This window comes from Vipera ursinii (assembly GCF_947247035.1).
Source record: "Vipera ursinii genome assembly, chromosome: 3".
NCBI classification, from domain to species: Eukaryota; Metazoa; Chordata; class Lepidosauria; order Squamata; family Viperidae; genus Vipera; species Vipera ursinii.
Window position 1 is genome coordinate 31,401,684 of NC_139516.1, and position 144,179 is coordinate 31,545,862.

Consider the following 144,179-nt stretch of genomic DNA (forward strand, 5'->3'; position numbering starts at 1 on the left):
GTTTCAGGCCCGGGTACAGCACGGAGACGGCATTGGTCGCGCTGGTGAATGATCTCTGGAGGGCTCGGGACAGGGGGCATTCCTCTGTCCTAGTCCTATTAGACCTCTCGGCGGCTTTCGATACCATCGACCATGGTATCTTGCTGCGGCGTCTCAGGGGATTGGGAGTGGGAGGCACAGTTTTACAGTGGTTCTCCTCCTATCTCTTGGGACGTTCGCAGTCGGTGTTGGCAGGGGGGCAGAGGTCGACCGCGAGGTCTCTCATTTGTGGAGTTCCTCAGGGGTCGGTCCTCTCGCCTCTCCTGTTCAACATCTACATGAAGCCGCTGGGTGAGATCATTCGTGGCTTTGGAGTTGGGTATCATCAGTACGCTGATGATACCCAACTTTTCTTTTCGACCCCAAACCACCCCAGTGATGCCCTCAACGTGATGTCCCGTTGCCTGGAGGCGGTTCGGGTCTGGATGGGGAGGAACAGACTCCAGCTCAACCCCGACAAGACTGAGTGGCTTTGCATACCTTCGTCCCGGGTTTATTCAGACATTCCACCTCTAGTTATGGGGGGTGAACTATTACCCCCCGTAGATAGGGCTCGCAACTTGGGGGTCCTCCTAGATTCACGGCTCACTTTGGAAGACCATATAGGAGCCGTGACTAGGGGGGCCTTCGCACAGGTTCGCCTGGTGCGTCAGTTGCGGCCCTATCTTAGCCGGGACGATTTATGCACGGTCACTCATGCGCTTGTGTCCTCTCGTCTGGACTACTGCAACGCTCTCTACATGGGGCTGCCCTTGAGGACTACTCGGAAGCTCCAACTGGTACAGAATGCAGCCGCGAGAGTGGTGTTGGGAGTCTCCCGATACTCCCACGTTACGCCTCTGCTCCGTGAGCTGCATTGGTTGCCAGTTGTCTTCCGGGTGAGATTCAAGGTACTGGTAATGGTATTTAAAGCACTCCATGGCATGGGGCCGGAGTACCTCAGGGAACATCTGCTGCCGGCATCAAGCTCCCTGCGCCCTGTGCGTTCCCACAGAGAGGGCCTCCTCAGGGTGCCACCGATCAGAGAATGTCGATTGGTGGCCCCCAGGGGGAGATCCTTCTCTGTGGGCGCTCCGGAGCTGTGGAATCAGCTACCGGTTGAGCTCCGGATGGCGCCCGATCTTCGCTCCTTTCGTCGCGATCTTAAGACATTTCTGTTTGTACAAGCCGGCCTAGCCTGAGGGGGAGTGTTGGGGTTATTTTATTTTTTGTTTTTTAACTTTTCTGGGGGTTTTTAGTGTTGTATTTATATTGTTTTTAACTAGGGCAATTTGTTTAATCTTTTTTTAATGTTTGTATTCACTATTTTATTCTGCCCTGTGAACCGCCCTGAGTCCTCTGGGAGAAGGGCGGTATATAAATGTTATTAAAATTAAAAAAAATTAAAAATCTTCCCAGATATTGAGGTCAGGCTGATAGGTCTGTAGTTTCCTGGATCTATTTTTTTCCCTTTTTTGAAGATGGGAACTATATCAGCTCTCTTTCAGTTCTCTGGTAGTTCCCCAGTGCTCCAGGATCTTTGAAAAATATAGTTCAGTGGTTGTGAGATCACGTCTGCCAGTTCCTTGAGAACCTTGGGGTGTAATCCATCTGGTCCTGGTGATTTGAACTCGTCTAGGCTGTACAGGTGCTCACTTACCATTTTCTTGACCATCTTAACTTGCGTTTCTATTCTGTTTTTTATGGCACTAGTTTTGGTAGGTTGGACTGTTTTTTTTTCCTTTTGTGTAAAGACAGATGCAAAAAACAAGTTAAAAAGTTCTGCTTTTTCCCTGTTGCTTGTCACCTTCTTGCCACTTTCCCCCACTAATGGACCAATCATTTCCTTAACTTTTTTCTTGTTTTTTATATATGTTGAAAGAAGCTGTTTTTGTTATTTTTGACTTTGGTCGCAAGCCTTAGTTCATTTTGAGCCTTAGCTTCCCTCACTTCATCTTTGCAGGCACGGGCTATTTGCTGATATTCTGCCTTAGTTATGTGCCCCTCTTTCCAATTCTTATACTTGTCCTTTTTATCTTTCAATTTATCAGACAGTTCTTTATGCAGCCATGCTGGTTTCTTTTGAAAGCTGTTATTTTTCTTCTTTGTTGGTATTGTGCTAGACTGGGCCTTTATTATCTCACTTTTCAAAATTTCCCAAACTTCTTGAGTTGTTTTCCCCTTTAGGATTCTCATCCATGGAATTCTTCCCAAGGTCTCTCTAAGTTTATTGAAATTAGCTCTTTTAAAGTCTTTGATTTTATATCTTTGATTTTTCTTGCCTAAATATAAAACTTTGCTTTTCTCCATATTAAAATTCATTTTGTTGAATAGGGCCCATTGTTCAAGTTTGTCAAGATCTTTTTGGGTTCTGAGCATCCCTTCTGGGGGGTTGGCTATTCCTGCCAGTTTAGTGTCATCATTATAGGAAAACCTATAATGAGGTGCATTTCTGTGTTAACTGAGTTCAGACATTGCACAAAGCCATAAAGAAATGTTGAGTGAACTTAAGATACTATGCTACATTTAGTTTAAGGTAAGCAAAAGCATACTCACACAATGACACCATGGAAGACTGACCTTTCCATAGAATGGTTTCTAGTCACAAAATATCCATTTACCAAAAGGCTGTCTCTGCAAATTATTGCAAATAAATCTGATATCAAATTCTGGTTCTTCACTCTGTGGCATGTCAATTTGATATCTACTTTTTATTTTTCAAATGCTCTTTAAAAATTTACAGAGACAGAGAACCTGGTGAACATCAAGGAAAGGACCTGAGGACACTCTGGCACCCATGGGGACAATGTTACTTAGTATATTATGCCAGTCCAATCATTGTGACCAATCTTTATGGCTAAATGCAATACACAAGCCACCATTAGCTGTGTACATGCATCAAATTATGCTACTGTTTGCATAACCATCATTTATTGTCTAAGTTATAGTTGGCTGGATTTGCATTTTTTATTCCTAGTATTTTCCTGACAAACAATATATTGCAATTAATAGCCACCATTATTAGGGTTAATATGAATGTGTGTATGCAGTTTTCTTGGCAAGAGTTTGAAAATGGTTTGCCATTGCCTCCCTCCTAGGGCTAAGAGAGAGTGACTGGTCCAAAGTCTCTCAGTTGGCTTCATGCCTAAGGCAGGACTAGAACTCACAGTTTCCCACTTTCTAGCCCAGTGCTTTATTTACCACACCAAACTGACTCTCACTGAGGTTACTATTAAGTTATAAACAAACAAGCAAAGTACATTAGGGCTTAGCATTTTGTGCAGACATGTTCAGTGTAACGTCAGCACTGTATATGCATGGGTAACTTCTCTGACAGAGTTAAGAATAACTTATTCCCTCTATGTATTCAGAGAGTGGGTGCATCTTGCATATTTTTAGCATGTGTAAGCTTAAACAATATGAAGGAACTGAAAAAGGATCACTTTCTTTTCCAAAACCCATTTGTGGGGTTTTTTAATTTTTTTAATATTTGTTTGTTTGTTTGTTTAACTGCACAGGTTCTGCCACACATCCAGGTTACTCAATGTAAAACCATGTTTACAAGCTTTGTGAAACGCTAGTGGTATTAGGGCCAATCTAATCTCAGGGTAGGGGGTATAGAATATTACATATCTTCAGTGCTAATGATTAATATACTGATCACATGCACACATACTAAGGCTCAGTACTTTTTGACTGTTTTTAGCTGAGTAAAATATAGCCTTAATGGTCTGTAAATCCCAATTTACAACTTTGTGTGTTTTATCATTCCAGTTCAGTCAGCAGACTATGCTGTGCTTTAGGAATCAATCCGTGCAGTGGGTGATCTTCCTTAAAAATGGTTCAGGAAAAAAAAATACTGTACTTTTATTTGGAGATCCTGCATGCATAAATAAACCCCTAGGGAATTAGCTTTGATTACTTGCAAATTATTTTTAACTAGCAATCACTACACTGATTTTCAGCAACTCTTCCTCTTCTTGCTTCTTCTATCTGACTTAAAAAACTGTTTGTTTGAGGGAGTAATTTTAAGTTATTAAGAGGACATTAGATATAGCAGAAATTTCATCACTAACACAATGAAACTAAATTCAATCCACATACATGACTAACTGAGCCAATGCTTACTGAATTAACCAATGGCATAACATACTGAGCCAAGAACTACCGTAGCTAGTTACATTTTAGATTAATCTGCTGTTTGAACCCAGCTCTTCCATGAAAGCCAGTGAGATACGTTGGACCTCAACTCCTACCATCTCCATATATATATTACCAGTTAATCTCCAGCACATTAGGTTCAAGGTCTTGGTCATGATCTTTAAGTCCTTACATGGCATGGGTCCGGGATACCTCGAGGACCACCTGCTGCCGGCGTCAACTCCCCTCCGCCCTGTGCGTGCCCACAGAGAGGGCCTCCTCAGGGTGCCTCCGGTCAGGGAATGTCGACTGGTGGCCCCCAGGGGGAGGGCCTTCTCTGTGGGTGCTCCGGCATTATGGAACCAACTGCCGGTTGAGCTCCAGATGGCATCGGACCTCCAATCCTTCCGCCGCGGGCTGAAGACCCACTTATTTGAATTAGCTGGTCTGGCCTGATGGGGGAATATGGGTTTTTAATTGGTTTTTTAGTATTCTATTATTGTTGTATTTTAATTGGGCACTGGTTTAATTTCCTTTTAATTTTTGTACCGCTATTTATATATGCCCTGTGAACCGCCCTGAGTCCCTCGGGAGAAGGGCGGTATAGAAATAAAATAAAATAAATAAATAAAAATAAATTAGGAAGGTGCTAGGTTGGGGAAAGTCATGCTCTGTTTCACAAAATCATCAACAGATTTACTAATAACAGGCATTGTTTTTGAGCCATCTGCTTTCTCTGCTGTGCCAAAATTAAGAGAGGAAAACACCTTAAAAATAATTCTGATAAATACTAGCTGAGATTCTAAATTTACTCCCGTCAGAAGGGGGATGAGGTGTGGGGAAAACAACTTTAACCAACTTCTCCCTGGAAACCTTTGCTCCCCCAAAATCTCCTCCCAAAGGTTTTGGGGGCGGCACCTACACCAAAGCTGCAGGGGAGCAGGAACACAATTAAGTTCTTTCTTATCCTGCGTTAATAAAATTATTTTCTGAATCTTAGACCAAGTAGGAAATTACAATGACTCACCTGTTCAAGACAGGATTCATGACACTGTTTTCATCTACCTGAAATAGAGAGGTGTCAGCCGTTTTTTTGCCTTCTATAATGTTGCTGCAAAACACCAGGAACCCAGAGAGTGATGGGGGAAATATGAATGTAATGAATATAATAGGTACTAAAGTGAGTTCCTTGAACTGCATATTTCTTGCTGGTTTTATATCTTTTCTTTGTCTTGCATATGGAACAGTTTGTGAAAATGCCAACCCAGTTGTTGGCATTATCTGGATTCTATAATTAGCCTCTAGAGCCACAGAAGAGATCGTTTTCAGACCTTGACCCCAATCTAGAACATGTGACACAGTTTTTATTAGAGAGGAAAAATATATACAAATCATTTTCACATCGCCCTCCTCTAAAAAACAACATCTCTTCAAGAAAAGATTGTGGCAACAAGGAAGGAGCAACAACCAACCTAAGGCCTTTCTCAAGGATGGTTTTACAGTTTAAAAAACTTATCTCTTCCAGATGCCTGTTTTTTTCCCTTTTAAGAGCAAAGTCTATGAATACACATTTGTGTTTGTTTCTTAATGCTTTTATAAGAAGAACAAGATCACCATTAAACTTTAAACTGGATTTTTAGCACAAGCTGAGTATTTCTTGCTACTTAGTTGAATCCTCTTTAACATCTCCATGAAGATTGCACTTATAATATTTCAGAGAGAATAAGATCTCCCAGGAAATATCAAAAAAGAAAAACAGATGTTGGGGCGATCGATCAGGACTTAACGTTTTATGACACTACTATCAGACATTGATATGATTTCACTCAATATACAGTCTTTTTTCTATTGCTAGATAGTGAGGAGAATCAGCAAAGTCAAATGTCTCCTTGATGTTTATACTATTTTTATTTAGCTTTTAAAAGAATTATTAGTCACCTTTGCTAAGAATGATCACAAGCTATTTTACACCATAATCACAAAGGCTCCTCAGTAAATATTTGAAACAAACAGATGAAGCCTCAGTGCAGTGTACAGGTTGACATATCTGCCAGCGCAATGCTGTGTAGGAAGTCTGTTAAAAAAAAACCAACCCAAAATTTTTTAAGAGATTTCATCCCAACCCTGCTTTCCCATCAAAAGTATTAAGGAAGGTGCATAGGCAGATATTTTTCCTGGATAAGGGATATCTTTACTTGCATTGACTCATGACTCTGATAATTTATCCTTTTCCCCCACTATATTCTACTCAAAGCTGTTTATGGTCTATGTTTATTCCACCCTACACTATAGCTTGTTTTAGCATATTTCTTGAACAACTCATAGTGAGCTGGCTCATAGGTAAGGCTAAAATATAAATCATAGTTTATATATCACAATTGTTGGGTATACACATATATTAAGCTAAAAGTAAACAATTCATGTTAGATTGGTATTAAGGTGTCAGATGTGCATTTATTAGTTCTCTGATAAGACGGCATGTAAGTATCTTTAGCAGTGGTCATAGCATCTGTGTATATTTGCTTTAACTATTATAATTCACTCTATTGCTATTGATTTGGGACCATTCTTGGAACAGTTAGAAGTGAAGTTCAGATATTGAAAATAACCTTTTGGAAACTTTGGGAACACATATATCATTTTAGGGGATTATGATACAAAATAAGCTGGATCATGTTGAAACAGGTCAGACAAACTTTATTCTTAATGCCTAGGTTTTATGCTAGGGAAATGCTGGGATTCCCCATTCCATCCACCCTTTTCCTAACCAAGTTAAACTTATTTAGAACTTATACCAGAGTTGCTGGGATATCAAGTTCCCATTTTTAACAATTTGGAAGTAGGTCTGGGAGCAACAGTTTTGAAGGCTCAGGTTGCATGCTCCATTTGGTCATGAGTAGACTAGTAAATTTAATAATAAATAATAAAACTAACATAAATTAATAACATTATTAAACTGATATGCTGTCTGGAGTCACTGGAAATCAGACAGCATATCAATTTAATAAATTATTACTAATTATGGAATTAGGTCTATTCATTCCAGCATCCTAGATTGCATGGATGCCATATCTGGACTGCAAAAATCCAGATGACAGAATGACAGAATTGAATTTTGATATTTATAATACATAAATACATACTTTGGCCACCTAATGTGAAGGAAAGACTCACTGGAGAAGATTGAGGGCAATAGAAGAAGGAGACGACAGAGAATGAGGTGGCTGGATGGAGTCACTGAAGCAGTAGGCATGAGCTTAGATGGACTCCAGAAGATGGTAGTGGACAGGAAGGCCTGGAGTAACGTTGTCCATCACTTTGCAACTAACAACAACAACAACAACAACAACAAATACATATTGGATTTACGAAGCTTCAGGCATCTATAAGTTTAGTAATAGTGAGCAAATGATAAACAACATAAAATTTTGCTATTAAATAACAGAAACTACCATATGATATTTAGTTCTTCACCCTGAGATGCTTAGCCTCTGTTAAAATTTATCCAATTTATTTCTTATATTAGAATAGGAGTAACAAAACAACAAAATAACAGAGTTGAAAGGGATCCAAGCCCCTGCTCAGCAGGAAACTCTATACCATTTCATACAAATGATTGTCCAATCTCACCCACAACTTCTGAAGGAAAGTTGTTCCACTGGTTAGTTGTTCTCATCTGTTAGGAAATTTCTTCTAAATTTTACCTGTAGGGTGGTTTTCTCCTTGATTATTTTCCATCCATTGCTTTTTGTCCTGCCTTCAGATGCTTTGGAGAATAGGTTGACCCCCCCCCTTCTTCGTAGCAGCCCCTTAGCCCCTATTGACACTGCTGTTCCAATATAACCAATCAGTTTCTTTGCTGCCCTTTGGTGGTAATCTAGACTTTTCAACCCACTTCTGTTAACTCTAAAATATAATCTGGACAAATAATTGACCCTAAGATATTTTTGGTTATTGTTTTTATAACAGAACTACTAACTACTAACAGCTTTAACATTAATGTCTATACTTTGATAGTTATTTTAATTCTCATCTTTTGCAATGGAAAAATAGTATTTAATTCTATCTATGTCCAGCTTCCTATCATTCTCCCTCTGGGAGCTGACCATGCAGCTATGAGGTGTTCTCAAATCCCTTGAATTCATTGATCAAAACATTTTTCCACAAGCTCAGGGGATAAGTGGTCAATTTTAGTTTGGAATATTTAACTTGCAACCTAATTTGATCCAAGAAACTATTTTATAGTGAGTCAACTCTTGACTAGAAGAATGGGCTGCATCATGTTGAAGTGGCTCCCATGGACTGAGTGAAGCAACTAGGCCTTGAAGAACTGGTCAAACACTCCTGGGTAGATGACCTGTTTTAGCACACCTGAAAATGTGGCACAGCAGGAAAGATGTAACAATAGAAAGGGAGAATGCCCTGTCAATGGAAATAATTAGAGCTACTATGGCAGAAAAGAAATACTTCAGAAGAATTCATTCATTCATTCATTCATTCATTCATTCATTCAATAGTCCAAAGACTTTCCATTATCTGAATGTTGAAAACAGTTAAATATATTTTTAAAAAATATTGTATAAAATAAAACATAACATTTCAAACTCTAAAAATACTCTTTTTTAATGGACTGGTGTGTTTTTGCAAAGGCAAAAATTTCAGGACCAAGCACAGCCTTTGAAAAAGAATATGTCTTGGTCTGGGTGCAACAAATGAAAAAACTTTGTCCTATATAGGCGTGATGAACAGATTCATTTCTGAAAGTTAAGGAATATTCTCATGCAGTTTCTGCAATCTGGTGCCACAGATTTTTGGACCCCAATTTCCAAAATCCCTAGCCAGTATTGCATGCAAGAAATTTGAGGAACTAGAATCTGATACATCAAGAGGAAATTATAAATATAATAAATAAATATTATTATAATATTATAAATATTATAAAGAGAGACAGTTTATGACGTGCTTAATTCCCAGGACTATAGTAAATTGCATTTCATGAAAGAATGTCAGAAAACACTATTTTGATTTGTGCTGAATTTAACATTGCTCAAAAAAAATTGCACCTGGTTATTTGTTTATCTCAGGCTGCTAACTTTTATATAAAAAGCATATCAAAGACCTGTTTTCCGTGGAATTCTGACTACCCAACACAATTTGAGAAAGATTTCTTGAAAAAAGCTGGAGTTCCTCTAAGATAAATATCTAATCATCAAATAATGTCAAATATGCTTTACTAGAATTTAATATTTATGTAATCAAAAGACATGTTATTTATTCCTTAAATCTGAATCAGGCAGGTGGCAACTTAATTTTTTTCAGAGATGTGTAATAAATTCTGATAATCAGTAGTTCAGTAGGACATACTCCACAGCTCCAAAGATAATCTACAATCACATTTCCAGTTACCATAAATGAAGGAGATATTTTTTATATCCTGATTTAATGATTTATTCTAGGACTGCTACATCTGGGCAGATGATCTTTAAATGGCATTAGAGATTGAGAATTTGTTTTATCTCTTGGTAGCATTATTTATTATCAAATGAATCAAAGAATGACCTGATAGACTAAAATTTGGCTTATTGTGGTTCAATGTTTATGCGAATCTAGCCCTTGAGGTTAGTTTATGGTTCAATGAGTTGTATGAATCCAGGCCTTAATTCAATTAATCACAAGTTAATGTCTCATGATTTTTAAAACAATGAAATTGACAAAAATCAGCTGCCTGAAATGCCTTTAGTTAAGAAAGTAAAAAACATTATTAAAAAATTGTTATCCCAAAAGAAAATAAGGATCCAGATTAGTGCATAGTGGATTAGCATATTGCACTAAGCCATCTTGGGGTTGAGTTGTTTCATGCGAACTTATGCATTGTGGATTTGAAGCCATGGTTTGGGCTAGTGAAACATGTTGACCAGATATGGCTTAATCTACAAGGCATATTAAGCAAACCATAGATTAAAGGGATGTGTAATCTTAGCTTGTCATAAGATTTCTGTACAGGCCTGATAAATTTTAACTTTTATTATTTAAATACAGTATATCATAGTAACAGGGCTTTTTTTCTCATAGAATGCTCAGAACGGAGTTCCGGCACCTTTTTTGGATGGAACCTTGTAGGATAGGCAAGGCGGGTTGTATGACATGTGTGAGTTCTGGCACCTTTTTCTTTTACAAAAAAACACTGCATAGTAACAATAATTATTAAATTGCTCACATTTTAAAGATATTAAAAGAACAAAGGGGTGAACAGAGAACAGAGTATTCCAGTGAATAGAGTATTCCAGAATTGCCCTTCTTTTTAAATTTTGCTGTGCTGTGGATCCCAATGTGTGATTACTAGAACAAAAAAGTTTAATCAGTCTGCTAACATCCTTCTTCATCTGCAAATTAAAACTATAAAAAACTTGAATCTCTTTGAGTGGTCTCTAGGCTCTACTGAAATTCTACTAATTAACAATAATAACGAATACTTAGCAATCAGCAAATTAATGAAAGGTCATTAACAAATGTGTGTTTAAGAGGGTTGCAGTTTATTGAGGAAATGAAGCCAGCAGTTTATTGAATCTCTATAATTTTTATCAGGCTGAGATTTCTGAAAAAATCTCAAACGGCAAGAAAGCTTTTAAAAATGAAATGAGAATGCACGCTGCAAAGGTGATGTCCTGCTTAGTGTTTTAACTAGGCTCCCTGTTTGATATTGAAAAAGGGTAATAATTTTTTTTTACATTTTCAATGGAATTTTTTATGTTACTGGATTTTTTTTTTAAAAAAATGCATTGGTTTCAATTTTAAATATTTTTACTTTTCCCAGTCAGATTCTAAATAAGTAGTCTGTTGCCTATGAAGTTCTACATTTTACAATGCCAAGTTTTAGGTGCTGAAAGCAATTCTTTTAGTCAAATATCATTTTGGCTTTTCTCTGAGCTATCAAGATATATGGAAATTAAGCACACACTCAGAGAGAAAGAGAAACAATTAACTAACAAAAGCCTTAAAGTTTCCTTCAAGGTGGACTTCAGACGCCACACTGTGGTACAAATGGGATATGATATTGATTTCGACTTTGAGGTGGACAAAGGTTTCTAAAAGTTTCCTAGCATCTCATCTTCATCCAGCAAAAGAAAATTCACTAGACAGAAGAGGGGCTCAGGAAGAAAGCCAGAGGCTGTGTCAATTTTTTTTGTACTATAATGCAAATTGCTTCCAGATAGTGCTGAAACCCCAAGTATTGTTATACTATTAGACATTTTGTTCAGCGTAGTGGATTATCTTTTTCAATAATTATGGGAAGGAGCTTTCTGATCAGAACAAGGATGAAGATCTAGATGCTGCTAAATTAGACAGCATGCAGGTAACAATGGCTTAAATGTAGTCATGTGATCCTAAACTCATAAAATATGAAATGTGTGTTATGGTATCATTATTCAAGCTTTGCCATTTTGTATTTTTATCCCATCACTCACAGGTTGGGGTGGGGGGTCATATCACAGTATACCTTTTTGTTTTTTTACTTTCCCCTTGTGCAGATGCCTGTGTCTTTATTTCATTATGGGATCCTTTTCCAGCCACATCTTCTGTGAAAGCATGCCTCTCTGAAGCAACAAAAAACTACACTTCCATTTATGGTTAAAACCAGATGATAAGCACATTCTACAAGAAATGGCCATGAATATGCTTTTAAAGCTATTTTAGCCAAGCCAGAAAAAAAAGCAGGGTTGCCAAAACATTTTCAGCTGATGACAACAGTGGTGATGTATGTGTATATTTGTGTATGTGGAATGATTTATCTATGCATGTATAGAACATTATGAATTCTGTAAGACTTCTTTGCCATTTATGCATTTACAAACCTTACTCTTTCATTTCTCTTTTTATTTTTCATTTAAGCTGAAGGCTACAATTGCTTTACTTTTCCATGTACTAAAGATATTTAATTGTTTTGTCACTTTATTTTCAGAGTTTAATATACTTTACAGTATACTCTGGACTATATCTAGTAAGTATATGCAATTGCAATCCAAAAATGGTACTTTTCTGTCTTTCTTCTGTTAATCTCAAACATTTTACATGCACTATTGGAGATTACCAATGAGAATATCCTTGCCTTCTGGTTTGATGCCATGTAGAAGTGATGGGACTTTAATTCCCAAAATTCACATAAGAAGTTATGGATTCTGGGAACTGCACTACTGCCTGGTAATTTTGAAAGCTAAATTCTCAACACCTCTGAAAGATTCCCACAGCTGGGACCATATAATTTAGTGTACCAATGTAATTGATTATTGCTCAAGATCAAAGGGATTCTGTGCTTTCCTACCCTTTACAGAGTAGAAAGGTATACACTTATTATTTCCAGGACATTAAATGCCCACATTAAGGCACTAATTTTAGGACACATCTGGGCACCAATATGCCCATACCTATGCCCACAAACCCTTGGCACTGTGATCCATTCTCCAAATTAAAACAAGTTTACTGAAATAAAAATTACATAGAAGTTACATATTGCAAATGGTATCCTTCCTTCCTCCCTCCCTCCCATCCATCCAGATTTGCTTTTAATTGTGATCATTTGTCCAAATAGGAAGGCGTGGCTGAGAATGTGTTTGTCTTCCTTTAACAAAGATTCTTTCACTGAACATATTATTTTGTAAAAGCACCTGTAACTTTCCAAATTTCAACTGTGCTACTGAGTCAAAAAACTTGCTTAATTATGGGCTTTTAAAAGATTCCTTTAAGACTTCTTAAATACTCCTGGATTATTACATTATGTAAATCAATGTTAAATCAGGGAATTTACACTTTCTTTCCTCTGTGCCCACTTAAAAGATTCATTCTTGAAACATTGTCAAATAAAATGTGCAATAAAGCATTTTATTAGTACTGAAGGCACATCATAATATTATATCTAGACAGTTAAATCATATAGTCTATCCATGATGTGAAGATTAAATGCATCTTGAGTTTTCTGTGTGCAAGTATGAATGTCTATTCAAATATATGCAAGAACTATTTTGCTTGGGCTCACTTTACATATGTGTTACTTTAGAATCAGCATTAGTTATCTAAAATTGTTCCAAAGATAATTTCTTAATCATGAGTCTACTCAAAATGCCTGTAATCAATTACAGACATAAATCTGGGGATGTTCTAGATAGGGTTATATTTTAAGTTTAAAACAATAAATACATTTTCATCTCTCTTTCATAAATCTGAAGTCTGCATTTTTTCACATTATACTGAAGGTTTGTTGTAATCTGTTAAAATTCTGTTCTCATGTATATTTCTAGTTTTTCTTCCTGATCTATGAAACCTCGTAATCTATCCTTTCAAACTTGGCTTTGAGAACACAACAGCAATTAAACATACTTTCAGACATTAAAAAGTAATTATGCCAGACTGATTTTTACATGCAGTAATCTCTGCATTTTTTGCATGCAGAATCGTAACATTTGTTATTGGTTAGGTTTAAATTACACTGGTTTTTTAAATACTGATTTGTTGAATCCACTGTGGCTTAGTTTACATCATTCGCAAAGCTTTAAACATGGTTTACAAACCACAGTGACTGGATTCACACAACATGCCATCCAAAACCAAGGCATAACTACTGCTTATGAAGTGTCACTGTGGTGTAGTAGTTAAGGTGTTGGAATAATATCAGAGGGACTCAAATTCAAATCTAGATTCAACAACGGAAGTTGAATGAGATGTTAGACTATTCTCTGCTCAAACTACCTTACAAGATGCTTACGAGGATGAAACAAAAGAAGATCCTCATGTAAGTTATCTTGATTTCCTAGAGAAAAAGTGGGATGGGATTTAAATAATATTAATAATGTGTCAATCCAGCCTTTAGCTGAAATTATATTCTATAAAACAAGGTAAGTCAAAGTATTATAAGGTGAACATAGTCTTTATTGACTACTATGAGTAGAACAAACTAAATACATCTGTAACGGTTTGGGTTCTTTTATACAGTATATTAAATAAGTTATGCACATGAAATTGGTAACAAAAATTCCTAATATAGAATCAAATGACAAAAATATATAGAAAACAGAATCCACAAAGTATTCCCATAGTAGCATTTCATATCTTTCATTTCCATTTTCAAAAACCATTTTAAAATTATGACTGGTAATATGTAATCTGTGTACATTGATGTATTTTTTACTTAATACACATCAATCTATTGTAGTTGCATGTTAAATTATGGAAGACTGTCTATTTACATATAGTCTTAGAATGCCAATGAATGTTTTTTCACACACACACATATAATCTTTCTCTCTCTCAGACAAACACACATGCATACTTTTCTTTGGAACTGATCTTGTATCATTCTGTTCTATGGAAAGAATTAGGTGGCAATCAGTTTTGGAACAAGTAAGTAATGTTAGCACCACAGCTTTAATTCATATTTTCACATTTGCTGAAAAATCTTGGGAACAGTTCAAACTTGATAGTTCCTTGGAGTACTACAAACCTTTTCTTAAAATGAACACTAAAAATGTATTTATAAACATGTGTGAAGTCATGACCTTGGATTTTGATTTCTATTAAACAGCATGAATTTTAAAAAATCCATCTTTGGTAAATCACCACTAAAGGATGAGTTCCAGGTATAAATCAAATATTTTTCTCCAAGCAATGCATATGCATTCATGGAAATATGCAACACAGGAATCTGCAAAACAAAAACAAAGCACTAAATAATACTTTAGAGTATCTAATACACACTGAAAATTATTTTGCTACAATGGATTAGCTCAGGCATAACATCAAACCATGAGATTTTGGCATCATATGAATAAAGCCTTTACTTATATATAAATGCCTTCTTCCTTTGTACTGTATATTGATTCCCTCAATTTAATATTAAGACACACTACTATATCTGAGTAAGGCAAAACAGATGTTTGTGGTAAACCACAAATAGGGGATTAGAAGTCAAGAGCACTGGATTTTCATAAGCATGAATCTGAATAAATTCTGATAACCTTTCAAAAATAAAAGCTTTTATATGAAGCCACTCCTCTGAGATTTGAACTAGATGCATAAATATATCTCCCAATAGTTTCTGATGTTAGTGTTGGCAAAAAGCAACTATTTATATTAGGGGTAATTGTAAGAGAATAACTCTTTTCAACCATCCCCATATTGACTCGTTTTCTCGGAATTTGCATCTTAAAGCTAACAAAACTTGCTTTCCATCTGTGTTGTGATTTGCCTACTCTCTGCTGATCTTGATCTATTTGAATAAAGATCAACCTGGCATGTTTTAAGATTGAAAAAATCACAAAAAATCCTTCTTAAATGCAGCAAAAGAGCTAGATACATTATAAAGACACAGTGGGTAGATCTTGGAAACTTGGAACCTACAGAATTCATGAAGTATCTTGGAAAGATGCCATAATACTTTAATACATGAAATTATTCAATAGAATCAACAGTTTTAGTTTGCTCACAGAAAAAGAGAATTAAATTCATTAGCCTTGGCTGTTCATGAATGTTATTAAATGATGTGAATCTTCTATAATTTTACTAACATGTTTTGAGAGAATAGCTTTAACTTCTCCAACACAACACCCTCCACAGCAATTGGACTTCAAGTTCTATAAACCCCATAGACAATTATGTCAATGGCTATCTAATCTAGGGAAATATGAAAACTGAATGTACCTAGAGGACACCTGAACATGAAAGCCTGGATATAGGATATAACTGTTTGAGTCATGTGTGGTATGTGCCAATTAATTTATTCACTAATGCACCTTTAAAACAAAATATATAAAGCCATCAACACTTATGCAGAGAAGAGTGTGTGACAGAGTTGGGATGACAAAATAATCAGATTTGTTAAATGATACAATAAGACGTTCTGGAAAAATTTTGGACAGAACATTTTAATCCTTCCAACCAATTCATAAGCATTCTGCTCTGTATCCACAAGTTCCCAAAATTGGTAAGTGAAAAACCAGAGAATTGAACAAGTTTTGGATCTTCCTTTTAAAGCACAAGAACAGCATCTTTCAGTCATGTGTCCATTTCAGGAATGATGGAAAACATGAAAATGAAAACAAAAAAATCTTCAATGCTGGAGTATAAAGGTAAAAATAACAAGCTGCTTATATTATATTTACATAGTTTTGTCTGATAATGAAATGGTCCACTTATTCTGTCACAATATGTAAAAAGCCTAGAGGTACTCAAATAGCAATGGGTGGTGGTAGTGAAAACCCAACTGTTCAGATTAAACAGAGGAAGAATGGATATATTAGATGAAGAGAAAAGGCTTTCCAAGCAGCTTTGCTTCATGATAAATAGAAGAACAACTTGCTAGTTAGAAGCTTAAAATTATATCAGTATAGAGTATCTTTTGAGATAGTTCCATTAAAACAAACTCTCCATATTCCAGGAAACAATGAGATCATTCTGAGATCCCAAATTGGAAGGGCTAACACAGATTTCTAAAAATGTCACTGTAAAAAGCCGCCCTCCCCAACAAATAGCCTGAATTCCAAAGTGCAGGAATATAAATTTTTAATAATGTATTGAGGTTTCTGTTTTCCAAAGTACAAAATAACAAAAAACGTATTGAATGCAGAGTTCCCTTTTAGAGTGCATTTGTATCTACTGCTGTTACAGAAGCTGGAGTGGAGGATCGAGAAGTGGTGGCGGATGTTTTTTCCAGAGCTGGACTTGCTCTTCCGTCAACTACATTGAGGGTGGCTGCTGAAGACCGACTGGCTGATAAGGACACTGGCTTAACTTGGCTGTGCAGGCCTTGCCCACAGATTCGATGATGTCTCTCCCAATCTTTGTGCTGGCAGAAGGAGCCACAATAACGAGCAATGTTACATCCGCTGCATGTCTCACTGGCTTTGCGGCCACAATTCCAGCAGCTCTGGAAAACCAAAGAACAAACTTCTCCTTTAAGTATACTGAAAAAACAGTTTGAAGTTGGTTTATTATTTCAAGGAGGAAAAAGGCCTTGAGGGAGGTGCTATTAAGATAGTGCTTCAATACTGCTACAGTAGTAAGAAAATTCCTTGTATAATCAAATTCAAATGTTGTCCGGAATAACATAGAACAGTTTGCCAAATTCTATCAAATGGCAATCTAGCTATAATTATATCAGCTGTAACTGTCATATGATATGTTCGTAGATTTGTGAATTTACATTTTAGTGAAGGTGTTCATAGCAATTCCAACAATGTTTCTCCTTGGCACAAATTTAAGAAGAATAACTTAATTAGCAACCGTAAGTAAGCCACGTAACAGGCTCAAATAACATATTTCTGAAGAGCACGTTTTCCTTTACCAGGAAAACAATTTAATGATAAATTGTTAAATCATTCAGAGTGCAAAAAAAGCTGCTGGAACAGTATTTATTTAGACTGGCTTTGACACTGTAATCTCCCCAACAAGGATTTATATTCCTTCTATTTTCCAGATAACTGCAAGGAATATAATTCTTTCCATACTCGACCATTCAGTCAGAACTGAAAAAGCTTCTTACATGAGAAGCGAAATGTCTTCAAGAAAAAACAAAGAAAGTCTTTTGAAAAAAGCACCTTTGGGACAACCATGACCTAGATGACTGAGAATCCCCAAAGACAACTGAGATTAATTTATAACATAAAAAGGAGTGATGAAATTCTTAAAAAAAAACAGACAACCCCACCTCCCAAAACCAACAGAAAGTCACTTCATTTTTAAGGTGATGTCCAAGAGCTTCCCTATGCCCTCCCAAAAAACCAGGTATTTCTGCTTAGTCCTCACCTCTGTTGATTCTTCTTGCTCATTAATCACTAAGAAGGCATCTTCTGTAGCTTGGCGTTTGGCATCAGCAATGGTCTGCTCCATTCTAGCTCTTTCTGATGCAATCATTTCAAATGCCTTCTGCTCAGCCTCTGCTACTGCCTTTTGGACTTCAGACATAGCCTGGCGTTTGACTTCATTCACAGCTTCTTCTGAAAGAAAACAAAGGTTGTACATCAAACAGCTTCATGATGGAAAATAAAATGTAATAACTGAAGAAGACACTTCCAATCAACTGTGTAATAAAAGGGCAAAGTCACCCATAACTTTAGTTTTCCCTGAACTACTCCTGAACTTAAGGATCACCTTCATTCTACTATTTAGAATATTTGAGCTATTTGGAAACTGAGGTGAAAACTTTTTACCACAGGTTACTGGAAAACAAGTAAAACAGGGCAGGGAAGTTAAGCTCAGGGAAAAAAAAATAACACAGTAGTACCTTGTTACTCGTCGTTAATTGGTTCCAGGGGGCACAACGAATACAAAAAATGATGAGTACCAAACAAATTTTTCCATAAGGAATAATGTAGTGAGTCACAAGGCAACTGACCTACAAGTTCTAGCTTGTGTTGGGTAACAAACAAACCATGAGCGGGGGGGGGGGGGGGAAATTTACATGTCAAAATGAGCTAAATACAAAATGGGATGAGTTTCAAAGCAGTTGAGTACCAAGGCACCACTGTAACTTTAAAACGTTCTGCTAAGGATAGAACCAACAACCTCCTATTTGCAAGCATTCATAGAATTATTGTGGTTTTATAGTTACTCATGGTAAATGGGCAGCTTTAAAAATGGTAAGTGCTAACCCAATTGAACAAGAATTTGTTCTTTCTTTTGCAAAATAGCTGATAAACGGCTGGCTTGACCTGCAGTCGATGGAAGCACTCTTTCCCAAATGAACAGAGCGCTCAAAGTGACAAGGGAAGTACTTGGGAAGTAGAGCAGTAAGAGACACCCTGAGGCCGTTTTGATCAAGAGTTGGGGATGCGCAGAGGGCAATATCATCCAACAAAAACATTTGCTGGCCTGTTCTGAAGACAAGATAGCTAGGCAATACACACAAGATCTTTCTAGAGCTGCAAAATTTGCAAGCTATGCTATATGTATTAGCTTAACCCCAAACTAGTTAGAGCAAATGCCTCAGACATGAGCTATGAGAGAAGTCAGTTCACTTATCAGAGAGGGAAGGTATGGGAAGAATCTTACAAAAAAAATGAATTAATGTATAAAACCTCATCCCCTCCTTACAAAAAGATTAGAATAGCAATAGCACTCTTAGACTTATATACCACTTCATAGGGCTTAACAGCCCTCTTGGTTTACAGAGTCAGCATACTGCACCCAGCAATCTGGGTCCTCATTTTACTGACCTAGGAAGGATGGAAGGCTGAGTCAACCTTGAGCCGGTCAGGAACTCCTGGCTGTGGGCAAAGCTAGCCTACAATACTGCATTCTAACCACTATATCACCATGTCTCTTGGAAAGTAATCATATCTGAAAAATGCTGAATTGTCCAAAGTTATACAAAAATCTTTGTAGACATTGAAACTCAAGCCTTTTCAAGGCTTCTACTTTTTCTTGGCAACTCCTTCACTTACAGGTTCAACTACATTATCTGTGTTACAGTTTTCATTTTACTCCCATTGCTCAGGAGAAATACTTGTACTTATGGACTGTGTACCTTCATTTCAACTGAGCTTTCTTTTATTTAAAGATTTAGTCATTAATTACATATACCTTTAGCTACCTTTCCCCAAAAGATAAAGGCAAACCAGTCATACATAAGACATATTTTAGTCAATATCTGAATTAGTTGTGAAACTATTACTTATATAATTTAAAGCAAAGGTCCCCTAACTACCTGAAACATTTATCCATAGCTAGATACCTTACTGCCTGACAGAATGCTGCAAAGACATTTGCAGAAAGTGTTTTGAAAAATTATACCTTTAACATAAACCAAGAAATAGGATTGTGTGATTGTTATTTATGTCCTCTTTCCTTTGCCCCTTCAGGACAGGACCATTTCCTTTTTTACTTGTTTCCTTACAATTCTGCTACGTCTTCTCTGAAACAGAGTGGATACTGCCACTGCCACTAGTTGCCCAAAAAATCTCTAGTCGGAACATGCCAAGATGGATCTTGGACCTCATGCCAGCTTCTCAGAGTGGCTGCTTGCCTGTTTAGTTGTAATTCAGAACCACCTCAGCTATGTATTTGGAATTTTTGATTTACTGTGGCTCTCCAGGTATTTTCTCTTTAGGTCAGTGATAGGAATTTGTGACTTTCCAGATGTTTCTTAACAAAATAACATCCCACAGCAAGGTATTGAAACAGGCTTCCTTACTTACCAGCCTTTTTCCATATCTCTTCTGTGACATAACCAGCTGTTCCTTGCCTGCTACTGAACTCCCGCTGAGATTCTGCAAAAGGAACAATGATGGCAATAATATTAAGCATGGAAATGTAGCCCTGCTAAACTAAAAAGAAAAAAATTATATTCAGCATCTGTGTAGCAAGAGAGCAGAATGGGTTAATCGCTAAAACCAAACCAAGAGATGCCTGCAATTAAAGAGTGTTCAGCAATATCAAAATGACAGATGATCACTTTTAATTTTAATTTAATTTAGATCACTGCAAAAATTATTGCACAGCATATTTCATTTCCATGTTTAAATTCCACAATGTAATCTTTGCTAATGGTGCCTTGTATTTCAAAGAAGAGGGACGCGGTGGCTCAGTGGGTTAGGACGCTTGAGCTTGTCAATCAGATGGTCGGCAGTTTGGCGGGTCGAATCCCAAGTGCCGCGTAACAGAGTGAGCGCCTGTTACTCGTCCCAGCTTCTGCCAACCTAGCAGTTCGAAAGCACGTAAAAAGGCAAGTAGAAAAATAGGGACCACTCCGGTGGGAAGGTAACAGCGTTCCATGCGCCTTTGGCGTCTAGTCATGCCGGCCACATGACCACGGAGACGTCCTCGGACAAGTGCTGGCTCTTCGGCTTTGAAATGGAGATGAGCACCAGCCCCTAGAGTTGGAAACGACTAGCACGCATGTGCGGGGGAACCTTTACCTTTACCTATTTCAAAGAACCTTAGACAGCTTTATTTTCCAGTTGAAAAGTGAAATATTCACAAGGCTTCATGCAGATTATATTCTCAATCCAAAATAATATGGTAATTAGATGTAAAATTTGCATATTTTAAGTTGAAAATAATGCTTTTGTTTTACCCAGATATAGGCATACTTCATCTCTAACCTATCACCTGTTTCTTGTCTCTGGGATCCTGTATACTATAACAAGGTAGAATACAGGTACCTTATTGTTGTCTTACAACTGTTCATTTAATGACCGTTCAAATTATATGAGCATTGAAACAAGTGATGTATGGTTGTTTTTCATGCTTACAACCATTGAAGCATCCTCAAGGACACGTGATTAAAATTCAGACGCTTGGCAACTGATTCATATTTATGACGGCTGCAGCATCTGAGGGTCACGTGAGCAACTTTTGCAACGTTCTGACAAGCAAAGTCAATGTGGAAAACAGATTCACTTAACAATCATGTTATAACTTAACAATTGTGGCAAGAAAAGTCATAAATGAGACAAAACATACCTAACAACTGTTTCATTTAGAAAAAGAAATTTTGGGCTTAATTGTGGTTATATGTTGAGGACTACCTATACAAACTTAAAAGTTCCAGCTTCAAAAATAGTGTAAAGTACAGAGAGCATTGTGAAAGGTGTTTTTTTGTCTGTAGCTCAAAATATTAGAATTCAACTCCTATCAATCCTTATTAGCCAAAGTAGGAGAAATGGCATTTATTCAGAAACAACATACATTGCCAAATGCTATGAGGACAATCAAAAGGGGTATTTGGCTCAAGTGTTGTAGAAAGAATGGAATGGATTTTTAGTTTAGCAAAGCATTTTAAAAGTTCAATTAAACCTATACATTATGCTCAAGGGCTGCACAGATGCTATTGAGAGAAAATCTGGCCTCCAGATTACCATTCATCAAATATAGACTGCATTCAATATGTATACTAATAGCAAACTCATTTCCTAAGTGTGGATATTTACACAGCCAAAATGCTTAAATGCTTAGAGAAACCCCCAAGCTTCCACTGACCAAAGTCAACGCTAGCAAAATTATGTCAAAGTACCGGCAGGATAAAGAGAAAAAACACAGCGGAAATGGAACTGGAGCATCTTGAAAATTATTACAGCTAACGTTTTTGGAAACCTAAACAAAAGCCCAATGCAAAACTTTATATTGCAAAGCCAGCTTGGTTGATTATTTTTTTTATTCAATGTATACCCTATCTTTCTGGTAGGCAACAGAATAAACTGTCATTTTAAACAAGGAGGGGAAAAAATAGAATGTTCATTTTTATCACTGTAAAATTTACTCTGAACCTAAAGCCAAGAAGTAGCTTGGAATATGAAACACACATTATTATTTTTCTTTCCAATCTTGATGCAATGTGTAAATTCAGGCACCAATATTTAAACTAAGTACTCATCCCAAAGAAATGGCCAGCTGGAAGCAATTCAGAGGGAAAAGGAGCTGCTTCCCATCACAACATCCTCTGAGGCTACCTGGTTCCCTCCTCCTGCTGTAACTTGTTTAGATTATTAGCCTCTGGCACTGACTTACATGCAGGTCACTTTGAAAACCTTTTTGGATGAAGGTTGCATCCAAATGATGCACATTACAAATAAATTAGGTACTGTGTCCCTCCCAAAATATCAGCTAACATCCTTTCCAAATTCATTATGTTTTTTGATTCTGAAGGGGGAGTAAGGTTTTTTTTTTTAAAAAAAAAATACGTCAGTTCTGGATTCAGTTCCCAGGGCTCATTTGCATTTGCATTTGGGAAAGTGAAATTGAAGCCAAACTTTGCATCAATATTACCAGAACATCAATGATTTAATTCATAGTAAGGTGGTGCAAATCAATGGGGAAGATTAAAGAACACCGTTATGCTTAAAATGCTACTGAAATAGTAGTTGAGAGTGCAGAGCATTTCATTCTACTTCAGAATGTTGAAGAAGTTTAGAATAACAACTGATTCATTATTTTTGCATTAGGTTTTGTTAACATTAGCTTGAGATTTGCCTGAAGGTACTTTTATGTCAGGGCTTTTCAACCTGTGGTACGGGTGCCACCTGTGGTACATTGGTACCTGGCAGGTGGTACGCGACCATCCTAGAAAAGTGGTAGCGGGGGAGGAGAATGAGCTGAACCGGTGGCAGCACCGCACAAGCCTGAGCGAGAGATGGCTGGAGCTGCAGGGCTGTCAGGGCTCAATGAAAGCGCCAGGATCAGCACTTCTTCAGGGCTGTCAGGGCTCAATGGAAGCGCCAGGATCAGAGCCAGGTTCCAGCTGGACCTCAGCGCTGATCCTAGCGCTTCTGAGCCCAGAAGAAGCACCGTTCAGCTGGAATGTTGCAGCAATCTCCAGGCTCTTGTGATTTACATTCAGATGCTTGGCAACTGATTCATATTTAAGACGGTCACAGTGTCCCAGGGTCATGTGAAGTGGCCAAAACCTGCTGCAACCACCCAGCAGATGGGGGGGGAATAAAAACCAAACACCCCCCACCCCCAATCCTCAACAAGAATGCTCACAACAATGAAAACCTCATACAAGAGGAAGAGTGCCACCGGGCTGGCAGGTAAGTGTCTTGCTCGGCTGTGGCTTGGGGGGCACTTTTTTCAGTGCCATTGTAACTTTGAAAAGTCACTAAGTGAACTGTTGTTAGTAGAGGACTACCTGTACTTCATCACTTTTTTCCTTTTTTTTTTGGTCATCAAGTTTTTGATACCTTGCTAGATGACTGGTGGTACTCGGATGTTGCCATATCCTAAAAGTGGTACAATGGGTGAAAAGGTTGAAAAGCCCTGCTTTACGTTGTTCTATATTTATTGGTAACAGTGTACTCTTTAACTCCTTTAAATGTGCTTAAGCTTACAGATGGAGCACTGTAAAGCAATTCAAACAATTTTTCCTCATTCTTCTTTTATTCAGACAAAAATCTAGACCAGTGTTTCTCAACCTTGGCAACTATAGGTCACATGGACGTCAGCTCCCAGAATTCCCCAGCTTAAAATGGCCACGGTTGGGAAATACTGATCTAGAGTATACTAATACAAAGCCACTGCCTTAAATTCAGGGCGTCAATGCATACCACTGCTGATTGAGTCTGAGCTCCCAGGACTATGTTGCCGCATGGTTGAATCGCTCCCTCCTTTCCGTGGCTCGGTGGGCTCACTGCATCGCCTTTTCCAGTAATTGAGCTCCTCCCTGTCAGCTTCTTGACAACGGCGGAGGACAGCCATGGAACGCCTGGTCTTCTCTACCATTTCCATAATACAATTCAATGCCTTCAACAGGGAAAAGAATAGCGCATTTTGATACATGTCGGCTTCACAAAAGGACAGTAAGCAGAGTTTTCCTGCACTGGTGCCTACGTAAGAGTTTTTTGTTATACTTTTCTGTAACAGATTTGTCCTGCAGAAACAGATTCTGGAACACATAATGAGCTACTTCCCAATAATTAATCTAGCCTGTGAAAAAATAAATGGTGTTAAAAATGAGGATCTTCTCTATAAAACAGATATTATTCAGGAGCTTTTGAAATATAAGCAAAATTATATCAATCAGAATAGTGCTAGAAGGGACCTTCTCGTCCAACCCCCAGCTCAAGCAGGAGTCCCTATACAACTTGAGACACTTAAAGTGGCTGTCCAGACTCTTCTTAAAAACCTCCAGTGGTGAAGCACCCACAACCTTTGAAGGCAAAAAGCTGTTCCACTAGTTCAGGGGTCGGCAACCTTGGCTCTTTTATGACTCGCGGACTTCAACTCCCAGAATTCCTGAGCCAGCATAGCTGGCTCAGGAATTCTGGGAGTTGAAGTCCGCGAGTCATAAAAGAGCCAAGGTTGCCGACCCCTGCACTAGTTAATTCTTCTCACTGTTAGGAAGTTTCTCCTTAATTCCAGGTTGCTTCTCTCCTTGATTAGTTTCCATCCGTTGCTTCTTCGTCTTGCCTTCTGGTGCTTTGGAAAATAAGTTGACTCTCCTCTTCTATTTGGCAGACCCTCCAATACTGGAATACTGCTATCATGTCACCTTTAGTCCTTCTTTTCTATAGACTAGCCATACCCAGTTCCTGCAACTGTTCTCCAGGCCTTTAATCATCCTAGTTGCTCTTCTTTGCACTTTTTCCAGTGTTTCAACGTATTTTTCGTAGTGTAGTGTCCAAAACTGGATGCAATATTCTAGGTGTGTTCTAACCAAGGTTTTTTAAAAAGCAGTACTAATGCTTCACGTAATTTTGATTCTATGCCTCTGTTCATACAATCAAGGATTATATTAGCTTTTTTGGCTGCTGCCATATACTGCTGGTTCATATTTAAGTGATCGTCCACTAGCACTCCAAGGTCCCTCTCTCATAGTTACTCTTTTTGGAGTCAGGTTTTGCTTAATCTGTACTTGTACCTTTGGTTTTTCCTGCCTAAGTGTAAAACCTTGCTTTTCTCCACATTAAATTTCATTTTATTGAATAGGGCCCATTGTTCAAGTTTGTCAAGATCTTTTTGGATCCTAAGTTGTCTTCTGGGGTATTGGCTATTCCTGCCAACTTAGTGTCATCTGCAAATTTGATGATTTCACCTTCTATTCCCTCATCTAATATCTAATGTTAATATGTAGGACAGTGTTTCTTAAACTTTTTTATGTCAGGACTCCTTCCTACTCATTAAAAATTATGGATGACCTAAGATGACCTTTCATTTTATGGATTATATTCACTGATATTTACCGTATTAAAAATTAAAATTTCTGTATATGCTGAATAATAATGATGATGATGATGATGATGATGATGATGATGATGTTGGAAGGGACCTCAGTTGTGTTTGTTTGATGGGATTTATTGTATTATTTTTCAATTTAAGCTGGCTAATAATTTTCATTCTGCAGACCCCTTAGTGGGTTTTGGGGGACCCCAGAAGTCCTACACTTTAAGAAACCACCAATCTAGGAATTCTAGCATGTGGATTTTAATTCAAATTGTTAAGAAGAAAATGCTGTTCCCTACTGAGTGGTTTCAGCTCTAACCACGTTTGAAAAGCAGTATGGGGTTGTTTTCCTCTATTAACATCATTCCCTATAGAAAACAGCATGCAAACTTTGCCAAAAAAAAGCACATATATAAAGCATATAAAGTCAAATAAATTATCCATTGAATCCACTACGCTATTTAACTGGCAGTGGCCCTTCCAGGATATCAGAAGGCATGTGAATGTGTCCCCCTCCCCCATACTCTTACACACAGCTAAACAGCATGCAGGAGTCAAACTTGGAACCATGTATATGTGCCACACGTGCTCTAGCAGTAAATTAAATCCTCTCTAGACTAAACAATCACCTAATCATACAAACATGTATTTGGCTGTGTGCATACGCATATTGCCATAACTCAAAGATACAACACATGCTTTGTATATCAAGAATCCAGATTTACTTCCAAATAAAAGAGTCAAATAGTAAGTGAAAAGGTGGACCTCTTCCCAAGATGCTGAAGAGCTGCTGCAAGAATTTAATCAGGTTACATGGACAAACAACCCGAGTTATTATAAAATTGATTCCTATGTACATAATTTTGATTTAATAGAATGTTATGAAGTCCACGCTTAAGACGAGCAGAAGGAGAGTCATATTTGTACATATTATTTTATTTTTACCCCAGGCTCTTACATGATCCAGATGCTTCCATTCATCAGCCCATTCCCTCTCTGTTAGGCGATGATCCACCAGTTCATCCTGGTAACCTCCATTTAATCCTGCTATAAAATGTAAGGAAATACTACAATCTGAAAATTGTATAGTCTAGAATCCTTACAGTGTGATACAAAAGGAGGAAGGGATAAGAGATTATTTCTATCAACACATATTAATATTTACAATGCATAAATACATATTGGATTTACAAAGCTTCAGGCATCTATAAGATCAATAATAGTGAGCAAATGATAAAAAATACAAACTTTTGCTATCAAATAACAGAAACTACCGTAACCCTGAGATGCTTAGCCTCTGCTAAAATTTGTCAAATTTTTATCTTATATTAGAATATGAATAAAAGAACAACAGAATAACAGAGTTGGATGAGATCTTGGAGATCTTCTAGTCTAACCCCTGCTCAGGCAAGAAACCTTGTACTACTTCAGACAAATGGCTGTCCAGTCTTTTCTTAAAAACTTCCAATGTTGGAGCATTCACAACTTCTGGAGGCAGGTTGTTCCACTGGTTAATTGTTCTAACTGTCAGGAAATTTCTCCTTAGTTCTAGGTTGCTTCTCTCCTTGATTAGTTTCCATCCATTGCTTTTTGTCCTCCCTTCAGGTGCTTTGGAGAATAGCTTGACCCCCTCTTCTTTGCGGCAGCCCCTGAGATATTGGAACACTACTATCATGTCACTCCTAGTCCTTCTTTTCATTAAACTAGACATACCCAATTCCAGCAACCATTTTTATATGTTTTAGCCTCCAGTCCTGTAATAATCTTTGCTGCTCTTCTCTGTACTCTCTCTAGAGTCTCAACATCTTTTTTATATCCTGGCAATCAAAACTGGATGCAGTATTCCAAGTGTGGAATAACCAAGGTATTACAAAACTAGAAAACCAATCCTGGTAATCTGCATTTGGACTGGAAATACAGTACATTGGAAAATATAGGCATCTCTGTCTCGCTGGACAAATCTCATTACCTATACTATGTCTTTCTCGCAAATCCCTGTGTTCCAGCATCTTGCTTGCATCTCTATACAAATGGGATGTTGCAATGTCTTCTAGGGTATAATGCTGGAGTGGAGGAGGTGTAGGATGAAATTGCCCAGCTGGGTTAATGATAGGCAGCATGAGGGATGGACTGTGTCGAGGTGCTGGGCTAATGGTGCAAACTCTTTTGGCAGGAGGCTCTGAAGGGATCGGCTCTCGCTCAAAGTTATTCTCTTCCCTTCTGTAAGCAAGACAAGAAAGAAAGATGTCCATTATCATCCAGGTAATTATTGCATTATTCTGTCCACTTGGAGAGGTTCATATATTGCCCATGACGCAAGTAAGAAAACTAATAACAAGGCACAAGCTCAGTAAAAGAAGAAAAATAGAAAGTTCCCATATATTGATGACATACAAAAGTATGACATCCATACATAGCTTTATTTATTTGGGTACTCTAATACAGTGTTTTTCATACTTGGCTACTTTAAGATGTGTGGACTTCATTATGCTGGTTGAGGAATTCTGGGAGTTGATGTTCCCACATGTTAAAAGTGGCCAAATTTGAAAAACAATGCCCTAATAGTATCATGATATCATACAGACAATAATAGTCAATTGTGTTCAGCATTTCCAATCATTCTGAAGGTGTGTAAAGCCAACACAAAACACAATTACTACATTTTTATGTAATTTCTTGTTGGAATCAGGAGGGTGGTAAATTATGAAGTACCCTTTTGTTTCAACTTGCAGAATTGAATTCAGTTCCCACAGAATAGTATTTGCCAATTGCCAGCATTTGTTTTCTAAAATCCCCTGAATAGCCTCTTCACTATTACCTGTGCAAAGATAAAAAGTGCTAAATGCGGGGCGGGGGAGGGGGGATAAAAAAAAACTCTTCCTATTAAACAACTTTTCTAGACACTTGCCTGAAAAAGAAGATGTGCAAAGCTCCCCCATATTACTACAAAGCCTCTTTTGATGTGTCTGATATGCCCAATTCCTTCCAGGCATTGATAAAAACGGGGAGTTGAAAAAAAGTCCAAAGGGACAGTAATGAAAAATTTTATTAATCATGTTTCAACATGTTTCAGATAAGACAGCCTTTTCAAAAGCATAATACAGAACAAAATATATCATAGAATCATAGGGCTGGAAAGGACCTTGAAGGACTACTAGTTCAACCGCCTGCCCTAGGCAGGAATCCTTATGCCATTCCGGACAAATAGTTTGTCCATCTTTTCCTGAAAACCATCAGCGGTGGAGAACTCAAAACTCTGGAAGGGAAGCTATTTCATTGACTAATTGTTCTCACTATCAGAAAGTTTCTCCTTAATTCCAAGTTGGATCTCTCTCTGATTAGCTTCTACCCATTGATCCTTGTCCTATGCTCAGATGCTTTGGAGAATAGACCCCCCTCTTCCCTGTGAAAGCCCTCCAAGTATTGGAAGATGGCTATCATGTCACCCCTGAGCCTTCCCTTCATTAGCCTAAATATACCAGACCTCTTTCTCTTCTCTGCACATTTTCTAGAGACATGATACATTTACTCTGTATTGTGGTTACCAGATTTGGATGCAATATTCCTACTGTGGTTTTACTAGTGCAGTATACTGTGAGATCGCTGTTTACAACAAATGGGTCAAAATTATCTACTCAGGTGCTATTTGGTTACAATGACTAACAATGGAAAAAAACATAATACTTAACATATATTTCTTGTTCTGGTATTTCAAAAACTCCCCAAAAAAAGAAAAAAAAGAACATACAGTCTTAGGAAAATACTAACAAATATTCATACTGTTCAACAATTAAAGTGAAACACTAAAATACAAACATTTGCCCACCGATTAAATCACTTAAAATAAATTGGTTTAATTATTGTAATCTAAAATTGATGCTTTGGTTTTACAAAACTGTATATTGAAGTCTGTGTTTATACTGATGAAAAATCCTCGTTAGAGCAGATAAAATGCCTTTATGTTTCATGTTCTCCAGACAATATGGTGTCTTGTAGATAAGGTCATTTCCATAATCTAGCTGAAAAGCTGCCTATCCAAAACATGTTGGGCGTGATAAAACTTTTTGTTTACTAGGTCTCTATTTTTTTTCAATGGGTTTCAGGGCATGTCTTCTGCATACATATTCATTTCCATTCTTCCATCTTATAAATCCCATTGTCTCATTGGGACATTTGGTTTATATCCAGATCCTAATTCCCAACTCTTACTAAGCGCTTTTAGCATTTTTTCCCCTTCCCATTGTTTTCCCTTCCTCACTACTTCCTTTTTCTAGAAAAAAGTAACAGGGAAGGATAGAGAATAGTTAGTCTGAGTCCCTTTCAGGCTAGTAGTGGACTTCTAAACATACAGATACAAGCTTTAAGAGAGAACATAGAGCAAACCTCTCAAAGAAGGCATGAGGACTATTTATTTGTTTTATTTTTATAGCCACCCATCTCATCTCAACAAGTGTCTCTGTATACCTCTATATCTCCAGTGGCAGATTTCTGAGTTATTTGAACCCTCTTACCTGTCTGGACTGTGCCTCTTTCCATTTCCATTTACTTCCATTAGCAATTCTGAAGAGTCAGCTGGGGATGCTGTGTTTGTATTCAGCAAAATATGCTCATGTTGGGCCAAGTACTGAGAAGGGGTTTGCTTGGCTGCTCTAGCACAGTGCAACAATTCCCTCTGGAGGAGAGGAAGGTTGGCCTATAAAACAAATGGTACAGTTACCCATTTAGGTTCTGAAGCTATGGAGAAGTTGATGGTACTCCTTAGGTAAAAGCAGCAAGTCATGAGTTTGAAACAGAGGTTCTCGGAATACAAATAACATTCAGCTATAAATGGTATTAACCTTTCTAAGGACTCCTATGACAAAATAACGTGACTTCCATTAGCATAGATAACACTTGTCATCAACTGAGTGATAATTAGCAGTCGTCCTGTTCTAGACATCACCATTTTGAAGAAAGAGGCTAAACCCTACGTAGCTCTATGGAAAAATAATATTCTGTCCCTTGGAGAAGATGAAAAAATAGGCTCCAATGAACAACCTCATCAGATACAAGAAAAGTCTGAATTTAAGTTTGTTTTCCTTTTCTGCTTTCCTTAAAGGAGAAATGTGCAGAAGAGTTATAGGTTCATCCATAAGAAGTGAGAACAATGCTGAAACAAGAAGAACCAGGCCTCAAATCGGTACTGAGCATGCAATAATATTCCATATTCCAATATATAGGAAGCATCTGTAAATTGGGAAAAAAGGAAAACTTATGCATTGACTACTCCTTAACCTAGATAAAAAAGTGACACCAGGTCAAATATTGTAGGCAAAAAGTAGATACATACTAACAGACTTTCACAACTATCAGTTGCTATTGCATGTTTCTCTCATTTATTTATAAACCTCAATGATTTAATTAAACTAATTATTTTATCCTCATATTAGGGATCTAGAAGAAACTGACTTTTTATATTTTCTAATGAGTCTTTCTGGGGATGTGGCAATTCTCACTTTTTTCATTAACTATCAGTTTTTTAAATATAAACCTTCATCCAATCCTTGCAAATGCTTCCTCTGTAACACTAGTTTTTATAACAAATTAGAAGATTATTATTTAGAGCAGTCTAACACATTTAGTTTACAGCTTCTACTGTAACCTTCCTGTCAATGATTTTGACTAAGCTGAACAAAATCTGCTGAGCAAAAAGCACTTTCCTACCATTTTAGCAATGGCTATCCAGAGAAAATTTTCTTTTGTTTTTTGTTATATAAAATTGTGGCAAACAGAACTATTCTTTTTATCATCTCTGCAATTTTAAATCTTCTTAAATCAAGCAACAGCAAAACTTATTGGGGAACACTTATTCACTCATAATAAAATATATAATGTATAAAGTAATATAAATTATTTAGCTTATGTTTTGATTTGCTATAAAGAAATCAGATCTCATAAACATTTTCCTTTTTACTTGTTAAAACAAATTCTGTTGAAGACAGTAAGGTCAAATGTGTGTGTGTGTGTGTGTGTGTGTGTGAGAGAGAGAGAGAGAGAGAGAGAGAGAGAGTGAGAGAGAGAGAGAGAGAGAGAGAGAGAGAGAGAGAGAGAGAGAGAGAAAGAGAGAGAGAGAGAGAGAGAGAGAGAGAGAGATCTGTGTATTCCACAAGTATGGTGCAAGCTACTGCTGTATATTAACATCCTTTGGGAGATGATGATGATGATAATCATCTAGTCCAATGTTTCTAATGTGTCATGAAATCTTACCAACAGGGTACAATAATTACCTTTAAGAATGGAATTACAAATGGACGCAAAGGAAAATTAGTAGCCTCCTGAAGCTTGCAATGAAATTCTTCTATTGTCACTGTTGAATTCTGCAAAAAGAAAGTAATCAGAATTAAATGATGATTGGCAACTCTGTTTATCAAAACATCACATGATCACAATAGACTTATGACCTCACTCCTGCAGCAGTAATTAAGCAAGCCAACATATGATCTTGACTTGCAATTATACTGCCAGCTTCTCCATTCACTCTGCTTGTTGGAAGCCAAATGTGAAGCATGCATATAGTGATCACCTGGAACACTATGATGGTTGTAAATGCCCATCGGTCTTGAAGTGCCCCAATCCTGATCAGATGACTACAGGTATGCTGTAATAGTCATAATTGCTAGGACCACTCATAAAGTTGCCTTTCCAATGCCATGGTAATGTCAAACGATTGCTAAGCAGAAAAGTTTTAAACAAGGTCTATCTATAGTCCTCATGTTTTAAAATTCATTTTCCTGAACCTATATTTGCATCAGAAGCTGGCTTTACATATTCCATAAAAGAAATAGTAATCTTTATCACTCCATCATTGTTAAGTAACAAAACATTTTCATTTGAAAATACAAATTATATTTGTATAATTTTTATACAAATTCTATAATGTTTTTTTTAAAACCAACTGATTTGGGGTAAAAAGAAACTAAAGACAGAATCACAAGGCTGTGAAGTACATTATGGGATCTAGACCAACTTACTTCTCAAAATTAGATACAACCATAGTATTTCCTGACAAATGGATAAGTCTGACCTCTGCCTTTAATACTTCCCACAAAAGGAAACTTCCTATTCTGCAACCTTAATAAAAAAATTATCATTAAAAAGAACCACCTTAACTTAATGCTTAACTAAAATCTGCTACTTTGCAATTTCTAAACCTGCCCTCTGAAGTGTCAGAGAATAAAACAAATCTGTTCCATTTTCATCCTTTAGATTTTTTTAACTATCAAATTTGTCCTTTATCTTCTCTCTTACATGCTGAATATACTTTGCTTTTTCTATAATTCTCATAAGTCTTGTTTTCCAGTTTACTCTCATTCCATTACAATTTTCTAGACATACTACAATTTGTTAATGTCTATCTTTAAACATGACACCCTGATGATTATTTACAGTGATTTGGATCACTGGGATCCAAATGCAAGAACCTATCAACACAGTACAGAACTGGACATTATGATTTTATGAATGCAGGCCAAGAGTCATTAGCATTTTTAGCAATCAGATCCCACTACTGGCACTATATTGCTGCAAACCCAGGTTTCACCATGTTCTAAATCAGACATGTCAAACTCATGATGTCATGTGACATTGCGTGAGGTATCAGAGCTTTTTTCCCATTGCCAGCAATGGTTTCCTGGTGATGCGTCCGGCCCACGGGCCGGCAGTTTGACACCCATGCTCTAAATGATAACAGCAGTTATTGGAAACCAAACATCTCAAAATTGCAAAAATAAATAATAGAACAGAGTTGGTAATATAAACAGGCAACAGTAATTTCCTACCAACCCTAATGCCATAATCTAGTGTTTGATAACCTGAACTACTTTAAAATGTGTGGACTTCAACTCCCAGAATTCCCAGTTAGCCAGCTGGCGGAGAATTATGGGAATTGCAGTCTCTTCATTTTAAAGTAGCTGAGGTTGACAAACGCTGTCATAACCAAATGTAAATCCACTGCTCCTGCAGTTTTTGTTGACTTTGTTATTTTAATACTCACCACTAATGCCAAAACAAGAGTCCGGACCTTTTCTCCAATTTCTGGTGAAATATCATTGCCAAACTGCTGAAGGGTGGTAAGAAAGCGTTTCAGTTTGCTCAGCTGACGAGCCCCACAGGTAGCTGGGAGCTGTTGATTCGTCAGTGAAGATGAGGAAGATGATGCAGGACCATTGCTGAACCTCTGGGGGGGTGAAGGAGCTCCATTCAAAGTAGGGGGGGAATGATTCATCCCATTAGATACTACAGTGAGGAAATGAAGATGTACAATGAAGAAGAAATATGCTATATTCACCAATAGCTGCAAAAAGCTTCTGAAATGGTGAGAAGGCAATATTGTAAGGAAGGCAATCTGCAGGTCACATTTAACATTTTTACATAAACCTTTTAGATGGGATACCTTAGCACAATAATGGTAGGAACATATGAATTTCCAGGATTTAGAATTCTAGATCTCTAGTTACGAATTAGCCCAATGCTGAAGAATTGTTTTTCCTAAGATCCTGGACAATACCAAGTACAGGCAGTCCTCAATCAGCAATCATTCAAAACTGTAACAGTTTCTCTGGCCAAATTTAAGGCTACTGTAGTACCCTTACAGTGATGTGATGAAAATTTGGGTGCTTGTCAATCCAACCTGCCCTTATGACTGCAGGGGTGCTGCAACACCCCACCCACCCCTCTCTTCCTCCATCAACCAGGCGCCCAGCTCACCAACATGTATAAACCTACACGCCGCAATGGAAACCTGGGACTGTTCCCCATCTGATCAGGCCTGAGAGGCCTCAGCTCGTTACAGGGCTCACCGGTGCATGTAAAGCATCCCATTTACTTTCACTCTTTTTCCGCAGCTTCTGTTGAGCAGCTTCTGTCTCATGACAGAGGGCTTCTGCATCTTCTCCCATTCATTCAGAAAGCTTCTTCTAGCTTTCCAAATGATCCCCAGAATGGCATCTGCTCTTGCAGTGCTTCGAGAAAGTTTTCTTCTCAGAGGGTGCTATTGTCACAATTGTTTAGAAGAAAGCTTCCAGAGTGGATGCCATTCTTCTGAACATTCAGAAGGCTAGAAGGAATCTTCTGAACAATCAGGAGACTGTACTTAGTATTAGCAATGCCAGACTAAATGAACCAATGCTCATTTAGTTTAAAATTAAACATATAAAAGTTATTTTACTTAGTTTGGGGAATTTTATTACTTAATAACTATGAGTTCTGTCCTCCAAAAATGATGAAATATCTCATCTGTGGATATCACTGGTAGAAAAACATTGATCTTCTTACTGTCCCTTTCTCCAGGCAATGGGTATGACAAAATCACACAAACCTTCTCCAAAAATTATTCCGCTGAAGAAAAATGCTTCTACACATTTTTGGTTAAAAATAAAAAGGCAACTCTATTTCAAAAAGCTCTTTCCAACCTCTGGCCATCAGCACTTGAGATGGGAGAGGTCAACATTTGCAGTCATACACACAGGGTGGGTGGGGGAGCATGGATCGCAACACTGCATCCGTCACGTTAATTTTTGACATCTGATAGTTGTTGGCATTAAAACGAAAAGATATATAGTAAGTTTCTTAAAATATTTTATTTTCATATAGAAAAACAAGAGAGACATTCAGGAATAATAGGCTCAAATACAAATTTCAACTTTCTTACATGCTGCTGGGGTAAATGAAACAGGCCGGGGGCCACTGGGGTTGACAGGTGGTAACGGTGGCATACTGGATGGAGATGATCTTGACTGTATCTTGACTTCCACAGGGGATCCTGGCATTACTGATACTCTCTTCTCACCAGCAACTAAAGTTGGGTATATGGAAAAAAACCAAGAATACAGTAAAAAAATTCTGCCTGAAATTGATATTCTGGTGAGTCTTAGCAAAAAATACAAAAGTAGAGCAGAGAGGAAAAAGCAAATTTGAATCATACTAATCTTTTATACAGTGCTTCAGAGAGTTTAAAACACTTTTATACATTATATTTCAGTAATCTTTACATAACAACTCTCTTTGAGGAATCTGATCTCTAAGCCAGTGTGATTATAAGAGAGAGGGGCGGGGGGGGGAGGGAGGGAGAGGGAGAGAATAACAAAGGCACACAGATTAAATTCAACTAATTGGGTCAAGTCAAACACAGTACAGAATGTAAAGCTGGAAGGGCCATTGAAGCTCATCTAGTCCACTCCCTTGATCAGCTCAGGATCCACTAGTCATAGAAATTTCTTAGCTAATGGAATATATAGGCAGACCAACTTGATGAAATTATTAGAATTCACCTTAGAGAAATGAATGTCTGAAATTAGCCTGCAGTTAGATATATTTCAATAGCATCCAACAAATCCAGCATTTTAGTGTTTAGACATAATGTGCAAGGTTCTTAACAACATAATCATATATAAGTCTGTTTCAAAAGAGTTCAAAAGAGTATAGTAATCTATTTCCTTCTATTACCAAATAGGAAAACATCATAAATGAATGGAAATAAATGACTAAAGATAGTAGAGGTTAGCAATGTTTCCATGGATCCAGGTTACTAACAATAATGTTAATTTTGAATATTCTCAATTCAATATTACATTATAGATGTTGAGGTAGAATAAAGGAGGGAACTACTTGCAGATGGCTATGAAGAGCTATAACATGCTAGCAAAGGAGTAAGGTAAAGGTAAAGGTTCCCCCGCACATGCGTGCTAGTCGTTTCCAACTCTAGGGGCCGGTGCTCATTTCGGTTTCAAAGCCAAAGAGCCAGTGTTTGTCCAAGGACATCCGTGGTCATGTGGCCGGCATGACTAGACGCCAAAGGCACACGGAACGCTGTTACCTTCCCACTGTAGTGTATTTTTCTACTTGCATTTTTATGTGCTTTCGAACTGCTAGGTTGGCAGAAGCTGGGACGAGTAACAGGCGCTCACTCTGTTACGCGGCACTCGGGATTCGACCCGCCAAACTGCCGATCTTCTGATCGACAAGCTCAGCGTCCTAACCCACTGAGCCACCGCGTCCCTTTTAGCAAAGGAGTATTTATCTATAAAACATCCTTTACAAAACACGGAAGAGAAGATTGGTATTTTTATACTTACAATAAAATTAAGGAATCTACAATTATATTTAAAACTGTGAATAATTTAATTGAAACATTTTTCTAAAATGACAAAAGGACCTAATACTTATAGCTATTTTGAGCATGCCAAATCCATTGTGCTAACCAACCTGTTTCAAGAAATGTTCTTATAATGTTGCCTATCAAAATGTATACTCCTTATCTGCTTAAACAACACACCCACCCATTATTTGTTCAATAAACAAATGGTTGTCTGTCTCATTTAATTACTTCCCAAGCAATCTGGGACATTGCTGCAGCATTTCCTTCATAAATATATTGACAGATTTCCAACATATCCATCTGTGTTCAACTTCTCTGCCCCCTCCCTGTTCTCCCATTGTTAAATGGGGAACTCAGAATGGACAGAACGGATGGTTGTCTTTCACTTCTGCATGTTGTGCATAGAGTGTGAAACCCCAGAGGGAACCCTCACTTCAAACCACCTGCTTTTTCAGCAATGGGTGTGAAAAGGCCCACAGGAAATCTTAGCAGTTAGTCACATTGCAACCAACCTTCAAGACTCGGCACAATGTTGGAATTCAGCAATATTCACTAGCAGACAGACTGAATTGCCCAATCAGAAGTTTAAACATGAAGTTATAGATTCGATTTCTTGTCATTAGTAACTGTCACTCAAGATTCTACACAACAACTTGCACAGAAACTAAGAATAAGTGTAAACCAAAATTTGAATTTGAATACAGAGAGGTTTAATCACATTTTAGTATGGGTGGAAATTGTAGTTTTTATTGGTATATAAATAAGTTAATTGCTTATTCAGTAAACATACAGAAAAAGATATTTCTTCCTAGTACACTAGACCTTACTACTAATTCTAATTTAATTAGAATAAGATACACTTGAGGCCATAACTCTTCCACAGCAATACATATTGCACATATACCAGCCTGGTGTAATTATGGTAAGATAAATAAATGTTTGCATGTAGTAGACAATTTCTTGTTTTTACAGATTTCTGCATCACTACCAAATAATACAATGTTTGATCAGGATTGTTGACTAATTAATTTGTTTGAGTATCCCAGTATCCCAATCTGTTTGAACTCTTTTAATACAACAAAAAATGCAACAAAAAGAATTAATCATTACACCCACACCAAAAGCCAGAACAGATTTATTCAGCCAGAGTTTAAATCACTGCCACGTCAATTTCCAACTCAACTTGTTCCTCTTTTTCTTATCACTAGTGTTAAAATCTTATTTGAAAAGTTTTTGCCTGCCACAAAGCTAAAGTATGCAATATCCTTTCTATGTGATTACAGTATGGATAAAAACATACAATATGTGGTCTTCAATTAGGTTTGTGGCTTTCTAGAAGCTCCTACACTACTGGCACAGTCAGGAAAAACTTTGATTGATTGGATTGATTATATTTATATGCCGCCCTTCTCTCTAAGGACTCAGGGCGGCTCACAACAATAAAAACTAAAAAAGAACATGAAAATACAAAATTTAAAAAAGAATTAAACAGTAGATATGTTCAATACATAGTAATTTAACTCCATAAAACCAAATTTAAAACCATAGTCAGTCCAGGCCCGATTGTTGAAACATCCACGTCTTCAGGTCACGGTGAAAGGACTGAAGGTCAGGGGCCATCTGCAGCTCTGGAGGCAGCTCATTCCAGAGGGTCGGCGCGCCCACAGAGAAGGCTCTCCCCCTAGGGGTCGCCAGCCGGCATTGCTAAAACTGACGGAACTCTGAGTAGGCCGACCCTGTGGGAGCGAACCGGGCGATGGGAGGTTGACAATGGCAGCAAGTGGTCTCGCAAATACCCTGGGCCTAAGCCATATAGGGCTTTAAAGGTAATTACTAGCACCTTGAATCGCACCCGGAGGACAACCGGAAGCCAATGAAGCTCGCAAAGGAGTGGAGTAACATGGGAGTATCGAGGAACTCCCATAAGTACCCGCGCGGCCGCATTTTGCACCAGCTGAAGCCTCCAGGTGTACTTCAAGGGCAGCCCCATGTAGAGAGTATTACAGTAATCCAGGCGAGAAGTGACAAGGTCATGGGTGACTGTGCATAGGGCATCTCGGTCCAAAAAGGGGCGCAACTGGTGCACCAGGTGAACCTGTGCAAAGGCCCCCCCTGGTCACAGCAGTTAAATGTTCTTCCAAATTAAGCCGTGAATCCAGGAGGACACCCTAGTTGCGAGCCCTTTCAGAGGGGGGCAATACCTCCCCCCCATCAAAAGAGATGGAACATGTTGGACAATACGAGATGCCGGTATCCACAGCCACTCGGTCTTGGAGGGGTTGAGCCTGAGCCTGTTCCTTCCAATCCAGACCTGTACCACCTCCAGGCAACGGGACATCACGTCAAGGGCATCACTGGGTTGGTTTGGGGTGGAGATGAACAACAGGGTATCATCCGCATATTGGTGATACCTCACCCCAAAACCATGAATGATCTTACCCAGCAGCTTCATATAGATGTTAAACAGGAGGGGGGAGAGAACTGACCCCTGAGGCACCCCACAAGAAAGGGGCCTCAGGGTGGATCTCTGCCCCCCTGCCAATACAAACTGCGAATGGCCCGAGAGGTAGGAGGAGAACCATTGTAAAACAGTGCCTCCCACTGCCAACCCCTCGAGCCATCGCAGCAAGATACCATGGTCGATGGTATCAAAAGCCACTGAGAGGTCAAGTAGGACCAGGACAGAGGAACAGCTCCTGTCCCGGGCCCACCAGAGATCATCTACCAGTGCGACCAATGCCATTTCCGTGCTGTAACCGGGTCTGAAACTAGACTGGTACGGGTCCAGATAGTCCGCTTCATGCAGGAATTGCGGAAGCTGACGCGCCACAACACTCATCATATGGAGATGTTCTTGCCAGTGTATTATTAATTTAGTTTTAATAGACCAAGTAATCTAAAACATGAAGTCATCCCAGAATCATGAACTGATATAATTTAAAAAATGGGTAATACAGTAAAAGCAAGTAAGAAAGCAACTGCACTTTCTACTAAGGTTAAAGAAGGCATTTCTAGCAACCTGAGGTATTTTGATTGCTGTATCAGGAAAATTTCTCCAGAGAGAAACAAGAACTGGTAAGCCAGGAAAATAGAAAACCCAAAGTCAAGTAAAATGGAATCTCAGCATTTCAATCTGAATTTTAAATTTATGGTCTTTTATTATTTTAATGTTTTATATGGTATTTTACTGAAAGACCGTAAGCCGCCTAAAGTTGCCTCAGTGAAATGTAATATAGAAATTAACTAAATAAATAATAAAGTGCTATCGTACATCTTCTGATGGTAATCTGTTCATTGGATTTAAAAGTAGGAAGAAGTGTCAGAGTGTGAAAATAGGTGAGGATTTTAACTAGCATAAGAACACTTCTGCAGACAGTGCTGACTTTTACTGTCCTTCACCTAAAAACCCTGTGGAAATTCAAAACACCTGTTTAAGTCACACATTCTGCTGGAGTTGGCAGACCCTATTTCTGAAAAGAAAAAAACCAAACTAAGACAGCAAAGGAAGGAAAAAATGGTTTGGGTTCTCTCCAATAATAATAATCATGACAGCAGCTCTTCATTAAAAGTTTTGTCACAAAACAGACAAAAGATACGAAGCAACCTGTTATTTACAAAATTACAGTGGGAAAGGTCTGTTTTATAACACACTAGGAGAGATGCTCAACCCACTGACTGCTGGCCCCATGCATTTCCCCACTGGCCCTTGAATCAATATCAGGATACTGAAATTCTGCAAAATAACCAATGAATTTGTACAACTTTAAAAAGAAGTTAAAATAAGAGCGGGAGGAGGAGTTGTTTCTATTTCCATTTGTAAAAACCTCTAAATTATGAACAAATGGGCCAATTTTTTGAATCCCACACTTTCCAATGATGCCACTGGAAGATCTCCTGCAGCCCTCCAACTCATAAGTTGTGGCCCCCTAACCCAGATGTTTGCTTTCCCCTGTATTAGAACAACTGCCACTGATATCTATTATGTTTTCTGCTTAACATTATGCATTAAGAACTTGAGAAAATTATTCACAAAGTTCTTGAATTTCAGGAAACAGTGAATCCGGGACCAGCCCTTCCAAACTGAGTACCCACCACATGCATTGAAGTACGTTCCCTATCATTGCGTTCAATGCAGAAAAATTAATTCTATTAATATGGATGAACATACCTCAAGAGCTACTATACTGCTCCTTAAAAAAGGAGCTTGTTGGGCAAGATTTATATTCTATAGGCACATATGCAACTGTGAAACAGAATTCTAACATACAATTCCATGCACTTAAATGATTTGAATGCAGACTGCAGCACCTGGCAGACCTTTGTCTGGATACAAAAACTATCAAGGCCAGACTTTGTGAGAATTTTGGGGGGGAACCACCAGGGAGTCTCAGGATTATAGCCTGGAGTGGAAAGTCAAATCAAATCAAATCCATTAGAAACAATGGCAAAATCCATTCCTACAACTGCCAAGAAAGTTGCATGGATGTGTTCAAGTGCATGTAATCCTTGCGTACTGACCATTAATGCAGACTGTTCAAAGTTACACTGGAGGTGAAAAAGAAGAATTTGAATCAAATCCAATTTGAGGCCATCACTGCATCCCTGTGGTCACATAGGTCACACAGTTGTGATTACACACAGTTGTAAGCCGCCCTGAGTCTTCGGAGAAGGGCGGGATATAAATGGAATTAAAATAAATAAATAAATAAATAAATAAATAAATAAATAAATGTGTGTGTTTGGCATGCATTTACAATGGATGCAGCAGCATTTATGTGACATTTTATTTTATTACTGTACCATTTAGCAACAGAGCTACGGGTCCAAATGCCCTTATAAGTGAGGGCTATGCTAGACCTCAGAAGTTGAGCTCAACTTCAAGACTTCTTTACTTCAAGTACTTGGGCAAGAACTATAGTTTAGTTCTACTAGTATAAAAAAGTAGGGCAGAAAAAAATAGTTCAAGGGCCAGCAGGAGACAAACTAAGGTTGACTATTTTACCAAATTGATAATTTATAAAAATCTGTCATCCATTGCTTCCAGGCCCTTATTCCTTTCTTGAGGTTGATACATTATAGTGATGACTGAAACCAATGGGAAAGATATCCTACAGTCTAGGCCAGGGGTCGGCAACCTCGGCTCTTTTATGACTCGTGGACTTCAACTCCCAGAATTCCTGAGCCAGCTATGCTGGCTCAGGAATTCTGGGAGTTGAAGTCCACGAGTCATAAAAGAGCCGAGGTTGCCGACCCCTGGTCTAGGCTCTGTACCTAGAAATCATAATCTTCATGGCTTATTCCCACTTATGTCCTGTTGACTGCCATCATGTTTTTTATTATTATTACAAACGTACAAACTCTTTTGAAATTTGAAATTTCACCTATGATATCCAGCATAAGTTGCTTTTTTCCCTCTACCCTTTTTGTCCCCATTTGTTTTTTATGTTACTGCCACTAGGTAGGCATAGAAATTGTATTTCTCAGCAGTAAATACTGTTATTGTTATTTCAATCAAATGAAAATGAACTTCTACTCTGATATAGCTTTAGTTTACCCTAACTTAAGGGCCTGAAAACAGCATCACGTTTTTGAAGAAAAAATTGATTCCCTTGGGATTTTCAGAGGTCAAGTAAATCTCTACAAGTCTAACCTCCCAGTTTAAACTTTTGCCAGCTATAATCTACCCTCTTAAATTCATGGCTAGGAATCAGGGCAGAAGATTTATAAGTGAACTCAGAGGGAAATTTATTGCAGGATGAATAATTAGTTTAATAATAGTGGTCATTTACAAAATAATTGTTTGAAGATTGCATGGCATTTTGTCATTAATGAACCAATTAACACCTACTTTTATCAAGCCACAATGAAAAGCTCAATAACTTTCGTATGCTAATCCAGAGTATATAAATTACTAAAACGGGTTTTAAGTCTACATCGGTGCCCTTTATTTACTAATAGATGTATAATACTGAATCATTCTCTGGAAAAACAATGTCTAAATCAGTATTCTAAGAGAGAAAACTTAAAGAGAAGAGCACCTCAAATTAACCTGAAAAATAACCCATAAAAACAAATCTATTCAATGATTTAAAAAAAACCACCATGAATTCCTCCATTTTTATGCATTGCTAGTGGTCCATATTATGCATATTCCATTTTCTCATGCTTCTAATTGCAGTGCTTTACTCACTTCACTTCTATTAAAACAGAATGCAGGGAGACATAAAGTTTTCTTTTAAAAAAAAACCCCTCACATGATTGGCATGTTGAAATTCAAAGCAAGTCAGAGACTTTACTTTGAATTCCAAAGAGATATGTTCTTATTAACCTATTGCTACCAGCTCATTTTTTTTAAAAGGAATATTTTAAAAATAAAAATCTATCCTAATATGATAAATTACGTACATTTTAGGGCAAGATATTCCAGAAGGGCAATTTAGGAAAAGAGAACAAAAGATTCACTTAGTATCTGAAAAGGGCTGGACATTTGTGTTGCTTTTTCATCAACGTAATAAGGAGCCCTCATACTACAACATCAATCTGTTGTGTTTCCCAGGTAGTTGGTGTCTTAAGTATTTTAAAACAGCTAAAAGAAGATATTACTGTGAGTGGGTAAGTAAGTAAATATGGCTTGTCACCTCCCCAACCTAAATGCTTATTTTGAACACACTTCAGCTGCTCACCATCTGTTTTCAGCTTCCATCAAGCTACTTTTTTCACATTTGAAAGGGGAGGCATTATCTCGAAAAAGAAAAAAATACATATAGGTTAGTTCTTTAACTCAGTTCTTTCTGTTAAAGAAAATGGACATTTTACCAATAAGTTTCTGATTCAAGTAAAATAGCAGTTCCAAATGGTGAGACTTGGATCCCTGAAGAACCTGATTTATTGCAAGATGTCCCTGATAAGTATAAAACATGGGAAATCAAACAATCCCCTCATACTGTTGAGCACAAAATGTAGTTCACTGCTTGGGGTGATGAAAGAAATACAGAGATAGCTTAGGAGAGAAATGGAAAGGACCAGCCCCACGAGCAGCATTTTCGCAGCTGCATGTCCAGTGGCTGTACCATAAACACATCTGAGGAGCAAAGACAAACGTTCTTGGGAACCTCAGCCTTGCCCACATCCATTTGTGATAAGCAGAGGACTGGTGGTTCTGAATGCTTGACAGAATAAGTGTTCAAGGCTACTAAACACTAAACAGTATGTTAATAAGTAAGAAGAAAAAGATTTGAGCCCTCACATGAATAAGAGGTACTTATTACAATCAAATGTCTTCGTACCTGCACTAATGATTTTTATTTAGCCAAGCTGGACAAATGAAACGTCTGTTAAATCCTAGAATTTAGCTGTGAAAAGTCAAGAGTTCTATAATTTTTTGCCAAGTCCTTGACTGGATGACCTGACACCACTTGCCTAATGTGTCCTGTAACAAAAGAGAGTGGCTATTCTGACTGAAACCAATGGTTTCTTTAACCACGCAAAATGGGATTTCCTCACCAGAATAGAAATAATGAGGGACACGAGGAAAGAATACATTAAAAAAATCTTTGTTGTTTGTTTGTTTATTGAACAAGTCTGTCTGATATGGGAATGGGAAGGAGTAGTGTGCCACCATCTTATTTTACTTGGGTTTCAGAGAGCTCTCTCACCCCTACAAGAAAATAATAATTGTACATAGGTGCTGTTTTAATCAATATATACAAATTCACTTACTCATGGAATGTGCAGATAGTACTACTTCGTCACTGAATTTATTTCAGACAACAAAAATAACTACTACCACAAAGGAATCCACATTTTTGACATTAAAAAAGGGTTCTCCTTCTCAAAAAAGAAAAGAAATCTTGGAAGAACCAAGTAGAACATTTAATTAAAATTGTTTTCAGAAAGCCTGAAAGAAATGCTTTATAGAAAATATCCAGATTTGTTTCAAGATTCAAGGCCATTCAAATTATTCCTTTTAGATCACTGATTTCCATTGTTTTCTTTTACATATTTCAATAAACTTATTGAATAGAAGTATTTTCAATATAGATAGTTCACCAATCTCTATATCCCTCTGCAGTTTAGCTTCATCATTTCCTGCAAACTTTGATGAGGCTAAGAAGGAATAAATGAGAAAAACAAACTGTTCCCAAATCTAAGCAGTGAGAGAAAACATTTGGATGGTTTGCCTAATCTGTTCCTTTAGAACTGATCTGATCTGGATTTATTCAGAGATAGAATATAAAAGGGTGAGGATACTACCTTGCTCACAGCTGGTAAAATGAGTTGGGCTGGTGCCTGTCACTTCAGATAGGCAGAAAATATATTTTATTTACAATCTGTTGATAAGATATTTTTATATTCTTAACCATGATAGACTTGAAAAAGTACATGCAGCATTTTGGAAACAGGCCTCTTTACTGAAACAACATTAGTATCTATAATATTATTAATCATATTGCTGTTTTCTTCCATGCTCCTTCCTCACAGAAAGCCATATATGATCATAATGTTTAGAGAAGTGAATGTCAGAGCACTGATGGAAAGCAATCCCTTGGCATTCAGATTTCACAGGATGTAGTGGGAGGGGAAGGGATTTCACACCTCTTGTGAGCTCTCACAGCTTGTAGCATTCAACCCTTGAAGCATGGACAAGATACTAGATAATTCGAAAATAAATACGTATCTCTCCCACACACAGCTGCTTCATTTTATATTCAATTCAGCAATAAAAATATGTGCAAAGGTTAACAGAGCAGTGTATTCCATCATACATACATGTAGAGGAAATTCCCTGAGGATGGGCTCCAGCACGAGTCCAAAAGCTCAGAAGACTAAACTTCGGTCCCAGTGACCGATCCAGATTGGATGCTGCAACGTTATCCTGGGACACATATATCTGCTTTCATTCAACTAAGAGCTTTCTGTAGCTATAAAGATATTAATTACTAATTACTAATTATCTTATTTATCAAATTAAGATGCCGTCCATCTCTCAGAGCGGCTCTGGGCGGTTACAATTAAAAGTCATTAAAAACTATATAAAAATACCATATTTCAATAAAAGGAGCCAGGTAAAACAAGGACGGAATGAATTAAAAGTTAAAATGGCAGGGGGAGTGTTTTTAATGTGCTAACCAATCCCAAGGTTGATTACTGCTCTGTAAGCACCAGCAAGTCAGCAGAGCCAGGTCATCAAATCCTTTTGAAGCTATCTTCCAATAATACTGGAGAAATATCACATACCCATAAATTGTATCTTTACAATGATTTCTTATCCCATCTTTTCTATAAGAACAACAAAATGTTCAGATACAGAAGCAATCAACAATCAAAGCAAACTACTTGTCATTATATAAAGATTTCCACAATGGTTGAAAATTTCTGCAATTTTAGACTCTTGCTATAAGAGCATCTTTTCAGCAACGTTCTTCACTGATAATAGGGTTATCTACAAGTCTGATATAATCCCATCAAAATTGTGATGTCATCAACTTTCTTCTATGCATGTAAGCCACTGGTTTATTTATCTCCTGAGTAACAATTTATATCAGTGCTTTTCAACCTTTTTACAGATTGTACCACTTTTAGGACACGATAATATTTGAGCATCACCAGAGCAAGGTGTCAAAAACCTGATGGCCCAAAAAAAAGGGGGGGGGGTTGTGATTTAGCAAAAGAAGAAATTAAAACTGGTACATTTTAATTTCTTCCTCTGCTGAATCACTTTCCCTTTGCACTGATGAACGTATGACAAATTTATCCCTATTTATTAATATGCATCACTACCTTGGTGGTCAGGTGGCCCTCCTTCCTCTCTCCTTCTCCTCTCTCTTTCACAACCTCTACTCCTTCGTTGATCCCTTTGCTTGTCTCACAGAAACTTCTCCTCTTTTCCCTCTCTCTGTCCGTCCCGTCTTTTTTTTCTCTCCCTCTCCCACCAGAACCTCCTCCTTTTATATCCTCTCCTCTCCCCCCCTCCTTTTTTCTTCTAGATGCGCCACTCTCTGGGGCTCAGGGAAAGCTCCAGCAATAGTTGCAACCCCAGTCTCATTCTCCCATGCAGTCACCCACTGCCTGGCGGGCCATTGCACACAGCGCTGATCAGCTGGAGCTGCACGCGCTGATCCTGGCCTCTGCCAAGCCCTGCATCTCCAGCTGACTCTCTCACCCCAAGGCCTGTCTGCTATTCCCGGTGATAGCAGAGGCTGCCGGAAGCGCTCTGGAGCTGGAGCTGTATGTGCCGATCCTGGGCCCTCAGCAGAGCCCCAGAAACACCGCAGCTCCAACTGACACTTCCCCAGGCCTGTGCTGTGCTGCCACCACTTCAGCTCATCTGCCCCTGCTACACTTGTCTAGGTTGCATATCACCTGCCAGGTACCAAAGTACTACCAGTGGTACTTGTACCACTGTTGAAAAGCCCTGATCTTTATAACTTAAAATAGAGCCTAATCCTTTCCCAGTTCCAAGTATCATGCAAGTTAAGATTGAACCCGATGGATACAAAAAAAGGGGGAAATTATGATAACACAATAGCATTTTCAATTACATATGCTGCTTAATCTTTGTTGATTGGCTAAGTCAAGATAGGGAATGATAACTAATAGGTTATGCCAAAGGCTTTGTGAAAAGAGATGTTAAAGACGGATTTTGAATGAAGTCAGAAAAATAATACTGCAAAGCGTTCTGGAAGTATACAGGGAAGCAAAAATAATAAAAAAGCAATGATTGTTTTCAAATGAGCACAGTAAATCTTTGGGCAACAGAAAAGGGTAGAATAAAAATCGTAGGCAGCAGTGTAGTAAGTTATACAATCAAACACATAGTTTGTAGACAATCAGGAAATAAAATTATGCCAATATAGAGATTTACACATGATCACAGGAGGATAAATTATTATGGTAGCAGAGTGCTGGATCGGTGTGAAGGAAGTAAAGTGACATAAAAGAATGCCAAAAAAGATTGTAAGCATGAGATGACCAAGAAGTGAGACAAAGTTTTTCAAAATAACAACATGATTTGCCTATTTCATGCTAATTTATGCATGGTCACAAGTGTGTACATTATGAGAACCCACACTTTCTTATAAAAACCCTGAAAGAGGAATCACTACTACTGTATATCCAAATTAAAGATTGTGGTAAATGTTAAGCTAAGAGAATCACAACTTTGTTTAAAAAAAATTATATGAGTTCATGATTGTGGCACAGCATACCAAGGACTCAGGCACTCACAGCTAAGTCTCATGATTACACTACTTATCCAATAATTGATTCTTAGTACAGTTACTTGTACATACATTTTCTAGAAACATCCATAATTCAATGGTATAGAACAGAGATCTGCAAAAAAGTTGCTCTAACTCAACAGTTGAAAAAATTGTTAGTCCGAAGAACTGGCTGCTAAAATTCAGAAGAGCTCATTGTACAGTAGTTATATAGAGGACAATGGTCTTTGGGAAATTTCTAGAAATCTAATAAAAAGTGCATTAATCTCCATCCCTATGCTTTAAATATTGACTAAAGTTGAATATGACAGAAGTTTAATAATGTGGCAGATAAGTTTCACGTATTGGGCAAAATACAGTCCAAGCTTTACTTTTTCCTCCAGCAATCTCTATTTTACTTCAACAAAGAAACCAAGCACAAACTTTCCAGATGTGAACATCTGTTTCTCATACGCTTCAGCCAAGAAAACATGAGAAAGATTAATGACTCCAAGCACAGAACTGGTCAGTCATAACAAGGAAAACTGAAGAATACTCTGGAGTGATAGTTCCCATTATTAAGTCTCCTTTAAATTCCAGACCCAACACATCTTCCAACCCTTCAACATGAAATACATATTTACTCTTATTCTAAAGTGAAATATAGTTATGCTGTCTTTGAAACGTAGGGCGAGGAGCAACATTCTTCACATACTTTTTTTTTTACAACTTAGGATCTATAAGAATTACAAGAGCAATTCCAGGCCACCCACAAATCAAAGATTTGGCAAGCAAGTAAACCCTAAGCTCTGAAATGATTAGAATCATCATCCAAAGTAGAAGTTTGGTGCACAACCCTACATTGCCTAATTTTTATATTTTTGCATTCAAAACTAAGGACATGCTATTTACCTGAAAAGCATTTTCTCCAGCCCAGAAGCCAAACTGTGAATAGGAACATATGATGGACTGTGAGAGCTCACACTTGAGAGTAAGGTGTGGGTTACCTCAGGAAAATTTGCTCAGCTTCTGGACAAGTATGTCCTGCCTTTCCTACTCTGGGCCTCTTCTAATGCATTGGATTAAATGCTCCAGGATTCACAGCTACTCTGCTGGAAGTATCATAGTGTGGAAGGTTGACTGTGTTTTAAAAAATCCATCACCATATGCAAAGGAAACTGAAGTGGCACAATATGCCTGACAATAAAATTTGGAAGGATTACAAAAATTGTTCTTGCAGTCTAAGATGATTACAAGGTCACACTATTCCCTGCTGCATCCTTGAAAGGCCATGCAATATGGATTGCAAAGAAATGCACTCACTCCCATAGCACAGGGCCATCAGACAGTATGCATCAGAAATAGGTAGTGATCTACAGAAACAATACAGCAATTCTGAGAGCTTTTTGAGAGCAGCAGCATTTGGTACTAGCTCAGTGTTAAGCTCAGTGCTCATCACAAAATAATGTGCTGTGTTGCTTCACAGTTCACTGACACAATGTATGCTTAGCATGAGGTCTCAGCTTCAAGCCCCAGTTAAAAGGAAAGCTCTTAGTTTGCCCCTTGGAGCACTAATGCTGGTGAGAATAAATTGAGACAGGTAACCTGCACACTCAACTTACATTTTTATGCTGCCCACAGCCAAATTTCAATAATCCTCAACAAGCAGCCAGGTCAGATTTCTGGCTAGAATAATCTGATTTATTCTGTTATGAGGAAGTAGAGAGGAGAATTAAGGAAGGAAAAATCAATGATCTACCTAATTTGTGATCTATACCCACTGAAGGCATCAGCCTTTCTATGTGGCTGGTTGGTGAGTACACTCTTGAAGAGAAAAGGTATTTACCATCTCTGCAACAGAAACTACTCATTTTTTATATTATGAATTCATGCACCCTGGCAAATTAGTCCATGTACTGTTTTGCCTGAGCAGTAAGTAATGCACATGGAGCAGGATGCATTTATAGTCAGTCCTCGACCTATGACCATTTGTTCAGCAACCGTTAAGTTACAAGGCACTGAATGAATAGAGGTTATGCCTGATCTTCATTGTTTCAGCCATCCTAGCAGCCCTGCCATCATGCAATTACAATCTGGGCATTTGGCAACCAGTTTACAATTATAACCAATTGTAGAGACCAGCAATCATGTGATCATCATTTGCAACTTTGATTCCAGAAAATCAATGGTGAAGCTGGCAGGGAAGGTCTTGAATCACTGGAGTAAATCTTTCCCTCCTACACATCCTCCCCCAGCCTCTCTATTCTTGCTCTGTGTTGAACAGTTGAACACCTTAGTGCACCCTCATGCAACCTTCCCTGACCCTACACCGCACCCTCGAGCATTTTACCTGGCCCTCACTGCCTCTCCCGAGCATCCCCACACTCCCTCTCCCACCCTGGCAGGAGTCACTTACCTGCCTGCTGGCCTGGAATTTGCAACTTCCTACTGACTTCCTCACTACATTTGGTTGTGGGAAAGAAGCAGGAAGCTGCCTCCTCTAACAACTATAAGATTCTGTTAACATGGCAACCATCCCTTGATCTGATATCATAAATCTTTGGCTTGACATTGGACTGCTTGCCTTGCTCAGCCAGGTCTTATCTACAATTAATCCAATTAATAGTTGTTTCTCACCACCTTGCTGTTGGGATTTACAGATGCAAGTCTCCCCCTTAACACTCCATGTACCTAGGAATTGTACCTGGCCTCTGAAGGGGTGTTATAAAAGCCAGGATGTGCAAATCCTTTGGAATGAGGGATCTCCTGTCTCCCATAATATCTGCCAAACCAGTTTGATCTAGCAGGGTTGGCACACTCTGGGTTCCATCAATTAAATAATCCCATCTTATCAAGAGCCCGGGGGTGCACCTTCTCTGTAGCAATGCCTGAACTCTAGGAGAAGGTCCCCCGCCCCCTGTGAAATTTGAACAGTTGGGATTCAAAAGACTTTAAAGACCTGGTTCTTGAGAACTTGGCCTTTGGAGAGGATGACTGGTCCCCCTTTCTTCTTTTATTTCCCCTCTACTGTTATTGTTCTTTGTCTTGTGCTGTTTTATATTTTGGGTATTCTTTGTTTTTTAAAATATATTTTAACAATTGTAAACCACCCAGAGTTGCTTTATAATATGCATGGGAGATGCTTAGAAAAATGCCAAGTAGCTTTGCATACAAACTGGGAGCAGCTTTGAAAGGATGTAAACTTGGAAACAGATGTGGGCAAGAACCAAATCTTACAGAATCACATGCAAACAGTCTGGAAGTAGGTTAGTCTGTTAGCCAAATAAGGGCCAAGTGGAAATAATTTCTGTGCCCAAAACAGAATGCCTTCAAGACTGTTATATCATGCAGGCAGGAAAAAGAAAACAAGAATCTAAACTAGAAATAGCACTTGCATTTACTACACAGCACTAGATGGAATTCCTTTGGAACAATTCTATATAAATCTCCATAAATCTTTAAATCAAATCAAATCAAATCTTTATTACAGTTGTAGACCAGCATACAGAAAGTGGGTATGGCCATTAAAGAAGCATAAAGAATAACTAAAAAATTTAAAAAATTATGAAAAGCTAGAAGACATAAAAGATAAATGAATTAAAAACTGGCAGTATGTATAATACCCTGCCAACAAAACTGCGTATAGACAAGGCTATGGTCTTCCCAGTTGCAATGTATGGCTATGAAAGTTGAACCATAAGAAAGGTTGAGCGCCAAAGAACTGAAGCCTTTGAACTACGGTGCTGGAGAAGACTCCTGCAAGTCCCTTGGACTGCAAAATGATCAAACCGGTCAGTCCTAGAGGAGATCAATCCTGACTGCTCTTTAGAAGGCCAGTTCCTGAAGTTGAAACTCAAATACTTTGGCCACCTTATGAGAAGGAAGGACTCACTGGAGAAGAGACTAATGCTGGGAAAGGTTGAGGGCAAGAGAAGAAGGGGACGACAGAGAATGAGGTGGCTGGATGGAGTCACTGAAGCAGTAGGCATGAGCTTAAATGGACTCCAGAAGATGGTAGAGGACAGGAAGGCCTGGAGGAATGTTGTCCATGGGGTCGCAATGGGTCGGACACGACTTCGCAACTAACAACAACAATGTATAATAACCAAGAATCTAGAAGAAGGGATAGAAGCAGTAGATTGGTGCAAGAAAGCCCCAAAAGTTAGCATGTGGAAGTTACAGAGCAATCTAATACGGCAAATCATTAAATCTAATTTATAGCATAGATGTCATCTGATGAATTTTAGGTGCTGCTGCATAGAACCTGGTAACACAGTATGTTGTGACAAGGTTAGTATCTGAAAGCAGCAGGATGATGTATAATTGACCTCCTACCGTGGCTATTTTTGCAGTAAGAGTGAGATGAGTCTAGTATGAAAGTCTCTGTAATGTAGGCACATGCTCTATCGTTTCTGTATGTCCAGAGTCACAGAGGCATTGTCTCTTGAGGTAAGGAATTTTCCTATATTGACCTTCAAGGACTGCTAAGCAACATGACAGAGTAACTAACGGCATGTTGGGTTTAATTATTCAAGTTTAGTTAAGTATACCATGGGAAAGCAAAGTATCTGTTGGATTCATCGGCAATAAAGATTGGGGTCCTGGCCAGGTCCAATTGGTGCTCTGTATCTGCTTTTTAATAAGTTCTTTGATGTGATTATATCCCATGCTAAGTAGAAGACCTGGGGAGAAGCCCAAATTTAGACTTTAGTTGCCACTGCCTGCTTACATGTAGATTGAAAATAATAACTCACAATTAATGTGGCTAGGCTGGGGGGGAGGGGGGGAAAGATTGAGTATAATCACTCAAATACTATTGCCCATATTCTACCCACCACTTTTCTGAATCCTATCTCTAGTTGTATTAGGGAAACAATTAGGGACTTGAAGAACTAATCTTAAAAAATTGGATTATATAAGTTCTAATTGTGCAAAATTGGAGAGTGAGCTCAACATAGTACCATAATAAGTTGTATTGGTGGCTTGGCTTTGAACAAATTGAGAGCTGTAAGTATAACCATAAATCTTTATTCATCCAAGCTATTTGCCTGGCTGGTCAAAAGAAACTGGATTTGTATAGTCCCACACATTTCAGAGCACTACTTTCAAAGAATCAGCCCAGTTCTAGTGCCTTGATCTCCTATCCCCCAAACTAAATTTTACTAGAACAATGAAGCTGGGTTCAATCACCATGCTACATACTGTGATTTCCTTGATTATGGGTTCATAACCAAATCTGGCCATTGTGATTTGCAAATGATGGTTTATGGCTTACTGTTTTGTGTGAACCTGGCAAGCATAGTATGTTCAACAAGCATCGATAAAATTAGCCATAGCACATCGAACAATGTGTTTGCAATGTAGCATGGTCTCTAAAGTATATGCTAGCTTAATTTAATGTGTGGGAAATCTTGTCTGCTTAATTCAAAAAATGCCTCACATCCAAAAATTCAAATTATTAAGGGGAGGGAGGGGCTGTCTGATTGCATTAAAAATGCAAAAATAAAAATAAAGTCTTTTACTCCCAGAAATATATTTCAAACTGTAGCACATGTTGATAGCTTCAATTCAAGGCATAATTTTTCACATATCACATATTTCCATATGCATTGCAGAAAGAACTACATTGATTTCCCCTTCCATTGCTCAAGAATCATGCTTCTGTAGCCAAAGCTCCACCTCATTCCTGCCAAGGAAAGCAATCAGCCAATTTCCTTGCAAATGCAAGCACACTGTATTACCATATGTTAACTATTGATAATCTCCTAAATCATTATATCTTCCACCCAACATTGGAAAGTTCTAGCTTTTTTAGCATTTGATGTTCTTATACACTTCAGGAGGGCAAACAAGAATTCCATTAATTCACAACTGTTTTCATTACTAGTCCATCTTTTCCTCTACACATGGTCAAAGCACATGTTTGTAGATTCAAGGCTCTACTTGCCAATCAGTATATTTTATTATGTTTTCCAATCAGTACGCACACTTGTTAAAACATAAGAAGCTAAGCAGTGCCCTGCTAGATTAGACATGGGCCTATCTTGTTGAACAATTCGTTCTTACACTGGCCCACTAAGTACACAAGGAAACCCACAAGTTCCCTGGCATACAACCATCAAATACCGCTGGTCCCCATGACTTTTATGAATTGGTCCATTTTTAAAAGTCAGGTAAGTTGGTAGCCAGCACCATATCTCATGATAGTGAATTCCAAAGTTTAATTACATGTTATGAGAAAAAAAAATCCTTTTGCCTGTCCTCATTCTTTCAGATTCAGTTTCATTGGGTGACTTCTGATTCTAATATTCTGGGGAAGGGAAAATAACTTATCCTTGTCTGCTTTATACACACAATGTATAATTCTGTACACCTCAATCAGGTCCCCATTCATTCACCACCTTTCTAGACTATTGATCATCTTAAATGCCCTCCTCTGAACTTTCTCTGGCTCCATTACATCCCATGGCAAAATTCAGAAAAGTTCAGGAAATGCACAGTACCAAACAGGAAAAAATAATGTAAACCAAATCCGTTTTCATTTTCAGGATTTGAGCCATTGCTTAAATTACCTTAAAATTTGCCGCTTCCTATAAAAAAGATTAGTTGTATTTATGGCCTACTAACTTATATGCAGAGCACATCATGAGAAAGGCAGGGTTAGATGAATCAAAAGTTGGAATTAAGATTGCCGGAAGAAATATCAACAACCTAAGATATGTGGATGATACCACTCTAATGGCAGAAAGTGAAGAAGAACTAAAGAGCCTCTTGTTGCGGGTGAAGAAGGAGAGTGCAAAAGTTGGCTTGAAACTTAACATTAAGAAAACCAAGATCATGGCATCCGGCCCTCTCAATTCCTGGCAAATAGATGGGGAAGAAATGGAGGTAAGTGACAGATTTTATTTTCCTGGGCTCCAAGATCACTGCAGATGGGAAGTGTAGCCAAGAAATTAAAAGACGCTTGCTCCTCGGGAGGAAAGCCATGACAAATCTAGACAGCACACTAAAAAGCAGAGACATCACCCTGTCAACAAAAGTACGTATAGTCAAGGCTATGGTCTTCCCAGTTGCAATGTATGGCAGTGAAAGTTGGACCATAAAAAAGGCTGAGCGCCATGCTAATCTTCTCTGTATCGTTCCAATTTTAGTATATGTGCTGCCGAAGCGAGCACATATTAAACGGATATATCTTGCTTTGATAGAAATTGACTCAGAAACAGAACTCGTTAAGGATTGTATGATTAAATGGGCCCAAAACATCCAAGAAGTTATTACAATGGACACATGGGAAAGGATTTGGGTGAGGAACATAAAATTCACACAAGCTCAAAATCTAAGAGAAAATTTTTATAAAATGTTTTACAGATGGCATTTAGATCCTAAAAAGCTGGCAAGTATGTATCCGAACTATCAGCCTAAATGCTGGAGGTGTGGTGAAGAAGATGCAACATATTTTCATATATGGTGGACTTGTAAAAAGGTTAAGGCTTTTTGGATAAAAATTTGGTGGAATATGCAGAAGATTTTTAAGCAAAGGATAAAGTTTTGTCCGCAACTTTTTTTGTTGGGAATAATTACAGATGCTACGGTTGTGGACACTAAGCTGATGTTGAATTTAATTACGGCAGCAAGACTCTTAGTAGGTCAATACTGGAAGAAGGAGGAACTGCCGACTATAGAAGAATGGACTTTAAAGGTTTCTGACCTGGCAGAGATGGCAAAGATCTCGGCTTATTTGAAAGATCACTCGCAAGAACGTTATGTTATGGAGTGGAGAAAATGGATTGAGTATATCCAGAACAAATATGGGACTAAGAAGTTTCATGTAGCATTTGAATAAGTCTTCCTTTTCTTTTTCTCCTTTTTTTTCTCTTTTCTCTTTTTTTATATATCTTATATTAATAGTGTTTGTAGTTATCCTATATGAGCTAGAGAGAGATAGATCTCAGAGTTTATGGTTTTTAGCATATGGATGTTTATGATGGGTTGTTGTTTTTTTGGTTTTTTATACCTTGTACTTAGCTCTGGGAAGTCGGGGGGGGGAGGGGAGGGGGGGAGGGGGAGGGAGGGATAGGGGAGGGGGAGGGGGGATTGTTAAAGATAAAATGTATGATAAAACTTTTCAATTAAAAAAAAAGGCTGAGCGCCAAAGAATTGAGGCCTTTGAATTATGGTGCTGGAGAAGACTCCTGTGAGTCCCTTGGACTACAAGGTGATCAAACTGGTCAGTCCTAGAGGAGATCAACCCTGACTGCTCTTTAGAAGGCCAGATCCTGAAGCTAAAACTCAAATACTTTGGCCAACTAATGAGAAGGAAGGACTCACTGGAGAAGAACCTAATGCTGGGAAAGATTGAGGGCAAGAGAAGAAAAGGACAACAGAGAATGAAATGGCTGGATGGAGTCATTGAAGCAGTAGGCGTGAGCTTAGATGGACTCCAGAAGATGGTAGAGGACAGGAAGGCCTGGAGGAACGTTGTCCATAGGGTCGCGATGGGTCGGACACGACTTTGCAGCTAACAACAACAAAATTAATGAGTTAATTTAATGCAGAGACCAACGTAACTACTATCAATTTCAATGGAAATCACGTTCAATTAACTTTCTTCATACTGAGGATATTTTATTGTTTCTTCCATATTGCGATTAGCAACCCTTCCAAAATGGGATAGGTACAAACTTTTTTGTGTGTGATTGCTTATATATACCCTTTTATTTTAATTCAATTTAATTAATAATAATTCTTTTGTATGGTATATACCTTTTAAAAATAAAGCCTGCATCTGTCTCTGAGTACTGAAAAATATACATTCAGGAAAAAATCCACTTTCATTAGTAATAAGATTTTCCTGACTAATAAATTGTGATTTGAATCATTAAATATTCCTCAGCATTGATTTAAGTAAATTTGATTTAAATCAAATTCATCCTGATGTGATCATTTTAGAAAATTGTATATTTACTACTTGATATTCAATAAATTGGATGACAGGTGCAATTTTCTATCAAATAAGCTGCAAAAATATGCTTCATCCTCAGTACTGTCCATTTCCATTAACAATTGATAATACCTAACGAATATAAAATTAAATTTTGGACTACACATAATATCTCATCTTCATTATTTTCTAAAGTTCTTGAAAAAATTAAACTGGAAGGAAAGAACTGAGCTACTTGGAAGAGGATTATAAAAAGTTCATTATACTTTGTGTGCAATTATTAGAGTATGTAATGTCATTTTTGATTCTCTTTTGAAGATTGGACTGGCAGAAGGGGTGGGGTGGTGTGTTAAAAAAACCTAAAAATCAACCATATTTCCATTTTTCTCAATGAGTTTGAGATAAAGCTAAGATTTTTAAATACAATCTTTTCTCTCTTCTCCTTAAAATATTATATTATGTTCTTGTTAATTCTAAATTTAGATCCTGTCTAAGTCTTATTTAAGAGCAGAAATTTCCTTTTAACTTTTGCCTGCCATTCTCAACTAGGCTCAATCCCTACAGAAAATGAAGGGTCAGGAGAGACTATAGTGTTTAAATCCAGCTTCATACAAATGTAGGTGGTATCAGGTTTCTATAATTTTCTCTTAACACAGACACAGGAAGGGTCAAAATGACTTCCTCATCAACAAACTGAGTTTAAGGCCTCTTTCTCACATGTAAGTGGCAAGCTTGCCCAAGAGGCTTAATTAAAGCATACTTTTAAAAGAACTTTATAACCTTTTCCCAGATTTATAGGTGGTCTTCCCCCTAGGCAGGCATATTTAGTTAAGTCACCTCAATCCAACAACCCTTCCCATTTGCAGAATCTCTAATACTCAGGGAATTACTTCATGGAGAGCCAAGTATGAAAAGAAATGGCCACACAGGTTGATTGGTTGGTTCTGTTGATATGAATGCAAGAACCCCTGACTTCCATTTCATCAAGCACATGCCTCGATTACAGTGTACAGTATTAAAATCTTAATCTTCTGGCATTACTATGCTCATCCTAGGCCTACTTACATTTATTAAAATCCAACCCCTTTAAATTGCATGGATTCATTAAGGCAGGACTCCCCAAACTTTTTCCTCCATCCACCACTTTGGGGATTTGACAGAAACTTTTGAATTTTGCTCTTTATGAAGGTAAGAGTGGAAAATCCTATTTCATCCATGTAACTTGCTTGGAAATAGCAATGATTGCATCATGGCCTCACTAGCTCCCACAGGATATTCATCATGAATTGTTAACCAGAAAGAATCAAATGGACCTTTTTCAAAATAACATTTTGCATTGACTGCTTGACCTCAGCTCAGTCATTTGGTCTGTAAAACCATTAATAGGTTCATGTGTTATAACTGAAAAAGAAACCACTTTTAATCATTTTGGACAGTTTATCTAGGTTTGGAACGCAGAGATATTGGTTAATTTGGGTCCCAACAGGAAATCAATTCAGAGAAAAGAATACAAACATAAAACTAGGAAAGGAATATTGCAGTCAAAAAACAAAGCCACAAATAACAACTTATTTATTTAATATTTATATCCATACTGAAATAGTTGATAGAGAAGAAACAACTTTTAACAACTATCCTTTAAATAATATGACAACATCCTTATAGATAATTTAGAACACTCTTGCCATTCAAAAATTCGTTCTTTCCAGATTCTTCAATGATATATAGAATAGTGAAAAGTCATCAAGACTCTTAACCACATATCCAAGTATCAGATGAAGATTTGACCAATTTATGCAACAGATTAAAGTTCTGAATATCTCTGGGAAATTGAACAACAATTACATAAGAGTCGCCTATAAAAGAAGCCAACTAAATGCTATAAGTCCACCTTATACATCTCACTAAAGGTAGTATTACTGAATTTCATAACACTTCAAAAAGTAGGGATTAGAAGACTTGCTACCACACAAAAAATATTCAAGTTCTGGAATATTTAAACAGGTTTGCAAGCAGAAAAAAAGGTAAATAAGAAAACAAAATTAACTTTTCTTGATGTCTAACAAGTGAACTCTCCTCATGCAGCAATTCTGAAAACTAAAGACCTATCCACTCCAGCAACTTAAAAGGCATTTGCTTAAGTACTATACATATTATTATGAATGGGGTATGAAACCATTACAAATAAAACTCTCCCTCTGAATCTGACGATGTCAAAATTCAACCTTTGTGAAAGTCTTTATGATCAGTGATTGGTAAACTTTTATTTTTAGGAAATGGGGAAAATCATGTTCATCAAGGTGAGCAGTCTGCAATCCCCAACCCCCATGCACGCCCCCCCACATTTTTTTTGCAGACAAAGTGACTAGCACAATTACAAAATGAAGTTGTATTACATGCCAGTTTTTTAAAAATAAATAAAGGCCAATAGAATGTCACTAATTATAAAGTTAAATAAGCTCTTTGAAAAAACTCAGATGCAAACTAGAGTCCTGTTTCTTACTGGATGAGCCACCAATGTGACCTTCATTATGAAAAAGACAGAAGGAATCGTGAGGACAAAAAGAATTTAGCTCAGGCATCCCCATAATAATTAATTCAAGTGATAAAAACAAGCTACTCAGAAATACAAAGGAGATATTTAGGGCCAGAAGATTCTAAGACTTGCAAATCTAATAGTTGTCATTGCAGTTTTTTAAAAGCTTAGGGAAAATTCAATCATACTGTAGAAATAAACTGTTATGGTCAAATTGATTGATAAATGTGAAAAACAAAAGTAGACCAATTGATAAATTTACCGTACTAAAAAAGAATAAATCGGTCTACAGCATGATAGATTATGGCTTATGTACATCAACTTATTTTTTTGAGTTTGTTTACATGCCTATTATTTGGGAATAAACAATTTTGATTTCATATTTCTTACATTGATAATTATTTTATTAACAGTTTAATAAAATCACAAAAATAGATAAAACACATTCTTATAACGGCGCTTGAAAGCTGCAGTCACAAGAGCCAGACAAAAAGCAATAAATGTTCCTCATTTTTCAAACAGACAGTTGGTAACATGGGGCCAGTAATACTGTTAATAACATAGATGGAGCCACATCAGAGCTTGGACACAGGTGAACTTTCACACAATTACTTAGGACAGAAAGTCTTTCAATTACATTTACAAGGCTATTAAGCAAATTGGGTATACACAGGCAAAGGTAAGCATCACAAGAAAGAGGCCTTAAGAAAAATAGATACAATATGTCCATGAATTATGCAAGCAGATGCTGGAAATTATTTTCCTGCTGAAAGCTGGACTCTCTTCATATCTATTACTAGGGAGCAAAACAGGCCAAGCAACAAGTTTAATCTTTAATTTACCTAATATATAATGCTTCATAGTGTTACAAACTTCACACTTATATGAATCAACTACAGAACACTTGATAGAAAATTAAAAGAAAATGTTGACAGAATGAAATATGTGAACACAGTGAAATCTGAAACGGACAATGAAAGGAGAATTTCACAAATAAGAGAATCTTGGGAGTGACACATAAGAATTATTGTCCAGAGTTGAACAATACTAAGGTGGTAAACGATCATGAAGGCTTGAATGCAAGCACACTATCAAGCCTAGGCAAATCCTTCAAATGGACACCATGATCATAGCATTCCTACTTTATGCTTTGCTGTTAATCCTGGTGAAAACCATTCCCTATACACCTAGCCAATTTGGGAACCTCTGAAAGCCGCCACACCAAACTTTCAGAAGGGGCAGCCATCTCAACAGTTTGAACAGTTCTTTACCTGTGGCAGTAAAGGATTTACCCAGCCCTAAAGTTCTTCCTAGGCCAAGGGTAGGCAACCTCAGCTCTTTTATGACTCATGGACTTCAACTCCCAGAATTACTGAGTCAGCATAGCTGACTCAGGAATTCTGGGAGTTGAAGTCCATGAGTCATAAAAGAGCCGAGGTTGCCTACCCCTGTCCTAGGTCATGTCACCATAAGGGACAGTGAACAGACAGAAGACACAACTGAGTATTGCTGCTGGAGAATGCTAATACAGCCACAGAGTATATTTGTAACAAATGCCTCAAGGAGTTGAAAAAGAAATTTTAGCTGAACTAAAAATACAAATTCATCAATGTGGAGAAAAGCAAAGTCTTACATTTAGGCAAGAAAAACCAAAGGCATACATACAGATTGGGCAAGACCTGGATCAAAAACAATAACTGTGAGAGTGACATTGGAGTCCTAGTGGACGATCACTTGACTATGAGCCAGCAGTGTGCAGCAGCAACCAAAAAAGCTAACAAAATCCTGGGTTGTATAAACAGAGGCATAGAATCAAGATCACAAGAAGTACTATTACCGCTTTATAAAGCCCTAGTAAGATCACACCTAGAATACTGCAGCCAATTTTGGTCACCATATCACAAAAAAGATGTTGAGAGTTTGGAAAAATTTCAAAGAAGAGCAACTACAATGATCAGGGGCCTGGAGACTAAAACATATGAAGAACAGCTATGGGATTTGGGCCTGGCTAATCTAAGGAAAAGAAATAGGGGAGACATGATGGTGTTCCAGTATCTGAGGGGCTGCCACAAGGCAGAGGGGGCCAGGTTGTTCACCAAAGCACAAGATGGAAGGACGAGAAACAACGGTTGGAAACTGACCAAAGAGAGAAGCAACCTGGAACTAAGGAGAAATTTCCTGACAGTGAGGACAAGCAACCAGTGGAATAGCTTACCCCCAGAAATCGTGGGTGCTCCATCACTGGAGATTTTTAAGAAGAGACTGGACATCCACCTGTCTGAGACAATATAGGTTCTCCTGCTTGAGCAGGACTAGAAGACCTCCAAGGTCCCTTCCAGCTCTGCACTGCTCTGCTCTGCTCTATTCTATTCTATTCTATTCTATTTTTTTTTCATAGCAATATTAAGGGGAAAAAACCAGATATATTTTATAGATATCATGAGCAACTTTGTATCTGTTAAGAATAACATCTGTGGAAAAATTCAAATGTTACAATTAGAGCAGGGTGTCAAACTGCCAGCCCGCGGGCTGGATGCATCATAGCAAAACCGTGTCCACCCCATTGCCAACAATGGAAAAAAAGTCACACTACGTCACGACATGTCACGTGACGTTGCGAGTCTGACACCACTGAATTAGAGCATGATATAACACACAAAAGATTTGTACTTTCTGTGAACATGACAAGGAGAAAATTGAGCATATCTTCTGCAGTTACTACTATGGTATCTTCCACATACTTTAATGTTAACTTTTTGCTTATGTGCTACAGAAGCAGCACAGAAAACAGAGGGAAAGTCACCTGCAAATTCTCTTTTGACAGTATTTTGAATCCTAGCATCCGACGACTTCCTCTGGTTACTCCTCAAACAAAGGAAGTTTCTGCAGCCATTTTTAGTTAAGATTGTGTCAACTATTGCAAGCAAAGTTTCTCAATTACTACTAGCTAGGAAGATTTTCATGTTAATTTAAAAAATACAGCAGAATTTTTTTTGTCCCACTCACACATTAACCAACGATGGATATAACCCTGAATCTGTTTTTCCCCCCACACAATCAGAGATATAAACAAAGGAGAAAATGGTAGGAGAATGTCAAAAATGTTAAAAAAAAAACAACCCGAGGATTTGGTATTTGTAAATGTTGAACAATAGGCTTAATGCAATTAACTGTACTAGATGAATTCCAAGGTCTTGGAAGACCCAAATATTCTCTTCCAGCTCTAATACAGGAGATGTTATGAAAAAATTAAATTAGAATATGATCTGTTAGAAACTGGTGGAACCAAGCTATTAATTGCCCAGGCTCCTATAAGCTGACAGCAGGAACTAACTGTGCTTATCAGGTTGGGCAAACTAATTATAGTATTTACTGATGCTTATACATTATGAATACTATTCTGTGGCAATATAATACTTACATTTTATCATACTGCCAGGTTAACCAGCAGGCAGCAATATTATATTAATATAATATAATGTATGTTCAAAACACACAAACCACCTAGTTTTTCTAAGAGCCTGTTATACCATATAATATGCTATTAAACATAATTCACAAGAAATAGATTGCTAAGCACTACACTATGTGAGGACACTGATAATCTATACATTTGATTCTTGATGAGTATTTTGAAGAATTACGGTTGAACATAATGGTTGTGTTCTATATCAATGCTTCTCTACACTGGCTGAAGAATTGAAGTATAGACATTTTAAGATTGCTGAGGTTGAGAAACACTGTTCTACAGGTAGTCTTTGACTTATGACTATAACTGAATCCAAAATTAAGTTATGCTGGTTGTTAAATCGGTCATCAGGATTTTTACAACCTTTTTGTAGCAGTTAAGCAAACACCCTGTCGTTAAACAAATGCCACAATTATTAAGCTACATTAAGTACTTTCTAAAACACTGAAGTAAAAGCTGACTTCAACTTATTTATTAGACCAGGGCTTTTCAACCTTTTCACCCATTGTACCACTTTTAGGATATGGCAACATCTGAGTACCACCAGCTGCCCAGCAAGGTGTCAAAAACTTGATGACCAAAAAAAAGGAAAAAAGGAAAAAAGTGATGAAGTACAGGTAGTCCTCAACTTACAACAGTTCGCTTAGTGACTGTTTGAAGTTACAATGGCACTGGAAAAAGTGCCCCCAAAGCCACAGCCAAGACACCTGCCTACCCGCCTGGAAGTGCTCTTCCTCCTGTCTGAGGTTTTCATTATTGTGAGCATTTCTGTTGAGACTGGCAGTGGAGGTGGGTGGGGGGTGTTTGGTTTTTATTCCCCCCGTCTGCTGGGTGGTTGCAGCAGGTTTTGGTCACTTCACATGACTCTGGGACACTGTGACCGTCTTAAAATGAATCAGTTGCCAAGCATCTGAATGTAAATCACAAGACCCTGGGGATGCTGCAACATTCCAGCTGATTGGTGCTTCTTCTGGGCTCAGAAGCACCAGGATCAGCGCTGAGGTCCAGCTGGAGCCTGGCACTGATCCTGGAGCTTCCACCGAGCCCTGACAACCCCAAAGAAGCGCTGATCCTGATGCTTCCGCTGAGCCCTGACAGCCCTGCAGCTCCAGCCATCTCTCGCTCAGGCTTGTGCGGTGCTGCCACGGGTGCAGCTCATTCCCCTCTTCCACTACCACTTTTCTAGGATGGTCACGTACCACCTGCCAGGTACCAATGTACCACAGGTGGTTGTACCACTGGTTGAATAGCCCTGTATTAACATTCATTTCATTTTCTTTTATTTTGATATTCTACATATTTTGCAATTTAAAAAATAGCTAGGGTATGAATCTGTCTTTTTGTGCGTACACACATACACAGAATAGCCTGCATTGAAACAGCTTTGACCATGTCAAATATATTCCCATAAACTTCCTAAACATGTAATACAATAACAGAATAAGAAGAGTTGTCATTCCTTTTATGGGGATATACTTTCTAGAAAGGAATACTCATCCATTTTCATTCATCTGTAACACCATTATGCATTTCCCTGTGAAACTGCAAAACATTAGCTGCCATAAAAGCAGCTTCATATTTCTCCTTCTGTATGGAGACAATTTGAATAGAAACCTTTGACCCACTGAGGTCACATTGTGAGCATTATTTTAGGTTTTTTTAAAAAAAAAGAACTACAAAGATTAAGAGGTCAATAATATGCATTATATATTCCTATTATTTTCCCAAAACAGCTATTCTTATGTGTGCTTAAATATTATTTTTGTCTACATTGCAGAAAAAATCCTTGCACAATAAAACTAATCCATCTCTTGGAATTTATTCGATTTTGGTTTAGATAAAATTGAAGAATATACTAAAGTACTATAAGAATGCTCTAAGAATAAAAAAGAGATTTTCCTCATGAGTTCTTTGTGGGATATGCCCAGCAATCACAGCATTTCCTAAGATGAAGAGGTTTTGCAGAAGAGATATATAAGTACCCAGAAGTCCTGGTTGGTTCTACAAATACACACATGTAGGATTCCACATTATTTTCATAATACACATGACCAAGCCTCAACCACTCTTAATTGGTGGGTATAAAAATATTTTCCTTCTGAATGAAGGAATGCTTATTTTAAAATAAGCATCAAAGGCACATTATATGTATATCATTTATTTATTACTTCAGGGCAACAGACTATAAAGACAGATATCAGTATTTCTATTCATCAACTCCAGACAGTTTTTAAAGATTGGAATGAAAATACACATACTAGAAGCCACCACATTTCTCTAATTTTAAAAGAAACCATTCATTAATGTAGGACATTATTTTCCATTTGGAAGTCTAGGAAGGTGCTACAAGCTGTCACTCTCCCTATCTTTACTCCATTAATTCCTAGATTCTAATTTTCTACTTTCTTGTTTGTGTAAATTATATTTTGCCAACTGCAAGCAAAGGTTTTGCTCAAAATATGGAAACAAGCAAATCAGAGGAATGACCTGGATTAAAAAAATAAGAATGGCAGGATTGAGAACAGCATGCTTCAGACCAACTTTTGGATCAGGGATAGATTTTGTGCTACGCTTATTAATATGGCAAAGCGCTTTGAAGGGATACTACGAGAACGTCTACTTGAATACATCTGTTGGAAGGGTTGACAGAGCTACTTCAAGGACTTTCCCAAGTTTTTTCATGTGCCAGTACAAATACAAGTGCAAGTGTGGCTACTTAACTTTTCTGCCAGCTCTGGTGATAGCACTACTTATGCATGCCTATGCACATGGACTCAGCTTGGGCCCTCACACCTTTCAGCAGCTGGACTGAAGTTTCCAAAGGATGAAGCTGTCTCATCACTGTGTGCTTTTGCTTACAACCATGTACCTACCTTTTCAAATGCTTTGCTCAATCCTAGATAGCTTACCATTTTTTTAGGTCAAAAATCACAAATGACAACACTTAATGTGTCACATTAATTAAATGTAGGTCTTTTAATGGATCCAGAAACAAAATCAAATTCCATTAAATAATCTTCTATCTCACCATACCACGCAAAAGACTCCTCCCCAAAATTTTCTAGTTATTGAATTATTTTCATATAAATGTTATGTTCTGTATCATGCTCGTGTCTCACATTATGTTTATTTATGACATATTTAGCAAACATAAATCAATGGGGAAAATCTTCTGTCCAGAAGCTTAACACATAAGCTCTTGGAATGTTTTGTCTATTTTAATCATGTAGTTCTGCCTACCTAAGTCATCTAGCTATGTGGCTGGGGAATTCTGGGAGTTGAAATCCACTCACCTTAAGGATGCAAAGACTGATTAACATAGTGCTAGCATGTGGATAAATAGCAACTCATTATTCCCACAGCATATATAGTTTCATCCCAGAAAAAAGCCTTAAAAGCCTCATCTGAACTAAACAAACCATAACAACTTTGATAATATTAATTTAATGTGCAACTGCCCATTAAACTCATTAATGCATATTAAATATGCAATCACACATTTTGAAATAATTAAAGTAGCTCTATTTTCTGCAAAAACTAGGATAATTACATTGTTATAGGAAATATTAATATGCATATATATTTTGAAATTCACAGGGTAAATGATTTCACTTGGGAACCTCTATTTAAAATCCATCTTACATAGCAATTCATATTATGTTATACGGGACTTCAGCAATGTTGATTTCAATCAATATTTTCAGGAATGTATTTCAAACATATTCCGAAATGCTACTTGTGCTGAGTAAATTTAAGGTACCAGAAACTTACACCTTCTATTTTCCTTGATTTTAAAGGAGAACCGTTCAAAAATATAACCTTACACATTTGTTCCTAAAAAGTACATCAAGGATTCTTCCTTCTGCCCTGCCTAATGTTAGGCAGCTTTAAGGAAATGGTAGTTATGCCCAATTATAAAAACTACTTCTGAAGATACATTAACATCTTTGGTGAAATATCTTTCAGAAGTTGTGCAAGAGTTTGTTTCTTCAAGTTTATATTTTAAGGATAGCAATGATGCATTTAATAGTATACAAAACATTAAATTCAACTTGATATTTCTAGAAGAGGTGGAAATCTAAATTTTCCCAGGAAATTTAGACAATAATAAGATGGATACATTGTTTTGGTTTATTTGTATATACAGGAAAATCTACTTCTATATATGAACCAACTACATATTACAAAATTAAAAAATTATATTTTACTGACCTGAAAAACATGTTACTTATTAAATATAACAAAATTTCACTATTGCCTGTAAAAACTAAAGGGAGCGTGGGCAACCTATGGGATGCATGCAGTCCCAAGTACCTTTTTATGGACCTCATAGGGCATAGGCCATCAAAGTTATGTTCCTTAAATTCAACAGCAATCTGCAAAGTAAGAACAGCATAATTTTCTGAAAATTGGAGAGAAAGTCTTTATGTACCTATAAGGGAAAGAAATCGGAATCAAATCCTAATTCTGCATTCAATTACTTTATTATGTTACACCATCTCACGTGACCCCAAGGCACAATTATTTTAAGAACAGCTTTTGGCCATAAAATTTAGCCTACCCTTGCCCTAAATTTACAGCATTCTCTTTTTCAGATTACACTGCCTATCTTCTAACCTTTTAAAAAATAAAATGTCCTCTTAGTTATTCAAAACAATAAGTATTTCCACCAGCTTAGAAATATTTAGATATAAATACAAAAACACCTCATATTTCTGCTTAAGCTTTGTAACATCCATTGATATTAAAATCATAGTCAACAAATTATTATTCTCTGTAGGTCTGCAGAAGAACTTGTTGATTGTGATTTAATTTCTTTCAGTGGATGTTACTAAGGCATAAGTAGAAATATGCTACCATTCATTTAAACAATACTTATACAGGAGAACATTTGGTCAGTTTGAATCACAGAATCAAAGGGCTGGAAGGGACCTTGAAGGTCTCCTAGGCCCTAGGCCAGGGGTAGGCAACTTCGGCTCTTTTATGATTTATGGACTTCAACTTCCAGAATTCCTGAGTCAGCATAGCTGACACAGGAATTCTGGGAGTTGAAGTCCATGAGTCATAAAAGAGCCAAGGTTGCCTACCATAGACCAACTAAGTCTAAAAGAAAAACTCTATAAATTTTGTCAGAATTCAACCAGATTTAACAAAATAATGTGTAACAAGCTATCACTTTAATGTTGTGGCATCATCCTGTTCATCTCATTTATAGGAGTGGTTCAACTTCACTGACTAAATATTTTCCACTACAGATCATTGAAATGCTGGCAGACTCTTTCAAGTCAGCAAGAATCCTCACAGAACATTATTTTAGAGCATTCATTCACTAGCCAATTTTATTGCCCATTTGGGAAGAAAAAAATAGGGCAAAAGAGGGTATAATTAGCTTCACTTATAAAAGATTCATTATAGTTATAATATGGGCTGATAGGAAGCCTATGAGGTAGTCTAATTGATTTCAGAATATTGTTCTTTGCAGATAAAAAAGTGTATGTGTTGCAGGTTGGAGTAACTGGTAAGGGGATACTACAAGCCCATATGGAATTAATCAAGCACAAGAGTAGCAGCTGGGGCCAATAACAGTCACCTGCAGTTGAGAGACATGGAGATTTAGGATTGGTTTTTAATGCTAATTTCCCCTCCAAAATAATGCACTAGAAAGAGCAGAAAAGACCGGGATGAATAGAGACCTACCAGAACAATGGTTGCACCTGGTGTTAGGAGCAGAGGAACAGAGCTGGCACGTGTTAACAGCATAGGACACATCTGTTACCCTCCACAAGTTGCCCATCCCCCTTTCCTTCCCCACCAGTCATACAAGATCTTTAAACATTCACAGCTTGTGCTATTCAGCAACAAGTTTGAGTTCTTTAAAAGCTCCCTTAGCCTGCTCCAGCTCCATAGAAGGAAGCTGTCACAACCAGTCTCATAGAACAGGAAAAAACCATGAAGATCAAGTTTAAAAAGGACCTGAAAATCTGCAAACCTACTGTACTGCTTTTTGTGACAGATAAGCCTTTTAGTATTAAACAGGTTCTAGCTTGCAGAAGCAAGCATGGTTTGTGCAGCTGGCTCTGAGAACTACTTACTCCCTAAAGCAGCGTTTTCCAACCTTAGGAACTTGAAGATGTGTGGACTTCAACTCCCAGAATTCCCCAGCCAGCATAGCATCTTCAAGTTCCTAAGGTTGGAAAACGCTGCCCTAAAGCAAGAGTGATCCACTTCCAGATATACGTTTTGGAACATTTTCTGGAACATTTTGGAAACTTAACAGTTGAAGTGAAATTGGTGCCAAATATGAAGTTGCACCATGGCTTTATTTCTTCTACTGTTATTGTATATACTGTAAAAAAGACATCTAAGTTTGTTTTTGAGTGAAGTAGTTTTACAAACCTTAGAAATTAATATTTTGTTTTGTCCTTTGTGAGTATCTTATTTAGGATTTTAAACGCAGCTCGGAGCAGAGGGTTTGGAATTCTGATACCAAAATGCCTAAGGTATAGAGCCAGTAACATATCATAAGAAGTGGTGATATTTCCCAAAATAATTTTTTAATTTGATTGTATTTGTAGAAACCTTATTAGCAATGTGAGGAAAAAATTCATGAGTAACAGCATCAAAATTCTAAGCACCAGTGCATTGCAGAACTGGATGTTTTCCAAGTCTACAGATGTATGGTATCGAAATTTCTAACTCTGACAGCTATGATAACAATATCAAAACAATTCAACCTATTACTCCATGTTTATCCTCTCATTTTCCCAAATGGTCCAGAATATTCTGCAAACTAATGCATGAAATACCTTGAATTTAAAATAGATTCACACTAATAAAAATGTCTGAAAAGGAACTGCTTGGTTAAATATGATTGTGATCAGAATATCTTTTGCTTTTAAGATACTAACTTTGCAAGATATAACTACATTAAATATGGTGCATATTTTGGAGTCACTGTACAGATTCTGAAAAGTATTCAGGTCTATTCTAAATTTATATAGGTAGCTCTTGACTTATAATCGATTGGGAGCAGAACTTCCATCACTATGCAATGTGGTTAAGTGAGTCATCACATGACTCTGATTTTATGGCTTTTTTACCACTGTGGTTAAGTGAATTTGGGTTCCCCCACTGACTTTGCTTCTCAGTATTTGCAGAACCACAATCACCTGACCATGGAAATGCTGCAACAGTCACAACTCTGAGAGCTGGAGATAAGTCTTTTTTTCCCCAGTGCTGTTATAAATTCAAACAGTCGCTAAATGAATAGTTGTAAGTCATGCGTGTCAAACTGCCAGCTCCTGGGCCGGATGCATCATAGCGAAACCGTGCCCACCCCATTGCCGGCAATGGCAAAAAAGTCATGCTACGTCGCAACACATCTTGTGACCTTGCAAGTTTGACACCCCTGTTGTAAGTCAAGGATCATCTGCAGCTGAAAATGATCAGAATGTACTATAATTTGGGAATTTTATAGGATCTGGTGATCAACAAAGTTTGCAATAGTGGTGAATATCTGTAGATGTAGATGAAAGATGTCTAGTACACTTTTTGAATTTAATTAATAAGTACAGTCCAGCCCATTATTTTTCAAACCTCATAAGCTTGTAAGCTTGTAAGCCGCCCTGAGTCTTCGGAGAAGGGCGGGATATAAATGGAATTAAAATAAAAAATAAAAAATAATCCCTCATAATAGATAAAGACTTTCTCTATGGCTATCTCATAAGCTTTCATTATGGCCAACCTAAACAGCCTTTGTTTGATTCTAGTGAAGGCCATATTCAAAGTCACAGCACCTGTGTGGTGCAGATGAAAGAAAACCAAGTTCATTTGAAAAGTACTTCTGAAATTGGAAATTATAGGACTAATAGTAGAATAGAGTAGAACTGGAAGGGACCTTGGAGGTCTTCAAGTCCAGGCCCCTGCTCAAGAAGAACCTATACTATCTCAGACAAGTGGCTGTCTAGTCTCTTCTTAAAAATCTCCAGTGATGGAGCATCCAGGATTTCTGGAGGCAAGCTGTTCCACTGGTTAATTGTCCTCACCGTCAGGAAGTTTCTCCTTAATTCCAGGTTGCTTCTCTTTGATCAGTTTCCAACCATTGTTTCTCATCCTTCCCTTTGGTGAATAAAATGACCCCCTCTTCTTTGTGCCAGCCCCTCAAGTATTGGAATACTGCTACCATGTCTCCCCTATTTCTTCTTTTAGTAACTGGTTTTATATTCCACAACTGTATGGACACGAAAAAAGGTCACTCTCCATGGAACAAATTGGCAGTACCCACTGTGTAGGAATGGTTGGTGAAATTAACGTGACTTACTGAGATGCCAAACTTTTGATTTTGTGACTTATGGCTTTATTTTGTATTTACTAAATCTTTTTCTTCAAATGTACTAATATTTTTAAAAGCAATTTAAAAGAAGCTTTTCAGAGCTTATTACCTCCCCCAGATAGGCTGCTATGCTATTCATGACCCTAATTGGTAAAGAACACCAAGTTGTTTCCTGAAGATGAGGAAACTTCTTAAAATTGTAGCTTTTTCTGCCTGTATCATTAGAAGACAAGCAATAAGAATCAAAGAAACTGCTTAAATGTCACTGTCCTCTATGAATAAGGTGCAAGAGAAAGCAAAAAGAAACTTTTTCATCCCAACTTTTGAGTAACTGAATTGTTTTTAATCAGGTTTAAGAAGTAACAGGTAAAAATTTGGCTCCAGATAACCTGAATTTTTTTATAAACTCTTTCGTCCTACCTGTTTCCATACCTTGTCAGAGATATTGTTTCCATGAATTCAATGGGACTAGCCCTTTTAGCAGGATTGTTTGAATACTTTACATTCTTTCTCAAAATTTTACAAAATTTAATATCTTGTGACATTAAATTAGTGATAGTTCCTCCTTTTCAGGTATTTTCCACTTCTGTCCTCATCTGTATCTACTTCTTGTTCTCTGTATCCTGTCTCACCTAGCATCCTCTACTTTTTTGTAGTATCTCAAACTTTGAAATCCTATTTTTTTAAAAAAAAACAACCCTATAATGGACATGATTATATATGGCTTCTTCCAAGTCTGTCCTTCTTGAATGTTAATTTTTATCTTTGATGTTTACTTTGTTTCAATTAAAAAACACGCTTAATTGTATTTTAACCACAGTATTATATAGAACTGAAACTGAATAGATTCTAGGATTGCAGAAGAAAGGATAAACTCTAGAATATGATGAATTATGGCATAGTAACTGACAAGTTGAGGAGGAAAATAACTGCTTTAACTGGACCACTCAGAAGAAACAATAATGCTTAGCTGTTGCATTTGTTTTCCATCAGTATATTACTACAAATTGAAAAAGGCATCCTTCCCCTGAAGGATAAGCAACAGAGTATATGCACATAGGTGGACTCATCTTTGAATAATTATAACTAAGGTGAAAGTAACCCTTACACAATCCTAATATTTTTGGTTCAGGAAAGGAAATTCTATTTATTTAGGTTGTTAAAGAAGACATTATGTTACTATAATATGTCTCACTTGAGAAATTAATCATAAACAACTAAAAATACCAGAGTCTGCAATTTATCATTTTTCATCTCAATAAAGCCTTATTATTTTGCTACAAAACAGAAAAGAATGAAAGAGAGAATAAACTTTAATGTGTATGTATGTGTGTGTGTGTGTGTATCCTGAGTAACTCTTATCAATTGCCTTTTAAATCCAATATGCACAAGTCAGACATAACAATCATTTACAACCTATGCCCTATAAAGTAAACATACTAAGTTACAATTATTTATGATAAAAGCCCATCCACTGGATTTCAAACTTATTAGAGAATATGAGCCATGACACATGAATAACAATAACTTCTTATTGTGAAATACACATACACATCCAAAGGAGATGGATGGTTAAGAAATATGAAATATAAAAATGTCACAAAATAATCAAACACTTTTGAAGACAATTAGAGATTGGAAAGCCAGCATCCCTTTCAAGGTACATTAAAAGAAAAATGGACCTTTAGTGCTGTTAGCTATTTTTGGAATCACAAAAAATCCATGTAAGCGTTCAGCTCTTCTAATGAAGTTTTGACACACCAAACATTGCACTCAAATTGAGGGTAGTTAAAAAGAAAAGAGGATGAAGGATTAAAGCACATCATCTGTTAACATTTTCCTTTTCACATTACAGCAAGAAAATTACGCTTCTAATTTAAACGTGTACACATAAATACCTAGCAATCCTGACGTCTACGACCTTTAGATAAATCTCCAGAGAAGTTTGCTTACCGTATATACTCAAATGCTAAAACCAGGCCGTTGTTGCAAAAGGCTTTTTAAAAAATATGAATAAAAATGGTCCCTTCTTTTGTGGCTCTTAATCTTCAAGCTCAGCCTGCAACTAGCCTTCCTTCTCTTTTCATTAGCTGGACATGTGTCAGCTCCCTCACATCTGCGATTTTTCACTGGCTAGAGCTGCCTGTCCGATTACAGAGAAACACAGATGGATCCCAGATGGGGAAGTCCTGCCAAACAGACCAGCTCTTTACCTTGCCCAGAATCTCTAGATATGTGTATCTATGTATAGACCTATACATACATACAAACACAAATGCCCACAAACACACACACCCCTTCTAACTAGCTCTCTTTAGCTTCCTCGCTGTTTGCTCTCTGTTACCAGGGATCTTGGCCAACTGATGTCACTAAATCCACACCTACCAGCAGCTTTCATTTAATCTGACATTAATGTGTTAAAGAAACGTAATTTGTTTATGGCCAATGGTTGATACAAACGATATTGTGCTAGAACTATTCAGCATCCCAAGTGAGCAAGAGCTTCAAAGACCAGGACAGCACTTCGTGGACAATGGACTGCCCCTTTTCAAAAGCCCTGTGTTTTTTGTTTGTTTTGGAGCCTTTTTTTGGAGGGGGAGGGCATATTCTGAGAGTTTTGTAAATAAAAAGTAACTTTCATGAAACCTCTTAAGCAAAAATACCACAAAACCTTGGCAAACTAACAAATATGAAATATGTTTCATATAAACCTTCACAGGTCTCACCCGACTGTGTGTGTGTGTGTGTGTGTAAATTTTTTTAGTCATTATGAGTATATTTTATTCTACACAGGTTTCTTTGACTGCAGAATTTGAGATTTTATTAATGAATTCCAAACTCTTATTTAAATTAAGCTAATCTGAGGAAAGTTCCATATAGCAATAAGAATTGCCCAACAGTTGTGGCTGACTTCCTATAACAACTTGTTTTTTTTGTAAATACTTTAATGGACAAATATATACGATATTCCTTAGATTTTTTATTTCAGCCTCCCATTTGTTCTGGAGTTCAAGAAGCAAGTACAGCATGCTCTTAACTATCCTGTGAGTAAGGTCCAGTGAGCCTTCAAGACAGACGGAAGACTTGAATCTGGTGCTCCCTTGTGCCACACTAACTGCCTAATTGTTAAGGTTGTGGTGTTTAACAAAGTAATGCCCAAGTGATATAAGAGACATCAGAAAGAGTCATCAAATAATTCAAGAGCCAATCCATTAGAGTGGTATAGCTCAATCCAGATAGAAGCCATAAATGTGTATAACAAAATAACTAAATATGGGAAGTTACTTTTGTAATATATTTCCATCCTATATGGAATCCAAATTCTAAGAGTTTTAAAGACTTCTTTCATTTGATTTTCCAGCTGTGTAAGTTAAAACCTGTTGCCATAACTTATGCTGAAATCACTTCCATGCTTGATTCCCATAAAAACCTATCCTTAAAGGGTATTCAGAAACTTCCAAGTCTTTAGTAGTAAGAGCATATTAATGTACTCTTATAGCCTCCACTTTCATGTTATATGTTCCATTATATATTCAACATGGACAGTATTTAATATTTTATTGTTATGTATATGTAGAGGTGTGGGTCTATACATATGTTGTATTTAGTATGTTTTAGGTGTGTGTCATGTATGTGTTTCACTTTGAGAGCGGGCAACTAAATTTAATTTTTGATGTGTGCCGTTGTGCCCACAGTAAAAAATGACAATAAAGATTATCCTATCTTATCTTGTCTTGTCTTGCCTTATCTTATCTCAAGAAGCTACTTGTGACTGAAGATGCTGTTCTATGTGCTCAATTGATCAGCAATACCTGCTCCAATTATTTCCATCAAATAATCTTTTAAGAGCAGGGTTGCCTTGTAACGATCCCCATGCTGTAAAACAAAGGTAGGCAATTTTTAGATGGCTGAAGCCACACTTACTACTGAGAAGGAGAAGAACCTGAGACCTATATGTTAAATTAATTCTTATTAAGATGATTTATAAAAGAATTCAAACCTATGCACTTTTAGCTTTTGTGGGCTAAAATAGAAAATAAATACACATGCTTATAGCATAGACTAATATGGAAGCTCTCTGAAACTGTCACCAGATCTGATGGAACAGTTTTGTAAGTTAGCACATTCATTCTCGGAAGACATCCAACAGCATGTACATCTTTTCTGAAAAACTGCCTCCCCTATCTTGGCCACAATATCTGCAACAATTCAAATGTGACATATGCAAGCAATTAGCAAGCAGGGTGTGGGGAAGGGGAACGATAGGCTTTTGATGTTGGGGGAGAAATACTAAACACAGGAATTGCATGCTTATAGAAGACCCCCCTCCCTAATAGGAAGTCCCAGTGGTTTGAGTTAAGAAAATATGTTTCAGACCATAGCCACGTATTAATGGCTTAGTACTTCTGGGATTTTTGAGCCATCACAGCAAATACAGCATAAATTAAGAAGGCTTGGCTCCCATTAATTATTCATCTAAAGATGGGTGCCAATGATTAAAGCAGGCTTTTAAAATTCCTGGAGTCAAAATCACACCAGTGTGCTCCCAAGGCAGTTCCAATAAACTTCTTAAAAATCCTGTGCTTAACAATAATGGATGAAGGCAACACAATTCAGAATTCAACAAGATAATGGATATCTCAACAGCCCTGAACTTTTTAGTTTTTCATGTCTAGAAATACATGTAGACATTAACACTCTGGATGTTTAACATCACCAAAATCAGTAGGACATACAGAAGGTACAAATAAGAAAAATTATGTTCCAATTTTTATCTGATGAGAATATCCCACTAATTACAAACACCATTTAAATCCAGTCTCTTCAGAACAATATATTTGAAGTGACATAACCAATCAATCACTTTTGCTATAGTGGTTTTCATGAGAATTAAAAAAGAACTGTAAGAAAATTGTTCCAGCAATGGGAAATAAACTCATTTCCTGACAGAAAGAATAGAAGTTTCAAATAAAAACAGAGGCTAGATAGAATGGTTTGCTTGTTTGGACTAGACCAGTTTATAGCTTAGCATAACATAACCATTTTTTTGTAAATCTTACATTGTTAGGATTAATCCATTGATTAATCCATCCCTTAGGTATGAAAGCCGATTGGATGATTTTGGGCCAGTCATTCTCTCTCTCAGCCCAATTCACCCCATAGGGTTGTTGCGAAGAAAACAGGAAGCAGAAATATTTGGTACATTCACCATCTTCAGTTGGCCAAAATATATAAAAAGTGGGATAAAAATATTATAGTTATGCTATATTTTCCTACCACCAATTTTCCTGAAATAATTATGCTCTTTACAAGCTGCCAAGCATATTCTATTGTATATTATTCTCCCAAGTGAATGCCTTCTACACTAACACAAGGACTAACTAGTATTTTTCAGCACGTCTCCTGAAAATAGCATTGTAATACCTACTTTGATTGGTCTTCACTCTTATATTTGTGTAATATAATATTCAGTTCATAAGATCTAAACAAAGCATTTTTACATCACCTGAATGAGCTGCTGGAAATATGACAAGCCACAATGTACTGAGGTGCTGTCACTGGGAGCGATGCCAGTGTCTTGCTACGGCGTTGCGGCCCATACTTTGCGCCCCTGCCCCTGCAGCTCGGAGCCACATGCCACAGGGATTCCCCTCCCCACAGCCGCCGTGGGGATTCCCCTCCCCGCAGTTGCCACGTCGCAGCCCATGCTAAGCACCCCACCTGGAACTGCTCCGAACCCCAACCCAGAGCTGTGTTCCTCGTGGCAGTGGTCTCCAGCGGCAAACAGCTGATGGCCTCTGGCACTGGCACTCGTTCACTTACTGCCCCGTAGCTTCCAAATGCAGTGAGTGAGCGAGCAAGTGGCATTTGGAAGCATTTGGAAGCAACGGGGCAGTAAGTGAACGAGCAAATGGCGTTTGGAAGCGATGGGGCAGTAAGTGAGCAAGCGAGCAAGAGGCCTTTGAAAGAGAGGGAGTGAGTGGGGGAGACTGAACGAGGTGCCTTTGAAAGAGACGGAGAAGTGAGAGTGACTGGAGGCTTTTGTGAGCAAAGTGTGAGTGAGTGGGGGGGCTTTTGCGAGCGAAGGGTGAGAGAAAAAGGGAAAAGTGAGGGGGAGTAGGGAAAAAGAAAAGGCACTGACTTCTGACTTCCTCTGTTACAGGAGTAGAAGGAAGCATTAACATTGAACCTCAACTTTTTGCTTTTATATAATATTATAAACTAGCCATTTCTATAACAATAAATGAATCTAACCAATGAAACCCAAAATACCCCCCCTTTTTTGTCATCAAGCTTTTGACACCTTGTTAAGCACTGGTGGTGTTTGAATATTGTCATGTCCTAAAAGTGGTACAATTTCTGAAAAGGTTGAAAAGCCCTGATGTAAATGCAGCCTAAATTGTTTATTGCCATCTTATTTGCAAATAATATCTTACCTAGTTGAGATGGTGTAGTTGGGCAGCAGGGAGGGGTGCAAAGTTCCTGCCTTTGCTGCAGACAACTTGCCTGTGCAACATTGCAGTGTGAAAGATTGTGACTAAACAAAATTTTAATGTAGATAATACCACCAGAAATTATTTTAGCCTTTTTAATAAATGTTGTTATTGATGTTAAGCTCACCATGGAAAACATCATATATTGTTATGTATATACTAGGTTAATTATTTAAAGACTGAAGTGTAACATAACTAGATTCTAAATAATCTATTTTTCAAAACACAGAACAGTCCAAACAGTAAAAGTAAAGTTCAAATTAAGAATATTTCATTCTTAAGAATTGTTTAATTTAAAGTGGTTTAGTTGTAATAGATGGTTATAGATTCAAAATAGTTTTCAAGAGTATTTACAAAAGATACTATTTTTTTCTAGCATCAGCTAAATTAGACATATTACATTGAGAATAATGTTTCTCATTTCTTTCCTGTTAACTTTATTGATTTCATTGCAGAGATGTTAACATAGGAGATAGATTATTGTTAGCTAATTTTACCTTCGAAAAGACAGAAGCAGATGAAAAATGTGAGGTTCTTTCCTGTTGGCTTTTTTGAATTAGCTGTTTTATTCTAAAAGTTTAGTTCCTAAAGAAGTAACCCTGTAAATAATTTTAATGTCCTCCTCTAGTGCAGGGTAGGCAACCTTGGCTCTTTTATGACTCAAGGACTTCAGCTCCCAGAATTCCTGAGCCAGTATGGCTCAGCTTGGAAACCTCTCTTTCCCCTCAGCGTGGCTGGCTCAGGATTTCTGGGAGTTGAAGTCCATGAGTCATAAAAAAGAGCCAAGGTTGCTTATCCTTGCAATAGAGGGAGCTTTTTTTTTTGCAAAAAGAAAGGTGCCGGAACGTTGTTCTGAGTGTTCTTTGAGAAAAAAAAGCCCTGACCGTAGTTGCCAAAAAATAACAAACCTGGTATGCAGAAAATAGACTATGTTATAGCCTCAGGCTGCCAGGCCAGCAACAAGGAGAGCTGGGAAGTTCATTGATATGTGCACTATGGCAAGTTCCCTCCCTTTGTAGTATTTGAAAGTTAGGTTTTCTCTCATGTGACCATCAAGATTATTGCATGTTTTGGTTTCTTTACAGCATGGCAAATTCCATCTTGTCCATTTAAGGACTGATGGGCAGTTATTTCTCCACGTCCCCCTCCACAGTTCTCAAGCTGCTTTGGAATACTGAGGAACCTTTCGGAACATATTTTCAGAAAAGGCACATTATGTAGGTAGTTGAGCATAGTCCATCAATTCCAGGATAAGAGGGATGACCTATCTTTTCCCCAACAGAAATTGTCTGTAGAACTTCAAGAGGTGTCACTCTCCCCCCCCCCCCACAGTAAAACACTTTGATCTGCTACATGTTTGCATGGCATGCAGCTGTCCAAAGGCACTTGAGGTCTAACAGAAGGAAATGACAACTGCCATGATAGTGAGCATATGATTGTCCTCTTCATCTCAGATAACTTTTAGAACAGCTACAAAGGTATTTTTCAAAAGTTCATGCATACTATTTCTGATCAATGAATGAATTCTGAATTCTCACATGGACTACAAATGCATGTACAAAATCACAGCAAGGTAACTTTTTTATTATCTAGTCCAACTGCCTGCTCAGCACAAGAACATATGAGACAGACAGACATTCAGCCTTAAAATTATCCTCTTCATTAGCCTGGGAAGTACCAAGCTATCTGACTGCAAACTGACTGAGTAAAGTGATAAACAGCTCATGGTCTGAAGGTTAGTTAACCTTGCTTTTAAATGTTTGCATGAATTCAATTACTTCACTATTTTCAGGAATATCAACTTTGTCCATGACAGTTTGGTACCTCAGCCAAACTAGTAAAATGGTAATAGGTTTGTTTGTCTCTTATGGAATTTAACTTTAAAACTTTAAAAGTGTTGCCTATTCAAATATGCCCAATCAACTATTCCCAAATTCATACAGGAAATAAAAGATGTGTACCAAAAATGGCATAATACATTTGGGGCATCAATAAATGAATTCTAGCTCAGTGAGTATATTAGCAACTGCCAGCAATTTTGTAATCCAGACAGCAAAAATTCTATGAAAATAAATAGTGCCTCAAATGAGTAGGAAAAACACTTGAATCTGGTTTTCACTTTTTTCACACACTTTCCAAGCAGCTTATTAGGAAACCAATATCTGAGGACAGAAGGCTATTCATGCTTGTACTTTAATGAGGCTTATAAGGAAACACAAGTAAATCTGGAAAAATATGGTATATCAAGTTTTGAGCCAAAAATTCTGTTCCTATCATAGTACATTTCCTGAACTGCGACAAAGCTGAACTTGTACTGATTTGTATTAATGTTCATGATGTGACATCATTAGGTTTGTTTTCGCAGATTTGCTGCCGCCACTAAAAGTAATTGATTATTTAAGGCAACCATAGGCTTGCCATGCCTTGATGAAGCTTTTAGGAAACCAGAGGTACACACTTCCCTGAGACTAATTCCAATTGAATCTTTTTTTTTTTTTTATTGAAAAGTTTTATAAAATACAATTTTCCTTTAAAAAAACCCCCCTTCCCCCTCCCTCCTCCCCTCCCTACCTCCCCCCTATCTCCCCCCCTCCCCCTCCCCCTCCTCCCTCCCCTACCTCCCCCCCTCCACTTCCCCTCCTCCCCCCTCCCCCCCCCCCGACTTCCCAGAGCAAAATACAAGGTATATATCTAAAAGGCAATCATAAACAATCATATACTAACAATTATAAACTCTAAAATCCATCACTCTCTAGCTTGTATATAGTAAACCAATCCTTAATAATACTAAATATATATAAAAAACTAAAATAAAAGAAAACTAGCATCATTCCCATCTATGTTCTTCCACAATTCACTATTACCTTAACATATTCTCATAGATAGTTCTTACACAAATTAACCCACATTAACCCACAAAACTTTCTTCCTCTTCCTCTGTAGTAAGTTGTCCATTAATTCCAAATTAAAAAAAAAAAAATCTATTACCATACATAGCATCCCAAAACTTTTTTTTTTTTTTTTTTTTTTTTAAAACACAACTACCACTTAACTATAAATATTTTGTGGAAGTTCCATAGATTTCTACTGGTCTTATTTTTTTTCCTTTTTTGAGCGTTTTAAGGCAGCACGCGTCACTCTCTGTTCTCTAAGATCATCCAAAAGAGTTGCAGCTTGAACTCCTCCTGTACCCTTCTCGTCTATCTGTGCATCTTCATCCTCTTGATGTTCTCCTTCTCCAGATCCCTCTGCAGCTTCCAGAAGTGTTGATGGGGTTACTTTCAAGACATTATTATAAAAATCATGCGCTTGCTTCACATTACTCAAACAGTACCTTTTGCCATCATACATGAAGCTCAACCCAGCTGGGATCTCCCATCTGAACCTTATATCTCTTTGCTTGAGCTCTTGCACAAGAAATATAAAATCCTTCCTTCTCTTTAAAATCTTTGGAGGAATTTCTTTTAGAACCAAAACTTGTTGACCAGCAATCACAACTTTAGTATCGTAGGCAGCTTGTATAACTTCATCTCTAATTTCCCTTTTTACAAAATAAACCACCACATCTCTAGGCAACTTTCTCTGTTTAGCAATCCACGAATTCACACGAAACACTTTGTCCATACCTTGTTTTAATTCAGATGCTGGATGGTTCAATACTCCCTCAAAAGCCTCAGAAACCAGCTGCTTTAAATCTTCCTTAATATTCTCTTTTAGGCCTCTAATTCTCACAGCAAACTGCATCTGGTAAAATTGGGCCAAGCTCTGTTCACTGTCGATTTTGTCTTTTAGATCTTCAATTTCCAATACTTTTGCTTCTAATAAAGCATTCTTTTGAATCAAATCTTGCACTTGATCATCCAGCACCTCCACACATTTAGCAACTTTTTGCACTGAGGACAAAATGTCTACCTTCATTTCTCTAAGTTTCTGTTCCATCCTTTTTTCCATTCTCTGCTCCAATTTCTCCAATTTCTCCTCCATCTGTAGAAATTTAACACCCATTGACTCCAAAATTAACTGGGTATGTTTTTCAAGATCCTTCGATGTCAATACATCAGGAGAATGCAACGCCTGCAGCAATGATTGTTGTTGCACCGGAGAATTTCCAGCACTCCGAAAAGTTCTAGGGGGAGGTTTAGCCGCCATCTTTTACTTACAATTGTGACGCACTTTCACTTTAAGTTTTAAGCAAAGTCCATCAAGCTTGAGAGTAAAATAAAATCTTCTTCATCTCTTCATCTTTCCCTCTTGTACTGCTCTGCCTGCTCTTTCCCTTTCATAGTCTCTCCTTCAAGCAGGGATGGTCGCAGACGCCTGGCTCTGCTCCATGAAGTCCGGAGCAGAGACGCTAGCCAGCTGGGAGCAGCCCAGGCTACGGGGGAGTTCAATCCTTCAGCCGCCCAAGCTCCAAGCTCAGGCGGCCCCGGAGAACTCAACCCCCACCTGGGGGCTCACCCCCTCCTCTTCTCCCGAGGAGGGGGCTTCAGATTCGCCCGAACAGCTGATCGGCGCTGTTTCGGGCGAAAAAACACCAGCTGAGCCGCGGGCAGCCCGGGAAGGCTCCCTCCGTCGCCGCGGAGCCACCGGAAGTCAATTCCAGTTGAATCTTGTTTCCCTGCTCACTTCTAAAAGGAACAAGAGACATGCAAGAACTTTTCCCATTTATGATCCTACGGTAATATTTCAAAAGGCTTGTAGTACATATATAAGTAGTTTAAACAGGATCACAATTGACAGTTGACATTGCAGTAAAAAGTTGATGCTTTGAACTTTAATATTTCTGGAAATTATCTGTCCACATTTGCAAACATAAAAAAGTTCGATCATCTAATATGCTCAATATCATGAAAACCGTAACTCTGTGAAACCACTCTTTTTCAGGATTGAGTTTTGCAGCAAATGGAAGGAGCAAACTGTAGGCCCAGTTACTTTTCATGCTTATTATCTTATATTCTTTTCATCAGAGATTTGGGGACTAAAATGAAACAAACTTGTAGAGATATTCAATACAACTGACTATTCATTCTGCTCCCAATAATGTGGGGAGTGTTTTCACAGCAGCAATTTTAATATAATGAGGAGAAAAACCAATTTAGAAATAAAAATACCAACTAATACTTTTTTAAAGGAAGGGTACAGACTATCTTCGTACCCAACAAGGATTCCCCAAATATAAAAACATCACCAACTAAATAAGGTATAGCAAAGTAAAACAGAAGAAGACCAAGCAAAACAAAACATGAGTGCCCCATAAAAATTAAGGAAAAACATACAATCTTGATTAGCCCCAGACATTATGCAAAATGGCAGGGGTTTTATTTAATGTCCAATGTCAAGGACAGAAGAAAACCAGAGCACTTCCTGGGAACATATTTCAGCGCACTGGTAAAAGAATTCCCACTTCCAATTTCAGGAGGACACATTAACAGCTGCACTTTTGATGACCCAAAAAGGAGCTTGGTGTTTTGGAGAACATGTACTTTTATGCAAATATTCCTAAACTGCTGAACTAACTTTTACATCAGAAGCAGTAGAATATATTGTAGTACGTAAGCAAGCAACACTTAACACAGTAATGGCTTCAAATCAGGTCAAAGAATAGAACTGTCCTCAAATTCAGCCACAACCACCCCAACACAAACCTAAGTTCCACTTCTATGGTGCTCACAGACACATCACGAGGCATTCATGATGCAAAAGACTATGTTTGTCCCCAAAAAGGAAACAGAAGTTCTGAAAAGGAACAAGTACAATGAATTCCTGAAAGAAGCTAATAATATACTTCCTCTGCAGAGCACTTTTCATTTTCGTCTCTGTATTCTCAATTATCCAATCTGGCTCTTCACTTTTTTATGTCCTGGATAGCATAAAGAAAGGCTTTTACCTTTCAGTCAAAGTGAGGTATTAGTAATGAATAAGAGGCTTCACAGACAGTGATTCCAATATAGTAATTTGCAATGCAAGACAACAGTACTTTCACTCTTTTTTTAAATTGCAAAATAGGCAGCAAGGGCAACTCTTTAGATAGGGCTGGCATGAACTAGGGATTTTATTTGTTAAGTAATAAACTCCAGCCTGCCTATGCAACAAAAATTGGCTCATTTGGTAATTAGCAATCCTCTTTCTTGATCTAAAACAACATATTTTAAGTTTTAGACATGTTTTCACACCCAGTAAGAAAAGTCCACTTTTTCCATAGTGTTTGTGTGACGCAGAAAGAGGCACACACACATATATTGCAATAATTTTAGATAGCTCCCTCAAATATTTATATAGTGGAATTCTCCATATAGTCAGAACTGCATGACTGCAGACACAACAGTATTTCCATCTCTTTCTTCCAGCTAAGCCATCCTAGTATATAGTTTCTACAAAGGCCAAAAGATGAATACACACACACACACACACACACACACACACACACACACACACTTATATGTGCTTTCTCAACAGTATTAACATTTGCTCCTATCGTTGAATAGATTACTAGTGTGGAGGAAAAAACATGGCCAGGATCAGAAAAAAGACAGACCTTTTGTGCCTGCCCTAACATTCCAAGCTCCCTGCTCCTGGCTCCACAAAGTCTGATTCCGCAGCAGTGCTGGAAGTGATTAGTTTATGAAAAGACCAGCACGCCCACCCAAGCACAGACGGACTGAGAGGGTCTCCTCTTACACCACCACCATGTGCCTTTCATTCTCTGCTAGAGAAAAAGCCGAAAGGTTGTGGTTTTCCCTTAAAACAGGAAACCAATAAAAAAAGAGAAGAGTCAGGAGAGAAGAGACCAGAAGTCAAAAGAACTGCAAGATTTCTTCCAGACTGGCCCAGGAAATATGAATTGATGAACAGTTTATTGGACAATTTTGTTACATTACTACCCATTAACCTATTCAGAGGGAACTAATGTGTTCTTTGCATTTCATCCTTCCTTCTCTGCGTTTATTCCACTGCTCGTTTTTTCTTTCCTCATAGAGATAGGCACTGCTAAATGCATTTCAAAATATCTCAGTGATTCATTTCCTATTTTAATTTTTATAATTTTAGTCACATTCTGAATGGAATGTACATGAAGCTATCTACCAAAAGAACTGTAACCCCTAAGAAGTGGATTTCCATATTGTTGGAAACTACATCATTTTGACCATCTAGGCAACAGGAGCCAGGCTTGATTTGAGGGAAAGTACCCTTTTTTATATCCAAATAACTATGGAGGACTACATCATTTGGCTGTACTTCCATAAATACTTATTTCAAAACTGCAGACCAATTAATATAGTGGGAATTACTTCTCTGCAGGTCAGAGAGTATGTCTGTGCTTACAAATGCAGGCTCTACAAATAGCCTAGATAGAGTGTTGGGATCTTGCTTGCAGCACAGTGAGGAAGAAGCAAACAAATGAAAAATGGATTGGAGAGGCGCTAAAACAATAAGGTTGAAGATTCTGGGATTCTCAGTATTCAAAGATGTATTTTAGATTAATTCCATCTTGATGAGAACAATTCTCTTGTTGATTTTCCTTAACTATGACCAGGTGAATTTTGCTTGCTATTTTAAACATCTCCATCTGCTCTACAGCTGCTACAATTCTAGGCAAACACCTGGCCTTTTCCATTTAAACAGTAAGTATTTAAAAGAGAGAAAGCACAAATGCAGACAATTTTACCTAGGTAGCAGCTGATTAAAAAATATACAATATGTCCTGCTTCAATATTTAGCATTTTAGCTATTATTTAATTTTGGTACTGTAAAGATTTCTTTAAAGAAAAAAATATATCAACACAAAGACTTCCTCTTTCACTGATTTGTATTATCTCTCATGTCAATATGTTCTTGGTAGTTTCAATGAACTGTCATATAACTACTATCAGCAATTACAAAACTGAAGAGAGGTGAGATGTGAATGTCCTAAATAAGGAGAAATTAATGATCACAAAGCCTTTTGGTGGACCTAACTTTAGCTAAGTCACTGTTGAACACAATCTAAAATTTTCACTTGAAGAACAAACGACCAGGCTCAAATCATTATATTTTAGCATCATCATGTGAAGATCTAATATCATACTAAGCTAAACCAAATTAACCCACATTACAGAGTAATTTTAAGTAAATGTCCCATCATAAACACATACTCAAAAGAATACAAGAATTTTCTTATAAACCATTCTTCAATCATTTAAATCAAACACAGAAAACCAGTTAAAGTCTAAACATAGTTTTGCATTCAAAAGATCCTGTATTTACTCCTTGGCATTTCAGGGTTGATCTGAGAAAGATTCCAATCTTAAAACCTGAAAAACCACAATTGGGCATTATAAATTCAATAATGCCCTGACATGGGACAAGCAACCATCTGTGTACTTCATACATCTAAGATTGAGATTTACATACATACATACATACATACATACATACATACGGAAACAGACAGAATTAAAGTGCTTGTTCCTTGTTTCTTTCCACACTTTTATATTGACTTCATAGGCAGCAATCTAAAAATTCAGCTTCAGCATGGATTCAGCCAAATGTTAAGGATTACCTTAACGCAGGGGTGTCAAACTGCTGGCTTGCGGGCCGGTTTCATCATACCGAAGCCGCACCCATCTGTTGCTGGCAATGCAAAAAGAGTTGCGCTATGTCACGACAGTCACAAGACGTGGCAAGTTTTACACCCATGCCTTAATGGGTTCATGCATTACATTCAGCCATAGTAATAATTTCCTATACTGGCCAGAGGATTGTACTAACTACTAGACAATGTCTGAGGGTATTTGCCAATTCAATGATACTATGATAATGTGGATTGTTTAGTTTTAATTGATCTAATATAAGCCCAGCTACTACAATCAGATAAATCATCATTATTGGATTAGACAATTTTGAACCTAAATTTCAGCTTATTTAATAAGACTTATTAAACAAGGCTGGTTTTATTTGCTGAATGAATCCTCTGCCTACAAACATTTCAGAAGAGAACCAATAATGTTTTTTAATTCTTTTGCACCTAGAAAAGCCAAATATATATGCAGCTCAACTTCAGATTATCTAAATATGCAGATACCGCATAATAGAAAAGAAGCTAGTAAACCATAATAAGTTACAATTACCATGCTTATTATTAAGGGTTATGGGACTATTAATGATATTGGCATCTGCTACAAGTCATAATGATGAAAAATTGCAAAATATGCATAATATCAGAATGCAAATCCTGGCTTTTTATAGTTGTATCTTAACACCTGTAGCAAGTAAAATGGTTTGTGCTATAACATGCATCACACTGTTTGTCCTCCCTTCTCCCCCGTCCCCAGAAATCTATGCTCAATAGAAACTCAGCTCGGTGATTCTCATCACACTTTCAGTAGCACATCCAATGCCTAGCTATTGGAAGAAGGATAGTTTGCCCACTATAGAAGAATGGGTGTTTAAAGTTTCGAATCTTGCAGAAATGTCTAAGATTTCTGCTTATTTGAAAGATCATTCACAGGAAAGATATATTTCAGTTTGGAGGAGATGGATAAATTATATTCAGAACAAATATGGGACTAAAAAGTTCCATTTAGCTTATGAGTAGATTTTAGTGGGATATTGTTATTGGTACTTTGTTTGTAGTTATGTTAAAGGGGAGTTAAAGCACATTATGAATTTGGTTAATTGTATATTATGCATATTTTTTATTTAGAATATGATTATTGTAACTATAATCCTGTACTTAGCTCTGGGAAGTGGGGGGGGGAAGTGGGTGGGTTTGGGGTGGGAGGGATTTGGGGATATATTGTAAAATTTTGTTTTTGTAAAACTCTTTAATAAAAAAAACTTGTAGAAGGGATTAAAAAAAACAGATACTCCAACAAGACATGATTTTCTAACATTATTTGTAAATTTGATCCTACATAATAAAAAAATAATTGGATATACAGCAGGTTATATTTTTCCACATAACACCCTAAAATAATGTCCATCTTGTCTCAGGATTTCAAAACCATCTTTCTGAGACTACAAACTGCTTGCAAACAAGACACTCTATTTGGTCACCAGGCAAGAATAAACTGCTCAACCAGGCAAGCAATTGATAAATTATAGTAAAAATCATTTTTATTTTTGGGTCACATACAAGTAAGAGTGTGCATAATAATGTATAAGATTTTTAGTACTTCTTTGACATCTTAGGACAGGGGTGTCAAACTGCCGGCCCACTGGCCGGATGCCTCATGGCAAAACCATGCCCATCCCATTGCCGGCAATGGGGAAAAAATCGCAATACGTCGCAACATGTCACGTGACATTGCGAGTTTGACACCCCTGTCTTAGAACTAGAATCTATGGCAGAAACAATACTACAGCTAAGAAAGAGCTGTATCTCAACCAACTTTAGGCAGTGTCATTATGTTAAAAATCTGAATATGGCTGTATAGAAGAATCAATTATGGCAGAAGATTTGCCCTATAGGAAATGGACTACTATAATACCAGATTTCATTCCATATAGACCGTGGGTGTCAAACTCACCATGTGACATGTCGCAACATATTGCGACTTTTTTTGCATTGCCGGAGCTGGGGTGGGTGCGGCCTCCATATGATGCAACCATCCTGCGGGCCGGCAGTTTGACACCCCTGATATAGACCAACAGGCAACTGACAGATAATAACTTCATCAGTACCAATGTAGAATGTAGCTGATCTAATGAACTCCAAACAAAAGACTCCATCTTCCATTTCTAATTCATGATAAGCTGTTTAGTTTTTGAAAATAATTTATTGGGCTTTTCCTATTTTCCACCCCACAAAATTAGAAACTGAATATAGTGAAATACAAGTAGCAATTTACTGAGTCATTATTGTAAAAAAAAATATCATTGCCCTAATTGGTATGGCACCCAAAAAGGGAGCCAGACCTACAGCAGTAGGCAGAAAAAAATGGGAAAGAAAGGAGAGCTATGCTGCTGGAATTGCCGCTAACATGCTTAATTCATCATATCTATTTTCAATATAAAGTTAATAAATTGGTACGCTAAAAATGTAGGCTTAAAAAGTTGAGTAAGTGGGACAGGCTTCCATAATCTTTTTCATTTAACAAGCCTATTTACCTTATTACTTATCTCAAAGCAAAAACCCTCCCCCATTCCCTCACCTCCCCAAATATATGTGTGTCTTCCACTATCTTTACACAAAGGATGGGGGGGGGAAGAAGGCCTGAATCTATATGCAGATATGAACCTTTCTCAATAAGACTCACCAACACTTAATGCTATTTTAAGAAGCAAACTTGCTCCCCAGGAAAATGTACAGCCAAATACAGCCTACTTTCTATCAGTGTATTCTGCTTCTTTCCTTGGAGCCACTGACAATCAAATGTTTTCATTAATTGTAACTTGCTGGATTTAGTTTGGCAGCAGAATCAAAAGGGGAGGAGGAGAGACTATCATATGTGAATGATGCAGATTCTTATTGTTTGCCTGGCTCGGTATACTTCCAGACTTTCTGGATAAAAGCAGTGACTTCTGCATGGCCTTGTTAAAAACTTGAAAACTGACACATGCTGAGTGTGTTAGCTGGTATGTCAGGAGAACATGTGGCAACTCCAGGCGGCCTCAAGCAAAAGCCGACTGCCTACAAAGAACTTCAACAGCTTGATCTCATCTTCCTCCCTATAGTTCAGAGCAAAAGATGGTTAGCATTTAGCTATATTAGTGCTGATGTTTCTGTACCTCCAGAGGAAACTGGGTGCAGGAGGAGCCTTTTTTACCCTTTCATAAAAGCCCTTGGAGCTTTCAGATGTAGCAGACATAAACAAAAATAGTAAGGCTTTGTTAGATATTTGCCTTAAAGATTACTATTGGATGAAATAATTACTATAACCCCAAATATGAGGATTAAAAGAAGCACTTGTTTGTTCTTTCAGCCTAGTAACTGATCCCTACAATGAAGAAAATTAGATTAGTCATACCTGGTCTATAAAACTCCAGACATCCACTAGATGCCAGGAGAATCTACCATCCATTGATCCTACATTAAATCTGTGAGAATACAGTAGCCCCAAATCACCAGCTTCATTCCCAAAGCAGAAGAACAGCATTGAGGCCTGTAACTTGCATCAGGATTAGGGATATCATGTTTGTATTGCAAAAAATCCAGATGACCTACTACATAACAACTTGTGTTTCTTTCCTACCATCTAATGTGTGCCTGGAGTTTTGCAGCCCATACCACAGATGTGAAAACAGTTAAGACAAACATTTCATCTGAATCACTCAATAGTTTCTATACTGAGCTACAGACTGGGTTAGAATGATAAAGCTATGTAACTTTAGATGCGAAATATCTTGTAAGCAATATCTATGACTAAATGTTTTGGGGATATATACAGTGGCTGTGGAGCGTAGCCTACAACATCATATCACATAATACAGTATAGCAGGGGAGATTTTATTTTTAGAAATGGATACAACTAATAATATAGGTCACGGGTGTCAAACTCACCGCATCAAGGGACATGTCATCACTTTTTTTGCATTGCCAGTGCTGGGTTGGGCACGGCCTCCATATGATGCAACCAGCATGCGGGTCAGCAGTTTGACACCCCTGCTACAGGTCTAGAATTTTTAAATCCAACATATATGACACACCTGCATCACACGCTGATGTAAGAATGCTATGGTGCACAGCCATCTAAATACCTATACAGCAGTTCACATGAGGTGTTTGCAGGCCCTAAACCAAGTTTCCACAAGGATCTATTTTAAGCCTTTTTAAAAATTCATAATTCTGACAACTCTCAGTGATCTTTAAAAGTGCTATTTCAATGCCAAGTAGATTTTACTGGCAAGCAGCCAGCAAGCCATATTACATAGTTTCTATTTTGCTAAACCCATCCCTCTGACATTACAGGATTTGCCAATAAATGTATTTTTCATAAAATACATTTCAGGCATTATTTAAGAAATATTCTAAACACAGAACTTGTGAACCTATTAGAAATAAAGATGGTTTCAACTGGTGCCATAGTATCAACATTGTCTTCTTTTAAATTGTGAAATTTAATCTTTCTCTAAGATAGTCTTCTGACAAGTGAAAAAACGGGAGTAACAAAGGTATCCCTCAAAAAAATCCAGAGAGGTATGCTACTGCCTCAACGAATGACACCAATAGTATATGAAATCTACTCTATCAGAGTCTGTTTTGTAAAACAGGACTTGTCTTATACATTTCCTACAAGGCCTATGCCATGCACAATTCACTTTGTTTTTTAAAGAATCTGGTGAACAAATATATGTATACAGAAAGAACAAAGATCATGTTTTGCTTAGGACAAATTTACTGTTCAACACATGGCCAAACTCACACAATAAATTAACTGTTTGGCAGCCACTGAACTAGTCCTGGAGCCAAACCAATTAAGGCTTTAATGTGATCTCAATTTCCTTTTTCTGAGAAAAAAAAAGAAATGGAAGGGAAAGGGGGGGAAGGGGAGGAGGTCAGTGAGAAAATCCCCCTTTGCTTTATAAATCCTTGCCAATCATCCCAGATAAACCTATCACCCACAGTTCTCAGATCTGCATTCGCACTCTTAAGCTCAAAGATGAGGCTACAGCTGAACACACATGGTGTTCAGTGTGTCTGACTCCTGCCATGTGTTTTCTATAGCTCCAACATTCAATCATTTAAAAAATATTTACAGAACTTGCCTTTAATCAAAAAAACATGCCCAGAGATAAAGCAAGCTTAGTCCAAATTGCTGTTTCTGTTACTGAAATGCCAGAAAACGCAGTGATGTCATCAGATAAATTTAGTTTCCGACCTTGGAAAGTTTTATGCGCCTAATACTCCATGTTAATAACTGAAGATGGGACAAGACTCTTAGGAGTCAAAAGTAGAGAAAACACAGAAAGTTATTCTGAGAAAATGACAGCCAAAAGAAAATGTTAATGTAATTGCTCTAAGAGTGATGAAGAAATGAAAGAATAGAAGAAAAAACAATTCTACTGATGCTTACTCTTTTAAAAAAAGCATAGAGTAATTCAGTTTGCATGAGGGGACACAATTATTTCTATCGAAGAATTAAGAGGGCCTAATTTCACTTCAATATCATCAAGTACTGAAAGGCTGTTTGCTCGGATATTTAAAGATCTCTACATAATAAAGACTGAAATCAATGGTTTATAAAAAGGAATCTAGAATATTCCATATTCAATAGATCAATCCTTTCTCTTATAAAGGTCAGCTTAATTATTGCAAAGCTAAGTTTAAATAACTGAATGTAACATCTTGAGTACAGTATCAATTTTTCCTCAGAAAATTTCCTTCATTTCATACATGGTGGAGTGGTTTCCTATGTGGAGACTGATGGGAGAAGTACAACAGACTTTCTACATCACTGTAGCTCTGTTAATCACTCTTTTAGTGAAGCTCAATAATCAGTCCCATAACTTGGACAATATTAAGAACAACAAAGTATCTCATACCAACAATGGGAAAGTGTGACTATTAATACATAAATCTCCATATTTGGAAACAGTGATCATTCAAAGCTTAGTTCAAATATCATAACTTGTTCTGACATAATTTCAGATTAGTCTATTATAAACCATGGTTTAGGACTTAGCATGTTTGAACCTAGCCTACTGCAGCTGATACAACAAACCATGGTTAAGGCAGTCTTAGTGAGAAATCTGACTTGACCCAGTAATATGAAAAATAGAAATATTTTATAAGATACATCAGCTACAAATGAGAAATGAATTTGCTCTTAAGAACATGAGCAAAAGGAAAGAGCAAAAAGAAACACTAATGATTTATAAATGTGTCAGTACACATATGCAACTTAAATAAAGTCCAAATTTTAAATTATTTTGAGATCATTATTGACATCTTCAGCAGTGTTATTTCAAATGAATGAAAGATTAAACATAAAATAAAGGACACTAAATATTTACTTTAGTTAGCTACTTATGAAGGAATCAGCAAAGCAATGGAAAATATTTAAATTCTAAAATACTTGTTGATTTTAGATCTGGCATCCTATGAGATAATCTTATGATGGCAATCACTATGTTCCTCATCAAGCCCTTTCTAAAAGTTCAACTCTAGTCACAGCCATTTAATGAGGGTAGAAGCAACAAGTAAATCATACTCAAGGAAAGGTCAACAGCATTCTTCTGTCCTGGATTAGGAATTTTCTGGATTTAAGTAGTAGAGTTCAATGGCAGAAGGGTCTACAAAAATAAGTAAATTAATAACAAGAAACAAGATGACCAGAGCTGTGAACTGAATGAAAGAAACTCAACAATAGATGCAAGGGCAACTTGGACATTATACAATATTATCCATAAATAAAACAGGTTTCAGAGGACACCTATAACTAGTTGTTTTTCCGAAAGTAACAAGAACATAAAACCAGCTTTATGCAGGTAACGAGCTGAGATTAGGAGCACTCTCTTAAAGGAGTGCTCCTAATCTCAGCTTGTTGCCTATATAAAAGACACCTGTCCACAGAAGCAATCAATCAATCAATCAATCAGATTCCAAACTCTCCACCATGACCAAGACCAAAGAGATGTTAGGGACAAGATTTTAGACCTAAACAAGGCTGAAATGGGCTACAAGACTTGTGAGAAGCTGAGAACAGTTGGTGCAATTATTTGCAAATGGAAGAAGCACAAAATAACTGTCCATCTCCCTTGGTCTGGGGCTCCATGCAAGATCTTACCTCATGGAGTTTCAATGATCATGAGAACATTGAAGAATTAGTCCAGAACTACACAGGAAGATCTTGTCAATGATCTCAAGGCAGCTGGGACCATAGTCACCAAGAAAACAATTGGTAACACACTATGCCGTGAAGGACTGAAATCCTGCAGCACCTGCAAGGTCCCCCTGCTCAAGAAAACACATATACAGGCCCATCTGAAGTTTGGCAATGAACATCTGAATGATTCAGAGAACTGGGTGAAAGTGTTGTGGTCAGATGAGACTAAAATCAAGCTCTTTGGCATCAATTTAACTTGCCATGTTTGGAGGAGGAGGAATGCTGCCTACGACTCCAAGAACACCATCCCACCATCAAACACGGAGGTGGAAACATTATGCTCTGGGGGTGTTTTTCTGTAAGGGGACAGGACAACTTCACCAGATCAAAGAGACTATGGACAAGGCTATGTACCATCAAATCTTGGGTGAGAATCTCTTTCCTCAGCCAGGGCATTGAAAGTGGGCTGTGGATGGGTATTCCAGCATGACAATGACCCAAAACACTCAACCAAGGCAACAAAGGAGTAGCTCAAGAAGAAGCACATTGAGGTCTTGGAGTGGCCTAGCCAGTCTCCAGATCTTAATCCCATAGAAAATCTATGGAGGGAGCTGAAGGTTCGAACTGCCAAATGTCAGCCTTGAAATCTTAATGACTTGGAGAGGATCTGCAAAGAAGAGTGGGACAAGATCCCTATGTAGTGTGGTAGGTATACGTAAGCCCCTTGATGATCTTTGTTGGGCTTGGGAGTTGTATGGTCAAGCCAATTCAGAATCCATATGTAAAGCCAGGAGTACAAACTAAAACCAGGAAATCAAAACATATTTCAGAAGAAAGCAATGACAAACTACTTCTATACTGTTGCCAAGAAAACTACATGGGTGTCTCCATGAAATCAAGAGTCTGACTTGCCTAGTAGATTTGAATTTATATTTTAAACACACAGCTTTCCTTAATATCCACTTTAATTTTATTTCCACCTGTTTCTTTCCAAAGCTACTATGTTGTTCATTTTTGTTATTATATATAATAATCTGAAAAGACCAGAAAAAGCGACCTTATGATATCCCAATTTAATCTTACAATCAGACTATTTTACCAAATTGCTGAACCATCAATATTAAGTTAGGCAATGAAGCAGAATAATTATGCAATATTGCCTAAATATTACGCTTGACTATTAATTAAACAGTAATGGACAAAGTGGACTGCCCTGACTGGTTTCACACTAGAACTCAATTCATTTATAAATTAATTTGCAAACTTGCCATTTTTCTTGTTGTTGGTTGTGAATAGTAAATTGCAACCCATTTAACCAAAGTAGGCAAAATCCATACCTACACATGACTTGCTTTAGCTTTAGGAAGTTAATCTGAACTACAACAAAAGCTTTTTTAGGTATCCAAAGATTAAAACAGCAGAATCCAATCAATCTTGAGCTGTATCCAATATATATATTAGTAATATATATTATCTAATGCTTATCTGTTTCTAATAGCTGTGGTGTCTTAAAAGACTAACGTACTTATTTTCACATAAGCTTTCATAGATCAGATGCATGAAGTACAGTCCTGGGATGGGGATATTATTATACATGTAAACATCTGTTGGGGAAGATTCCCACAGCTGTGTCAAATCTCTTCCATGGTATTGCCAAGAAAACAACTTGGACATGTCCATGAAGTCATCAGTAGTAGAATTCAGTTCAAAGGAGATTTACTATTTATTACCTACTGTGAATATCGGGAGGCATTTGGCTGGCTGCTGTTGGAAACAAGGCGTAGGGTTAAATGGACTTTGGTCTGATCCAGCAAAGCAAATTATATGTTGTTAAAAGCTGTCTGGCAAGACTCACAAATGGATAATTATGTCAGAACTAATACTAAGAAAGCCACATTTCCAGGAACAGGAAGGTACCACTGGGATGCATCACTATGAATCTTGATGCCCCCAGGATGGTAATGCAATACAGATACTGAGTTTTTCTCTGTGTATTTCCCTGCACTAGTTTGGCAATCATTATTATAGTTTCCCAACCTAAGATATTCACAGGCACAGAAAAAGTTTAAACACAGAATGGAAACATTACAAACATGCTAATGTTCCTTTTATTTGCTTTTAAGCTCAAACAATTGAGTAAAGAATCCTATAGTATTAGCCTTCAATAAAGGAAAACAAAACTTGCCAAACCTTAAGAATCTAAAGTAAATTCTTATTCAATTGCCAGACAGACAAACTTTGCACAACCATCACAAAGAGAAACAAGTTTTTATTTATTCTCACTGGGTTTTTTATCAAAGGTAGGAGGTTTTTTTAAGTTGATTTCAAGCCCAGAGGCAGTATCTTTTTAAGCGCCAACTGCATCACATGAACACTGACTTGTAATGAATATTCAAGTTTTAAAAAGTTTTCTTTAAGGAAAGCTACTTGAATGCTCTTGAACCTTTCTTTATTGTCATCTTTAGAGAGGATCTTTCTTTTTTTATGCCTATCAATAGTAAGTTCCTAAAGCAACCAAAGTAGTACAGGGAATAGAATGCTGGATCTAGATTTGAGCAATCCAGCTTTAATCTACTGCACAGATCAGAAAACCATTTGGTAACTATGTGTCTATCATATTTTTTCTCAATTGACTATAGTATAATTAAGATCAACTGTGAATCTAGGATTCTCAAAGAAAGATTACAATACAAATAAAATAACCTTTTCATTAAAATCTAATAAAATTCTTATTTGAACTCCCATGGGAGCACATTCAATTTATGAAAGATTTATGGCAGCACGATACTAGCGCTAATCATAATTAACAAAATCACCATAGTTACTTGTCTGAGATCAGGACTAGAGAGTCGGCAAGTTTCAAATGACTTGATTAATACCAAAAATATTTCTGACGTTATATTAACAGAGATGGAAATAACATCTAGGAAATGGAAAATGTTTCAAATCCACTCTCGTTTCTAATTCCTTAAGAAGTCAGATTATTAACCACAAAAATGATATTTAATTAGACCTTTTTAGATTTCAGCCACTGAATTGTGAAAAAGGGAAAAAACAGTTTTAAATAGAATATAAAGCTATTCGGAAAACTATTACTGTAACAGGAAAACAAATATAGAAATATTCTGAAAATTACTTTAAAGTATCCTCTTTTGGGGAGGAAGAAGATAGGAGTACTGGACAAAGAAGGAACCCCCTTATAATGACACATGCAACAGCAAGAATGGGAACATTTCTACAGATGTTGGGAAACCCTAACAAACGGGAGGAAGAAATAGATGTGGCTTGATTTAAGAGAAAATAGGATACAGAAAGCCAAGATGTTGTGTTTTGAACTTTCAGGAATGGATACAAGAATTTTCACAAGAAGAACTATGCTACTTTACTGCATCAAACAAAGAATTTAGTGCATATTCCAAATGCAAGCAGAATTGTTGAGGCATTTATGGAATAAATAGGACTAAATTTACCTAAAATGCATGGAATTGCAATTGTTTTTAACAATACTATTTTATTGCTTAAATGTACAAAAAGCAAGCACAGTGCTCATTCCAAAGAGCATTAACAGACAACAACGTAATCTGAATTATTTCTATACTTGTTCACATCAGTAGTGGGGAAAGATGGTCAATGGTCAGCTAAGTGAATAGAAACACACCTGCTAATAAATTCTATTCAGGAATTTCATGTCAAAAAGAAGAGATATGTAACTTTCTACTGAATCCTAATAATGGCATATTAAGTAGTCTTATCCTTTTTGGCCATAGCAAAATAAACTACATATAACGTTTACCTCTCACTAATGTCTGCAAAAGGGTCAAATTTGAAAAGTTTCAAGCAGAAAACATTCAATTTCTTGTTCCAAAGAGTTGCCTCAATTTCAAAATATGTTGTTTGTATCTTTCTGGAAGTGTTTTAAATTCAAAACTAAGCTGTTTTTGAAATATTTTTAGAATGGGTCAGAACGGCAAATAAGAGTACTACAATGTCTCTGTACTCTTAATAGTTTTTAGAACAGATGGGTGTCTACTACAATGTAGGGATGAACTGTTCTTCAGCACAACCTTTGATATAACCATGATTTAAGTGACCACTGCACTGAAGAACGACTTGAAGATCTGTGTCCACTAAAGGAAGTGGAAGGAAGGAAGTACTACTGATATGCAAGTTAGGAAAAATAGAAAGGAAAAGAGGTACAGTATAAACACCAAATCACTAATACACAGGAAACGGATCTTACAAAATATACAGATAAGTTAACTCTGCCTAAATTGCTATGTTCAGGAAGTAAATCAAGGAAAATAGTGATAACAGAATGATAGGATAGTATTTATCTAAGAACCTTTCTAGAATTAAAATGTAAAATCCCTAATTATCTAATAAAAGATCAACTAGGAATAGTCACTAAACTAGGAAATGGAACGAATGTAATGCTAAGTTTTGTAAAACTAGATTAAATAAATATAAATGGATCAGATTAACATATTTTCTGGGAAAACTAGGGAAGATGTATTAGAGAAAATTATCAGTACTCATAAAGACAACCTTTCCTGTAGAATGTAATGCAAAATATGATTTTGCAAATGTTTCCCCCAATAACCTTTGAATGTTAAGTATAATATATGCTTGGAATTACCCAAATCTTGGACTTTTAAAGTGGATAAAGGCTCCCACATTCTAAGCAAATTTTATAAACCTGGGAAATAGCTAGGAGGTTGATGGATCAGAAATTGACCCATAAATAGTGTGTGGTAATAGGAAGTAGAGAGCAAGATTACTGATCAGATTGGAACAGGAATTAAGTCTGAGCAAAGCAATTTCTCAGTGGTGCAAAGGAGTAACAAAAAATCTCTAAGAATTCAGTAAATGGGAAAATGAGCATCACTGCAGGAAGCAATATATACCCATATAAAATGTCATACATAATGGGAGAACAATCTTTCACACATATGTTAATGGAATAAGGAAAATGATTATAGGATAAAATGGATGTGTACCAAACATCTAGCCTATATATGCTTATTCCACACTGGCAAACACATATGGGACATCAGTAGAAAATTATAGTTTTAGAAAACCACTAGTATAATACTTTTATTTAAATTCAATTAATAGTATTTGAATATCATTGCAATTCTGGTAAACATCAAAAAGAATATAACTCCTAAACATGCTGATGATTCATGTTAAAATAAAGCACAGAAGTAAAATTAAGCACAGAATTAAAATGTGGAATTTAACAATGGCCAGCCATTTTGATACCTTGAAAAGATAAATCTATAAAAGACAGTGCTAGCAATTGCTAGTAATCATAATAGCTCAGTATCACTTACATTGTTAAAAGAACTGTGCTTTTCAATGTAGCTACCAAAATGCCACTCCTCCCATATTTTATTTATGTATTACTCAAAAACAAGTGGTTAGCCACTGTGTAAACAGAATGCTGAATTGTACAGAGTTTTGGTTTGATCTAGCAAGGGTTCTCTAATGTTATATATTTCTAAATTATTAGGCTTGCAACATAGGTATTGCAGTCTTTTAACTTTTTCATAAAATGCAAGCAAAATTGTGAAGCCAATTATAGCATGCCAACTATACTGATTATATATTTATGCAGATCTTTCAGAAATTGACTTGCTGTATATTACAAGATCAGGTAATGACAGCTTTTCTGTTCATAAGGCAATTTTTGTATCAGATGATTAGACTGGTAGGCACAAGAGAAAGAGAAAGAAAGCCAATATCCCCCATATTTGAGGGAAATGTGTGGGGCTATTCTGCAGACACTTAATGAGTAAATTCAGCATGGTTTCAAATGTAATATCCAACTTAAAAGTGCAGGATTATTGATTACCTGATGTATTATGACTTTAAGCTGCCTTAAGAGTTTTGCCATAAAATGTAGCATATAAGTGTCTGAAATGGACAAATAAAATTAGCAAAATAGTCCTCTATTTTGATTCGCTAAGTCTTGCATAAATAAAAATTGCTGTCTCAGAGCACCACAAAGAATTATGACACTATACATGTAAGATCAAAACTTTGGTATAAATCATTTTCCTCTAGTCAGGCATATTTCAACAATCTTAGGCTACAAAACTGATGATCCTCAACCAGTTGGCAATATTGTCTGGAGATGAACAACTTTGACCACTGAATGATTTCAGGTTGTAACGCTGGAATAAATCACACTATGGAACAATGATGAATAAATTTTACAATCATTTGAGCATAATGCTATTAAAGACTGCTGAATATAAGATGATTAACAAGTTTGTTTTTAAAATAAATTTTAAAGCCACCTGAGCTGATGGAATAGTACAATAGTACACACTGTACTCCCTCCAAAAATGCATTAATTTTTCTTTCTACTATGGTTTCAGTGAGTAACATGCTGATTTTAATCTATGGTACTAATAAAGAACTAATAACCTGATTTCTGTGGATTTATGTACAACTTAAAATATTGTCATTTTTCATGATTTATTTTCCATACTCAAAATGAATGAAAACTCATAACTTCCTTCCACTGAGAAAATAGCATGGAAGAAGATAAATTTGAAACACAAACACACCACAAAACGCCATAATTAAAGGTGAAACGTGTAAATTTAAATCTAGGACAGGCAATGTTATTTAAAGCTTCAATATTTTATCATTCTCAAACAACAAGATGGGAATATTTAAGATCACATTTACCTGAGCTGTTCAAAACTAGTAACACTGAACCCAACAGCAAGATTTCTCTACTGGAAATGAAGCATTTTTAATGTTTCCAGGCATTCCCAATAGTAATCTGTTCCAAAAGTAATTCAGCTCTGTAACGCTAATACAAATGCTTCTTACATATTTATTTAATAAAGCTGATTATTCCACAAAGCAGGCATCTTTTTACTGTTGGAGTATTATTGAGGAGAAACAATTCCACAGTAATTAACTGTCAAGAGTGAAAAATGCAGGGTCAATGCCTAGTTTATATTTTAGCAAATCAATTCTAAAAATCAGTTCTTTATTGAACTATTTTCTTTCTGATTTCCCACTACTGTCACAGAAACATATACCAGCACAATCCAAAATATTAGATAACCCAATCTATAAACAAATCAAGAAAATAAAAGACTTCTACAAAAACTGTTCATGGTGAAAGAATGAAGGACGAAAGGTTTCTCAGATGAGGAGTACCAAAAAGCAATTAAGCAAAATCCTAAACGGGTTTGCAGAAAATAAGAAACTACCATTTAGAAAAAGAGAAGGCGCTGCTTACCTGATATAAACTGGGTCCTACAGAGCAGACTTCCTAACTAAGTTAAACCCCCAGATGTGTTGGGACTACAAGGCCCATCATCCTCATTGGAGGGCGAAGGGAAGTATAATGCACACCTCCTCCATAAGCCGCCAAGTTGGGGATAGGCTGGTGTAAGTGAACGTGGAAACTATTCAGAAGGAAGGGGGAGGGAAGAAGTAACAAGAGAACAGAGGACGGCGAAAAGAAGGTCCAGGAGTAAGGAAGGATACGCAGCGTTATTCCAACCACAAAGGTAAAAAAGAAGCAAAGGAAGAGTGGTGGAAAAAAGGGAAATCCATGGCCGGCTAGCAGCGGAACAGGGGAGCGAAAGTGTGCGCACGTTGCCTGGGCAATGTCAGAGGGAGACAAGTCCCCCCCCCCACCCAGCCTGCCGCAGCCACGTCTACGGAGAATTAAGCCCCTTTCTGGGGTTGCAGCTTTCAAAGCCTCCACAGAGCTCGGCGTCGCTCGGGCTTGTGGTCCTAAGGACGTGGGAAACGCTAAGTGAGAGGAAAAGGGAGGAGGAGGAGGAGGATCTTACACTGAGAAGCTCCCGGAATGCCCACCATCGCCGATCCGGCCGAGGCGACGAACACCAGCGCCAGCAAGAAAGCAGCGACGCCCCCCCGGCCCCGCGCTAGGCCTTTGTCTAAACCCCACCCCTTCCCGAGACGTCACTTGCTCCTCCCATCTCGGTCTGCCTCGAGGGGCGGCGGTTGGTTTTGCGCTCTTGCAGTTTTTTTTTCTGTGTGTGTGGGGGGGGATCCAGGTGGGGCTTCCCAGCGCCAAAAGGGGCGACTGACTCGTGTCCCTGAAACCGCATTTTCTTCCGAGGAGTTTGCCTGTCCTGAGTTCAGTTGAACTTTCCTTCCCCAAGAAGGACTACGAACTTTTAGGCGTTTTAGACGCGGAAATTAATTCCTAACGAAATGTATTGTTGGATAACACGGCCATGAGGCACTACCTAGGCCAGAGGTAGGTAACCTCGGCTCTTTTATGACTCATGGACTTCAACTCCCAGAATTCCTGAGCCAGCATAGCTGGCTCAGGAATTCTGGGAGTTGAAGTCCATGAGTCATAAAAGAGCCGAGGTTGCCTACCCCTGACCTAGGCGACCTTAGGTGATCTTGGAAAGCTAAATGTTTAGTATTTTATTACTTGTTATCCTTTTGATTATTTACTATACTGTTATTTTTTAATTTACATCGCGTAGGTGAGATAGGTGGCTATGTAAGTTTAAATAAATACAACAGGTTGGGACTTGGTTAGTACTTGGATGGGAGACCACAAGGAAATATCAGGACTGTTGGCTAGATTGGAAAAGCATGAGGGAATAAAGGGATAGGCAAACTAAAAGGACCGGTCCACAAAGTTCAGCAGCAAGAACTTGACTCAAAAGAGGACTACCCCTGTTATTTACTTATTTATTTATTTATTTATTTATTAGTTTTTATAAACCGCCCTTCTCCCGAGGGACTCGGGGCGGTGTACAGAGGAAGGACGAAGAATACAGACCGAACAATAAAATAATAAGAAACACTAATGAACACAAACTGGGACCCCAATTAACGCTATCATGCCAGGCCAGCCTGCTGGAACAAAAAAGTTTTTAAGTCGCGACGGAAGGTACGGAGGTCAGGGGCCATCCGGATTTCGGTAGGTAAGGTGTTCCAGAGGGCTGGCGCACCCACTGAGAATGCCCTCCCCCTGGGGGCCACCAGCCGACATTCCTTGAGCGGTGGCACCCTGAGGAGGCCCTCTCTGTGGGAGCGCACAGGACGGTGGGGTGCTGACATCGGCAGAAGGTGCTCCCGTAGGTAGTCCGGACCCATGCCATGTAGGGCTTTGAATGTCATTGTTAGCACCTTGAACTTCACACGGAAGGCAACCGGAAGCCAGTGCAGCGCACGGAGGAGAGGTGTGATATGGGAGTATCGGGAGGCTCCCAAGAGTGTCCGTGCCGCCGCACTTTGCACCAGTTGAAGCTTCCGAGTGGATCTCAAGGGCAGCCCCATGTAGAGAGCGTTACAATAGTCTAGGCGAGATGTCACAAGGGCATGGGTGACTGTACGTAAGGAATCCAGGTCTAGATAAGGCCGTAGTTGGCGAACTAGTCGAACCCGGGAGAAGGCCCCCTTGGTCACAGCTCCAATGTGGTCTTCCAGGGAGAGCTGCGAGTCTAGGAGGACACCCAGGTTGCGGGCCCTATCAGCAGGGGGAAGTAACTTGTCCCCAATGTTAAGCAGTGGGACGTTCTGAATCTCCTGGCTTGCCGGTACGTACAGCCATTCAGTCTTGTCCGGGTTCAGTTGAAGCCTGTTTCTCCCCATCCATTCCCGGACCGCTTTCAGGCAGCGGGACATCACGTCTAGGACATCACTGATATTGTTAGGAGTTGAGATAAAAAGCTGGGTGTCATCAGCATACTGATGGTACCCTACTCCAAAACTGCGAATGATCTCACCCAGCGGTTTCATGTAGATGTTGAACAGGAGAGGCGAGAGGACCGACCCCTGAGGGACTCCGCAAGCGAGAGGCCTCGGGGTCGACCTCTGTCCCCCTGTCAGCACCGACTGCGAGCGACCCTGGAGAAAGGAGGAGAACCAACGCAGAACCGTGCCTCCCACTCCCAGTCCCCTGAGGCGTCGCAGCAAGATACCATGGTCGATGGTATCGAAAGCCGCCGAGAGGTCTAATAAGACTAGGACAGAGGAATGGCCCCTGTCCCGGGCTCTCCAGAGATCATTCATCAGAGCGACCAATGCCGTCTCCGTGCTGTAGCCCGGCCTGAAACCCGATTGGTACGGGTCTAGATAAACCGCTTCATCCAGGATCTGAGGAAGTTGGTGCGCCACCACGCTCTCAACAACCTTCGCAAGGAAGCGAAGATTGGAGACTGGACGAAAGTTATTCAAAGAGGATGGGTCCAAGGTGTATTATTTCTGCCTCTGTTCCTCTATCAATCTAACATTTCATTGGTTTTTTCATTATTATAAGGAAAAATGTAAAAAGAGGTTTATCTTAAAATGTATCACCAAACTGAATGCAGCCGCACGAGTTGTGATGGGGGTTTCCCGATACTCCCATGTAACACCTCTACTCCGCGAGCTGCATTGGCTTCTGGTTGCCCTCCGGGTGAGATTCAAGGTGCTGCTAATGACCTATAAAGCCCTAAATGGCTTGGGTCCGGGATATCTGAGGGAACACCTGCTGCCAGCATCAAGTTCCCTTTGTCCAGTGCGTTCCCATAGGGAGGGCCTTCTCAGGGTGCCGGCAGCAAAAGATTGCCGGCGGGTAACACCCAGGGAAGGGACGCGGTGGCTCAATGGGTTAGGACGCTGAGCTTGTCGATCAGAAGGTCGGCAGTTTGGCGGGTCGAATCCCGAGTGTCGCGTAACAGAGTGAGCGCCTGTTACTTGTCCCAGCTTCTGCCAACCTAGCAGTTCGAAAGCGCGTAAAAAAAATGCAAGTAGAAAAATAGGGACCACTACGGTGGGAAGGTAACAGCGTTCTGTGCACCTTTGGTGTCTAGTCATGCCGGCCACATGACCACAGAGACGTCCTCGGACAAGCGCTGGCTCTTCGGCTTTGAAACGGAGATGAGCACCGGCCCCTAGAGTCGGAGACGACTAGCACACATGTGCGAGGGAACCTTTACCTTTACCTAACACCCAGGGATAGGGCCTTCTCAGTGGGGGCGCCTGCCCTTTGGAACCAGCTGCCCGTGGAGCTTAGGACTGCTCCCGACCTCTGTTCATTCCGCCGGGACCTGAAGACCTGGCTCTTCGAGCTCTCTGGCCCAGGCTGAGAATTTTAATTTTAATTGGGGGCTTTTACTTTTTCAGGGACTGTTGTAATTTTTTTTTTAATCGTTTTTAACTTTTGTATTTCTTGTTTTAATTACCCTGTAAACCGCCCTGAGTCCTTCGGGAAAGGGCGGTATACAAATCTAATTAAATAAATAAAAATAAATAAATAAACTTTGTCACAAAGGTTCACAATGTTTATTATCACAAGCTTTTGCAGATAACGGGCCATGAGATGCCTGAACAGAGTCCAGGCAAAGGAATATATAACTTGTGTGAAAAATGTTCCTTCCTTCCCCTAATTCCCAGTAGTAGGGAATTATTGAAATTTAACTCTTTTCTGAAAATCTTTGAAATGATAATAGAATTCTGCTTTATTATGGCTGTTTACAGTATACAGTACAATATAGTTTTAAAAATATAACAAAGGTACTGATTGGGTATGAAATTGATATTCATATGGATACAAGAAAAATACAAGCTGGTTGGGTGATTTGGGGCCAGTCACTCTCTCCCAGCCTACAATATCAGGCTTAGAGGACAAGCCTGTTGGTCAATTCCTGTTGCAACCAATGGATCAACAATGATCCACAAGAGTTGCACTTGCTGAAAAAATGCTAAGAAAAAAGTGTGGGTACAAAGTATTATAGAGAAATGCTATCTATTTTTACCAGATGGGTAACTTTGGGCCAGTCACTGTCTCAACCCAACCCACCTCACATGATTGTTTGTGAAGAAAATAGGAAGAGGAAAGAGTATTAGATATTTGGCGACCTTGAATTCTTTATAAAAACAATAAAGACAGGATATAAACACACATACATATATATACTTAAATATAATTTTTTACTGTGTTAAAACAATTCATGCTTTGCTAAATGATATGACTGACATCTGCCTCTTTAAATTTAAAAATCCTGAAGCATATTGATATATAAGATAATCTTGAAGCGTGCTTGTCCCAAAGGTGCTTTTTCAAAAGGCAAATGTACTTTGTTTTAAAAGTAAAGTCCAGTTGCCTTTTGATAAACATTTTGGAACAACTATGATCTGGATAACAGAGAATCTCCATAGACACTTGAAACATGCTTATTTTCTTATCAGCATTAAAAGAAATACTGTATTCTAATGCACAAAGAATTTGGTTTAGAAACTAGAAAAACTAGCCTGAAATTTGCATGGTATCTTCTGAGCACTTAAAATGGAATTTCAAGGAAACACTGATAGATTGGCAAACTCCTCCTCCCACCTATTCTTTGTAACAAATCCCTTTTCACTTATCCTTAATTATAATGGAAGAAATACTTGGACCAGGGACTCAAGATTGTATGGCTGGGATTTGCTTTAAGAAATAGCTCAAAATTCTTAACACATTCAGTCATATGATAGTTAACTCAAATGGTTTATGTTCTCCAGGATAAAATTAAAGGGTTTAAACAGGAAAGAGTTTGGTGACACCTTAAACAAAAAAAGGATCTGTCTCTAATCTGCTCTTTCTGATCTTCTCACAGTGTATTCATCACCACTAACTGAATCTAGCCACCTTGTTGCTGGTCATTCTCTACTCTTCCACCTTTTCCAGCATTAGAGCCTTCTCTAGAGAGCTAGGCCTTCACATAATGTGTCTGAAGTAAGATAATTTGAATCTGGACATTTGTATCTCAGGTGAGAATTTGTTTTCTTAATTGTCCTCTTTATTCTCAAGAATCTCCTCCAATATCAAAGTGGATGAACATCAGCACAGAAAGACTGTTCAAATATAATGTGAAACTTCTATTTAACTTAACTTAGAAGCTAGTTTGAAAAGTTATCAATTGTCAATCTGAGCTTCCCGATCTAAACTAAAGATAAGGATACTGACTTGTCTCAGAGAGATAGCTTTTAGAAACACCTTTAAATTTTCTTTGGTCATTGAAATTACATCTTGAGGTAAATTGGGATGGACCTGAGGATTAGTGAAGTGTTCATTCTGCCTGATTAATTTAAAACATCATGAGTTCCAATATCACCCTCCAGTGTGTACTTAAAATGTAAAATTAGAAACAAAAATTAAAAGGATAAAAGACAAAGACAGTTTAAAAAGGCATGGAGTTTCATGTCTCTCATAAGATCTCCCAAATTTCCTGGGGAGTTTGGATTAGTGGTTAAGACTCCAGGCTATAAACCAGAATATTGTGCACTCTAGTTCCATTTTAGGCACAAAATCTGGCTGGGTGACTTTGGGCCAGTCATTCAGTCTCTCAGGCTTGGGTGACAACCTGGTCAGTCAATTTCTTTTGCAAACAAAAAACTATCTGTGGGGAAAATGCTGGGAAGGGGGAAAAAAGTTCTTGCAAAATTTCAATCATTTAGTATGTATGCTTGTGTGAATATATTTGGCCCATTGACATACTGAAGGCAATCATACCAGTAATGAACAAATTCTGTCCTGAGGGCTAGATCCAGATCTATAGTTTCTCTGTCCAGCAAAATATATCTCCCCTCCCCTCCTTTTTCCACCTTGTGATGCAAAAACATTGTCATACTTCTTGAAGCCTCTAGTAAGAAAGGATTCTTCAAAGTGAGTTCCTCTGCGTTCCCTAAGCAAGGCCACAAAGCCATGTTTTTGCATCTTTCCAGAAGGTCAAGAGAGTAGGGGCCTGGCTCCTTTGGGGGGGGAGGGAAGGTGGTCCAAAGGGTGGGGACAACGGCAGAGAAAGTTCTTTTCCAGAGCCCACCAGTTGGAATTCTTTACCTGATGAGGGCCACAACATTCCTTCCAAGAAGCAAATCAGCACCCAGTTCAGCTCACACAACAATTCTTTGGGCTCTCAGGATCGCTCGCATGGCCACATTCTTTACCAGCTGAAGCTTCCAGATACTTTTCAAGGATACCCCATGTAAAGTGTATTGCAGTAGTCCAGATGGCAGATGACCAGGGCATGAGTAACCAAGCAGAGAGCCTCTCTATTCAAGAAGGGTGTAATTGGTACACAATAGGAAGTTGAGCAAAAGGCACTGCTAGCCACAGCTGCCACCTGCAGTTTGAGCAGGAGCTGTGAGGCCAGTGCAACCCCATCCAAAACCAAAGATAATAAACTCCTGGATGCCATGGGACCCATCCACAGCCACTCCATCTTACAAGGTTCAACTGAAATCTGTTGTGCCTCCAGGCACCATGAAAAAATGTCCAGAGAATCATTAATTTCATCCAGGTTGGAGATATATAACTGAGTATCATGAGCATACTATACTGACGATATCCCATAGTGACAGATGATTGTCAAATAAATCTAAAACAAAGTAGGCAAAATCTCTGACCTAACTGATGTTTTTGTTTTTAGTATCACTAATATGCTGCCCTGGTCTGCCTAAAATGCATGTTTTCCCAAAGTTGGATTATGAAAACATGACAGAATTAATATGAAATAAAAATGCATATAGATCATTTTGATTTTTAGCCTCCCCCCAAAATTAACACATTCCAAGAAAAGCAGGGGAAAAAGAAGGGCAAACACACACACACATGCACACATAAATAACTATGGTCATGTAAAGTTGAATCCCAAAGACTTGTGTAGGATGATAATATTGCTTACAGAACAAAGTCAGTCACAGAACAAATTTAACTTCTCTTTCAGTGCCCCAGTCAGCAGTTTTTAATTATCCTTCCTCAAATTTTCAGCTTTTCTGTCCTGTATTTTACAAACTTCTCACTTTCTCACTTGCAGAATGGCAGGAACCTATCTCAATGCCTAGTCTAGCAGACTGCGTGCCATCTGCCATTAGCAAAACAACATACAGTAAAATGTTAAATACACAGCAATGCCATGTGACACCTAGAAAAAGGCAATGGCTTAAAGCTATATGTGCTTTGTTACGTAAACAGCATCCTGAAATTAGTATTTGCTTTTTGAAAAGTAAATAGACATTGGGAGCATTCTGCCTAGCAGATGCTAGGAACAACAGCTCTTTCCTGAGGGGAAATTTGCTTGATGACCCTAGAGGAACTGAAGTCCCACTGTGCTCCAGATTGGGATCCATAGACAATTTGTTTCATTAATCAGGTGATAAGTTTGTATATTCTTAACATCTTTGCTTGCTAGCTGATACTTTCAAAGAGGAAACAGGGAGTGTGGTTGAAGAATTAGCCCACTAAACAAGACATAAAATCAGAAAAACGGTGCAGCAAATAGCTCTTTACGAATGTTTAAAATGTGTAATTCAAGGTCAAAATAAATTTGACAAACCAATTCTATAAATGCAGTATGATAGTACAGGAGTGTTACTTTCTTTAATTCTGTAAAAATGTGTTTCAGAAGTAAAGCTGGAGAATGCTAAACCAATAAGATGCTGAGGCTTATTTATTTATTTTTATTTTAATTCCATTTATATCCCGCCCTTCTCCGAAGACTCAGGGCGGCTTACAAGCTTTAGCAGTAGCCTTCATTCTATGTATATGCCTGCTTATTAGAGCTTTCAGCCCCTCCCAAGCAGCATTTTTACAAAGTCAGCTTATTGCCCCCAACAATCTGGGTCCTCATTTTACCTACCTCGGAAGGATGGAAGGCTGAGTCAACCTTGAGCCTGGTGGGACTCGAACCTGCACTAATTGCAGGCAGCTGGGGTTACTTAAGGAGGCATTAGCCCACTGCTCCACCAAGGCTCTAATGAAATTATGTGATCCTATTGATTAATAAATAGACCAGTTATACTTTTACTACTATCAGTTTAATACTACTGTCCTATGCATAGTTGAGTTTAGGTATCTTGTTTTAATCTGTATATCCTGTCTATTACAGGTTATTACTATATATAAGTTATGGACTTTTTCACTCATATTCTATATGAATTGGACTATAACTGGGTTTATCTCCCTATCTGATTAATTTATATGTCATGAAATATTTTGAATTTGTAATTATTTCATCCCTTCCTGGTGTACTAGTACTGCTCTTTGTCATGATGTTTCAGAGGAATTGGTCTTCTTTGAAAACAGTCTTTCCAGTTGCTTTTACTACATTACAAAGAATTAAAGAAATTCTTTTTAAGTTCAAAGGTATATCTGATTTTTCTCTTCTAAGCATAACATTACAATAAGAATGCTCATTTATTCATAAATTTTAGTAAAATCAATGGGCTTACTATCAGGTATAGGCCTACAACCAAATATATTCAACCCATAACATGTCCTTTTCCTTTTGAGGTATATTTTGTGTTGTAAAATAATAATCTTGTATTTTCAAATCGTGTGCATGCCATATATAGCTTAAGAATCTTTAGGCCAATATCAGTACATTAATACTGAAATAGTTAATTTGAAATTCTTGGTTTTTACCTTTTAAAAATTATTTATATTTTAGGAATTAGTATATGGCCTGAAATCTTTCAAATCATCTAACTTAGGGGTGTCAAACTCAATTTCATTGAGGGCTGCATCAGCATTGTGGTTGCCCTCAGGGGCCGGGTGGGTGTGGCCTGGGTGGGCGTGACCTACTGGGTGGGCGTGACCTACTGGGTGGGCGTGGCTAAAGTGCGTATGGCCTACTGGGTGGGCATGGCCAGCTCTACATCGTTCGCATCAAGGGTGCCTATGGGGGCCTGGGCAGGAGTGGGAGAGATCTGAGGGTCTCTGGCAGAAGGAGGGTCTCTGTGCCAGGGCCACGGCAGTGGGGGCCGTTCCCTCACTGTTTCCAGGATGGCTTCGTGGGCCGCATGAAACCACTTCGTGGGCCGGATCTGGCCCCCGGGCCTTGTGTTTGACATGTCTGATCTAACTCTTTTCTAAGCAAATTTGTTGTAGTGTTAGTCTAAATAGTTCTGGAAAGCCAGCATCTTTTGCAGATGGATAGTAATGAGTACAGTACAAACAAATGGGAAATGTTAAGCGAACAAGATTGTTTGATACCGTAACATTTTAAAATCAACTGAAAACAAGATAAAATCAAAATTTGAATTAACTGAAAAATTTGGGTAGTTTATTTCATGTGGGGATCAGTAGTAATTTGACTGATTACTTCTACATATATTTCATTCTTTTGCTATTTCTTTAGGAGTGAAAATTGAAACACGTTCTCTCCTTGTCCAGTCAAAGCCTGCCAATTTGAGCTTAGAAGTCGTAACATTTACGGAAGAGGACTCCAACATATAATTTGTAATTTTTAACTCATTATTGTATTCTCAAGCTTCTTTTTAAAGAAACAACAGATCAGGAAATTAGAGCAAAAAACCTTGGCAACAGCTGAAGCATCAAAGAACTTATCTGGAGGTAAAGACTGGTTAATAGTAAATCTTGGGAGGTGGGGAATATGCATATGAAACAGAATAAATAGACTTGGCATGAATCCAAAGTCTGATGTCACAAGATGCTTAATCCATCAATACAGGACATGGTGAACTCCTGAGTAACCTTCTCTCCTAGGCTGCCCCCTCCCACTTCTCCCCAGTGACTGCTAGGCTGCCACCTGCTCTTTCAAACCCACCACACAGCTGCTGGTTTAGAATAACAAATTAACATCCACTTGCCAAGATCATTACCTTCTAGGCATGATAAAGTAAACCCATTAACCTAAGAGATGGTACTGTATGTGGGCTCGGAGGCTGAGGAAAATGCAAGCCAACAAAAAGTGGGCAATTTTGGTAGCTGTTTCCTCCCACTATACTGTAACCCAGCATAGCAAAGAAAAGTCGAGTAGGGCCCACAAGGAAAAACACAGTGTGGAATTCAATGCCTCTGTAAGGCAAAAGAGGAAGGTTGCATCATGATTCTGAGGGTGGAGAAGGAAAGGAAGCATTTTTCAGGGCAAAATGTAGGCAGTCCAGCCCAGTCTATTCATGAGGCAAAATTAATCAAGAGAATTTCTGCAGGCAAGCTACCCAAATCAAAAAAGAGCTTACCTGGCCATTTTTCTAACTCTGAGGCCAATTACAAAATGCTAGACCATTTTTTCCTTCCTTCCTCAGCCCTTATGATTTTGTAACTACAAAATGATAGTTTTTTTGCCAGGCTATATTCTTACTTAGTGAATTCCACTGGGCTGAAGTGGGGCAGAGAAATCTTAGTTCTTCAAAACTCATTTGTACGGTTTCCAGAAGGACCCTGGAATCTGTCACCAAAATTAACAGGAAAATGATCCTGCTTTGCTTTATTTTTAAACAATTTATGTTAAGGCATATTAGCCTCCAGGAGGCTTAGAACATCTATTTTTTGTTAGAATCCTTCCCTTGCCCACCTACCCACCCTACAAAACAAATAAAAAATGGACTGAAGATTTCAGCATGTCATTCAACAGTCCTAGGAGACTCATTTAGATGGGTGGCTATGGGAGGAAAGAAAATGATATATCATTACTAATTGCTGCAGATAACCTGGACTAGTAGCCAAAGTCAATAAGAAGGTGCAATTGCCATTCAAAAATTATATAAATCACACTTGAACCTGCACATCTGTTGGACACAAGCATAGGAGACACAAGCAGAAAAATGGTAGGAGAAAGTGGAAACTAATGAAATAAACCCTTTTAAACAACTTGAGAATTTTGCCCGTCTTGCTTTTTTGAGAGGCATCATCTGCCCATGTCTAAATTGTTTTGAATGCTGTGATAATAGATCCTTCATAATCCAGGTATTTGAAAATGTACTCAATAAGACAAAGTGTTGGTTGCTATATTTTGGTAGATTCTCTCTAGAATTTTCATTTTAGAAAATTAAATATCCCTCCTTTCCAGTCAAGATTTTAGTTTTCCAGGGAAAATTTTATTCTCTAATTTTCCACTGATAGATTCTCAAGACTGACCCTCCCTTGTATATACACGCAGCTAAGAAATTCTTCAGAACTGCATTGGATTAGAAAAAAATGTCAGATATGCTGCTGTGCACAGTGAGCTTCATGATGATTTTACAATGTTCAACTAACCAAGCTATATTCAGTGAAAACAGTTAACCCAGCTGCTCCATAATTTTTATTTGCCATCCCCAGTTCATTTCATTCAGAAGGACCATCTGTGTATAGTTCTCTTCAGAAATTACTCTTTGATGCTTTGAGCTAGCATTTGTGCACCTCTTGGTATGCACAAAGATGTGTTTCTTTTCATTTAAAATTTTGAAAAATCCTCCAACTTGACTGGAAACATTTCAAAGCAAAATTATATCCCCCAACCACCATTTATATACCTCTGGAGATGCATGCATCCAGATGCTACCAAGAAAAGATGACAGACAGATGCAGGTAAAGACAAAATTCAGTATGCCCGGTCACCCAACATAGTAATGCCTGTTGTGCCAAGAAGATGAGGAAGCCATAGCAGGGAAGAGTCATGTGCAGAGGCAGGGCTGGACTTTAGACAGAAAGGGGGATAAAGAAACAGCACAGAGAGAGAGAAAAAACAAGCTGAGAGCAAGACAGGCAGAATACAGTGGTGGAAGAAGGCAAGGAGGGAAAGGTGAATACCACAGGCGAATAGTGCTACAAATCAGTTCATGTCAAGACTATCAGCCTTACCATTGTTTGGCATGTTTTGAGAGTATATTGCCAGAGAACATAATCAATAGAACAGTAACCGTGCAGAATATTGGCAGGGTAAAGAAAACATCTTCATTATTGATCTTTTCACAGATTAGCCTTTGATAAGAATCCAAGAAATCCCAGGGTTTTCAGAACACTGTTAAATCACTAAATTCAATGAAAAATCCTAATTGGTACAGACTGAGTTCTAGCTTTTCTCTCCAGAAACAGGAAGCAGAAAGAACTTCAGCCATAATGGACACAGGGACTGGGTGGCGAGGTAGATGCCAGACAAGGCAACAATTCCACGAATCTGTGTTCTCTCCTGGTTCCTGGCAGTTGTCAGAATACATGTTCCAGGTTCTCCCCTCCAGAGGGAGGGGCAGGAGGAGCTGCAGATGGTGGACTCGGGGTCAGGGTGCTGGTGATTATTATGCCAACCCCATAGCAGCAGGCCTTCTGTCAATTTGTAGTATTTCTGCTTCTGGCAGTGGATGATACAGTGCAGGTTCTTTCCTCATATGGGAGTAGGCAGAAGGAGTTGCAGATGGCTGGCTGATGGTAGAGATGCCAACCTACACAAGCAGACATCCTGTCAATCTGTAGAGATTCTTTGGATCTGGACCAGTACAATTGGGGTCATAGTTTCAGCCACCCTGCCCTTTTAGTTAGCATTTAAAGTGACAAATGCATGGAGGCTAGATAGTATTATCATGTGCTTTCTTGCCTCATATATAGACAGGATGCTGCCTATCCTGGGAACAGAAAATGAGGAAATATTAAAAAATAAAATACAAGTATGAAGCAACCCATTCTGTGTTTTATCTTCATTGTTTATTCACTCTTCCTTTGCTTGCTTGGTATTGGGGAAAGACAGTTGCTTTGGAGTACTGCAAATAGGAATTACATTTGTACTTCCATGCACTTTGAGATGAAGTAAACAGGAGCTGAACACATTATTTTGATCAAGAGGATTCCAAATAACATGAAACAATTCTGAGAAAAAGTTATTTTTAATTATAACTATTACTATTTCTGCACTTGGCTACTTTATCTCAGTGCCATTTTTATTCCTTAACTTATGTACATAGCTCTCAAGAAGACCCTCTTTCATCCAAACCTCACTACCAAATAAGACAAGACAGCTGGCTAGTATATGTGCTGGGGTGTGACATCAATATACAAATAGTATTTCAAGGAGTCACAGGTGAGAGCTGTATGTTGGAATGACTCCAGATTCAATTTTATTACATGGGCAGAGGGCAGCCCTATAGACAAATATCCTGCTAGCCATTAGGAAAGCATATGTAAAACATGTAAGAACCATAATGACATATTCTCTCTCTGAAAACCTTTAGAGAATTGAATTCCATAACTTGTGTATGTATTTGAAAGAAAAAAAGAGAATTGTAACCTATATATGATAAATGAGTCACTGATTTTTTTTCTCATTTGGGAGTTATCATGGTTTAGATCTCCATCTGCACTGTACTGGTGGCAAGGAGAAAATAATATTAGGATAGCTCAACATACAGTAATTAACATAGGCTAATCAGGGCTTCATGTACTTTAGCTCTCCATTTCTTGGGAAGAAAACTGATAATGTGAAATGACATAGAAAAATAAATATAGAACACGTGTTTCCCTAATGTATCCCAATCCTGATCTAATATGGATCAAAATAGACAGAGATGATGCTTAGTTTTTTCCTTAAAAATTAGCTTTATTATGAAAACATGCAAATAGAAACAGAACTATGTCAAGCAGACTTGTCCCTGACATTACAAACCTGATGTACAACTCCCCATGGTGTCTGCATATCAAGTTGCATCTGTGGAGGCTTCCATATGAGTAGGCAACTATGTTACTGAAGTTCCTGTTTTCACAGAAATGCATACACAAAACTCCCCTGGCTCATGTGAATATCTAGAAAATAGTTATACCATCTGTACAATGCTGGAAATAGGGATACTTAGTACAGTTCCATCTCTGTCCATGTGCTTAGGTAAATATTTGGAATGGTGCTTGAATAGAATTACTTCAAAACAGTCTTGAAATGTAAATATGTTTGTCATTTAAATTCTAAAACATTTTTCCTGAATCCAACCAGGTTTTTCTCTGAAATGAATAGCTTCTCTAGCCTATCAGAAGGATTCCGGGGAATAATATGGCCAATATTGCCCCCGCTGCAGTATTGGTCTGTATACATTACTTGGTACAATATTGAATACATTATGTCCAGTGTTAATCAATGAAATGCAAGGTGATTGAAGACGTTCTAGCCTACCAGTCCAATGAGCCCATGTTATTTCTTTTATACGATAGAACTTCTGTAATGTTTGGCATGTTTAAAAATGGGAAAGTGTAAGAGTAAAAAGTAGTAGTTTTCATCCTGGATACCTGAATGTACCCCCCTCCCAAAAAAAAAAATACCGGCCCTGATTTCATTGCTGATGCAACTGTTTCCCAAACTACTTCATTCAGGTTGGAGTCATGCAAACTAGACAAATGGCTACTTTAGATACCATCTGGCTTCTGACAAACTGACAGCAGATTCCATTGGCTCTCATGCTGATGACACCCTCTGCATGACAGTCTGAATTAGAGCAGTTTGGAAAACATACAAACCACAACCAAACAAAATTGAAGAATGCACCACTCTGTAGCTGTACAGGAAAGCAGGGCAATAAAATCTCAAATTACAGAACACTCAGGTTCATTCATTGCAAATTAAAAAGTAGGCTTTGAGACTGAGATTGACGATCTCCTATGACAAGCTGTTCAGTGGTGCTAATGCTGCAAATCTTGCTGGAAGCAAAAAAGCAACAAAGCTCCGTTCACTAGCTAGAAAGCACCTTTGGGAGAAGAACCAAACAAAGTGTCAGACTTTGGAGCGAAACTGCCACATAGAATCGACAATACATAAAGACCACAATGCCTAGGTTTACACCTTAAATTAAAATGACATGTATAGCATGTTTTTCCTCATGTTGCAGGACACTCAAAGGTTGAGGTCAGCAAAGATGTGGAGGATGGGAAAGTAATGGAAGGGAAAGTTGACATAAACAATAAACAGATAAAAGACAAATCTATTGGTAGCTTCTTATAAATGGAAATTGAGCCAGCTGACAAAAAAGAGCAACTAAGAACAAACTTTTCAAATCATTCAAAAAACTCTGCCTTAATGAATTTACTATAAATGAGGATTAGAAATTCCTCTTGTAGTTTCCAAGATTCTGTTTGCTCCCAAGAGTATAATTAAAGAAAACTTACTGAAGACTGTGTAGTTCTTACTTCCTTGATTTCACCCAGCTGTGTGGGATCTAGCAGCAATCTCCAGGAATTTGAAGGACATACAACCCCTAATTATCATGCACATGTAGGAGTTAGTTCTTTGTAGGATACAGCATGTTCTGTTGATGGATACTCTCTCAATTTCAGTTCAATTTTCTAGAGTTCTAAATTATGCATAGACTTTTCATGGACATAAGAGGTAGAAAACATTTGGGAGAGATTACATAGGGGAACTTCTGAAATGTTGAGAAACTATGATGAATGTACTACCCAGGGTAATGGAAGATTTGCCTGTTTACAAGATAACTACTATAATGAATTTTACAATTTGACAGGTCACAAAGCTTGTATTTACCAGAAATTTACCAGAAATTAAGCTAGCCCTCATCTTCTTTACATGCCAAAGGAACATCTAACTTATGTGAACCAAACACATTCTTATAACTGATGCTACAATTTGTCCTTTGCAGGATCCCAGATTATTAATTCTTTTTAAATTACAATAAGCTTTCTAAGTCAAGAGAACAAGAGAACAACCGTGGGCACCAAAGGAGGAATCTAGGGGCAAAAGAGGGACTAGAAGCACCAAACTGTCTACCTTGAAGGAGGGTGTTTGCTTCATAAAGTTTCTATAAATGGAGCATAATAGTAGAGAAAAGAAAAAGTAGCATACTCTGTCTCCTGCGCCCTTTCCATCTATGAAACAGTTTAGAAAGGGTAGGAAAGAGCTAAACCTGAGGAGTTAATTCAAATCTCTGTGGTTTCATCCTTGGGGTGGAGCTTTTAAATGGCACCATTTTCTTTCAAATCTCTTAATTTTTTACTTCATTTACCTGATCCTGTAATAAGAGTCTTAAAATTCTGTTCAGTAATAAGCTTTGAAGTTGGCTGGCATCAAAAATCAAATAAATCAATAAATAAACTTTGTAAATCAATATATAAGTTACCCTTGGAGGGGGCAGCATCCACATTTTAAAAGTAAAGTATATAAATTGTGGATCTGTAATACTGACTTCTTGGAGCCTGGTCCTTTAAAGCATTTAGACTGGAGCATTATGAATAAAAAAAACCTTTTTGAAAGAAATCTGAAATAAAATGTTTATAACTTCGATACTTATTGTTAGAACATTTTGCTAAGACTACCAGATTTGAGCTGCAAAAATACTGAGGAACACCAGATGGTAGCAAAGAGAAGTAGACAATTCTTAACTCTTTGCTGCTACAGTAGTAATCTACTAGCAGTCTAGAGTTCTACAGTAAGGATCTGGTAATATTTCATTTGCACATGAAATACTGTGTGGAACAAAGATAATAATAGTACTAATAAAATCATTTGTTTTTCCAAAAAGGAAGCTGGTAAATTTAGGTATAAGACCCAGAGTTCTGCTTTTGATTCTGGCCATAGATGATCTCATTAAGTGTGAAAGATGCAGTTATGTCCAGTGGGATCCTAATTTTGTAGCTGACCAATCTGTCTCCCAATTGCCATATTCCTTGCACTTTGAAAACTTGGCACGTAGAAACTCCTCAGGCTCTCAGCAGAAGCTTATGGCTCAGAAAAGCATCTGGCATTTGCTTGCTATTCTAAGAAGCAGTTAAACTTCCTTCCTTCAGCAAGAAGCCAGTGAATATCTGGATATAATAAGAGTTCTGCTTTTCTTTTTCCTCTCCTTGAATTCTTGCTCAGTTTGGTTACAATCCTAATCCTATACAACTCACAGATACTGAGGGGATAATTAGGCTTATGTTTAAGATGAGATCCTATTTATATTAGCTTTGGGAATGGCTGCATATTATTTTATACAGAATAACTTTTAATGGCTGATGTATGATACATTCTATTAAATTTACAGAAAAGTTCTGGCAATTATAGCACACTTCGCACAGTAAGAAATATAGTCACAGGGCTAAATGAAAATGTAAATATATTTTTAAAAATTCAGCATCAAAAAAGTCAGAAATTATTTCCTGACAAACAGTGTAGCTTATTGTCTATTCTTTTCTATAAACTATTCCATACCAACCATCTGATACCCATTATTACCATTGCAAACAACTACTAGCTCCCCAGCTGGTCAGCTCTCTTTTAACATTGCAATAACCATTCAAGGCTGCCATATGGTCCAAGAGTTTCCTACTCAGTTGTCAGTCATTTTTATATGTTTCTGAATCCACTTCCTTCTGGAGGTTTTGTAGTATGTCATTTATAGACTGCCTCCCCCACCCTAAGTTGAAAATTTGATTTGATGGTTGATCTATAATTGTACAACAACCTTCTTCAAAATAGCATTCAAGTAACAATGAGATTTTAAACAAGATTACTGAGGCCACACTAAAAGACATTAAACTTGCAGTTCTATATACACAATTTCCAGGGAGTAAATTTTACTGACTGTAAAGAGGCTAATATTCAAATAAACGTACACAAGATGTCCCTGAATGATATTAATACTATACTTTTAAATCACAAGTCTAGAATTATGTGAAATACTGCATCAGATAATTAACTCTCACATTTATTACATTTATATCCCATCTTATTGTTTATTCTATGAAGAATCTGATCATTTTGTGCATGACTGCTTCTGAAAGTGCAATACTTATAGTGAAAGAAAGGTATCTAAAATTCTCTAAGATTGGTCTTTTTGAAAATAATGCAGTCTCCGCTTCTGAGGCACCAGGTACCGTGTCTCCCAAAAATTTATTTTAGCTGATACATTCAATGTGATGCTCCATCATTTAGTCATTCCTGTTATATTATAGGCTCAAGTAGGCTTTGAAATAGACCTGCACTCTGTAGCAGACTCACTGAATCTTCCACAGGTCTGACATACAGTATGCACTCCCCACTTAGCCTCTCAGTATCCTTGGCCAGCGTTTATGCTCATTCCCAGATTTGAGCAAATGGATTTTTTTTTTGTCTTGCTATCAGTATCAGGAATTTCTGCAATTTATTTAGCTTCTCTAGCGACACTTTCAGACTCATAATCTGCATATTCATATAACCAGGAGGGTTTAGCTTCTGATTATTTGGCCTGTATAATTCCCAGCCCTGTGGCCTTATGTTCTCCCAACACCTCACATTAGGATACCCTTTCTACCAAAAATGAAGACTTTGTTTATATGTTTGGAAACAGATGTTTTATGATTCTATTCTCAATATTGTTCCTAGAGTACAGATTCCTACAAAAACCACTACCCAATATTAAACCCTTCATGAAGGATAAAACTTACAGAAAGTCTTTACTGTATCTGCCCATCCTCCTCCCTTATAAATGCAGCCATCTTATTTGTCAAGAAAGGTTACTCCAAATTAGTGCTTTATGATTATCAGCATCTGAACTCTGTAACTATTAGAAACCACTATCCTCTTCTTATAATTTCTGGACTCTTCAAATGTCTTCATACTCATGTCATGGTTCCGATAAATGAAACCTTTCAAAAGAACTTGAAGGCATTGTTTTCCTTAAAGAATCTTTTATTCGGGAAACAAAGTATCGGCACTACATAGTTGAACTGAAAAAATAAATTCCCCTCCCCTGGATACAAAGTAACAAAGTACAATTCCCACCCCCAATAAACAGTCATAAATCACATTCCCCAATTAGCTTAAAGTACGGGCTTTCTCCCCAGCTCTCCAGCCCAACAAAACATTATCAGCTCTGGACTCAGTTTGTCCTTGAATTCCCACGGCAGAGTTGTTATTATTATGACTAACTGAACTCTCATTGTCATCCGCCCTCCCAGCACCAACTAATTCTAAAAGCATAGAGAAAATGGCTGCATTTTTATCTGTTGTCAAAGCAAGAACATCCGATGTTAGCAGCGTTGACAACTCACATACAGTATGTTATCAGGTTACCCTCAAATTGACATGAAAGAAGGACATGGATGTTTAATTACCAATGATTTTTATTATGATAAGGCCATTCTGCACATAGGTGGAGAGGATGGAGAGAAATGGCTCACAATGTCTGGCTTCCTGCATCCTTAAGAAAAGAAATCTTGCAGTTCTGCCATGACAGCTGGACATTTTGCAGTATATCAAATATGTTGTTATTTCTGGTGGCTTTGCATCAGGCCAGGCCAGAGATATCAAGGCTCCTGTCAACAAGCTGGATTGTTCCATTCAACCCACTTCCTACATAGGGTCATCAAAAACACAATTGCCTTGACTTTTGTTACTGATCTATCAGATGTCTATGCCATTTTTTCATAATGAATCTTTTCCTTAGACGGTTCATTACATTTCCTGTCATGGCCTCATTCTATTCCTAAGACAACCTGCCTGCCTATTCAACAAGTTTCTCCATGCAAAGGTCACCCAGTTATCTCATTTCTGATAGAAGCCCAAAATTCAGCATATATTTTTAAATGCCCTGTTTCAATAATTGGATGAGAAGCTCCTCCTGCATTGTCCACCTCTCTCAACGTCTTAATGGAATAAATGCTAAACAGTATGCCCCTGTTCTGTGTAGTTAGAATAAGGCAAAGAAGTCCTCTGTCCTGCATCCAACAAAACACTTATAACTTGTGCCTCCATTTCAGTTCACTAGGTCCAGTTGGACAGAATACCAAATACAGTGTATGTCCTGGAATGGGGACAGGTGCACGGGGACAGTCCATAGTTGCCATCGTGAAATACTGAGCCATTCCTAACTGGGCAGCCTTGGCACAGACACTGAAATCACAGAGAACAAAAAGTCTAATCCATCAGGGAACAGCCTGGCTAGGCCAAAAAAAGAAAGTGTTGTGCGATTGGATTGATGAAACATGAACAGTATCTTTGCACTGTTCTGGCCAACCAAAATAGTAGCAAAACACTAAAAATTGGCAGACTACCAGACAGAATGTCTCGTCAGTGTGATGGAATTCCTATAGGCTATGACCACATAGCCTGCCCATCTTCCCTACTAAATCAGTGAGTAGCCTAGAAAACAGAATAGGGGAAATAAGCTCATCTCTCAGCCAGGCTTCTATAATACTTGTCAAATAAAAACTTTCATCTAGGATTAAACAGCTAGATATTTTGCAGTTACCGGTAAGTGGCCTGGGTATTAAAAACCAAGATTTTTAGATTGGAGACCCACTTTTGCTATCACCTGGATCTCCTTGGTGAGACTGTAGCTGGAATGAAGGAAAGCCAGACAGCATATTCTATCCTGTCCTTCTTTATCTGTAATAGACTTCCAATCATTCCTATCATTTCTCCTTTCAGACAGTACAATATTTGCTCCCAGGCCATGGTGTGTTCTCCTCTCCAGATCATGCAGGTTATCTAGACCAAGGGTCCCCAACCACCGGTCTGTGGACTGGTACCGGGCCCTGGCATGCCAGTAACTGGTCTGCACAAACAAGCAAAGCCCCATCCATGGGATGCAGGCAGCACACAAAACCATGCACTCTCCGGTCCACAGAAAAACCTCTCGACAGAACCAGTCCCTGATGCCCAAAAGGTTGGGGATCTGTGATCTAGACCCAAGATGGTAAATTTTAGACTACAGGTCAGATGCAGTCCATAAAATGTCAGTTCACCTAAACAGCTTCCCCCAGTGTAGTAGTTGCTTTCCATTACTATCATCATAACTTTGACAAGAATCAAGTCATTCTTGCCTAGTCTCACTTTCCCCATATTTTAGAGGTGATTCTTCCTTGAAAGGTATCACTTTGGATATTGGCACTAAACTTGTCTCTGTTCTCAGTGTGACTTCTGTGTTGCAAGGTGTTGTAAGTAGGAAGGGCACTGGTGTCAACGCTGTAAGAATTCTTGCCTTGAAGTTCTTTTGATGGGTTTCATCTATTGGAACCATGACATTAACCCCAAACTCCTTTCTACCTTGACCACCTTGGGGACCTGAGCTCCAGTCACCTTTCCTACATTGAGGGATAGGCTGACAAAGACTCGGGGAAGATGTCAGCATGGAGAAAGAAGAGGCACCTGTAACCAGCACCCCAGCTGAATGAATGTATTTGCATGTTGTGTGCTAGTTAACACAGTTCAAAAAGCTTACAGAGAGAGGGGGGGAGGGAGGGAGGGAGAGATGCCTTTAAAAGTATCTTTGTCCTTACTACAACAGACACCTTTAGAAATCACTTTTCAGAAAGGGAATATCAAGGTAATGATTTCTATGCACTTGAATAGTTTTTGAGAGTTTCAGTAGTATCAAAGAAAATAGTTAAAAAGTTAAAGATTGTGTTGTATTTAATCATACTGAGACACATACAATCCTTCTAACCTTTTATAATCAACCCTGGTTTACTATTAGATTTTTATCCACCTTTTTATTTTTACACATATGTGTGTGTTTGTGTGTGTGTGTGTATCAACTCAAGACCTAATATTCCTGCATCAAATTAACCTAATATTCCTGCCTCCTATTTTCCTCAGAAGAACAAACCTATGAGGTAGATTGGGCTGAGAGAGTGTTTCTGGCACAAAGTCACCCAGCTGGCTTTAATGGGTGGCTTTTCTAGAGACTTTTCTAATTGAAAATGCCAAAAGATGAATCTGGTGGTTTCTGTCTGTAAGAACTTGCTTTACTTCTGAGTCATGGACTGCTTCCAAAACAGTGAATCCCTTATGAAGGTGAAAGTATTGGATTTAATAGTTGATGCACTTCTGCCTGCAGCATTTTGTCACTGAAGCATTGCACTGATAATTGTATTTCATCTGGCAACAATACTTGGCCTTAAAAGCTCAGATATAGTCTCATTTAAGATATAAGAAGGTAATGCATTCCTGATATAGTGTTATTACTAAAAGGCCAAAGATATGGACTTACTTTCTGATATAATCATATAGAGATGGTCTTCAGTTCAGCGCATGTCATTTAAATACTGGAAAGAGAGTTGAAAGAAGTAAAATGTATCCTGTTTACCCTGTTTTTGTGATGCAATTGCCAGCACATCTATTTTGTCTTTTCCTTGAGATGTACAGCTGGGATATGGTGGAATGCAGTACCAGTGAAGTCAGAAGAGCTTTTAAAAGTCCACTCTTCTATCCTTACATCTAAGTCCAACTTGATGAGCGAATGCTGTAAAATCACACAACACAGCTCTCAACCAATGCCCAACATATTTTAACAACAAGGTCTGCTGTTATGAGGCCTTTGAAGAGGGTGTGGAAATTCAGAGAGGAGAAAACATAGTTGCTATGCTAGTGACTGGGACCAGCCAGAGTAAAAACAATTCAATGACTTAAATTGTTCTGCTGGGCAGCCCACGTTTAAGTCCTTTTAAAGCCATACCTTTCTCTATAAGGAAATATCTGCTAACTTATCCTGTCCTACTGTTGGCATATTTTACTTATATGCATACAATAAGTCTAAATTAAGAATTTGTGAAAGATTGTCTATTTCATTAAAGGAAAAGACTGGCTCCTGCCATTATGTATAAATGAGCACATCACATAGCAAAACCTACATAAGGGAAGATATATATCTTATGCATAGGAAGACATATGTATAGGAAAGATAAAATACCCATATATAGAGACATTGTGGTTAACTATAGATAAGGAAACATCTGTTTTGACAGAATATAAAAGAAGGAAGGACTACACAGGAGAAAGATGTTCATGCTAATAGAACAGAACTTTGTAATAAGCCAACACATATACAGATGATTGACTAAATCTTTAAACTAAAACCTTATAAAAAAGAAGACAGAGGACAGTCTATTGTGGATAATACCTAATATTACTTGGCAACCTTGAGTTGAATAAATATATTTTCTTTGACCTCCAATGAATGGCATATTTTATTGGATTCCCAGCTTGGGCACAAAGATGAGGAAAAGAAGGTATTTGATCCTTCTCACATTATCTGAAGGCAGAAGATCATCTGTTTTGAGGAATCCAATATTTGTAGAATTATAAAGAATTATGAAGTATGGTTAGTCCTTGAGTTACAACTAAAATGGAGCCTAACCAATACAGCTTTTAACTTGTGACAGTCAGCAAAACCATTGCAAAATGCAGTCACAATGCAGCCTGGTTTCTGAGTGCCCAAAGTACACTCATGTGGCCATAGAGGGAGAGCCACCTTAACTTTGAATCCAGGTTATAAGTGTCGTTTCCCCCCCCCCCTGCCCCTGGAAGTCTGTTGTAATTTCAAACAGTCACTAAGTGACTGGTCATAAGTTGAAGACTGTCTATAATGCAAGTGATCTTCTAGTCAAGGAGTAAGAAGTTTAATAATAATAATAATAATAATAATAATAATAATAATAATAATAATAATAATAATAATAATACACATTTAAATTGTCCTTCTAAATGGATCAAACTGTAAGCCTTAAAACATACAGTATGATAAGTCAAACGTTTCAGGTAAAGGCCTAAGAGAAAAAAAGTATGCCTGAATGAATGGCAATAGCAAAATGGAGAACTTTTAGATTCCTTGCTCACTCTTTGGTTATTAGCTCTTTAATTGGTTACAATTTGAAATTTATACTGAGACAGGCAATGCAGTAAGGCCATTTATTCATCTGATTCACTTTTTTAATTTAGCTCCCAAGCCAAGGTCTTTCCACTGCTTGTCACTGTATCTGCAGGAGATGACCAGGCTGAGCCCAAGAGAAGAATCAAACGTATCATTAGTCATGAGTCCCTGCATGCCCACCAGAGATCTAAGTCACCTTGAATTCTTAACTCCCACTAATTTCCTTTGACCGTGAGTAGTTCAAATTCTTGTAGAGACCTTAAGCTTGCATTAAATCTTTATACTCATTTGAACTGCCTAAATCTCCTGATTTCCCCAGCACTTGACACTATCATATTTTTGTCTGGAATGCTAGCAGTTAACTAGCATGGTTTTCTGTAGCAAAGCCCCCTCCCGTAATCTACCCCAAATTTGCCTTTGCACATCTATGAGTTTGTTCTTCCCTATGTTTTTCCACACAACAAACTATGAACCCATTTGGGCTGAAGAATACAACTTACTCAATGTCACTGAGTGTTTCTCGCTAAGGTTATTTCTCATCATCTTTATGGTGTTCACATTTGACCTTTACAAGGTTTAATACCCCTGGAATCTGTCCAGTTCCAGTTTATATAATTTTTATTAAATATTTTAGAAAGGCAAATAAACATTAATGCAAATTAATATAAAATAATAAAAAGAAAATAAATGAAAAAAGCTAAAAATGCAAGAAAGGAAAAAAGATACAAAGAAGTAGCATTCCTTCCCCTATTCACAAGAAAAAATGAGAATCACAGGATCTGACCAAAGCCTAACTGTATTTTTTGTAGATAGCACTCCCAATCAACAAAGATGGAGCCAGTTATATCAAAGCAAAATGTTGCATCTGAAGCTATATTCTACTTTTTAATTTCCAAGTTTGGAATTATTTGAGGATTTAAGAAAAGAAAACATGGATATGTTGTTTGAAACAATATCAAAACAGTAAGAGAGGAAACAAAACAATGCCTGAAAGAATGCCTTTAATGATTCTAGTGCAAGAGAAGACTATTTATAAAGTTATGGCAAATCGCTCTGAAAACAGAGAAATTTAAGTGCTAGACCACGGTGAAGAATTCAATCTATCTGTATGACTGGATGGCTCACGGAGGCAGAGTTTATAAGATGGAGGTCCTTCTTCTCCATCAAAAACTCTGACCCTTGATATCATCTACTTTTCTTTGCAGAAGATAAGAGAAAGAAGACTTTTCTTCCTCTGCAAGAAAAGAGAACTGTGTTCAAGACCAAGCTCAAAGGATGAAGTGGACAGCCAAATATTTTCTTTTTTTTCCTCTTACACCTATCCCACATCTTCTGCCTTATCTTTTCAAGGGCAGCTCTACTTGATTCTGGGCCAATCTGAACTATGGCACACTTGTCCCTCTTCAGAGGTGTGCAGGTTGTCTAAGAGGAAGCTGAACTTGCAAGCATTCCAACTGGTGTGGAATCCGGGATCTTGTCTCTTTTGGAAGGGTCAGGACAGGTGAGATACTCATTCTTGTAGGGACTCCAGCTGGGGGACATGGACTAGATTTTTTGAGAAAACCCTTTAAGACCAGCTGATAAGATGGGTCAGCCTGGCAGTTGGCTTCTACATCTTCTACATTCCATGCCAGAGAACTGTTTGATGATTTCTTTAAAACATATTTACTGTTCAGAGTAAATTTATTCTCATTCTAATGTATCTTGTATTTTTAACAGCAGTTTAAAATATCTTTTTTATTTTAAAAAATATCCTTTGAGTATACTTTACCCACCCCTTAAGACAGAGGTAGGCAACCTTGGCTCTTTTATGACTGGTGGACTTCAATTCCTGCTGGCTCAGGAATTCTGGGAGTTGAAGTCCAAGAGTCATAAAAGAGCCAAGGTTGCCTACCCCTGCATTAAGAGCACAGTTGCACAGTTTACAACTCTCTGCATATTGAATTCAGATTGTTTCCTTATCTGTCAGTTTTTATATTCCCATTTTCTACATTCCTTATATACAAAGATATTTGTAGCAAAAGCAGACTCTTTCCCAGGCCTCTGTTTTTACTTCTGAAGTCATAATCCCTTAACTGTGACATCACGCAGTTGTTCATTGCTATAGACCTCACTAAGTTATCAGAGAGAAAGGATTAGTTACTGGGGTAAAACAGATAGCAGATAATTTTCAGAAACAGACCTGAGGATATCCTGTAAAGATCTCTGGAATTATAAATAAGGGGAAATAAGGAGAAAATACACACTATAAACATTTATGCTTTTTCAAATGTCTCATGAAATGCAATGGGTCCTAAACATTCTAGAATACTTTGTTCTGTTTGTTAACACTTTGATCCTAGGCATTCAAATTTCTCTTTCTTCCATAATAAAGGAGAAATGCTGATATTATTAACTTGATTCAAGATATGTAACATTCACAAGTATATGTAAATTGCAGGTCCAATTTGGACAATAAATAATCCAATTTGAAATAAATAATATATTTCAAACAAGTCAGGTAAAATAAGATCCCCTGGGGGTTGGGCTGGAAGACCTCTGAGGTAGGTCCCTTCCAGCCCTATGATTCTATGTTCTGTGTTTTTGAAAAGTTGCAGCAGTGACAAGTAAAACACCTTCATGATTTTGCCAAGAAAACTGCACAGATGTGTCCATGTAGCACCGGAATTCAAGGGCAGCATATAGTACTGCTATATAAAAGAACAACTTGAACAACTTGACTATCTCAGACATCGGATATCATTTTTATGAGGAAGCATGTAGAAATTTAGCAGATACATTTTAAAACACGGGATCTGTAAAATTATAATTTAAACATAAGAAGGTCAGCCCCTGCTGGACCAGGCTCCCTAATCCAGGAGGACCCAACTTGTATAGGAAAGTCAAAGCCCTGTTTCACTGTCGCTCTTTAGAAGCTGTGTCTGTATGAAGAGAAAGGATAGATAAAACCTAAACCAAACAAGTGTGAGTTTAAACCAGGCTAAACAATCTCCTAGAAGACTGCTGTGGGAATAAAAAAGGAGGGAGAATTACATTGCCTGAAGCTCTTTGGAGGACAAGCAGGCTGCATACATGTAAAGCTACATTCAATAGCACATAACTACATATCCCCTTGCTTTCATCCTCACTACACTGCCACCTCCCTCCAATCTGTTCTTGATAGACCTCCAGCTCCCTGGAGAAATTTAAAGTGTAAAGTGTAAAGAGGAGAGGAAGGTCTATTTCCACCAACAATATTCTTTCTGGTAATGAATGATTTGCCACAGGATACAACCTCTAATAAAGCAATAGCTCAGAGCAATAGATGAAACTCAGCCTTGTTGCTCCTTAATTACTCTTCCATTTTTTAAATACCCCATTCATGTTAAAATATCTCAGTGTTGCTTCAACAGTACAAGTGAAAGAGGAAAAAACACACACACACACCAAGACCCTGCCAGGTTCTAGGCTCAAATTTCAATGGACTGATTATTGCCATTTAAGTACTACAAATTTCAGCCTGCAGAAGAAAAATTTGGTCTCCATTGTCTAATTGTTGTTTCTTACTGCATATCAGAAGAAATCAAAATTGAACCACAGTTTGCCCATAAATTCCAGCAAGGTGATTCCCAGGAATGAAGGGCTCCCATTTTGCCCAGATAACTTTTAAAAAGGAGATCCAAAGACGTTTCTGGAGGACTGCAAAATCACAATACTAATGCTGAATGGTCTCTCTACCAATAAAGTTCACGAGCAGCCCAACATGATAAGGTAACCAAATCCAATCTTTTTTTGCTGTCGTAGCCCATCATAAGGAGGGTGCAGTACAGTAATGGAAAAAATCTTAAAGAATACATTGAGGTCAAAAAAAGAAGTTAAAAACCAGGAGATATAAAAGATGTATCAATTAAAAACTAAAAAATATACATCAAAATGAGAATCTAAAAGAAAAGGTAGGAGTATTACATGGGAGTGTGGGAACATAACAGATTAATATTTAAAATCACTAAAGTAGTTCTCAACTTATGACCTGTGGTTTAGTGACCTTTTAAAGTTATGGTGGACTACCTGGGGGTGTACTTACAATACAGATTCGAAGTTCTGATGACTGCCCCAACAGTCATGTAACTACAATTCAGGCTCTTAATAACCATGCTGCATTTGCATTGTCCCACAGTCACATGATGACATTTATACCAGGTTTGCTGAAAACCAGCATTTACTTCAGTTTTCAGCAAAACTGAGCCCATAGTGAACCACTGGTTCACTTAATGACCACAACATTCACTTTATGACCATAGTTGCTCACTTAACAACCATTGGAAAAAGGGTCATAAAATTGGTCAGTCATGTGACTGACCTGCTTTACAACTATCCTGCATTATGACTGAAATAGGCATTATATTCATAACTCAAGGATTCCCTGTATCAAGCTACAAAGCACTCCAATTTAGTGAACTGGGTCCTCCTTAAATCTAGTTGATAGAGTCTCAAACACATCCAACTAATTTGAGTGTTGCTGCAAAGAACTTTGCAACATTTTATGCTGTGACAGGGTTGGTGTCAGAAAGTGATAGGATGGTGTAAAATTGTGCATGCTGAATATCTATGCGGTAAGGGTGAGATGAGGTTAGCACAAATGTGTCCGTGGTACAGGATTAGAAATGCATGTGTTGTTTCTGTGTGTCCAGAAACATTGTTTCTTACCCAGTAAGAATCATCCTATATCAGCTTTCAGGGGCAGCTAAGGGAGGGCATGACATCATGCCAGAATAAAGGCTCTAGATACTTCAAGGCAAGCTAAACATATCACTGGGAAGGCAGAGTGCCTATTGGATGCACTGGCAATAAAGTCTGAGGTCCTGGCCAAATCCAATTGGTGCTTTTTGTTTATTATGTGCTGTTTAATGAGTGCTTTGATCTGATCATACCCCATATTGAGCAGAAAACCTGGGAGACAAGCCCAAGAAAGATGTTGTAGTTGCCACAGCCTGTTTCCATGTGGATTGGAAATCATAACCCATAGTTTATGGGCAAGATTAACAGAGCTAACCAAACAGGAGAAAATTAACACATTATGTTGGGCTGCTTGTGAATGTGGTTGGCAACAGCTATTTTTGCACAAGATTGCTGGGTTATTTATTTAGGCTTGTAATCAAATCTGAGAACATGATCACATACCTCTGCAAAAGTAAAACTCTCATTGGACATGATGTACTATATCTTACAAATTCATCTAATAAAATGTATAGGTTCACAATGTATAAAGTAAATATGCCTAGAAGCCAAGGTAGACATTGGCTTCTTTATAAGAACTTCATAGAAAAGAAATGGTTAGTAAATGCAACTGTTCTCACTAATCATACCTACATTTCTTTATATATAAATTATTAAATATATTAAGGATCCATGAGTCTTTTGCTTATAATCACTCTATTAGATGTGTTAAAAGTAAAAAAATATCACTCATGAGGAATAACTATGACAATCAAAGAAAATGGCTTTGACAAGCAAAGTAATTAAATATTTAGGTTTCAGAGTGCTTATATATAGCTATCTGAATTGACGTTAATTAAATAATCTGGTCAGAGTTGCCTCAAACTGCGAGATATGCGGCCATATAAATTCAATAAATAAAAATAATCCTATTCTGGATGTGGTGTGCATAACACAATAAACCAAACAAATCTCATGAAGTGACTTCAAAATCCTGACTTAAAATATAGTTCACTAGATTTTGGCTCAGTGTGTTTCCAGCAGGCCAGTTATTGGATGTGTCAGTCAAGGTTTACTCATTTAACTCAATTTTCACAAAAGTATTGAGTCACAAACTTACCACGATTTGGATCTGTATAACATACTAGACCAGGGTGTTTAGTTTATAGTCCATGGTTCTGCAAACTCAGAAAATTGAGTTAAATACCGTCAGATCTTGTTATTCATGGATTTCATATTTGCAGATTCACTTATTGGTCAACATTTATTTGTTTGTAACCATAAAATCAATACTCATAGCACTTTTGCAATACTTGTAGCAATTTTTAGTTGTGCAACATGCACATTCCCAGCTGAGGTTTCAAAATATGCTGATTCAGAATTGGCAGTATATTATAGAGTGTAAGTCACATGAATAGCAAGAATTCTCTGTATTTTCACCCCTAAAGTAGTTAGCACTTAGTTTGAAGTTTTGTCTCACCTACAATAAAAAGGTCTTCAGCAATGAAAATGTTGCTTGTAATGGTTCATCCAAAAAATAATAATCCATTAATAACAGGATAACATAGTATAGTAATTCAGCAGGTAATAGCATGAATTCAGACTTTGCATTTCAATTCAGGTGTTGAGAATATGCTTTGCCCAAAGTTAGTATGTAGACAGTTTTAAGAATGTTTTACTGAAGTCCAACTAAACCCATAAATACAGTCAGATCTTGTTATTCATGGATTTCATATTTGCAGATTCACCTATTGGTCAACATTTATTTGTTTGTAACCATAAAATCAATACTCATAGCACTTTTGCAATACTTGTAGCAATTTTTAGTTGTGAAACATGCACATTCCCAGCTGAGGTTTCAAAATATGCTGATTCAGAATTGGCAGTATATTATAGAGTGTAAGTAAGTCACACGAATCGCAAGAATTCTCTGTATTTTCACCCCTAAAGTAGTTAGCACTTAGTTTGAAGTTTTGTCTCACCTACAATAAAAAGGTCTTCAGCAATGAAAATGTTGCTTGTAATGGTTCATCCAAAAAAAATACGTTTACATATAAAATAAAAATGTAATATTTGCATTCGCTAAATATTTTCCAAGTAAGACTCATTAGAGTTTTCCAATGCCCCAGCCTTCCAAGGGAGGAGGGATCTAACAGATGCCCTGAATTTCCTAAAATGCAGACAGGCATTTCTGAGGAGTGCTTGGTGAGCTACTGGAGTAAGTGGTTGACAGGGATGCTTCACAGGATTACTACAGTGGCCTCTCTGGCCAGCCCAAGGAAGGTACTAAGGAGATCCAAGAAAGAAAAGTGGTTCTGGAGTAAGAGGAAGAATGAATTCAATCAAACATAAATAAGAGCAATACAATCCTATTGTCAGAAAGTTTTACTACTCTTACTACTGTTCAAAGCTATGACAGTCAAGACTTGGGTGCCTTCAAGCTGTTGCAAATAGTCACACACACCCTGTGGTCATGTGATCAGTGGCAGCATTCTGTGGTCATGAGATCAGGTTTTTCTATATTTTTGGCCGGTTTACATTGTTGCCATTCAAACAAATGAATTCCCTTAACTACTGGAGCATTCATTTAATGACTACCACAAAAAAGACACATATTTACTTCTGGTTATGTAGTGCCTCGACTTATGACTGCAATAGCTTATGTATGGAATTCTGGGCTCAGTTATGGTTGTAAATTGAGAGCTATCTGTACATATATAGCTACATACGTAAGACATTTCACAAGATGAATGAAGAGGACATTGCCTTGTAACATCATGGATAAGTATGTAAAAGCATGTCATTTTTTTCTCTCTCTTTCATAAGGGCAGCAGTCTTGCTCATATTGTTGGGTTCTCCCAACACCCTAACCCATTATGCTTTTTTTTTAGTTTTGGTGCTGAGTGCTATGAAGACTCAGGCAATTGTTTCTTTTGAATAAACTATTGTTAAATCACGTGCAAAACCCAACCATCTTTTCAAGAGCCAGGTTAGGAAGAAGCAGCCATTGTCTCCTTCATCCCTCTGTTCTTCACCACTATTTGCAGTCCACCCTTTCACTACTTCCTCTGTCTTTCTTGCTAGGCTGTCACACAAGAATTGAACAAAGCCGCCCTCAGTGACAAGCTGACTTCTGCACCCTAACAATGGAATATTGACACTCCTTCCATCTGACTGTCTTGGCAACTTGAATTTGGATGATTCTGTTAACCAGTGGGGGATAACTTTAGCTTAGCTTTCATGCATAACATAATTATCCAAATCATTAAAATGTAGTGGCATGAATAATAATCAAGATAGCAGTACACACTAGGCACTTCACAAAGAAGAAGAAGACAGTTCTCTGTGCTGAGAAAATTATAGTTCAGAAACAGAAGGGAAAGAAAACATAAGGCAAGAAATGGAGGCATATTAGCAGAGGAAGAAAAGGGGTATGTTTGTGCTTACCACATTATATTTTAGTGAGTCAAGCAAATTATTGGGGCTCCCACAATATATTGAAACACTACACTGGCTAATACAGAGTCACTGTCAGGATCCATTTATATCACATTTATAAATGTATGTTTAAAACATTATCCCCCCCCCATACGGATTCTGCCATCTCCCGAGGAAGGAGGAGCGCATGTGGATTCAGCCTGCCTTAGGTTATTTCAAAGACCAAGGAAACCTTTTGAACTAGGGGGATCAAAAGGGAGGGGGAGAGGAAGAAGGCAATAACCATAAAGATTCGAAGTTCCTTTTTTTCTCACGAAAGGGTTGACACGAAGTAGAAGGATGGGGGCTGACCAAATGGGGTTGAGGGAAGGGGGGTTGAACTGGGTACCCTTTATAAAATTTCAATTTGTAAAACAATACTAAGTCCTGTCTTGTATTCCCACAACCAAGCATGTCCTAGTAAAGTTTCCTTGTGGACTAGAACTGACTCCAAGAGTTTTGTCTTCCTAAGACGTGGCTTGGGGTGGGTCCTGACAGTAGACAGGACTTGCAGTGGAAGTCAACCTGGAAGGGAGAACCCTTACCAGGGGACTTTGCAACAAATACAATGTCTGGTGACAAAGCAAGAGAGGAGGGAAGCTCCATGGAGAGGGAGTCTTCCCCCCAAATGGAATCCCAGAGACGATGGGAAGCTGAAGTGGCATATTTCCCCAGGGAAGAAGCAGTGGAGCAGCACGACCGAAAACCCCGGTGGTCAATGGGCGTTGGAAGGAAAAGTGAGTGGGAAAAGGTTTTGGGAGAAGTGACCCTGAGGCGGAGCGAACACCAACCGGAATGGAGGCAAGAGATGGAGAGGTCCCTACACACCAGTGAGGAGGAGCGGATCCTGGAAAAAGTCATTGATTGGATGAAAGCAACCCTGAGCTCACTAAGGGAGGAGAGGGCTGAAAAATGCAACTGAGGCAGCGCCTGGGGCCGCAACTGGAGAGGTAACGGAGGGGATCCAGCACCTGAAACCCTGGGGCCGTCCAACGGAACAGGAGTCACTGCCTCAGCAGTACCCCCCCCCCCAGAATCCCAGACGGGGAGCAAGATGAGGAGAGAGACTGTCCGCGGCACAGACAATGCTCCAGTCAAAGACTCCCGCCCCTGGAAACAAAATTCAAGGGGGAGCCATCACAATTGGGGTTTTTCTTAACCCAAGTCCTTAGCTATATGGAAGAATACGGACGGGACATCCCCAGTGACAAAACCTGCATCCGTATTGTGCAATCCGCCCTGGACAGACTGGCTGCAGACTGGGTGGTGAACCTACATGACTCCAATGCCCCAGAACTCAACGATTTCAACCAGTTCATGGCATCCTTGAGGCGGCGTTTCAAAGATCCCTTGGCTGATCGTAAAGCCCGGGAGAGAATCAAAACAGGCAGGGCAGATGGCTGGTGGCTGAATACACCCAATAATTCCAAGCCATTGCCAGCAAGCTGAACTGGCCAGAAGACATCCTCCTTAGCCATTTCAAAGATGGGCTAAACTATGACCTGTATGATGCTTGCCTGCCTCGAGGAGACCCACACCATCTTGATGACTGGTATGTCCTGGCAGAGGAGGGGGAGATAGACCTACTGAAGAGACACCATCGGGGGAAACCATGGGGCTGCCCGCCAACTGAGCCAACACGTGAGTGGGAGAACCCACCGCCCACAGCTAAAAAATCAACAGGCTGTTTCAAATGCGGGAGAGAGGGTCACCGCGCCACAGACTGCCACTCAAAAACCCTCCAGCGTAAAACAGTCATCACCCCCCAAGAAACTAGGGAAACCCCAAGGCAACCCAAAAGAATCTTCCATGAAGGGGACAGGGGCTGTAGAGTCCACAATTCCTGCCAGGAACTGGGATTGGACTCCGACCTACACCACAGGGGCAGTGGACACCTTGGAAGACAGCTCAGAGGGAGAACCATTGGTAAGTGGACCCCTTCCACCTATACTTAAGACAGTGACTATATTAGCTTCCTCTATGCCTAAAGCCTTTGAAATAAAAGCTCTGATAGACTCTGGCTGCATCCGCTGCCTAATCAGCCCTACGCTGGTGGAGAGACTGAACATCCCAGTGAGGAGGCTAAAACAACCAATCTCCTTTAGTCAATTAGATGGATCAATAGCAGGGGGGGGGACCAGCTACCCTAGCCACTTTACCGATCCACTTGTCCCTGCCGTCTCATGAGGAAGACATGACGTTTATAGTGGCCCCAGGCATGGAATGCTCAATGATTTTAGGACTGGAATGGCTGAAGAAATGGAACCCCGGGATAAACTGGAGGGCAACAGAACTCAACTTCCCAAAAGGGGAGCAGGAAAACATAACCCCCCCAAAGCATCCTGCCAACACGAAGGGAGGAGACAGCAGCAGTGGGGAAAGAGAAGGGGTTACCAGAGATACCAGAGGAATACAGGGACCTTGCTGAGGTTTTCAGTGAGGAGCGGGCAGATGAACTTCCCCACCACCACCCCACACACTGCGCCATAGAATTCAAACCCGGGGCAAAACTCCCCAAACCCAGGATGTATGCCATGAGCCCAAGGGAAATGGCAGAAAGGGAAAGATTCATAAAGAAAAACTTAGAAAGAGGGTTCATCAAGCCTGCCAAACCCAAAGTGGCCGCTCCAGTCCTGTTCAGGGAGAAGAAAGATGGTTCTTTTCACTTGTGTGTTGATTATAGAAATCTGAACACAATTAGCGAATGTAATCTGTACCCTCTACCCCTAATGAAGGATATGCTATCCCACCTATCGAAAGGAAGGATTTTTACTAAACTAGATCTGAGGGAAGCATATTACCATATTAGGATTAAGGAAGGAGATGAATGGAAGACTGCATTCAACTGCCCAATGGGGTGCTACCAATTCAAAGTATTGCCATTCGGACTGCAAGGGGCCCCCGCAGTCTTTATGCAATTAATTAATGACGTACTAAGGGAGCACCTATATAAGGGGGTCCTGGTTTACCTGGATGACATTCTTATCTTCACGGAGACCAAAGAGGAACGGTATAAAAATCCAATAAATAATAATAATAATAATATCAAACTAGTCAGAGCAGTCCTGAAAAAGTTGTGAACTGCCCACTTATATGCTAAATTATCAAAGTGTGAATTCCATCAGGAAAAAATTGACTACCTGGGATATCACATATCTCCAGAGGGCATCGAAATGGACCCTGAGAAGGTCAGGACAGTATTAGAGTGGGCACCCCCCTGCATTATAAAGTTTCCTGGGGTTTGCAAATTTCTACCGCCAATTCATCCCTGCATTTGGCCAAATAGCCATGCCCCTGACAAACTTGTTAAAAATGAAGGGGGGGGGCGTGTGAAATCCAGCCAGCCTCTAAAATGGACAATGGAATGTCAAGCAGCATTTGAGAGGCTAAAGAGACTCTTTTCTGCTGAACCTGTACTAAAACACCCAGATCCCAACAAACCTTTTGTAATACAGGCAGATGTGAGTGATGTGGCAGTTGGGGCTGTATTATTACAGGAAAATGATGAGGGGACGTTGCAACCTTGCGCATATACATCCAGAAAACTCACGAAAACAGAACAACGGTGGCCAATATGGGAGAAGGAAGCGTTCTCATTAAGGTGGTCATTATTAACATGGCGACAATTTTTGGAAGGGAATAAAATACCTTTCCAGGTCTGGACAGACCACAAAAACTTAGAAGCACTAAAGACGCCCAGGAAACTCACTCCTAAGCAAGCCCGCTGTTCCCAACACTTTCACAGATTTAATTTCACTCCAAGAGTTTTTTGTCTTCCTAAGACGTGGTTTGGGGTGGGTCCTGACAGTCACAAAGTAGTTAATCACATTGGTATATAGGGTGTTATTTGAACCTAGTAAGTTGATGGTTTTTAGTGATTTACAATATCCAGTATTATTAAAAATACAGATAGTTCTCAATGACAGTAATTGGGATCCAAATTTCTATCACCAAGACATGCAGTATAAAGCATGAGTCCATGTTGGTAGAGGGATACAAATCTTGCTCATGTATTCATGGGATACTGTAATGAGGCATGCTACCTCTAAAGGTTGCCTCATAAATGGAGCCTTACTTTGGCTGATCCTGAAAAAGCACTTCTGTACTGCTGCCAAGAAAATGATATGGAGATGTAACTAATTTTAAAGGAATCTTTCCTATGGTCATATAAATAAAGATGAAAGTTTATTCAGGTTAAGCATAGTTCTGCTTTTCCCCACTGTCTCCAAATTTCCTTGATTTTATTCATAATATTCACGTGTTGGAGACCTGTGAAATACAATTTTAGTCTCTGAAGAGATACACGCCCAATGTTAGCAAAGGCAGGTGGTTCCCTAGTTATTTGCAATAGTTCCTAACCTATTAAGCATATCTCCTTCCTGTTGAGAGAAGCACATTACTCCATATTTGTGGGAGTGACCTTCTGACGAAAGTATCATTTGTGGGGTAGGAAATTTAATACATAGCACAATTAAACCTTTATGTTTCCAATTCATTAAGAGCCAGGTATAATTTTGCAATTATGTTTTCAAATTACATAAAACATTTAATTGGCTAGAAAAAAATGGATTGTTTTTAAGTTTAATTCAGCACATCTCCCATCACACTGGATGAATACAGCTGATGCTAGGGAAGAACACATTAGAAAGGTAGGGTTGGCAAACCTCCATAGAAAGATGCAGTGCACCTTGCAATTCGATTCATAAAATGAAAGTAAACTTTGTGCTGAAGCTGCTGAGCAAGGTGAAAGGAAAGGTCAGTATTCTTATACAACAATCACCAAATCAAGTCTAAAGTGTTGGTGAGCCTGGGGGGGAGGAACTGTAGAAGCTCTATAAGGGGTCCTGGCCTTCAGATCTCTGGTGAGCTGTACAAGTGGATGACATGTGCTACTAATAAGGCCCATGTCATGACAGAAAGAAGCACGTGCATGTCATTAGAGTTGTGCAACAGAGTTACTACAATGAAACAATTTTATTACATAGATATCTGCCTCCCCTTCAGAACTCTATACATGGGCCATCTCCCTTTACATTAACTTCTCCAGCTACCTGTGAGATAGACTATATTGAGAAATTTTGACTGAAAAAAATCACCGAGTCAGCTGCTTGGAGAAGGGACTTGTATCTGAACCTGAGCTTCAGCCTCTTATCGGTCTGCTATCCCCAGGATGGCTCGCAACAGAATTACAGGAAAACAGATAAAACTAGCAGGAAGCGCATGTGAACAACCCAGTCTAGCTAAGGAGATGCAAGGCACATCAAATGTCAATTATAAATCTCTGCCTTTGTGGAGTGATGGGTGATGTTTGCTGGGAACCTTTGCAGAGTCAATACACAACTCAGCCTCTTCAAATCTCTCATCCCCAGCAGTTGCCTTCTACAGCAGATTAAGGGAAGGATGTAGCTTGCATTATGCTGGTAGACTTAATATCATTTTCATAGAGGGCACCAGGTCTCAAACAAACAAGAGACCATTGACCAGATGGGGCGATATGTCTGCATAATCATGTGATCCAGGGCCCTATTAATCATGACAAAGGAGGGTGCCTTCTGAACAGCTGGCCGCAAGAAAGAGGTTAAAGAGACATGTGTTGGGGCAAGGCACACAGGAAAAAGGGTGATAGGGTGACCAGGCCCTTTGTCTCTGGGGTCATTTGCCATCTGACTAGAGGAGCAGGTGGGAGAAAAGCTGTTCCCTGGATGATCCTCTCAATAGCTCCATAAGATGCTAGAAGCTGCCACAGCCCATAGAAATATGGGACAGACAAGATTCAATCAAAACTGTGAAAATAAAAGAGGTGGGGGAGATGATAGTCTCAGGGGTGATGAGAATGTCTGGACAACCACTTTCTGCAAATGCATCACCTTTGTTCCCTGGATAGATAATTAATACATTTGGGTTAAAAAGTAGAATCTTTCCACTTATGTGAACTCCAAATGACAGTGTCTTTTTCCAGACCACAATGGCCAAGAGTACTCAGTTTAAGTGGGCAGCAGAGGGGTGGAGAACACATCCATTTAAATCAATAACCACATCTTTCCCAAAGCTCTCTTTCTCAATTCTCCCCAAAGGATCGTGGAGAAGAAGGACACCATTTATCTAACCAGACATCAGGACTATTCAAACTGATCATGAATTTTTCAAAAGGGGAGCTTTCAACAAGTACAATAGATCTTTGGTTGTAATTTGAAAAGATTGGTTTTTTTTAAAAAAATATATCAGCAAATATATCAGTGAGGTCTAATGAGAGCCATTTTTTATCAATGCCACTGATCTTGGGGAAATATGGTAATATATAATAACCTAATTCAGAAGTGAGTATGTAATTCAGACATCATTAGACAATTATGTTATTTGTTTTCACCCATAGTTATTAGTGGTCACCTAGACTCATGTTCTCCAGGACCCTAGTAATGTTCTACTATGAATATAGTGATGTCATGTGACGTTGCGAGTTTGACATGCTTGTTCTAGGCTAATTGGAAGCATGGCATTCCAATTAAGGCTATTAAGATTAGGGTTAAAGCCCAGTGCCATAGAAAACCACTGCCATTTAGTGGATGTCTTACTTTTTGTAGTTCTGATATGATAATCCTAATCTAGATGCAAATTACAGAAATCTGTGGGTAGGGAAGTAAGTTCTTGGTCTCTACCAAGCATTGGTTTTTCATAGCAAGTGTATGGAATCTGTGGCTCTCTATATGTTGCTGAATTACAGAAATCTCAGCCATAACAGGCATACCAAGGGATGCTGAAAATACAAATTCAGTCAGGAGATTTATTCAAAAACTTCTGATTCTTGTCCTTGCTTATTCTACTTGGCAGAGAAAACAAAATTCTATAACTACTGCATGAACAAAAGCCTTCCACACCACAACAAAAAAGCTGGCTTGAACATCAAATACATAAGACTGGGTAACTCTTGTAATCTCCAGCAGCAAGACTGTACATGACAGTTTAAGTTGAGATGGCTTGATGTTGCACAAGGACAGCTTGTACAAGAGGCTACAGCTTTTGCTCAAGTCCATCCTAGAAAAACCCAAATTTTGCAGCCTTTGTGTTCATATAATACAATATACAGTTACAAAATTAATTAATTTAGCTAGTTCACATAACATGATAAACCATAAGATAAACACTTGGGCTGGGTATGTACAATACATTCAGCCACCAACTAGCCAACTATGTTTCTATAGATGTAACTATGTCTACTATCTTGTGTAAATCCAGATGGTGATTAAAACTTGACATGACATGTTAGCTATATTGCTAGCTGAGAAAATCATGGCTTAGCTAACCATGGGTAAATGTTTTATGAGAAGTCAGCCAGTATATTTTTTAAGTCATGTTTTAAAATTAATGAATTATCTGTGACTCTACCAATTATGCTCTGCAATTATGCTCTGCAATTATGCCTAACAGATCATAATTAATCTATCTGTAGCTTAGCTGGAGTCCCACTGGAGACATAACTATATGAATAACCAAATACTATATGTCAAACTTTAAACAAGTTGAAATATTAAGTGACTTTTTTTGGTTTTACTTGTTCCAATACTGTATAGACTTTTAGTACCATTATAAACTGAACAAGAATCAAAAATACTCTTCAAAAGAAGGTTATTTTCACATGCATTATTATTTAAGGTAGCCTCATTATTTTTCAAAATGTAACTCTCATGTATTATAAATCCTTTATACCAAGACTTTTCCTTTACTTTGTCTGGCATAAAAGCAGAAACGCAGGCTTTTCTTTCTGCTGTAAAAATAAATAAATCTTAAAATTATTTTTTTCATGATATAGAGAGAGGTCACCTTCACAATGCGAGGCATAAGCTTTTCAGTGCTGGACTATATGAATGAGAGCTGACTGCCTGTTTGCAGACACTTTCATTATCTGGACTAGGCCTTGAGTTTAAGAGCCTGTAAATCTCTCTTTGGTAAAGACAGCAGTGAGCTAATTTCAATTAGCTGCCTAGTGCCGTATGAATTCTATTAATATCAAAGTAATGAGGTAATTACTGTGATTTGAAGAAATTACTAGGGAATTGCTTTGGATGAAATCTAGTGAACAGCAAATGAAAACATCTGTTTTCAAAGGAATAATAGGATATTTTAAGAGGGATTTTTCTTCTCTCCCTCTCCCTCTTTCTTTTTTTTTTTAAAAAAGCCATGCATCCAGTCTCTCTGGTTTTTTTATTTGCATAGCATGCCATGTTCTAAGAGAAGATGAATTACACTTTGGGAGCTATTACAGTAAGTGCTGAACTTCTCTAGAAAGGGTACAGAGAAGAGCAACAAAGATGATTAGGGGGCTGGAGGCTAAAACATATAAGGAACGGGTGCATTAACAGAGGGATAGAATCAAGATCAAGTGAAGTACTAATACCACTTTACAATGCTTTGGTAAGGCCACACCTGGAATACTGCATCCAGTTTTGGTCACCACTATGTAAAAAAGATGTTGAGACTCTAGAAAGAGTACAGAGAAGAGCAACAAAGATGAGTGGGGGACTGGAGGCTAAAATATATAGGAAACGGTTGCTGGAACTGGGTATGTGTAGTTTAACGAAGAGAAGGGTGAGGGGTGACATGACAGCAGTGTTCCAATATCTCAGGGGCTGCCACAAAGAAGAGGGAGTCAAGCTATTCTCCAAAGCACCTGAAAGCAGGACAAGAAGCAACGGATGGAAACTAGTGAAGGAGAGAAGCAACCTAGAGCTAAGGAGAAATTTTCTGACAGAACAATTAATCAGTGAACAACCTGCCTCCAGAAGCTGTGAATGCTCCAACACTGGAAGTTTTTAAGAACAGACTGGACACCCATTTGCCTGAAATGGTATGGGGTTTCCTGCCTGAGCAGGGGGTTGGACTAGATGACCTCCAAGGTCCCCTCCAACTTTATTATTATTATTATTATTATTATTATTATTATTATTATTATTATTATTATTATTATATCATCAATATTGGATGTGAGGGCGATCTGGCTGCGACATCTGTCACCCCATTGATCGCCAGGGTTGATCATCAATATTCTGGATGTGGTTGACCCAGCCACAAACTCAGATACTTCAGGATGTACTATAAGTGACTGAAACATGGCTTGTATATTACATGAAACTATGGCTTGAAGGGATGCGGTGGCTCAGCAGGTTAGGACGCTGAGCTTGTCGATCAGAAGATGGCGGGTCGAATCCCAAGTGCCGCATAGCAGAGTGAGCGCCTGTTACTCATCCCAGCTTCTGCCAACCTAGCAGTTCGAAAGCACGTAAAAATGCAAGTAGAAAAATAGGGACCACTACGGTGGGAAGGTAACAGCGTTCCATGCGCCTTTGGCGTCTAGTCATGCCGGCCACATGACCACGGAGATGTCCTCGGACAAGCGCTGGCTCTTTGGCTTTGAAACGGAGATGAGCCCCCTAGAGTTGGAAACGACTAGCACTCATGTGCAGGGGAACCTTTACCTTTACCTATGGCTTGATGAACCAGAATTTGATTAAATCACAATTGCTGCTTTTGCCCAATGTTCTGAGCCACTAAACCATGGTTTACAAGCCATTTGCCTGTGTTCACACAGCCACTCAGCCACAAACCACATAGTATATGGGAATCTAGCATACTTGTCATAAGAACTCAAAAGGTTAAGCAAAAATAATACCATTTTTTTCTGGCAAGAACCAAATAGCACCAATAGGTTTCTGATTTAAAAGAACTACATATATGTGGCTCCGAAAAGAAGGAACAGTTATAAGGGGGAAAGGAAAAGTGGATGTGCTAGAAAGTTAAAAAGAAATACAGAAATCTCATCACAGCAAGAAAAAACAATGCCTAGGTTACATACATGCCTACTGTAAGTTATAGACAGTGTTTCTCCAACCTGACAACTTTTAAGATGTGTGGACATTAACTTCCAGCAGGCTGAGGAATCCTGGGAGTTGATGTCCACACAAGTTTGAGAAACATTAATATAAACTGCTTATAGGCAACTTTTAAGATGAAGATAGATAGAACAGTCCTTAAGATAGAAGATAGTGCTATATAAACTAAGCAATATCTGGCTACAGTATCTGCTTCTAGCTCCATGCAATTAAGTCTAGGGTATCTTGATGTGGGGAGGTATCTTCTCACCTAACAGTCTGTTGGATGGCTAAACCTAGAAGTCATTATGTCATTTGCATCAGTTTATTGCTCACCCCCTGAACATTCATTTTATTTCCTGGCCAGTCATCTGTCATGAACCTATTTAAGTCCCAAGCAGCCTGTCAAAGAAGCCTTCAACTGTCCTTCTCCTACATCAACCCTATAGACCACAAGTGGGGGACAATGGCCCCTTTATGACTTGTGGATTTCAGCTCCCAGAATTCCTGAGCCAGCCATGCATGGTTGGCTGAGGAATTCTGGGAGTTGAACTCCACAAGTCATAAAGGGGGCTATCATTCCCCACCCCTGCTGTAGAGCATGGTTATCCAAATGTTTGGCTTGCCTGGGCCACATTTAGTGAAGAGAACTTGTCTTGGGCCACATATAAAATATAGTTTTATAATATAAAATCATATAATGTTAAAAGTTTACGATTTCCTGGGGCCACATTACAAGATGTCCAGGGCTGCTTGGGGCCCTTGGCACACGGGTTGAATATGCTGTAGAGTCATATTTGCTGTAACCAACTAACAAGGCAATTTTTCCGGAAAATTTAATTTTCTTTGAAAGTTTGCTCATGTTAGAGGTTGGAGAAAGTATTTACAAAGCTATTCATGTGATCTTTTTCCCCCCCCAGACATTTGAAGAAAAAATCTTAGGTTTGTCTTATGAGCTTGACTGAATTCCTTCAAGACAGATAGGCAGGCCTCTTTCTTTCTTTTGTTCACTGAATAGCTCTTGGCTGCCCCCTACTGGCAGACCTAAATTATATATTTGTTGTGTCCCCCATCCCAGAAAAAAAAAGTTGTACAAGATAGAAGGCAATGTTTTGAAATTAAAATTGTGGCAATTTCACAAACCCATCTGTATAGGGTTTTTTTTGACAAAACTATTGAATCTGTT

General features: G+C 38.1%; 1 protein-coding gene across 4 annotated transcripts; it reads right to left on the reverse strand.

Moving 5' to 3' along the window:
- Positions 1–14,064: 14,064 nt before the first annotated feature.
- On the reverse strand, positions 14,065–101,562 carry CBFA2T2 (CBFA2/RUNX1 partner transcriptional co-repressor 2). Of its 4 annotated transcripts, XM_083359251.1 has the most exons (12): positions 101,477–101,493; positions 67,393–67,454; positions 35,489–35,632; positions 33,833–34,074; positions 32,067–32,156; positions 30,312–30,493; positions 27,770–28,020; positions 26,759–26,847; positions 24,186–24,381; positions 20,340–20,411; positions 17,950–18,140; positions 14,065–17,071 (listed from the first exon to the last, which is right to left on the reverse strand). In XM_083359251.1, the coding sequence occupies exons 3-12, from the start codon at positions 35,604–35,606 to the stop codon at positions 16,781–16,783; spliced, it is 1,722 nt and encodes a 573-aa protein (XP_083215377.1). In that variant the 5' UTR covers positions 35,607–35,632; positions 67,393–67,454; positions 101,477–101,493; the 3' UTR covers positions 14,065–16,780. The 4 variants fall into 4 exon arrangements, with proteins under 4 accessions (XP_083215377.1, XP_083215375.1, XP_083215374.1 ...); XM_083359249.1 differs by lacking the exon at positions 67,393–67,454 and having other exon boundaries at positions 17,950–18,137; positions 101,477–101,562; XM_083359248.1 differs by lacking the exon at positions 67,393–67,454 and having other exon boundaries at positions 101,477–101,562.
- Positions 101,563–144,179: the final 42,617 nt, after the last annotated feature.

Excerpts from the sequence above, each read along its gene's own strand:
- CBFA2T2 (XM_083359248.1), bottom strand. The coding sequence starts at position 101,504 with ATGGTGGGCATTCCGGGAGCTTCTCAGT. Across the intron at positions 28,021-30,311 it reads AAGAGGCACAGTCCAGACAG|AAGGGAAGAGAATAACTTTG; the intron begins GTAAGAGGGTTC and ends TCTTGCTTACAG. Across the intron at positions 26,848-27,769 it reads GCGAGAAAGACATAGTATAG|CAGGATTAAATGGAGGTTAC; the intron begins GTAATGAGATTT and ends TACATTTTATAG.